General features: G+C 42.8%; 9 protein-coding genes across 13 annotated transcripts in view; 1 reads left to right on the forward strand and 8 right to left on the reverse strand.

Moving 5' to 3' along the window:
- Positions 1-3,957: 3,957 nt before the first annotated feature.
- On the reverse strand, positions 3,958-8,991 carry stmn2a (stathmin 2a; the record flags this gene model as incomplete). Its single annotated transcript, XM_079503438.1, has 5 exons — positions 8,938-8,991; positions 5,833-5,928; positions 4,840-5,012; positions 4,437-4,628; positions 3,958-4,017 (listed from the first exon to the last, which is right to left on the reverse strand). Exons 1-5 carry the CDS (start codon positions 8,954-8,956, stop codon positions 3,958-3,960), a joined length of 540 nt encoding a protein of 179 aa, XP_079359564.1. The 5' UTR covers positions 8,957-8,991.
- A 1,805-nt stretch (positions 8,992-10,796) lies between these two features.
- On the reverse strand, positions 10,797-22,556 carry upp1 (uridine phosphorylase 1). 2 transcript variants are annotated; one of them, XM_079502920.1, is made up of 9 exons: positions 22,427-22,556; positions 22,005-22,210; positions 21,515-21,576; positions 20,241-20,352; positions 19,959-20,117; positions 19,317-19,431; positions 12,733-12,942; positions 12,452-12,598; positions 10,797-12,289 (listed from the first exon to the last, which is right to left on the reverse strand). In XM_079502920.1, exons 3-9 carry the CDS (start codon positions 21,547-21,549, stop codon positions 12,132-12,134), a joined length of 936 nt encoding a protein of 311 aa, XP_079359046.1. In that variant the 5' UTR covers positions 21,550-21,576; positions 22,005-22,210; positions 22,427-22,556; the 3' UTR covers positions 10,797-12,131. The 2 variants fall into 2 exon arrangements, with proteins under 2 accessions (XP_079359046.1, XP_079359047.1); XM_079502921.1 differs by having other exon boundaries at positions 22,386-22,500.
- Positions 22,557-34,036: 11,480 nt separating this feature from the next.
- Positions 34,037-36,810, reverse strand: LOC306924974 (G2/mitotic-specific cyclin-B2-like; the record flags this gene model as incomplete). Its single annotated transcript, XM_079503653.1, has 7 exons — positions 36,681-36,810; positions 36,187-36,345; positions 35,850-36,092; positions 35,182-35,322; positions 34,955-35,065; positions 34,410-34,521; positions 34,037-34,044 (listed from the first exon to the last, which is right to left on the reverse strand). The coding sequence occupies exons 1-7, from the start codon at positions 36,765-36,767 to the stop codon at positions 34,037-34,039; spliced, it is 861 nt and encodes a 286-aa protein (XP_079359779.1). The 5' UTR covers positions 36,768-36,810.
- A 6,871-nt stretch (positions 36,811-43,681) lies between these two features.
- On the reverse strand, positions 43,682-52,008 carry gra (granulito). The gene is made up of 6 exons (XM_079504314.1): positions 51,746-52,008; positions 50,715-50,803; positions 49,181-49,236; positions 45,112-45,217; positions 44,704-44,813; positions 43,682-44,597 (listed from the first exon to the last, which is right to left on the reverse strand). The coding sequence occupies exons 2-6, from the start codon at positions 50,800-50,802 to the stop codon at positions 44,562-44,564; spliced, it is 396 nt and encodes a 131-aa protein (XP_079360440.1). The 5' UTR covers position 50,803; positions 51,746-52,008; the 3' UTR covers positions 43,682-44,561.
- A 2,422-nt stretch (positions 52,009-54,430) lies between these two features.
- rbm12bb (RNA binding motif protein 12Bb) lies at positions 54,431-58,463 on the reverse strand. Of its 3 annotated transcripts, none has more exons than XM_079503313.1 (2): positions 58,279-58,463; positions 54,431-56,763 (listed from the first exon to the last, which is right to left on the reverse strand). In XM_079503313.1, exon 2 carries the CDS (start codon positions 56,739-56,741, stop codon positions 54,735-54,737), a length of 2,007 nt encoding a protein of 668 aa, XP_079359439.1. In that variant the 5' UTR covers positions 56,742-56,763; positions 58,279-58,463; the 3' UTR covers positions 54,431-54,734. The 3 variants fall into 3 exon arrangements, with proteins under 3 accessions (XP_079359439.1, XP_079359440.1, XP_079359441.1); XM_079503314.1 differs by having other exon boundaries at positions 58,268-58,463; XM_079503315.1 differs by lacking the exon at positions 58,279-58,463 and adding an exon at positions 58,019-58,189.
- A 2,309-nt stretch (positions 58,464-60,772) lies between these two features.
- On the reverse strand, positions 60,773-67,179 carry LOC306924873 (RNA-binding protein 12B-like). Its single transcript, XM_079503553.1, has 2 exons — positions 67,016-67,179; positions 60,773-63,108 (listed from the first exon to the last, which is right to left on the reverse strand). Exon 2 carries the CDS (start codon positions 63,084-63,086, stop codon positions 61,062-61,064), a length of 2,025 nt encoding a protein of 674 aa, XP_079359679.1. The 5' UTR covers positions 63,087-63,108; positions 67,016-67,179; the 3' UTR covers positions 60,773-61,061.
- Positions 67,180-72,247: 5,068 nt separating this feature from the next.
- Positions 72,248-112,577, forward strand: setd2 (SET domain containing 2, histone lysine methyltransferase). The gene is made up of 22 exons (XM_079504295.1): positions 72,248-72,629; positions 74,978-75,099; positions 77,555-77,576; positions 77,782-81,881; positions 81,982-82,113; positions 82,390-82,518; positions 82,985-83,108; positions 83,287-83,364; positions 83,698-83,795; positions 84,316-84,460; positions 86,405-86,539; positions 91,318-91,437; positions 91,857-92,990; positions 93,473-93,521; positions 95,692-96,031; positions 97,100-97,955; positions 99,018-99,143; positions 102,078-102,214; positions 103,389-103,500; positions 108,757-108,825; positions 109,362-109,463; positions 110,359-112,577. Exons 2-22 carry the CDS (start codon positions 75,071-75,073, stop codon positions 110,518-110,520), a joined length of 8,199 nt encoding a protein of 2,732 aa, XP_079360421.1. The 5' UTR covers positions 72,248-72,629; positions 74,978-75,070; the 3' UTR covers positions 110,521-112,577.
- A 7,839-nt stretch (positions 112,578-120,416) lies between these two features.
- On the reverse strand, positions 120,417-138,541 carry nradd (neurotrophin receptor associated death domain). Its single transcript, XM_079503134.1, has 6 exons — positions 138,072-138,541; positions 130,292-130,424; positions 129,283-129,648; positions 126,292-126,565; positions 124,492-124,631; positions 120,417-123,159 (listed from the first exon to the last, which is right to left on the reverse strand). Exons 1-6 carry the CDS (start codon positions 138,108-138,110, stop codon positions 122,837-122,839), a joined length of 1,275 nt encoding a protein of 424 aa, XP_079359260.1. The 5' UTR covers positions 138,111-138,541; the 3' UTR covers positions 120,417-122,836.
- A 5,314-nt stretch (positions 138,542-143,855) lies between these two features.
- Positions 143,856-144,179, reverse strand: part of nbeal2 (neurobeachin-like 2) — a 120,289-nt gene continuing 119,965 nt past the window's right edge. For both annotated transcript variants that reach the window (XM_079504424.1, XM_079504423.1), the window contains one exon: positions 143,856-144,179. This exon is cut by the window's right edge and continues 2,378 nt beyond it. The gene's annotated coding sequence lies outside the window, so the exon portion shown is untranslated.

Here is a 144,179-nt window from a genome sequence, read left to right on the forward strand (position 1 = left end):
AACAGATTGAGAATGAGATATGTAGACTTGATGGGTTGGAATTCTACTCATGCCTGCCCTGACCTGTGTTTAATGCATGGTTTAAAGCCACCCCCCACACCCGCTCTGTCTGTCTGTCTGTCTGTCTGTCTGTCTGTCTGTCTGTCTGTCTGTCTGTCTGTCTGTCTGTCTGTCTGTCTGTCTGTCTGTCTGTCCTGTGTTTCTTCAATGTGCTATGTTCATACTATAGGAGGGTATGGTAGAAATACATTAGGCAGGCCTGAATGCCGGACACAGTATTTGTGAAACCCTGTCACCTCTCAGTTTAGGAACAACATGCTACTATCAACTGGAACACAGTAAACTTTTCACCTCACTTCATTCATTGACACAGACTTGAGCCTAGTTCATTTTTCTAAAAGCCACAAATAAATCTTTCACTGCCACCTAGTGGACACATGTCAGACATGTCTGTCCTATGCAGGATGATTCATACAGTATATTGGGTTCATTCCAGCAGTGGGGTGCAATAATGTAGCCACCACCTGCCAGGTGTTTAATTACAAACCTAACACTGATTTCACTAGTGAGTGTCCCTCTGCTCGGTGGATGGTCTGCAGTAGGGAAAGGAAACAAACGTTTCTCAATCGGGGCCCTTTGAAAATCTCCCCGGCAGCCTTTCGTCGTTCATCTTGGATGAATGTATCTAATATAATTTAGTAGACTATACTTGAAGTTCCTATTTGGTGTGCCTGTAAGCTTATTTTTCAAGCGTTTAAAGAACAAAAACCATGATGACCTTTTTGTGAGCTTGCAGAGCTGATCAATGATAGCCCAGAGTACTAGTAGCAATGTCAGTGTAAGCACACTTGGGCGTCTAGGCGCGGCAATTTTCCGCTCGTGGCAGGCGTCTCTTCCTGATTTTTAGACAGCTGGTGGATGGAAAGTGAAGCTTGTGCACGGCTTCCACTTGCCGCGGGGGCAAGCGTCTCCCGTTTTCTAGCCGACGGGCCGATTCTGCCGCGTGGGTGGAGCTTTATTTCCATCCACCAGCTGTCTAAAAACCAGGAAGAGACGCTAGCTGCCACAAGCGGAAAATTGCAGCACCTAGACGCCCAAGTGTGCTTACCACATATACTCTATGGTACCATAGACTCTATCGAGGCCGAACCGGAGCGTACAGCCCCGCCCAACCCCCCCCCCCCCCCCCCCCCCCCCCTTTGGCAACCAAATTTTGGTTGGCAAATGGGTAAGTGCAAACGAGCGCTCAATGTTAAACCCCAGTTGCAGTTCACGCTCTAACCAGTAGGGCAGAGTGCTTCAACATTGGAGAGCCTCCCTGGGGGCTTGGTGCTTACACTGTGTAGTGGTGAGATTTTCATGATTGGCTGGCCTCTAAGCCAATGGGAGACTAGCCCTATATGGTCAATGGGACACTAAGCCCCACGTTCAATGGGACACTAAGCCCCATGGTCAATGGGACACTAAGCCCCACGGTCAATGGGACACTAAGCCCGCTCTCCTCGAGCTCCCCCACCGCCACCGCACCATGACTAGAGACTGAAAATGCAACTACAGAAAGCCCCACTAAGGTACAATATGCAAGAGAATGGAATGCAAGCTGATATATAATGACTTGAGTCATTTCTTGTTTTATATTAATCTTTTTGAACATGGTGGACCCTCTTGTAAACAAGTGTAATGCTTAATTGGGTCGTCCACTCACAGTTAACAGCCTTTGTATTGAGTTTGTGCTTGAAATGTACTGTAATTCTGCAAACTGTTAATAAATATTTCAATCAATCAATCAATTTTGTGTTGTGGCAATTATTTGGTGGTCGTGGTCCCATCCCAAATCCCCAAATCCCACCAGTGGGCCCCGGCCGACAGGTTGGGAATCGCTGTTGTTCTGGTCCCTGGGGAGGGGGAATTACATGTACTGCTTCACCCAGCAGATGGCTCAGAAATACTAAGCTTATTTTGTTTTGTGGTTCAGGTTAAAAACTACAGCAGATTGATTTTTAATGTCTTGCTGGCAGTGGCACAAGAAACACACACACACATGCGCGCACACACACACACACACACACACACACACACACACACACACACACACACACACACACACACACACACACACACACACACACACTGACACTGTGTTTACATGTCAAAATGTCAGCTGAGATCCCTTGCCCTCAGAACAGAAACATCATTCTCAGCAACGTGTAGGTAATTGGTTCTCTTTATTTGGCAGTTTACATAATTTTTCCTCATCTTTTGGCACAGAAAAGTATGAGATGGTTGCATGCCATGTTCACAGAATCCCAAACCTTAGAGCCTGATTTATACTTTGTCGTATGGCGGAGTCGTGTGCCGAAACAAGCAGATCTACAAGCTTACAACGCGATGCGATGCATTGTGAGCTTGTAGATCTGTTGTTTTCGCCTGCGTGACTCCATCGTACAACGGAGTATAAATAAATAAGCATTAATTCAGCAAAGCTTGTCACAGAGAAATATGTAGGAGAAGAAACACAGGCAGCAGAAGGATGCAGGCAGATCTAGACAGATATCTGTGGTACTGTAATATTAAAAAGTAGTAGTTGCAGTTCAGTGTGCTGAACGTGAAGCATCTTTGCATCCGTCCTCCACTAAAGACCTCCCTAAAGAGAGACGCGACGGCAGTGATGCCTCAGCGGGAGTACACGTTCACACACAGCCACACGGACGCACACATCACACTATCAATATTAAAGGTGGGTGAAAACTAGCACATTCCGCTGCCCCGAGACACTGTGTGCACCGGTATCAGTATCGTGACAGAACATTCAGGAGGGTCGTCTCCAAATACTGTGTACAGACCAGAGTCACCGATGCCAGCTAAAGATTGCCTCCATCAGCCAGATGGTACATGGTGTCAGTCTGTCAGAGTGGCGTTTGGTCATAAGAAAAAGGAGGGGGGGAAAAAAGGAATCAGCGTGTACAAACAGCTGCGTCCACACTGGGCAAGCACATTCTTTAATCACACAATACAGCACCATTCGAATTCATTATCAAGCCTTAGTCATTAGGACACTTTAAAATACTGTGGGTTTGGCGTCTTACTAGCGGGAGTTTCAAAGCGTGCGTTTGGCCAGAGTGTACATTATTATTATGTTTGTATGAGGAGATAAGAGGCATTGGGGATGCTCGTGTGGAGTCTGGAGTCTAGGCTTACACACCGACCATTTTAACGTTCTTCACAAAGACACAGAAACATCGTCATGACATCGCGAGGAAAGGAAACACCGCCAACGTCAGTCTACCAACCGACTCACGACACCGAAGGCTTTCACAAGAAAAATAAAAAAATAAAAATGGCTGCAGATTAAAATTTCAGAGAACTGAAAAAAATAAGTCAATGACAAACACAAAGTTTGAAATTGTACAGCGAGGGGTATGTTTAGATCACTTTGTATGACTATACACCCCCGTCTGTCTACCATCATTGTGATTGATTGATAGATAGATAGATAGATCTAGCAATAAATAAATTACAAAAAAAGTATTTACAAAATAACCATATCCTCACTATTTACTTCACTATAATCCATTCAAATTCTCATAAGTGGTGTGTGTGTGTGTGTGTGTGTGTGTGTGTGTGTGTGTGTGTGTGTGTGTGTGTGTGTGTGTGTGTGTGTGTGTGTGTGTGTGTGTGTGTGTGTGTGTGTGAGACTGTGTGTGTGTGTGTTTATCTAGCGTCATATCCACCGATAATAAAGATAGAGAATGTGAGTGTAGTTGGGGTGGTGGGGGGCTGTGTGGTGTGGTGTTGTGAGCTGTGGTGTGGTGATCGGTCCTCCACCTCCAGGGTTGGGGGTCTGCTCTTGAAATGTGACAGGGGTGGGCTTGGGGGGGAGGGGGGGGTGGTGGGCTGGGGGTTGGAGGAACGTACTAGATGGACAGTAGATGATGGAGGTCAGGGACTGAACGTGGCTCATGCTGTCAGCTCTTCCCTTAACTCTTTGTTCCTACGCACAACCTCGGCGTGTCGCTCCTGCGGAAAAGAAACAGGATGAACCGTTTACTTGATTGATCATCGCACTGAATTCGACAGCTACGTACAGTCCAATCAAAACACAGAAAGATATTCTTTTTTTCCAGTCTCCATTAAAAATGATTGATTTTAAATCCCTACTTTATTCAGTCTTCCTATTATGAAGTTCAGGTATAGTGTCTGTTTTATCTTTCAGTTGTGTTGTTTTATTGTGCCTACAGTAGGCCCATTTCATACTGTATTGCATTAGAATGTATCTCGTACATTCTAATACAATATAAATTACACTGCCCGTCTATCTACACATAGACATGCAGTGGATAGTCGGACCAGATCCTCCCACCAATCCTCATCTGAGCTGATCTGCTTTCACCCTATAAAGCCAGTCAGACAGATGGCTTCGGATCAGAAGCACTCACCTTCTCTTGCAGGCGCTCCATCATGGCTGCCAGGTGGGCCTCGCGGTTCTCCTTGATCTGGTCCATCTTTATCAGGAGCCTCTCCTCGGCCATCTTGCTGAAGTTGCTGTTCTCCTCCATGGCCTTCAGCAGGACATCCCTCTCATGATCCCTCTTATCAGCCAGGACCTTCAGCACCTGGGCCTCCTGGGTCTGAAATGAATCAATGATTTTAAAGTGAACAACACATTCTTTTCAGCGAGCGAGTTAGAATCAAGCCAGATGGACAGGCTAACAGACAGGCTAACAGACAGACAATCAGACGGCGACCGACAATCACCTACACAATAAATGAGCTAAACATGTTAGATTTTAAATGGTTGGGTCGATCAGTCAGGTACTCAGGTTTCAATCAGCCGCTCACCTTCCTCCTCTCCTCGGCCGCTTCCAGTTTCTTCTGTATGTCCTCCAATGAGATGTCCCTCTTTGGGGGCGAGGCGATGTTGTGGGCTGTGTCTGACACTGGAGACTGAGGCTTTAGGATGACCTCAAAGGACTGGCCAGCGGTTCGCTTGGTGATGGGCTTCACCTCCATGTCTGCAAAGCAAAGAATTTGCAGTCACGTTGTTTGTCAAGGAAAATCTAATTTATATACACCATAGTACATGTCGAGAACTGATCTTGTAATCACTGACTATTACATTGTGTACTGTGGTCTCCTGTTGGTTGTAGTGTAGCTGTAGATTCGTTTCACTTGACGTGTCACCAGGAAAGTGTAATGGAGGTTCATGTTATCTCTCTCCATGTGACAAATTTGTCTCAAATATGTCTCAAATCTGTGAAAGATTTTGACTTGATGGGTTGCTGATTATATATTTTTGTGTACATGTGCGCTTTCTTTTGTTAACCTTTGTTTCTTTTGTTAACTAGCTGCCCACCCAGGGAATACAGACAGGAGGGAAACTTGGTTAACTCTGGCACATCAGTGTGTACAGACAATCACTGTCAAATAAATGAATGCAATAAAATAAGAAGAAATTGAAATAGAAAACATGAGGTAATATGAATATTAGGTTATCTTTTTTCACATTGTGCACATGTTTGTAATCACCTGGTTGAGCGCCATGGATGAAAGTCACGCTTGTCAGTTGTCAAACCTCAGTGTTCATTTAACTCTGAGTTAAATAAGCCCTCAGGATTTTACTGTGTGCTTCTTTGAGCTGCATATGAAGCGTCTGTGTCTATCCACAGTGCAAACCACACTGCATTATCCAGAGTGTCAATTGAACTCAATGGACCACTGGTCCATTTTCACTCTCCGAGTTAAATTTAGATTCCGCAGCGCATGCTTTAACAACTGACGCAGAAGAGAAAAGACACTTATGACTTTGCAAGATGACTGGGGCCTCCTCCTCACCTTCAAACTCACAGACCAGCTTGTTGCGTGTCTCTGGGTAAAAGCAGGAGCACAGCAGAGAGAAGACGGACAGCTCCTTCATCTTCTCCTTGTATGCTGAGGATGGGAACAAAGGGACGCAAGACATCTACCATCACAGAGGGTCCTTCATCAATACAGCAGCTCGACTCACTAAATGTAAGATGGTATTGTATAAGACTTCCAGGCTCTCTAGCTGACTCATTTATCACAAAATGCGCTGAGCTGAGGTGCTTCTCAAAGCATTTGGAATATTGCCAGATCAAAAGAGCATGCGTTCACAAAACACATTCACAGTGTAATTCTGTCATCAACAACACATCAGAATGGAATTTGTTCATGTTTTGCTGGGAAGTAATCCATATACAGACACACTGACTGGACATAGTATTGTACAAGATCCATACCCTTTTGATTTGGTCATTACTTATTGATAGATTACACTAATACCCAACAACGCTGTTGATCAGGATTGATTGACAAACTCAAGATCACAAGATATCTCTCTAAAGGGACAGAGGGATCAATCGTACCTTAATGGTACTTTAATGGCTGTTATCAGACCAAAGGCATTCATCAATCATCTGTATAAAAGGGAGCAGAGTGCCTCGCTGCCTGGAGTCATCGTAACCATGAGATCATTTAACCGGTACTTAAACCCATATAGTATGTTGACCGGTGTCCCCCAGGGACAATTCTCCTACTTTGTTCCCTCTCTACACCAAATGTATTCTGTGCAAACAATCAATTGCGACGCATGTGACCTGCTAGTTTGGCCCTATGTTTGTCCCAGAATATAGACGCTAGGGTTCACGTGGTTCAGAGGGTAACACTGGCGGCCAACTGGCCTGGCTGCGTGTGTGCCAGAATACTAGGTGTTCTGCTTCCTGTTCAATTCTTAATTGATTTTAGGTCAGCTTGTGACTCCACATGCACAGTTGCATATCGCACGCACGCACGCACACACGCACGCACGCACGCACGCACGCACGCACGCACGCACGCACGCACGCACGCATACTTTTAGGCCTAACATTAGTTTTTGCTCCATTACATTATCTATAGCTTTAGTTAGCTTATTTGCACTTTCTTACTGTATGTCTCATGAATTCACAAATCACCAATCGGTTCAGTTCTTTCTCTCTTTTGTCTTTTTTAAAATTATTGTATCTGGCCTAGTGTTGCTAGTGTTGGAAGGAGATCCCCGGGCCGGGCAGACCAAGGATCAGATGGAGGGATCATATCTCCAAAATGGTCCGGGAACGCCTTGGGATCCCCCAGAATGAAGTTACTAATGTTGCTCTGGAGAGGGAACAGGGAAGCCTGGAGCTCTCTGGTGGAGCTGTTGCCCCCGTGACCCGACTACGGATAAGCGGTTGAAGATGGATGGATGGATGGATAGTGTCGCATGTTAAATCCTTTTGAACAACATGCTGTATAGTCTACACACGGCATCACTATTATAATGTGGGAAACAAACAAACACTGGAAGCCCTGCACCCACCACGACGGGTGCCAGTGCGCCACTCACAAAGTGTCCGTAAGAGGGACAAAGAGACAAAGAGCGAGGTGGCTCCATCCAGGGATGGCTACAGATTGTCAATACTGATTAGCCTTCTCTGCTGCAATGGCCGACATGAGAAGCCGGGCCCCTTGCTGCAGGGCTGGCCTGTCTCCTAGCCTGTTATTGCATCCTACACCTGGTGGATACCAACCTGCCACGGGAGAAAGCAACAGGACAGGACGCACCATATTGTAATCCTAGCTGAACACGACGGCCGACAGGAGCTCATATATAACGTTGATGTAGGCACGCAGTTGTCGACAGATGATAAATAACCGAAACCTGAGGACTCGATCCGAGCGAGGAAACTAAATAATGAGTCACGTATAGACTACAGGGGGGGCCTATACACCACCACTATCATGACTATAGGCTTAGTAGGCTATCCTGGACCATATATCAAATCATAAAATCCATTGTGCTATACACCTGGATATGACAAAGATAAAGGGGCTTTTCACATGATTTAATTCCATTCAGTGTGTGATATTACTGTCAAATACATGATAAGGTCTCACTATTCGACTATACACTGTCACCTTATTGTAAGAGATACAGAACAGACTGCAGCCACAACCAATATACTGGTATGGGCATTCTCTCATGAAAGGACTGACTGAGAAAACGATGACTTCTCGTAGACATATATTAGCCTAATGCAGTGGTTCTCAAAGTGGGGTCCAGCCAGGAACTCCCAGGGTTCCGCTATGGGGTTCTAAATTGACCCGGCCGTACGAGTCTGTAACTCTGACAGTATACAAACGAACCCTGACGCCGACGGGTCCATTTGGTTCCATTTGTATACTGTCAGATTTAAGGGAGGGTGGGGGGTGGGGGGGTCCTTGAAATGTAAAGGTTCACGAACCACTATAGCTTAATGCGTTTAAATTGTTTTACAATAATGTACCATTACATACAAACCGGCAGAGAAACGTAGACTATGGCTGCATTAATTTCCATTAAAAGAGACGAAAGTCTCCCGTGCGAGCCGAGGCGTTCTGTGGGCTGAACGCTTGGCAGAGCAGCATCTAGGGTGGGGTCCGCTCCTTCTGCATTATGATGCTTTGAGCAAGGGCCGCCACCGTTTTCACACGCAGGTGCAGAGTTAACTTGAATTATAAAACAGGACCGGTCCAAAATCCACCTATACATGCAAAATGTAACGCTATTTGAATTTAATTCAAAGCGTTCATTCAATTAATACAAATTTGGCTATAGAAGTCGGATAATAATAGGCTATATTTTATGCGGCAGCATAATGAGGAACGACGCTCGGCTATTTATTTTTGCATTGGCCAATTCCATTCTCCTCAACCCGAGATGGTACATCTATTTAGTAATGTTAAAACGTATCAGGGAGTCAGAGATCCAATTTCAACAGATTTGTAGTAAGGGGGAAAAAAATCAGCAGGATCGAGGAACATTCATCACAGGGCCGACATCGGTTCCACCGGTATGATCGGCAGCGCAGTTTCACCCTTCGCTAGAATTTTAATATATAAGAACGTTCTTTGTATTCTTACCGGTCGCTGTTTTGGCCATGGCTGTTGTTGATGTATCTCTTAGCAGAGGGCTCGGTCGGTAGGTCTGGTCAACGGGACGGTAATGCTGTTTTAAGGCACTGAGTCAGCGAATAAGAGCGGCTTGGGTTCAGATGATGAGAGGAGGAGAGGTGGGACACGGGAGCGGCGCTTTAATTATGTGCGGGAGCGCGCAGAGCAAGCACATCCTCCTCTGTCCCTCTGACGCGCACATTACGCACGAAGATTTTTCAACCTCCACAGTCCACAACCTTCCATGCACAGCACTAAGATGAGGCTATTGAGAATTATAGTTAGCCTATAGCCTACTCATTGTGGATCTGGTAGCTATAGGCCATGAGTGGTATAGGCTAGCTCATTTCTTTACAAACAATAACATACTAAAGCTATAGCCTATGTTCTTCATTGCAGACCACGCCATCAGATTTACTCATAATGAATAATAAGTCATTTTACAAATAATTGTGCAGGATTATTTTTATGCGGATAGGATGTGTTTATCATTGACTAGCCATACAGCTATAAGCTATATTAGATATTGTAAGGACATCTTCTTGCTTTTTTTTTTGCCTTATTATTTTTCCGTTGTCCTGTAAAGCACATTTGTGCATTATTCTTGCTCTGTAAAGAACTTTGAGCTGCATTTCATGTCATGAAAGGGGCTAAATAAAGTGTATTTTATATATGTATATATATTATGCATATATTATGCACATTATGTTATTGCAAAAAGGGGTTAAATCTATAGATGATATACCCGCAGGGCCGCATGCACATTGTGTGTGGATCCAATTTATCAGTTAATAATATAGAAAAGTTAAAAGTTTCAAAATGTAGGGCTATAAAACGTGGAGAAGACATTGGGAAGGTACTTCTGAGGCCTATATTGGCACTGATCGGTCAAAGTGGTTTGTGAAATTAGAGCTACACGCGCGCGCGCGCACACACACACACACACACACACACACACACACACACACACACACACACACACACACACACACACACATTAACCATTTATTTATGTCCACACAAAGGATATGCATACAAGGACACAAATATTATAGGCGCATTAAAGTTACATCTGCAAAGTCATGGCATGTGTTTTCGTGATACAACTGGCATGTCACACAGTACTCTATGGGTATAAGTAACAGTGTCTCCGCCATATATGACGGCTGCCAATTATAGCAGAGACACCACAATACTTTGCTAGCCTTTTTGGGCATCCCAAGTTGTTGGAACCCTCTAACAACCAGTCTGTGCGTATGCCCTAGGCTGCCAAATATAAAGACAAATAGTCTGCACCTATAGCCCAGCTAGCAGAAGTGGTTGGTATTTTATGACCTTCATGGTCATAAAGGCTTCCTCTAGGCACACACACACACACACACACACACACTAGACTCCTGCAGTCATGCATGTAAAAACAAATAGAGGGGGGAAATTTGGAAAAATACGTTCACAATTGGCCCCCTTTTCCCCAAAAAATATCTTCACCGAAAACACAACACACCACGATGCAACATGTTTAGCGTTGTACAATAGATCTGCTATTTTCACAGAATGTTTGCCTATTATGACCCAGCCTATTATGACCCAGAATAGGCACACTATAGCGGTATACCGCTCATGTGGTTAACCTATAGAGTACACACAGAAAATACGTATTTGTACGTCTCTAAATGTTCTGATGAATTGAAAAGGGTGGATCCTATGTTGTAAACAAGTGTAATCCTTTATCAGTGTGTCGTCCACAGTAACAGTCTTTGTATTGAGTTGTGCTTTCATGTGAAATGTACTGCAAACTGTTAATAAATACTTCAATCAATCAAAAAACGTTGACTTCATAATATGTTGTTTATTAGCATTTATAGAAGTTCACTAACATTTCCCTTATTAACAGGCCCACACAAGCAACGCACAATTGACACAATTTCATTAATCTTTATAGCAGTGGTTCTCAAAGTAGGGTCCATGGACCCTCATGGCTCCTTGAGGGGGTTCCAAATGGACCCTGCAGCCAGGTCTGTTACTCTGAGAGTTATGGTCCTTAAATGAAAAGGTGTGAGAACCACTGAACTAGAGTGTCGCAGCAGTAGTCATGAGTTGTATAAGTCACACGTGGTATAAAAATAGAGGTAGAGTTAAATACATTTGAATTCATCATCATGCATCTAATGCCCAATTAAAAGGATCTCAGCTAAGTTCAGTGACATAATAGTGCAGTACGTAAGACGTGATATACAAGTCGGATAATAATAATAAATAACACTTTAATGCTGCCTCTGAATCAAACTGTGACAGGGTGAATAGTATAGGAACTGCACAGCTTGTTTACATTCGTTTTTTTAGATAGCTGTACAGTGTACACACAAAACAAGCAGAGACTCTATAACCTCCTAAGCCCTACGTTGTTTGTCGTACAACAAAGAGTGGAAAAAACGCTGATCTACAAGCTCACAACATATTGCATTGCGACACATTGAGAGTTTATAGATCTGCTATTTTCTCTATTTTTCTGGACATTTTTCACCTATAGTGACATACCCAAGATAGGGCAACCAGGGTTAATGTGGTTGCTGACTGTATAACATAATATTCTGAAGTGAACCTGAGTTATATACATTAGCCCATATATATTATTTGTGATTTTTATATCAGCAGGAATGTGTTTACATTTTTAAGGGATACAGAAGAGTGGGAATCTAGGAAGAGTGGGCACCTCACTGTTTAATTGGCTATTTCTTTCCTAAATGTAAATAAATTAAGAATTTGGAAAAAGGTATTAAGTAATGTAAATTAAACATGATTTGAACATGCACGGTACATCATTATCAGACTTAGATTTACCCTTCAACTTCTTGTTTATGCACCTGACCAGCTATGCAGGTTTTGTAGAAGTTTGTATTAATTGTAGGAATATTAGTTCTTAATTGTCGAAAGTTCTAGCATTTTCAAATCATGTATACTTGACCAATTTGAAGACCAATTTCCAATTATTATTTTTGTTTTTACATTTAGGAAAGAAATCGCCAATTAAACATTGAGGTTCCCACTCTTAAACAGATATCTGTGATTGTGTTACTCAGTGCTTACAAGTGAGGGAAATAAATGCATTATAAAAATGCCATTCAACACAGGAAACGATTACACAAGTAGCTTTGAACAGTAGATCAGTGTAACAAAGATTTGGCAGATGTACTCAGCTGCTTCTGAATGAAGCGACTGACCAGGATCTGAGGACGTTGCTGGTAGCTGTTGAGAACCTCGTGAGGGACGTTCAGCTGGTCTCCCTTCAGGCGATCCAGTAATGTCACACACACCACAGCCGCTGCGAGTAATAGCAAGAGAGGAGACAACAGTTCAACGGCACCTGTTTCTCTAGTCCAGGGCTTCCCAACGATTTCAGAGACAGACTTGCATGAGCTATTTCACGACACATAGAGCCTTTTTTAAAGCTGAAAAACAGAGCTTAAATGCTCTCTCGTCTTACCTCGTACACCACTGAGTTTGCACATGGCAGCAAAGACTGAAGACTCCATCTCAATGTTGCAGACTCCAGCTTCAGAGGCTTTGGCCAAGTAGTCTTGTTTGTCCTTCTCAGTGTAGGCGCAGAACGCTCCATCGAGACGGGCTTGGCCTGGGTAGATAAATGACAAACAAGGGTTCAGCCTCTCTACTAGGGCTGTTAATGCCAAAATGTTGAAGGGGCCATAATATACATCATAATCAATGGGCATCGGGATCAAATCAATATATCAGTTGTTAGTATACCTTCATAGAAGTCCATGGTGCACATGGTGTTTCCAATGACCGTGTCAAACCGATTCAGCTCCTCACTGCATCGGAGAAGCTCTTCAGCCAGGGTTTGGTCCAGGTCGGTGCTGCGAACCACTGTCCTCCCCAGGATCACCTGCTCAAACTTGGGCAGGAAGTTTGAGTCCACAGACTGCTTGGTGACCACAACAGTGCCCGCCTCAAGACCTGAAAAACAAAAACTTTCTATGCCGTTTACTCTTGATTACTCTTGATAATGATTAGTGTATTTTTATACACTAATCATTCATAATGCGGTTCCGTCAAATTGTGAATCAATGCTGTAGGAGCCAAAAGGTGCTTAGGCACAGTTATTTTCACTTGATTGGTGATGGGTGTGGGCACCGCATTGACGCTCCATTATTGGTGGGAGTGCCTCTGTGGGTGGCCACCAGACAGGTCACAAATATAGGCGTCTACCAGCTCACTCTAGGGACTGTTGAACTTGGAGGCAGGGTGAGCTGGGAGCGATACTTTTTGTTGACCGCACTCGCACTTTATTGATAACTTTGGTTCATTCACAATTGGTTTTGCTCACTGTTTGATTATTGATTCTTTGCACATATTTATTACATATATTTATTTATTGAAATTGTATTGTAATATTTGGTGCACTGAACTATATATAAACATTTTAAACTTCTGAGCTCGTTTGGCTATGAATCATTTTATCATTGTTTGTGGCGCGTCATTACATATTGTTTTAGCTCCCAGGTTTAGCCTGCCGGCATGAGTAATTCATTGGGAATTATTATCAGCCACAACATTGTCAACAAAAAAGTATCTGAAGCGTTGGCGTCGGAAAGTTACCTGGCTTCCCGCAGCGCTTCAAATAAGGAAACTGGAACGTGCATGGACGAGCACCGGCAGCATAGGGTTGCATTCATTCTTCAGTTAATTTGTTGGTTTGACTCTACAGTCATATCGAGTCCACGTTACACGCACGCACGCATAGCCCAAACACAGCCGATACACGCACGCAGACACACAGGTTGCCACATTGTTCCCCGTAGGCAAAGCTTCTTTAGCCTATAGCTCCGGTTGTAGGCTATTGTTTGTTGTTTTTCTTGCGCATGAACGGGTCGGCCCGCTTTCTAATACCCGCGGACCGGGTGGCCCAGGAGTGCCGTCTCATAACTGAGATATATAGGCACATAAATACCTATCGTTACATGCTGAAGACATAGGGTCTGCATTGATAGTTTAGATTAAGTAGGCAGTTTAGAGGGGAACAATGGCCTTCATGAAATGACTACATACACACACACGCACACACATGCATACTAGGGCTATGCTCATGCTGACTTTATTTGGATGCAAATTATCTTGTATTTACTTTTGTTTTGGATACGAATGATTTTGTATTTTGATTCATTTAATGCAAATTTAAAATGGAATCATTGTCAAGGCCAGGTTCTAATGTCGACACACATGAAAGACAATCAAAGCTTACTGCCAATGCATTAGCACATCAAATTGAACATTTCCAAAAGGAAAGAAAACTTAAGGTTAGCAAAATTGAAGGTGTTGTGAAAGTAATTAACGAGCTTATGCAAAGTTCTGACAACGCTCAAACTATTCAATCTCATCTTCACAATTTATCTGCACTGTATGATGAAGCAAGCCAACTTCATGATTCTGTCATTCCACTACTACCACCAGAAGAACAAGAAAGACAAAACATTTGGTTTTCAAAGATACAAACGTAAAGTTGCAATAATTGAATTGAAATTGAAAAATAAATGGCTTTCAGACACTAATGGAACAATGCAAACAGTAACTTCTACTTCACATCAGCCACACCCACCTCATGCTGAAATGTCTAGTGCAGTGAATAATGACAATGCTTCCTGTGTTTCAGAACATCCCGAGGATGAGGGGGGAACCTCTGTTGTTGATGATGTTAATCCAGATGATAGCATTTCTAATGTTGCAGCTGAAGCATCAAGGGAAAAGAGCACTGCAGGTAGTAAGTGTAGGTCCACTAGTACCACTGCCTCATCTACTGTATCTGCATGCGTAATAGCAGAAGCAGACTTGGCAGCTCTTCTCACTCGCCAGAAGATGCTCAAGGAGAAGCAGGCTCTGGAAGAGCAAGAGGTGCAGCTCAGAAGGAGAAAAGAGCAGCTAGATTTGGAGATAGAGATAGCAGCATCAACAGCTAAAATCCACGTATTGAAAGTCTCTGGCACCTCTCGAGTGTCTGGTGTTGCAGCTAGTAGAGCAGATGGCATGAATTCCTACTTCAAGAAAAATAGACAAGAGGTTGCATTGAATGTTGATGCTGAGACATTTGCGCCTGTGTCAGTGGGGCAGCATGTAGGTCAGATACCTCAGTATACTTCGACAGGTGAACAGCAGCAGCCACATCCTCACTCATTGGATGCTCGGCTTAAAGTGAATCATGTGGGGCTGCAGTCGCAGCCTAGGCGCGAGACAGTTGGGGTTAGGCAAAGTGCTGGAACGCATAACCCCCAAGCAAGTTCTCAAGGCAGCACCGATTATGGTCAGCTGATATCTATCTTGGAGAAACAAAACCAGATTACCTCTTTGCTGGCCGAACAGCAGTCTTTGTTCTTTCTCCCGCGCCGTGACATTCAAGTCTTCGATGGTGATCCTTTGGAATACCAAACCTTCATGAGAGCCTTCGAACACTGTATTGAGGAGAAGACTCGCAGTGCTAAGGATTGCTTATACTTTCTTGAGCAGTATACTAAAGGGCAGCCTAGAAATATGGTTCGAAGCCGTCAGTTCATGTCCCCTGAAAGTGGTTACGACCGGGCCAAATCCTTACTCAAAGAGTATTTTGGCAACCCGCTGAAGATCACCTCTGCTTATATGGATAAGGTTTTCTTGTGGCCAGTGTTGAAGCCAGAGGATGTTGAAGCTCTCCAGTCATACAGTTTCTTGCTGCGGGCTTGTTGCAACGCCCTGGGAGAGTTTGAGTCCATACACAAACTGGATGTCCCCGCTAAAATGCAGACAGTTGTTAGGAAGCTGCCTTATAAGCTCAGGGAGAAGTGGAGAGAGGTCGCCTGCAGTTTACAGGAAAGGTTGCATCGCAGAGCCACCTTTTGTGATATTGTTGAATTTATTGAAGCGCAGGTGAAGATTGCGAGCGACCCACTGTTTGGGGATATCCAGGATTCTTCCCCTGCAGTGTCGAGGAAGGAAGTGAGGCCTACTAAACCTCAGTACTTTGCTGAAGCAAAGAGAAGTAGCTTTGCGACTACTGTCGCTACATTCGACACAAAAATTGACACTGGATCGAGGAGAGAACATGGCACATCTGTTGTTGAAGCTTGCTTGCTTTGTGGAGCTGGACATTCCTTGGACATGTGCTGTCTAATGGAAAGGAAGACGCACGTTGAGAAGATGTCCTTCTTGAGGGAGAAAGGGTTGTGCTTTGGATGTATGTGCATTGGGCACAGAAACCACGAATGTCACGAACGCCTTGTGTGCAAAGTGTGCAGTAGGAGACATCCCACTATGTTGCATGTCTACTCTGAAGAAGAGGATAGTTCAGTGCAAGCACCAGGAGAGGTAGCGGATGAGAACGCTTTGATCACAGTGCAGTCCAGTGGTCTTACTGGGGCCGGAGAGAGTGACTGCACACTCGCCATACTTCCCGTTCGGGTGAAGTCCAAGAAAGGTCATACGTTGGTGACCTACGCATTTCTTGATCCTGGGAGCTCGGCTTCATTCTGCACGGACGGGCTCATGAAGCGGCTGAACCTCTCAGGAAAAAGGTCTGACATTCTCTTAAGGACAATGGGTCAGGAGAAGGTGGTCAGCAGTCAAGTTGTGCTGGATCTGGAGGTAGCTGGGCTGGACACAGATTGTTTCTGTGAGCTACCTGCAGTCTTCACACAGAAGTGCATGCCTGTACACCAAGGTAACATCCCTAGGCAGGAAGATCTGCGGAAATGGCCGCACCTTGAACACATCAAGATCACAGAGATAGACTCAGGGGTGGATCTCCTTATTGGAACTAATGTTCCCAAGGCTTTGGAGCCGTGGGAGGTGGTTAGGAGTGTTGACGGTGGTCCTTATGCGGTCAGAACTATGTTGGGTTGGACCGTGAATGGTCCCATAGGAGGGGGCAGCGAAACCGACACCGCTTGTGTGAGTCACGTCACCGTCAACCGGATCTCGGTCGCCAGACTTGACCAGCTGTGGGAGCAGCAGACTAAGGCAGACGTCCCTGAATGTACAAAGGATGAACAGCTTACATTGGCTACAGAAGACCTCAGCTCAGGGGCTGCCACAATGTCTGTTCAGTTGGTGGACGTTCGGTTGCAGAACAACAGGAAGGTTGAACATCCCACGGGATTCCTTGCACCTGTGGTGCTAAGTGCCAAAAGCCTGTGCAGAAGTCAGATGGGCTGGAGTGATGCCTTACCAGCTAGTGCTGCCCAGGAGTGTACAGCCTGGCTGCAGGAACTTCATCAGGCCCACTGTGCTTTGCTCTTGGGTAAGGCGCTGGAATCCATCACGATTCCTTGCATGGAGTTGACCGCTGCAGTAGTGGTGATGGCAGACGGAGGGACCAGTGTGGAATCCTTGAGGTCCAATACTTGGATGTCAGGTGACTGGCCAGCACAATCCGATCTTTCTCAACAGGTCTGTCCAGAAGATGTGTCCATGAGGACAGTTCAAGCCAATGAGCAGGCAGACTGGAAAATGCCGTTCGTCAGGCACATTATGTCTTGTCTCTGGTCGAGAAAAATGGTTGGTTGGCTAATCAGGTTCAAGAGGACATTGGACCTGGCTCAGAATAGGAGGCTTCCTATTCAGCTGGGTCTGGATGAAGAGAAGCTACACAACAACATGCAGACCTCTGTAGCTTCGGGATGCAGAGAGAAGATGCAGATTGTCGCGGCTTCAGGAAGCAGAGGGGCCTTGAAGTCTAACTTGGAGCACTCATGCTCTGTGGATCCTTTCTCGTTTGGAGCTCTCAAGCTCTTTAAACCTTTTTCTCCCTCTATCGTTCTCCTTGTTTCTATTTGCAGACGGAGAGGAGAATATGGATGAAGACACAATTGATTATGCATTATGAATTGAATTTACATTGAATTTCTATTTTGGAACTATTGTGATGTTTGCTAAGGCTAATCATGTGCTCCTACATATTAATAAGTTTGTAATTAATGCCCAGGCTTAATTAGGGGCCGGAATGTAGGAGCCAAAAGGTGCTTAGGCACAGTTATTTTCACTTGATTGGTGATGGGTGTGGGCACCGCATTGACGCTCCATTATTGGTGGGAGTGCCTCTGTGGGTGGCCACCAGACAGGTCACAAATATAGGCGTCTACCAGCTCACTCTAGGGACTGTTGAACTTGGAGGCAGGGTGAGCTGGGAGCGATACTTTTTGTTGACCGCACTCGCACTTTATTGATAACTTTGGTTCATTCACAATTGGTTTTGCTCACTGTTTGATTATTGATTCTTTGCACATATTTATTACATATATCTATTTATTGAAATTGTATTGTAATATTTGGTGCACTGAACTATATATAAACATTTTAAACTTCTGAGCTCGTTTGGCTATGAATCATTTTATCATTGTTTGTGGCGCGTCATTACATATTGTTTTAGCTCCCAGGTTTAGCCTGCCGGCATGAGTAATTCATTGGGAATTATTATCAGCCACAACAAATGCCATTGATTCACAATTTGACACAATTTGATTATATTACCACAATAGTTATCTTTCAATATATAATAGGTGAATTTCAAATAAATGGACCAAGCTAGATGAGCTCCCTCTTGTGGCATAACTGTGTCCGAGAGAGAGAGAGAGAGAGAGAGAGAGAGAGAGAGAGAGAGAGAGAGAGAGAAGGAATTTTATAATATGGGTAATCAATGGGCAATGGGGGTCTAGCATAGCAGCTCATAAATCAGCTTGTACACCTGCTATTTTAAGAGATTTGGTGGAAGGAAAGGGCCTCCAATGCTTCCATTCAATTAAGTATAGGGTAGTTAACACCTGATTATATTCTACGTCCAAGTAATGAATTCAGTGTAGTGTTCGCTTCCAATGAAAACCTGCATAGACTCAGGCCTCCATGGCACAACTGGACACACCACCTGATTTATGGGACACCAGTAATCTAGCACGGTGCACTGTCAGTTTATTGCTTGCTGTGATGTGCATGCAATAATGTGTGCATGAGAATCTCTCTTTTTTTTGAGTGGTGTAAACCACTCCTACAACTGGCTTTTGTGTGCATAAAAAAATGACCATGGTTGCTATGTTCAAAATAATTTCTGACGTAATTAAATCACACCCGGGTGAACTGGATGACCGTAGCAACCGTGGTCATTTTCTCTGCACAAAAAAAGCCAGTTGTGAAATCACATCCAGGTGTGATTTCATTACGTCAGATCAGAGCTGATCAGGATATATAATACCTTACCTTATTTCATTACGTCAGACATTACGTCAGACCACAGCTGATCATGCTATATAAAACCTTACACCACTCAGTTCACACGGGTGTGATTTTTATTATTTTAATACAAATGTGAAGCTTACCTATTCCACCTGAGGTCCCAATGCGTATGATTACAACATCTGTGCAACGTGCGTGATGAAGGAGCTTTATCAGCTCATGTAGCATTATGGAAATGGATGGGATGCCCATTCCATGCTGGAAGAAACACACAGACAAGTCACACAGACAGTTTCCTACAAGCACTTAGAATCTGCCCTTGGAAATTATCAATGTGTACCAGTTATTCTTTAAAGGTAACTAAATTAGTATTATTAGGGGTGATTTCCCCCAAGGACCCAAGAGCTCAGGGGCCCCAGAAGCCTAGTGTCTCTGTGAGATGTTGCAGCTATAATAACTTTGCATTACTTGTTATATAGGGCTTAAGGCCTATTCATAGTCCAGTTCGGTGAAAAGGGGACCACCGTTTGGTTAGTAAAAAACAGAGAGATGTGTTGTGTGAGTGCTGAGCACCACGGCGTGACGTGACGTCATATTGTAGTTTTCGGTGGTCACCTCCTCACCGAAGACTGGACTATGAATAGGCCTTTAGTCATTCATTCATTCCAATAACAGAGCCCCAAATGAGCTGGTGAAAAATTTAAGGAATAGCCTAAACATTAACTTTGAAGATGTCACAAGAAAGAAAGCATCCTGATACAGTTATGAGTTTTGTCCATACGTACACTGACAGAAAGCACAGGGCCAATTTTGTACATAGCATAGCGGTCTGTCCCAGCACAAATATTGGGGTACTCAGATTTCGGGTCCTCCAAACCCAGCACACCAGCAACATACTCGATGAATGCTTTCATCCTCCATGGACTTCCTCCAACACACACAAACTGAAAGAAATGACACAAACAAGAAACAGAAAGAAAAAGAAAGATGGTTCAATTCAGATAACTATATGGGAGGGAGTCTTTATTCCAGTAGAATACAGTAAAAGATGATTACGGTTACAGTACTTTGACATCACCAAACATAGCTGGTAAGTTGTGAGAGGAGGTTCCCAGATTGAAGTGATAAAGTATGTCATCTTTCATGTTGTCCAGGTGTGGGTTGTGTACATGAACCAGACTTAAAGAGAAGGGAAAAAGCAATATAATTTCACCCGCCAAACATAACATGCCCATGACATGATGGATTCATGTGTACATCAGTGGTTTGATTCAACTCACTCCAATTGATGTATATAGATGTATATGGTGGCTATATGCAATTTCTGAATTGCCAAAATATAAAATGTGAATAAAGTGGTTCAAATGTTTGTGAAGCTATAGAAAATGTGCTGCCCCCCCTCCCCCCCAAAGGCCTAGCTGCCCTGACCCCTTATCCATAATCTATATACATTATGGAAGTGTGGACTTAGACTATTATTAGTCTCAACTGCGTCTGCTACAGTCTCCTTAGCCGCAATTTGCAACTCTAGATTTTTTTATAATGGGATGAATCTAGAGTTGCAATACCCTCCATTGACTCCCCACTCATCATTTTGCGTTTGCGATCTGCTTGTCTTAAACGACGTTAAACTCACCAACATTGCAGCTGCTCCAAGCTTGAATTATTCTCTTTCAATCTGCCGATCTTGTTTTTCATAAAAATCCCCCGTAGACATTATGTTATGAGCTACTTTCTGTCAAGAAATGTTGGAGTTTGGAAGCGCTCGTTTGTATTAAGGGGTCGCGCTGCTGCCTCCTGCATCATGTGCAAATGCGAAACAGATGCATGCAGGGACGTTCAGTGACTTACGACGAGCGCTTCCAAACTCCAGCACTTAGAAAAAGAATCACTTGCACAGAATTTCTTGACAGAAAGTAGCTCATAACATGTCTACGGGGGATTTTTATGAAAAATAACAAGCTCGGCAGATTGAAAGAGAATAATTCAAGCTTGGACTACAGCTGTAATGTTGGTGAGTTTAACGTCGCAGATCGCAAACGCAAAATGATGAGTGGGGAGTCAATGGAGGGTATTGCAACTCTAGATTCATCTCATTATAAAAAAATCTAGAGTTGCAAATTGCGGCTACAGTCTCCTCAGACGGGCAGGAAGTAGCCATTGTCTTGATATCTGACACGCCCGATAGTTTTGTAATGTTAAAAATTAACCTGTAGTCCCCTACAGAGGTGCCACATAATGAGGCAATGAAGCCACAAACAATATAAAAAGTGAAATATCAAAGTTCAATTAAGCCCATATAACCTAAACCTTGACTTGAAACAAGATGAAACTCACTCACCTACTGCACTTTTGCTTATCATCATTTGAGGCCATTTTCCTGGAAATTAGGTTCAGGCGGTACTGAAAATAGAAAACGATAACCCGATAAGCTACATGATTGCCTATAAAAGCAATGCCATTCATCTTTTTCCATTGATGTCGCTGTCAGCATTGCCATTGGCTCGACTATCGTAGCCTGCTGCCTACATCTAGACTAGATGTCTAAAGTTTTAATAAATATATGCAAATGTAAAATACACAACGATAGTCTTTCTTGATCCAAATCCAAGGCTACCGCGCTATCTAAATCGCAACCATTTGGGCAGTCAACACCACTTGTTAATTACTACCGGTCCGGTATATTAGAACATAATACATTTTGGACAAAAACCCAGGAGACTAGACGATATTTAAACTGGCTAATAACGCACACAGACGTCATCACCACCGGTATATTAACATGATACACATGCAATAATGGTCATGGTCGCTGAAGGCTACACTTTTACCTCGGTAATTGTATCCTGTGATGACTGATGACGAGAATATAGCTATTCAGTTACGGTCTGTCCGTCCAAATGATTCGCGATCTCCTCTGCTCCCTTTCGGATATGCTGACGTCAGGAGGATGTTACGATGTCACGTAAACTGCTACCCACTCATGCGCTGAGTCTGCAGTGCAACTGCACTGGCCAGCAGTGGCCAGAATGTCCACCTGATTGATTGATTTTGATTGAAGAATTTATTAACAGTTTGCAGAATTACAGTACATTTCAAGCACAAACTCAATACAAAGGCTGTTAACTGTGAGTGGACGACCCAATTAAGCATTACACTTGTTTCCAATAGGGTCCACCATGTTCAAATCATCAAAACATTTAGAGACGTACAAATAGACACTTCTATAGACAGAACAGGAATTCATCATAACCTCGGGAGCCTCAGCAGGGTTCTGACTCTTGTGTCATTTATGCCAGGGGTAGGCAACCTTAGGCACGTCACGTGTAGCCTGGCTAATAAGCCAGACTAATATCACACAACACTGTCGCGGGCCGGCAGGCAATTTTCTTTTGTCAACGGCTGATTCGGTCTGGTTTATTAACCAGGCTAGGTCACGTGTGCCAACACTGGCAGTTTTGGCACAGGGGAGGGTGATCACTGGCAGTCTGGCACACAATTAAAACCTCAGTACAGTACATGCAGTACTGTACATGCAGTACTGTACTGTTCTTTGTCTATATAGAAGTGTCTATTTGTAGTCTCTAAATGTTTTGATGAATTGAACATGGTGGACCCTGTTGTAAACAAGTGTAATGCTTAATTGGGTCGTCCACTCACAGTTAACAGCCTTTGTATTGAGTTTGTGCTCGAAATGTAGTGTAATTCTGCAAACTGTTAATAAATATTTCAATCAATCAATCAAACATGCAGCATAGGCTATATTCTGCATATTCTTGCCATATATTGGCAAACCCATAGCACTACTATTTGCCTTTTCATGTCACGCACCACCGTTTGGGAACCACTGCTCTAGAAGCATCCAGGAAGCACGTAAACATGGTAGAATTATGTTTACTGGCGAAAAATAAAACTTCTGGGAACTCAGAATAACTGTAGTTTGCAACCTTTTCAATGCACCTAGGATAAAGATAAAGATAAAGAAAACTTTATTGTCCATTAAATTGACATAAAATGGAAATTCGTCTTTGGCACACCGGCAGTCAGTTACAACAATAAAACATTACAAAAAATACACAGGTGCATTAAAATACTATATAAAATGCATTCACATTAACACAACAACAGTGATCTTGAGCAGTGGCGATTAGACTATTTAAACATTTTCTTATTTAAAATGTCCACAGCAGTTGGCACAAACAAAGTTTTGTAACCCTTCTTTTTAGCTCATTTTGCCCTAAGCCTCCTGCCCGATGGCAACAAGTCAAATTCAGAGTGAAGAGGATGGGTAGAATCATTGTAAATCTGAATTGCTTTTTTGGTTATGGAGCGGTTGTATATGTCCTGAAGTTGCAATTGTTTGTCTCCAATGATCTTACTTGCCTGGTTGACTACCTGGGTGAGCTTGTTTTTATCTCTAACTGAGAGATTCCTAAACCAGGACACGATGTTAAAAGTTAGAACACTCTCAGTGAGTGATCTATAGACCATGGTCAGGGTGTGTTTACTGATAGGATCCGACAGGAAGCACGCACATCTCAAAACATTCTGCAGGTGCTGGTCAAAAATATACGTACAATGAAAAAGGAAGGGATGTCCGCACACTGAATTGTAGCTCCCAGGAAGATTTATTTATTTGTTACAAAGTTTCGACCTCTGTGGGTCTTCGTCAGGTATGACGAAGAATGACGAAGACATTATTTGAAATCAAATACATTAAAACAAAACTGAAACAAAAAAGAAAATACTCCAACAATGTCCGAAAAGGAGTAGGGTGAAGTATAAAACGTATTAAACCCCTACCCCCCTTTTGCTTTTACCCATATAACTTATAAATATATATACATGTATACACACATATGTTTACAACAACCCAATTTATCGTTGACACTAAAATAGAGCAAACTAGAAAAAGTGCCCTTCCGGGCACAGGTCTCCACCAGGAGGATAGGAGTGTGTGTGATGTTTGGCAAAATGTTTAGGAGTAATGTTTAGGAGCCTTTGATGGCAATTGGATGATTTGAGGCATTTTGTTCCAAAAATGTGTTTTGCAAAAATCAACCTGTTGGTGGCGCTATAACAGGCCAATGTGAAAAAGGTGGGATATATTCCTCAGCCTAGTAAGAAAATGTGTGAAAGATTTCACGTAAATTGTATGCTGCGTTCATGATTTGAGGCTTTTGTTCAAAACGGGGCAATCTTGCAAAGTGTGAAAGCCAATTATAGCCAATTAGGATAGAATATGAAATATCGGACAGATCCGACTTGAGCACATGACCATAGAGATACTGTGTAACGATTTGTGAGATTTGTGGACAGAATCTGGAGGAGTAATATCAAAAAAGGTGTTTTACAAAAGTCAGCCTGCTGGTGGCGCTATAAAAGGCAGATGCGGAAATTGCAGGTCAAAGGTTTGTCCTTGGCCACTAGGGAGTGTGCATGCAACGTTTCACGCAGATCGGTGCAGTTTTAGGTAAAAATGTGAAAAGCTGCCTCATGGTGGCGCTATAACAGGCCGTTCTGGAAAATGCGGGGTAGAGGTTCATCGTTGCCATCCAGGGAGTGTGTGTGCAAAGTTTGGCATCGACCGGGTTAACGGTGCAGGAGATTAGCTGTACACAGACGGACGGAAGGAAGGACGGACGGAAGGACGGACGGACACACACACACACGGACGGAGTGCAAAACATACTCTCTCCCCATGCCTTCGGCCTGGTGGAGACAATTAAATAAACAACATTATTACATGGCTTGGTTGAATGCTTGATTCTGATTGGTCAATCGCTTAATTCAGCGGTGAGTTATCTCATGATAATGACCGCTCCGCTGTATAATGACCGCTGCCTAATCGAACCCTCTGAGCACCACCAGCTGCGCGGCTGCGCCCCGCTTGATTTACTGCCGTTTCCAACATAACAGCCATGTAAACACACACACTAGTGACACACAATGTAATTTACAGCTAAACATTGCTCTTAAAAATGTTTTTGAAAACATTTGAGCGAGAAATAGACGAAGCAGGACCCCAAAATGGATTCTATTTGATCAACTCACTTCCTTGTTTTCCGACAGTGCTGCAGCCCTGCAGCTGGGCAGACGCAGCCAGCGCGAACTTATGGAATACTTTTTTTGTTGTGTTTTGGGTCAATGTATTCATTTATGTTAGTTAGCCATGTAATAAGCGGGATAATATCTGGCTAGGTGGTCATTGTCGGGATATAATTCACCTTCAGGGAGTGTAACCACCTCGGCGAATTATTACACGGCGAATTATTACCCAGAAGTTGAAATAGAGAACTATTCTTTGATCAGAAACGACAGAAACAGGCATGGTGGTGGCGTGTGTATGTATATTCACAAAGACACTGAATATGTTACTCGTACTGACTTACAGCATGATGAAATTGAAACTGTGTGGGTTGAATTAATTTTCAAAAAAGCTAAATCAGTATTAGTGGGCACCGTCTACAGACCGCCTGACCAACATGGGTTCTATGATATACTTGAGGGGTGCTTAGCTGAGGAGGAAGGTGTAGAGAAAATCCTGATTGGCGACTACAATACAGACATGCAACGAAAGGAAGCACCTGTGTTTAAGTCATTCAGTAAGTTCTGTGATCTACATAGTGTCAGTCAGCTAATTACCCAACCCACTAGAGTGTGTGATTCTACTCAAACTGTCATTGATCTCATTCTGTCCTCGGACAAATCCAGAATCTCCAAGAAAGGGGTTATTGTATGTGGGCTTAGTGATCATTTTATGATATTCTGTACCCGCAAAATACAAAAACTTAAGACCGGCTGCCACAAAACAGTCATATCAAGGGACCTCAAAACCTACTCTAGTGAGGTCTTTAACCAAGTATTGGAGAGTCTGGATTGGTCCGATGAGCTTGAATGCACACATGTCGAAGAAGCTTGGCTTGGCTTCAAAACCAAATTTACATCAGTACTGAACAACATGGCTCCTTTGAGAACCACCAGGGGCAAAACCCGCTCGGAACCATGGATGAATTCGGACATACTGGCTGCAATGAAAGCCAGAGACAAAAAATGCTCTGAGGTTCTAAAATGCAAGTCAAAGCTAGCCAAGCGCTTCGACAGTGTTCGCCAAGCTCGTTTGAACAACCTAAATACACAACGAATCAAACTACGAAACAGTGTAACTGCCATGACCAAATCAGCTAAAAGTAACTTCATTAATGATAAAGCTGAGGAAAACAAAAACAATCCTCATGAGCTCTGGAAGCTACTAAACAATACACTAAGCTATGGTCAGAAACTAAAAACCAGATTTTCGAACATAAACATCAAATCTGACAACACTCTCATCACTGACAACCTTGATGTGGCCAACTACTTGAATATCTTCTTTACAAACATATCAACAACTCTGGTTAACAAACTGCCCTCCCACTCTGGGCTCTTTGGTGTAGAGCACATTACAACCTTCTACAAAAACCTAGGTGTTTGTAAAGACGATTTTAAACTAGTTATGGTAACAACTGATGAGGTAATTAAGAAACTGAGAGCCCTCCAACCCCACAAGGCCACAGGCCATGACAACATTCCCTCCAAATTTCTCAGAGACTCAGCCATCTCTATAGCTCCAATCATCACCCACATAGTAAACCTCTCCATCAAACAGGGACAGGTCCCCCAAGATTTCAAACTGGCCAAAGTAACCCCCTTGCACAAGAAAGGGAGTAAATTAGACCCCGGCAACTACCGCCCTATTTCTATTCTTAGTTCCATCTCGAAAGTGATGGAAAAAATAGTCTATGAACAGGTTGAAAAGTATCTTGCCACTAATAAATTATTGTACGAGTTCCAATCTGGCTTCAGAACATCCCACTCCACTGACACATGCCTCCTCTATTTGAGCGACCACATCAAACAAGAGGTGGACGCTGGCAAATACTGCGGCATGGTCATGCTGGACCTCCAAAAGGCTTTTGACACCGTGAACCACTCCATACTGGTTAACAAGCTAAAAGCAATTGGTTTCGATAGCACATCAGTGAGCTGGATGCAATCCTACCTGGAGGGGAGAGAACAGATGGTGGAAGTGAACGGAACACTGTCCCCCCCCCTCCCAGTGAGCTGTGGCGTTCCACAAGGAAGCATACTAGGGCCTCTACTGTTCCTAATATATGTAAACGACATGACTTCAGCCTGTGACTGCAACTTGTTCCTGTTCGCAGATGACTCAGCACTGCTGGTCTCGGACAGGGACAAACTGCAGGTTGAAAATGCCCTCAGCTCTGAACTCGGTAGAATCTGCACCTGGCTCGCTGATAACAAACTATCTTTACACCTGGGAAAAACTGAATCCATTCTCTTTGGCTCTATTAGTAATCTCAGCAAGGCAAATGGCTTCTTGGTTAGAGTGGGTGACAATGTTATCACACGTAAAGATGAAATTACCTACCTAGGTTCCATCCTGGAGGCTAATCTTTCCGGTGATAAAATGGCCACCAACGTAATCAAAAAAGTCAACCATAGAACAAGATTCCTCTACAGGATCTCCTCACTGGTCAACAAAAACACCTTGAAGACCTTAACAGGAGCCCTTGTACAAGGTTTCTTTGACTATGCATGCACCTCCTGGTACCACAGCACCTCAAAGGCCCTTAAAACCAGGCTCCAGACTTCCCAAAACAAACTGGTCAGGCTCCTACTTGATCTAGCCCCCCGAACCCACCTCACCCCTGCCCACTTCGACAGGCTGGAATGGCTTAGGGTCGACGACAGAGTACAGCATCTTGCAATGGGTCTGGTCCACAAGATTCGATACACCACCAAGATACCCATGTACCTGTCTAGATACTTCCTTAATGTTAACGAAGTCCACACCCACAACACCAGAGGGAGTGCAACGAACCATGTACAACCCAGATTCGGCACAAACAAGGGACTAAATTCTTTTCGCTCCTATGCCACCAAAATGTGGAACGCCCTACCAACTGTCATTAAGACATGCGAATCCCTTGACTCCTTCAAAACCGCTCTCAAAGGGCACCTACGGATGGCTGCAATTCGAAACTGGCCCCCGTAAAATCTGAATCCCCCCCCCCCCGCCCCCCCCCCCTTTTTTCCCCTCACTGTATATATTTCTTTTCCCTTTTTACCTCCTTTTTGATGAATTCTTTTTTGATGAATTCCTGTTCTGTCTATAGAAGTGTCTATTTGTACGTCTCTAAATGTTTTGATGATTTGAACATGGTGGACCCTGTTGGAAACAAGTGTAATGCTTAATTGGGTCGTCCACTCACAGTTAACAGCCTTTGTATTGAGTTTGTGCTTGAAATGTACTGTAATTCTGCAAACTGTTAATAAATTCTTCAATCAATCAATCAATGGTTGAATGCTTGATTCTGAATGGTCAATTGCTGATTCAGCAGTGTGTTCTTGATAATGACTGCTCCACTCTATAAACAGACAGCTGTCTAATCAACGACTCAGAGCACCTGGCTGTGCTGCTTGGAAGTTGGATTTTATGCTGACAGCCATGTAAACAAACTATCTGCCAAACCAGCTAACTATATATATATATATATATATATATATATATATATATATATATATATATAGGATAGCGTGGCACGTCACTTTGTGCCACGCTATGAACTTGTAGCTCTGCCTTTTTTTATCGTCATATCTTTTTTCTTTTTTTGCAAATCCTTGAATATATATTATATTTTTAAGCGAACATTTTTAACTCAAATCTTTGTTTCTGGGGGTCCCTGCTGGAACAAAATATTTTGGGCGTCCTTGACGTGAAAAGGTTTGAGAACCACTGATATAGAATCATGAGTTTTTACAGAAAACTGATTTAGCAGACATTTAGTAGAATGGGCCCCCGGCCCGTGATCAAAATAAGAACATTATGATGGTGTGTAAAAACAAAATCTAGAATTTGCCACGGACAAGGCCAAGTCCTGCCACGGACACATTTGTCAGTGTACGGACATATTGAAACATAAATGTATAATAAATTGCTTACCTCTCTATCTCTCCCTCTCTTCCCAATAGGGTGACACCTCTGGAGACTACAAGAAGCTGCTGCTGAAGCTGTGCGGTGGAAGTGACTAAACAAACACACACACACACACACACACACACACATGAAGGAGGAAATAACCACGGCCATATAAGGACTCTGTATGGTAACAAGACAACTCACCCCTAAAGCCACTTTTGGTGAGTTGTCCAGACAACTCACCCCTAAACGTGAAGACATCTCACCCCTGCTTTTTTAGGGGTGAGATGTCTTCACTTTCCGGGGTGAGATGTCTTCACTTTTGGCCACTTTCGGGGTGAGATGTCTTCACGTTTAGGGGTGAGTTGTCAGGACAACTCACCAAAAGTCTGACTGAATATGTAGCCTTTGAGCTATACTTTACTGAATATTTCACAAGAATATAACACAAGAGTCAAATGTATGGTCAAATGTAATGTAGTTTATTTAAATATAGAAACTACAGGCTACAGATGTAAATATATTTATGACACAGTAAAATGTCGAATTCGCCTTTAAGTATGTCAAGGTCAAATGCATAATAAACCTTACAAATACAAACATTATTGTTTGTATGTAGGCTACCCAGTAGCCTACCCATATGATTAGATGAATGTGCAACATTGTTTCCATCTTCCAAGCATATTCCTGCCAAAATGGAGATCTTAAATTGTTGAAAATGTCTTTAAACAAAAGATCACCATGAATTCAAGGCTTGTGTGTGTGTGTGTGTGTGTGTGTGTGTGTGTGTGTGTGTGTGTGTGTGTGTGTGTGTGTGTGTGTGTGTGTGTGTGTGTGTGTGTGTGTGTGTGTGTGTGTGCAAACTTCTGAAGAAATGTGAACTGAACCCCTCTCAATTTGGTTACTCCAGATGGCTGTCACTTTTCTCACATGCTAATGTAACTAGCAGTAGCAAGATCATTGTCCGAAAGTTCGCTTCGTTTGGCAGGTGTGAAGGCTCATTCGAATCCTAATGCGCAGCAAAGAACCGCATTCTACTCCTCCCAAAAACGGGGGTTTCACTTCGCTTCCAAGCGCACTTGATTTCGATTCGGTGCAGGTGGGAATGCAATCCGTAGCAAATAAAGGAAATTAAGCAAACTATCATATTATATAGTATAGTATGTATAGTTTACATAGATACTCCACTGTTACGTTCTTAGTTTACGCATGATTCATGATAACTACTTTTTGTGATGTATGCCATGCTTTTGTTATTGCTTAATGTAAGTCGCTCTGGATTAAGAGCGTCTGCTAAATGCCTAAATTGTAAATTGTAAATTGTAATCATGTGGCGGATAAGGAGCTAAACACAGTTGGAGACGGACAAGGGATATTCATTTTACGCAGTGCAAAGATGTCCCGTTATCATGTGACGTGGTCAAATAAGGAGACCGAATTAAGCCCTCATCGAAATATGAGGACGAGCACATTAATCTATTGCTTAAGGAAACACATAAAAAACACTGCAGTGTACAGAATATTCTGTCTGTCTGTCGTGCGTGTCTGTCTGTCACTGTGTGGGGATCCGAGTGGAGACTTTCTTCATCTTGTTTAAATATAAATACTTCAAAATTAAAACACATGTTTAGCTCAGCATGATCTATAAACTGTATAGCTAACATGGAATATGCATAATAATTGTGATCGGATCATCAATGGGACTCTGGGAGTAGGCTATCTATACTATTGTAAACTTCGGATCATTTTGCGCTCCCGTCTCCGCTGTGCCTCGTTCATGTGCCCAAAAAAAAGAACAGAGGCGCGCACACACACACACACACACACACACACACACAGTAAGTCTCCGACGACACACTGCATCCGTTACTCTCACTTTACGTGAAAAGTCTATTTTTTAACATCGGCTTCTGAACACATTGATAAAATTCCCTGCTACGTTTCCTTGCTGCGCCTGACACAGCCAGTGTGAAGGCAAACCGCATCAAATTAAATATGCAAGAATCCAAATTCTCCGCCCATACGCATTTGAGTCTACAGAAGTATTAGGTGAGAATGTGACCTAATTAGCAACTTTGTACAGCCGTCAGACTCTGCCTTTGAAGCGCAAACATTATCCACAAACGACCCCCCCCCCCCCCCCTCAATGCTGCATAGAGAGAGAGAGAGAGAGAGAGAGACGCTCTACTCCTTACAAGTGTTTCACCGGATTTTACTGTTAAATAAATACATAATTAGCCGTGACTGCGCACGTCTGTAGGAACCGATAGTTAGATCCGAAATTGAATTATGCCTACTGTAATGGGTGCCACGGAAAGTACAGACAACTCACCCCGCAATGTCAGAAAGTGAAGACAGCTCACCCCGGAAAGTAAAGACATCTCACCGGGGTGAGATGTCTTCACTTTCCGGGGTGAGCTGTCTTCACTTTCCGGGGTGAGCTGTCCGGACAACTCACCCCGACATGTCAAAAAGTGAAGACAACTCACCGGGGTGAGATGTCTCGTATTCCAATGTATTACATGCTTCATAGTTTTAACCGTTGTTTCCCATGTCCTTATAGCACCAGCCCGTCGCGCATGTTATAGTTCACAATATATATCACTTTCCTCTTCTTGGGATAATCAGTCAGTGTCATGTCAGTGGAACCAAACTAACTACATTTCCACACACGTACAATCTTTGTGCTACTGCATAATGCTAGATGTTTGCCAAGATTCGTCACGGCCATGGTCGGAAACCACCTAACTCCATTTTTGAGGTTTTTGATTGTTTTCATGAATCAACGCTATTGAACACTAAAAAAAATTATTGAACCAATGAAAAGTATTAAAGCGCTTCTAACAAAACCTCCATTGGAACCTCAAACGGCTAAAGCAGCTAACCCCACCACCTCTCCCCCTCTCATGCAAGTAATTGGCGATATATAAAGTCACAAATAATACCTACTTTGATGAGGCAGTATTGCTTTGTTTAAAAAAAAAATATATATATATGGTTTTCTTTATTTCCTGAAATTGACACAATGTTGCCTTGTATTGAATATGCTGAAGGCCCAAAGCCTGTATAGGAATCCTATAGCCAGTGTACAACGTATCTCTCTTATTCACGCTGGGATCAATATTGTACAAAATTCAATCGTTACATATTGTTCATCTCAATATTGCAAGTATAGCCTTTTCATTTATACAGCATTTTACTGGTCTGTTTGTTTGCCAGCAGAGGGCTCCCTGAGCTCATACAAATTGAATTTGTATGTAGATGGTTTGATTGCTTGTTCAACATGAAGTTTTGATTTAGAATTGGAATGTATTCACTATTTTACTAACTATAGTGATTTGTTTTATTTTTTTACATTTCAGTATGATTCACTAAATGGTTCATGCCTGGCTTGAGCCAAAATTGATTCATGTCATTTTGTACCACTAATAATTGCCATTTGATAGTTGTGATGTAGCCTATACTGCAATATGAACCCGTAACTCATTTCAATAAAATGCTCTGACATATCGGCAGTGTGTGTGAACTGGAGTGATGTATTTGCATAAGCATGATTCTTTGTTGGGACTGCAGTGCTGTTGCACAGCGTTAGACTGAGCTATGGTCCAGACCAACTGTCTCAATACCACAATCAAAACCTAAGATTTTTAAACCTAAGAAATTTTAAAGGGCATCATCACTGCATGTCAGGCAGTCAGGACTGTAGAAAATCAGAAACTATTCCTAAAAATTTTTTTTCAGTAGTGTTGTGTTGGTGCCATCTACTGGCTGAGAGCAGATAAGGATTTGGCATTTTCCAGGATTCTCAGAAAGTGGTTCTCAAACATTACTTTTGGTTCCATTTGTACACTCAAGACTAGTAACATCCTCAGGAACCCGGATTCCACTTTGAGAACCACTCTTCTAAACAGCATCTAAATATGGAATCATGCTTGCTTTTGTCCTGAAGAAAGTTCTGATTGGATAAACTTGGTATCAGCCTGAAAATGCCCTTTCCTTTTACTAACGAGCTGGAGGTCTCCCCATTACTGAACTAACATGCTCTGACTGATTAGTTTACAAACTGCCAGATAACAGATGACTGGATTAATTTATTCCTGCTCCACTACACCTCAGGGGAAATTATTGTACTACAATTAACAGGTTACTTTGCAGATTCAGATTCCTCATTAAGATAATTATCACAAGTGCACAATGCCCCTTTTCCATCAGTTGGTTCCCAATGGGAACCGGTTCAGTTTTTTAGTTCATGAGCCAGAGCTCCAAAATTGAAACTTTAATTATGAATTGAGTGTGAAAAACCAGGTCTATTAGATTGTTATCACCATTACATTTCCCCAATTGAGTACTTACACAAAGACAATGATTTATTGTATTACAAATGTTACATTTTTAAATATGCAAATGAGGCATGTAGGAAAATATGCAAAATAGAAAATATGAAAAAGCTGCTACTGTGGAAGGGTTATCAAGCATTCATTTACTTGTATTGATCCTATAAAGAATTTAATATAGGTCTAGTTTGCCCACCAATTTTGGAGCTCTGGCTCATGGACTAAAAACCAAAAAGAACTGAACCGGTTCCCATTGGGAACCAACCGGTGGAAAAGGGGTCGATGTGTCGCTCAGGAAAATCATATTTCCGTAATGAGACCTTTGCTACTTACATTGTCTGAGCACCTGGCAATTATCTCTGGTTGTCAACCCCAATTCAAAAACTTTACACCTCACTTTGACCTGAGCAAAATACCTTTAAATATTTGTATTATTTGCGCTTTAATCTCAGACATATGCAAGTCTACGGTTTAGATTAGTTATACTTCAGACATTAAGCCAAATTTAGAGAGAAGTGCAAGAACTGCTGAAACCCCTGGTCAAACATTAAAAGGCTGCAAATACAATAACACACATTTTAATGGGAATACAAAACAATGATTATTTACATATTTACACATTTACAGAGGCATTTACAAAATATACAAAATTGAAATAAAACATTTAAATTGATTTAAAATACTTTAGCTATTACAAAAAAATATATAATGGCACAAATCTTCACAGCGAATGATTTTAACTCCTATTTGCTTCTGGGGGCCTGGAACAACATATGTTCAGATGGGGGTCAACGGCCAAATACAGATAATTCCAGGGGTCCTTGACATGGAAAAGGTTGAGAACCACCGACATGTCTTTCAGAAAACTGTTTGGCCAAACTGGGTTAAATAGATAAAGGGGCGAGGGGGGGACGACAGACATCCAGTAGTGTCCAGTAAAGGAGCAGCCAGGCGCTTCAGTACAGGCCTTTGCAGCTCAGGGAGGAGGGCGATCGACATCCGCTTGCTCTGAGAGTACTTGCTCTTGACAGCCTAGGTGGAGACAGAGGGTACATTTGCATTAGTATACATCTACAGCAGGGGTCTTACAACATCTCAGTTGCAGATTAAACTTTCATAGATTTCAGACTTGTTTGACAACACCATCAGTTGTAAATACTTGTTTTTCTTCATCTTCACGTTTACTTGTGGATTTGACCACGATTTGACTGAACTTTATCTGCTCTTTTTTCCCCCCCGCTACACAAAACCTTTACTGAAAAAAGCCGATCCACAAGCTACCAACGCCTCGCAGCGGGAGGCTGTGAGCTTGTAGCTCATGCTTTGTCCCCTTCAAAATACGAAGGCTAGGGTTGAAGAGTTTTTTTTTTAATGTTGAAAGTTCCTATCCCACAAACATTTGGCAGTCCCCCTTAATCATCCCCATGGTGCTCCATTAACTTCCAAATACTTTTCGCCAACTCACCTGGAACTCTGTTCTCCCCTTGTTGGCGACAACCACGTTCTTGATCATCAGCAGCATGATCGGCTTCAGGTGAGCCTCATCATATGTGGTGTAGAACTTCTCTGTAGGAGTCTGCAACACATGAAGCAAAAACAAATTAGAACTAAGATAAACCGTCATTCTAGCCATCTGTAGCCTACTATTATAAGCGAACATCCATGTCCCCACATCAGTTCTATTCAACTCACCCATGGCAGGTGATCCAGCAGCATCTGGGAGAGGCAGAGGGAAGCAGCAGAGATCTCAGAGGGCCGGTAGTGAACCATCTCATAGTCGAGGAGTGTCAACTCCATCAGATACTTGGCCAGTGTGTAGATCTTCATAGTAGTCTAGAACAGAGTAACAGACAAACACTATTGAAAAGCCTGCTTGTATATGAAATGCCAAATACTCTGCAACAATTATTTTAACCACCTATGTTCAATTGCACTGTTGAACTGTCAGCCCAAAACAGTATTGTCATATCCAGATTAGAAATTAGAATTGTTTTTTTAAAGCGGAAATCTGTTTTTGCTAATCAAATATGAACCACATTCCTAGGTTAATTGAAAAGCAATTTCTGAAGACTGAGTAACACTTTAAAGGTGAAGTCTATAATGCATCAAAATTGCATTTATAATCTACTTATAATGCTTCATAACTAGTTATAAATGTTACTAGTCATGAAGGACAACTTCTAGAAGTTCTAAAAAGGTTTACATGTTCCACGTGCTGGTGATAATGCAGTAAAGACTTTTACAAATCTGCTGTTCTGCTGAGCTTATAATGTATTATGACCAGCACTTGTTACAGAGTTTCCCTGCATTGCGGCATTGATACTTTTACTATGACTATGTGAACAGAAACAGAAACTCACGGTTGCAGCCTTGGAAGCTCTCCTGAGGAAGTGCAGCGGCAGTGGGCTCCCCAGCTCAAAGTTGAGGGCCCTCAGCATCACCTGCTCCATCTGTCTAATCTGAGCGGGTGTGAAGGCGTTGTCTGTGAGCCGGGCAAAGTCCCGGACCTCTGGGGCGCCTCTTCTATTTGACTCGTACTTTGAGGCGAGCAGCATGGCAGTGACACCAACAAGCTGCAGCTTCGTTCGTGAAACCGGCTGAACCTGTAATAAACACACAACAACAAATATAAAATAATCAAATTGCAAAACACAAGAGCAGATAAAATATGCACACAAATGTGAAGGTTGCCCTTACCTGCAGAAAACGATCCAAGATGGCAACTGTTAGATACAGTGTCTCCAGCAGAAGCTGCAACATTGAATGAACCTGGATCAGCCAGTCGATTAGGCGAGCTCGCATGCGTGGCGTTATGTCGTAGCCCTTCATGTACCCGGGTCGCACAGCCTGACGTACCTGTAAAAACAAAATATGTCATTACACTCATGCAAGACACCAAGTCACATCATGGAATACAACACTCACGCCAAAACATGCTCACCCGGGGTCAAATCTCACCACCAGGTATTCTTAAACATTAACCCCAGTAAATCTATAGCTAAACCCAACATTATTCCACAACGTAACCTCAGTAAAACTATGCAGTCTCTAAACTTATTCGTAACCTTAACCTCAGTAAAACTAATACAAGAACCACTGGGGAGAGCGGTCCGGAAGAAAATGGGGTGTGTTTTGGGTCGAGCATTCCAGGTACCACATGAAAAAAGAAAAGTGTCTCTGGCACCACGTACCTCTAGATCCATTAGGTATGCATAGATGTCTTTCACATATTCAGAACATAGCTCGGGCATGTCCGAGTCCCCTGCATCAATGTCCATCACCCATGTCTGCGGATCATCAACATGCGCAGGTTCTGGAACAGGAGAGGGAGCAACTTGAGGAAGTGGCTGTGCTGGCTTATGTGCAGGTTCTGGAACAGGAGAGGGAGCAACTTTAGGAAGTGGCTGTGCTGTCTTATGTGCAGGTTCTGGAACAGGAGAGGGCGCAACTTGAGGAAGTGGCTGTGCTGGCTTAACAGCTACTTTGGGTTTCTTCGTCAAAGGCTTGGTCACTCCATTCTTCTGAGAAGGACAAAAAATATATATAAGAAATTAAAACTTCTCTTCTTCAGGGTTAAACTGTAAAAATATTTAAAATGATTGATACGTTAGTCATTTGTATATTTAAGATATTTGTCGTAATATGCCCAGTGCATAATATATGTTAATTTCAGTCACATGTTCCAATGCCAATAACACAATTGCATTGTTAATCCGATTATTTGTATTGACTCTTGATCATCAACTACAGTAAAACTACCAGGAGTGCAAATGGACCCTTTACAGTAGGTGTGTAACTAGTGTACAGTATGCAATGCAGTGCAGACTAGCCAAAACTCACCTGTAGGCACTCCAGGGTCGCAGCCCTTGTCGCAGCCCTCGTCCACACCTTCCTATCCAGCATCAGCTCTGCAGGGTCACACTGCAGTGTGTCGACATGGGTGGTGGTGGGCCGCTTTCTTCTCCTGGCTGCACATCTCCTGATGACAGGCATGCCGACACTGGTGGAGTCAATCGACTTCCTCCCCTCCTCTGCATGGTTCTCCACGCCCCTCCACTGTTCAGTTAAAAAAAAGGGACAAAAAGTGTTTTTCCAAATGCATTTAAAAGGCAGTTACATTTATTTATACATGTTAAATAAAATATCTCTATATTGTGATAGTAATCATGTTGTGCATGTGTTCAGTGCAGGGGTCTCCCTGTCTCTCCAGCTACACTAGCATGACTGAAGTAAAAGCAGACAGAAGTAGCATGTGCTTAAATTCACATTTAGAAAATGTTTCAGATGTCAAAAATGTTGGTCATGGAAGGGGAACCTTCTGAAAGCTTCATGGGCAAAGATAATCAACTTCAAAATGACCTGACATGAACAGAAAGTCCATTTTCAGATCGGATACCAATGTTATCCAATCAAGAGAGAGAACTCAAACAGGATAAATGAGTGAATTTGGAAGTGATGGAGCCAAAAAGATGTACATGTAGATTAACATTTTAGCTGACATTACTTCCACCACTGAATTAGAATTACTCCTGAAAGCTGAAACATGACCGTCATAATCATGCCAATTTATGGTCATGACGCAATATCACCCCTTTGTGCACCTTGCTACATTTACAACGTTAACGTCTACAAAAAGGTTCAGACTTCAAATATAAAGTGCTACCCCCCGGGCCACGGATGTTAGAATGTTGCTCGGGCGGGTATTAGCACCGGTGCATTCCGTATTGTTCAATAAAAAGCATTTTAATACGATCGCCGGCCATTTTCTCAGTCTTTGCCACGCTTTCAACTACGCGCCCCTATCGGGGCGCCCCTATCGGTGTATGGACGTTAATACATTTGAATGTTTTAGAAAATGACCGGCGGTCGGTTTAAAATGCTTTTTATTGAACAATACGGAATGCACGGGTGCCAATAACCCGTCCCAGGGGTGAGCACTTTATATTTTAAATCTGAACGCTTATGTAGACATTAACGTTGAAAGTAGCAAGGCGCGCAAAACACAGGCAAAACAGAGTGACGTTCCGACATTACGCTCGTGGGACGATTAACGGTTTGCGCAAATTAGCATGAGAACCAGCCCCAGAACCTATAATAACTATGGACGGAGACGAGAGAACAACGCCACATGATGCTACAGGTTGTTAAGTTGTAGATCGTATTTTTTTCCACGACAAACATGACCGTTTGAACGACGGCGGCATTACATTCAAATAAAGAAGCCACAATGAGTCGAGGTTTTTCCACGACAAAACATGACCGTTGAGTTGAACGACGGCGGCATTGCATTGTTACATAACTTACATTCAAATAAAGAAGCCACAATGAGTCGAGAGGTTTTAAACATGGCCTAGCTTAGCGGTGAGCCTACTTGCCTGGTCAATGTGTCGGTGCAGTTCAGGATCGTGGTGGACGCTGATCCTCTTGGTCCCCTTTCTGGAACGTCCTGCACTTACCAAGGAAGATGGCTCGTTGATCACCTGGTTGGCGTACTGCATTCTGTAGCAAGGTGAGAGACTGGAGAGAGAACCGGCGAAAGAACTGAGAGATGTGTTCGAAATCTGGTTGAAAACGTTAAATCTTTTCGAAAATAAACTAAGGTTTCAATCAATAAATCAATCAATAACAAGTCAATCAAAATCTGATGGAGTTAGGAGTTGGTTCGTTGTAGCAAGTTGTGTGAGATGTGATGAAGAGCAAGGAGTAAATGCGTCTGAGTCCGATCAAGGTTTCAAAGCATCTGGTGGGCAGCGTCTGCGCGGCCGGTTTTAAGCGCTGGGGTCTCGAACTGTGATTGGCTGAGGAGCATTGTCGGCTTGTCCAAATTTGGGCGTTTGACGTGCGCAGGAGCGTGACGTAGGTCGCGGCGGCGCGCCGATCCAATCGGCGTCGTGTGTTCGGGGGGTTTCCAGGGGGGTTTCCCAAGTTCAAAATGATAACAGGCGCTACGTCACTCAACTGTGGCGTTTAAACAACCAATCAGAACTGAGAGGTAAACTTTGAAAAATGCATTTCTAACGAATATCACTGCTGATAAAGTGATAACACTGTCCGTTTATGTTTAAACAAGTGTTTGTAGACGTTTGCTAACTAACCAGCTAGCTTGCTAGCTAGCTAACTAGCTTGCACCTTAAGCTAGCAATTGAAACCTGTCCCTTTCACACACACACACACACACACACACACACACACACACACACACACACACACACACACACACACCACACACGCGCACGCACACGCACACACACACACACACACACACTAAAAAAAAATAACTTAATTTTTTTTTAAATAAAAAAACAACTTAAAAAAACAACTTAAAAACACTTAAAAGAAAACTTTTGAAAAAATACGTTAAAAAAATACTTAAAAAATAAACTGTAAAAGAAAATCTTAAAAAAAAAACGTTTAAAAAAAGAAAGAAAAATCATTCTAATTGTTGCAATTTACGAGCTGCGTTCGCTTCCCGCGTTTGCGCGTCTTACTTGTTATTATGCATTAATAATGGTCATATCAGATACAAATTATGCATCGAAATTGCTCAAGTACAGCTGAAAGCCTGAAACCAAACGCTTGAGACTGGAGAACAGAACGGGAACATATAACTCCAGTTTCGTGTGTATTATGCTAAACTGCTTTATTTATCATTGTGATAGATATTAATTCTTTATAGATGCATGGCAACACGAAACAGTAGCACATTTGAGTACTGTTGGCCATTTATTGTATTTGCTTGTAAGTAGGGAGATAAGTGTTTCAAAGGTTTCAAAGCACCCACATCGACGGCGGGTGCATGGGTGCTGCTGGGCCAATGAAACTAATATGAAAAGAATAACAAAACGCGATCGCTCCAAAACAGTACAGCCCACACACCACTTTCCGTTTAAGAGCTGTTCTGACTGACCAAGTCACCAAATAAAACACACACGACACACCTTTCCATATCCCCCTTCTAGCTCTGGTCCATATGCTGTTGCATTCTAAACTAGAAAAAGTGCCCTTCCGGGCACAGGTCTCCACCAGGAGGATAGGAGTGTGTGTGATGTTTGGCAAAATGTTTAGGAGTAATGTTTAGGAGCCTTTGATGGCAATTGGATGATTTGAGGCATTTTGTTCCAAAAATGTGTTTTGCAAAAATCAACCTGTTGGTGGCGCTATAACAGGCCAATGTGAAAAGGGTGGGATATATTCCTCAGCCTAGTAAGAAAATGTGTGAAAGATTTCACGTAAATTGTATGCTGCGTTCATGATTTGAGGCTTTTGTTCAAAACGGGGCAATCTTGCAAAGTGTGAAAGCCAATTATAGCCAATTAGGATGGAATATGAAATATCGGACAGATCCGACTTGAGCACATGACCATAGAGATACTGTGTAACGATTTGTGAGATTTGTGGACAGAATCTGGAGGAGTAATATCAAAAAAGGTGTTTTACAAAAGTCAGCCTCCTGGTGGCGCTATAAAAGGCAGATGCGGAAATTGCAGGTCAAAGGTTTGTCCTTGGCCACTAGGGAGTGTGCATGCAACGTTTCACGCAGATCGGTGCAGTTTTAGGTAAAAATGTGAAAAGCTGCCTCATGGTGGCGCTATAACAGGCCGTTCTGGAAAATGCGGGGCAGAGGTTCATCGTTGCCATCCAGGGAGTGTGTGTGCAAAGTTTGGCATCGACCGGGTTAACGGTGCCGGAGATTAGCTGTACACAGACGGACGGAAGGAAGGACGGACGGAAGGACGGACGGACACACACACACACGGACGGAGTGCAAAACATACTCTCTCCCCATGCCTTCGGCCTGGAGACAATAAAAACAATCTTGGCAATAACAGAAATAAAACTGGTAAAACCGGTACTTTAACTAATAAAAATAAAAATAAAGCCCACAACGGGCTGGATTGCCACAAAGGTGCTAGGACAGACAGCCAGAGTTATGTTGACTCAATGCATCAACACCGCCTCTCCTCGTCTAAGTACCTCCTAAATATAACCATTTTGTATGACCTCCTAAAGTGGTTAATGTTTGGACTGAGTTGCACCTCCTTACTCAGTCCGTTCCACAGTTGAACTTTATGAGAGAGAAGTCTTTGTTGTTGTATTTCAACTCATTTGTGTATAGGGAGAATAACAGAGGGGATAAAACGCACCCCTGTGGCACGCCAGTGTTTAGGACACGGCAGTCAGACAGTGTTATTAATACAGACTCGCTGGGGTCTCTCTCTCAGGAACTCCCTAATCCACAAAATGAGATTGCTACTGACGTTCAGGTCACACAGGCGTTTTAGGAGAAGATGGGGTTGGACCGTAATAAAAGCAGAGGAGAAGTCCATAAAAAGGACACGGACGTATGTTTTGGGTTTGTCTAAATGACTATGTATTTTGTCCAATAAAGTTAGAGTGGCATCCTCTACACCTCGACTGGCTCTATAAGCAAACTGCATGGGGTCCATGCACTTAGCTGTTTGCAGTGAGAGCTCCTTACTCACTACAGGCTCCATGCATTTGCTTAATAGAGGAGTGAGGGTGATCGGTCTAAAATCATTTGGCACTTTTGCTCGTGCAGTTTTTGGCACAGGGACAATGGTTGCCATTTTCCAGGCCTGGGGGACAAAGCTGATATTGAGAAACATTTGGAATAGTTTGGTAAATATGGGTCCCAATTGGATGGCACATTCTTTCAGGGCCCTTCCCTTGAGCCCATCTGGCCCGGTGGTTTTATGAGGGTTAACCTGCTGGAAGATTGAAATTACCTCCTGTTCCTTAACTGTCATAGGCGCGGGTGTCAGCCCTGCACAAACAGACTTGCATTCGTCACTGAAGTCATGTGTGTCAAATCTAGAATAGAACATATTCAGATCGTTTGACAGTTTAACAGGGTCGTCACATGGAGGGGTTGCTTTTTGTTCCCTACCCATCATTGCATTCAGGTAGGGAGCTTGATACATTGTGCAATTTGTAATTAGAAATCCAATGAAATATCAATCACACAAAAAAGGACCCTAGTCCACCACAAGAGGGAGTTTCTCAGTCACTGGTGGTAAATATAAAATAATTACATGAGAGCACACAGAAAAGGATGTGCCACCCAACAACAGAACCAACAATTAAGTCCCAGCCACAATGATCACCAGGTTGCAATCAATTAGAAGAATCAATCACAAGAATTTTAGAGCAGTGTTGCACATTATAAAATAATAAACAATAACAAGTGGTGTCTTGAGTTCATAGGTCTGCATATTATTCACAGTGAAGCTAGTACAGTAGTTCAATACATGCCAGTGTGTTTAATGTGTGAATCCAGAAAGCCTCCATTCTAAACAGATTTTTCACAATATCTCCTACTACTCTCGGGAGAGATAAAGCTTTTCTGAAAACCCCAAACTTGTGAGGCAGGTGAACCATGTTTCTGTTAAGTGTAATGCCTTGCACTTTGTTTTGATGATTGTGAAAAGCAGCCTTGTATTCAGTCAAGTTATTTTTGAGGGGATGTTTTGTACGGCCTACAGTTCAGAAAGTAAATAACTGGTAGGTTAATGCAGTTGATAAATTATGTTGTATTTATTAGCCCTTAAAATGTAGTCAAGGATTTTAAGTTACTTTTACTCATTTATAGTTTTCTTAAAAGTAGTTTCCTTCTTTTATGTAAAGCGACTTAGGGTACTTGAAAAGCATTATATACACTAAGAGATTATAACTTTAATAAAAAAATACATTTCTCATTGTTTAACCCATTTAGACCTGATTCTACAAATGTCTTCTAAATCATGAGTTCAGAAAAACGTACGATTCTATATCAATGACAATGCTTGTCAAAGTATTTCATGACAAGGACACCCAGAATGATCTATTTGGCCACAGAACCCCATTTCAAAATATGTTGTTCCAGAGACCCCTCCAGAAGCAAAGATGAGAGTTCAAAGCGTTCACTGGGAAAGAATATATATATATATATATTCATTCAAAGATATGCACACATTCAAGATTTTTCAAAAATAGCAGATCTACAAGATCGTAGCACAGCACTCGGTGCGGCGCTATGACCAGTGTATAGGCTATTTCTTCTCTGCAGGAAAAGCCATCACTATGGCTTTCCAAAGGAACGCTTTTATTTAAAATGCAAAGCAAACACAAACCAACTCAAAATAGGGGGTGCAAAACCCTTGTAAACACAAAATCATAAAGAAACACCATAGAATAAAACAAAACAATAATTCTTTTTTTTATTACAAACAAATGTAAAAACGTCACACTTCACCACATTTCAACTATAACTTCATGCAATTGAATTACACCCATTGGGGATGACCAATGACATCAGCCTCTCTCTTTCTGGTAAGTTAGCATGCTGAAATAATAGCAATTGTACTTACATCAATAAATGAATAAAAGCTGCAGGTGCTCTGTGGTAAAGTACCTCAAAACCACCACGGTACATCCAGCTTTGTTGAACACAATTGGCGCGTGTTCGGGGAGGGAAGCTGGGTGGGGAGGTTGATATATTTGTGAATGCACATACTCCCATGGGCTGGGGCGGTGCCTTTCAGCAGACCCTACCAGCAGTGTCTGTGAGCAGAGCGTATTGGGTGGGAGGAAGGCTGAAGGGCTACGTCCTTCCATAGTTACAGTATATATAAACTAGAGGGTGGACTGCCGGGCCCCCACTATTAATTTCAATCCAAGTTGCTAAGTGGTGTTTGAAGGACCTGGAAGAACGCTCTACTTCTGCATTTTCTCGATGCACTTCTGCATTTGGACACCAAAAAGTGGTGTCCAAATGCAAAGTGCTAACGAGTGCCCTGTGTTAAACCCCAGCTGCGCGGGGTTTACTTGTGCTACATGCAAAAAAAACGCCCGCCTGCAGTTCCAGCTTTGGCCAGTAGAGTGGGGCAGCTTCAACGTTGGCCAGCCGCTTGGGGGGGCTTACGTCCTCCCGGTGGGGGCTCTTCATTGGCAGGTGCGTCAGTAGGGTACCATAATAATGAGCAATATAGTGAAGACCAATAATATGAAGAAGAAGTTGAAACTGGTAGAAGTGGTCCTTCAATTTATTGCAGCTTTGACATTTGAACTGCAATTCATTGTTTGTCCTCAGCCAGAGGAGCCCAGGCTCTCTGTAAAGTTGAATAAGAAACAAGACAACCCATTAAAAACAAATCGGTTACTTGTTGGACAGCAATGGCTACCATTAGTTTATGGTTTTAGATGTATTCAACTTACAGCCTTTTCCAATACAACAGGGTGCTTGGGCAAGAACTCTGGTTTCTTGTTGGCCTCAGGACAATTTGCCAGCTCAATCAAAACATCTCTTGTGTATGATATTCTATGACCTGTTCAAAAGATATTTTACATTGCAATATGAATATTATCAAAGCCTTCTCAACTTCTTTGACTGGCGAAAATGTTTAATTGCACTCTTCCTGTAATTGTGTGAAATGTATCATACAAAAGATAACAATTAGAAAGGTACTACAGCTCTTATCAATATATTGCTATCATTGTTATGTTTTGTTGTAGAACTGTGCCTGGTGAAATGGACAGTTCAAAATGTCTAAGTTATAATAGTACAAAAGCAAATGCATGTCATTCACAAAATCTTCACATAAAAAGTTTGATTTATAACTTTACCCGATTTTTCCTTGGTTCCAGGGACAGGTACATGTAAGCACAGCTCGCCTTGACTTTGTTTGTCCAGCTGGAGGATCCTACAGAACTGCTCAACCGTAACTCCCCCCTTCAAAAATATAAACAGAAAAGAAAAACAAAAACAGTGTGTTTTGTTAGTGAAGATGTTTGACTTTTACAAAACGACTCCTTAACACAATCAGTCCCAGGATTCCTTCAAAATAGGAGCTCTGGGGTGCTGGGAAAACATGGCCGCTTTTACTCTGAACTCTGAATTTTGCTAGCTTACCTTGCTCTCGTTTCCATTATATCGCTAAATATTCCAAAGCGTTCATATTTTGAATGAGAGGCGGATGAGAAGTCAGAAATGAAGCGCTTAGAATATCCATCAGATCAAAACCACAGAGAGCGCCCTGGATTAGGAGAGACGAGGCATTCTTTCTGCCGCGCTAACAGCTAAGTGAACGGGACGCTAATATGAACGAAGAGCAAAGCGTACGGTGGCAGAATATTATTCTCTCGCCTGATATCATTGAAGATGCACTAGGACACACTGTACACACGTCATTGCAACCCGTCGGTTGGATTCCCTAGGACATGTGGACACGTCGGATGGACGGAACATGTTAAAGGTTTACGTTTCACCCCTTTAACACCTTGGAGGCGCAGGAGATCACCGTCAAGTTCAAGTTCACGGTCAGTTGCCCGAGACGGAGATTTATTAATCTCCGTCCAATTAGTGCTATGAAAACTGATCGCATCGCTCTACAGCCTAGAGGCGCTTATTGCGCAATCCTCGGTGTTGCACAACAGTGACTAACACGTCATCGAAAATGTTCCCTGCCTGTTTAGCTGACGACAACGAAAATCTTAAAACATTCATAACTCGCGATCTAAATCATCCCATCTAATTATGAAAAAAGATCCTGTGTTTGACGGCCCTCCGCTGTCCAGTCGCTAGTCGCGATAGATTTATTCTTACCTCCCGTTGTTGTCGATCGACTCTAGAGTGGTGTGTGGCTATTGTTAGCTGCTACACACACATTCACAACAACATCTGGTCCGTCGGTAAAAGTGGTCCGGGCGCTATAAACGATTTTTATTTTATTAATGGATTAAATAGGTCCGGGCCCTCAAGGTGTTAACTCCCGGGACGCCATCCCTTGTGTAGGATATTCTATAACGTGTTCAAAGATATTTTACATGGCAATGTTTTCATATTGCACATATACCCGTATATTTTTATATTGCAAGTGCATGTTTTCCTGTCGCGTGTGTGCATTCGTCACTCAAAAAAATAAAATAAAGCACTAGTCAAACGAATTAGTACTACACATCCGGAAAAACCGGCACCTTGTCATCACTGCTCACAGCCCCATAAGATAACATTCGGAATGTTTGACGCAATGGCTTGTGTTTTCGAAAGCTCTGACCATAGCTTAAGCAGTTGATCGTGTTTTCCTTGTTCTTTCTTTAAGGGATCAAGCCCAAAGGGACTTCTTGATCCCTTATTATTGTATTTGTCCAGATTCTTCTTTTTTTCTTTTGCCGCCAACAATAGCAGTTCTGGCTGAACCGTGCAGTCGGTTTTCGCGAAACTTGGCAATATGGTAGAGCAGTGGTTTTCAACCAGTGGTCAACCAGAGGGGGTTCCAGGTGGTCCCCAGCACAGCCGGACTGGTAAACAAAATCAGGCCAGGAGATGAATACATCAGCCAGGCCCACCCACACGCGTGTATTAATTATTGAATTCACATTTTTGTGCCCCTGTGACAGTGTTGTCCCTGAACGAGTTCAATGAACGATCGTTCACGAACGCGTTCATATTTTGGGTGAACGTGAACTGAATGTACTGTATTTCCGCTTGGGGAACGTCATTGTGAACGCGTTCATTTCTGGCGTGTGTGAACATCACTTACTCACGTTCAACTTCGTTCAAGAGTGAGTGTTTCCATAGAGCCTTCCAGGCTAAGTCCCCGGCACTAAAACACCCCCTAAACATGCCTTAATATCTAGTGGAAAACCCAGCCCTTATCCGACACAAATTAACTAATCTTTCTCAGCCGTCACTGGAGCGCGCATCGCGCATCTACTGCATGATGATCCACTCATGCATGTAGCACGCAGACAGAGAGCAGACACAGAACATGTCCCAACTCCCGACCCAAACACTGAGGAAACTTGTTGTTTGATTAAACATAATGTGCCACGAAAAATAGCTTCCAATAGCTTAGTTGGTTATTTTTATTTTGCATCGAGGAGGTATGTGTCCATCCATATCGCCACAAACGGCCAACAACAGACATCTCTCTTCCACAGTGAATGAAGCGCAGTGATGCCCGATTTATTCTTCGTCGTACGTGTTCTGTGCTGAAAATAGCCGATCTACAAGCTCACAGCACATCGCGTCCGCCACATGTTGTGAGCTTGTATATCGGCTATTTTCAGCACGCGGAGATATGCAGGCTGTGAGAACCGAGAACATTCAGAAACTTGTGCCTTCACAATAAAAGCATGCAGCTTTCACAAGTGTGCCCATTAAGACAAGGAAAAGGAGTATGAATTCGGTGGCATTTCACATTGCAAAAGAGCTTTTTTCCCCCAAAATGTAAAAAAAAAAAAAAGGAATTAATTTGGATAATGGTAACAAAGATATTGTAAAAGAATAAAGTCTGCGTTTCATATGGCTATGGCAATAATTTTGAGAAGAAAAAAAAAACGAAAAAGAACTATAATAGTTCATCATTTAAAATTTTGAACTAAAGTTCATGGTTCCAAAAAATGAAATTTTGAACTGTGAACTGAACTAGTTCATAAAAAAAAACTTTCCCAACACTGCCCTGTGAATGTAATGTTGATCATTTAACCCATTTAGGCCTGACGTCGAAATAAGAAAAACGTTCGCTCTGAAAGAATATATATATTCAAAGATTTGTGCCGCATTTTTACGAATTTTCAAAAATAGCAGATATACAAGCTCGTAGCGCGCGCTATGAGCTTGTAGATCTGCTATTTTTCAATAGCTAATCCCGTCCAGAATGGGTTAATCATTAATACTAATAATGAAATAGACAAAGCTGGTCACCAAAACAACAAGCATATAGATGGCTGCAACCACAACTACACTGACAAACTGACATAAGTCAAAAAGTTCATATGACCAGTGAATGGAAGCAACAAATATTATTATTGCTCCCATTTCTTCCAATTGCTGTAATATAGGCTACATACAGTAGAGTTGAGCAATGTACAGTACTGCTGCTACTAAATGCCAATAAAATGCTAAATAATGGACCCTGATATGAAAAGGGTTGAAAACCACTGTGGTAGAGGGCTATGCAAAACGGTGAGGACTGAGGACGCGAAGCCCACGACAATTGGCCAAAGGGTGGCACTATAGCACTCAATTGAAAATGGCATAGTTCATGAACCGTTTGACCGTAACACTTCGATTCACATTATGCGTCTCCTCATGCCACTTTCGCAACAACTTTCGCACGCAGCAAAGGTCGTCTCGGGATCGGGACTCGAACCTACACGTTGTCAGGCTGGATTACCAGCCTATGTGCCTGGACCGCCCGGCCGGCCCAGGCTCTGCCTGGGTTTTTGAGCAATTTCCGTTAATTGTTCTACACACTCTATGGACAAATATCTGAAATCCCAGTTGAAGAGAAGTTTGTACGCAAGCAGCGATAACAGGCACATTGAACAGGCATAACTCATGCCTCGTCTGTCTGTATGTTTGGGGTACGAACAGCTGCAATACCGCTGGGTGACCTAAAGGCACAGCCTAAAAGAACTAATTGCTTGGTCCCTCTGCTTGCAGCTATATTTTTTCTATATATATAGATTTCTTACCTTTCCTGAAAACTATAATCCTGTACCTTTTTTTTCTGTAAAACATGTGATGGGACAATTGGTTTCTAGAACATTATTAAAAAGGGAGTTACCACACCATGTTGATTCCTGTAACGTCTTAATCACATTAACATCATATCATTATTAACGTTCACAACTTCACATGTGAACACCTATTATGCTTTGCACAATTTAAAGGAAAACACTCACTCACCTGTCGATTTGCCTCTATAAACACCTGTTTATAAGAGTCAGCATCCCCCATAGGGTCTGAAGAAAGCAAAGCAGAGTGGTGAATTAGTTATACATACATTATAGATAGTACTGTACTAGTGTGACTATCAGTCAAAAATACCCATCAGCGAATCAATAGTATATGCACCCCCCCCCCCCCATCTAGACTGAGTGACAATACTTTGAGCATCATGGAACACTGGAGTTCGGAAGCACTCGTTGGAAATCCCTCAATAGCCCTTTGTACCAACCGTTTCTAAACTGCACATAATGCAGCAGACAGCAGGACATTGCATTATTGAAAAGGAGTGCTTCCAAACACTTATATAATCACCTGGATGGAATTTCTTGACAGAAACAGCTCAGAACATGTCTTTGTCTACGGTAGATTTTTATGAAACAAACACTTTGCAGCGAGAAAGAGGATAATTAATAATTTCCATACAGCTGCAATGAGTTTAACACTGTTAAATACAATCAGATAGGACTTTTGTTTATATGCATGTGCTGTCAAGGCCAGGATGTTGTTTTTTTGTCAGTAAGTAGGCGTTCTCGCATAACTTCTGGGTACAATGATGTCACGTGCATAGTTCAATACCAGAACGCTCGCCTCAAAACATTCCGGCAAACTCTAAATGTCTCTACCTGGTATTCCTAAACAGGATTGCCTAAACCTGGTCTTATGCCTAACCTTAACCTCAGTAAAAACAGTGCCAAGACCCGATTTCTAAATTTAACCCGAGTAAAACTATGCCTAATCCTAAACTTATTTCTAACTTTATCCTCAGTAAAACAAAAATAACAAATAGAAGAATACAAAAAGCACCCCATCAAGCGGTCGGCAGGGGGGAAAACATAGGGCCAGGGTGTTTTGAGGCGAGCATTCCGGTTACCCTGTCAGCTACTGTACCAACACATGATCCATCAAAGCTTGTAGTTATATTCATTTCATTTTGTATTATCTCCTCTCCTCAACAACTAGCCTGGTAAAACATCCTGGTCATGTGAATTGAATGAGTCATGAAAATGTGAATTCACACTACCAGGATGGCTCTCCATACCAGGATACCCAGCAACCACCTTACTCTCCAATAGGCCTATCTCACAGCCCGTTTTCCACGCCCACTTCCGGTAAATAGTGGTGTCTTTAACATGAGCATTTACACGTTTTTTTCTCTGGAGAATCTAAGTACATTTTCTAATGTAACAATGTGACAGACCAATATTATTATGAAGCAAACAAGATGGTAAATCAGGTCGAACAGATAGAACAAACCTTACCTTGAGAAAACAAAGGTTGTAGACTTCTTAAATTATCTCTGTTAACATGTAGCGTCTATGGAGTGACGTCACGCTATCACCACTAACCCCGAAAGGGGGCGTATTTAGGGGGGCGGGGAAATTCTGTGAGATAGGCTTATTCCCTCACAATCCCTATCATTTGCATTTCATGTTTGTATTTAAAATGCTGCCAAAGGTTAGAAGAAGAAAGCTGAACCATACAAACTTCTTACCAAGGGAAGGGACACCGTTATTGCCGCGCCGAAGGGGCCTTGCAGGCTCCAGGTGCTTCTGAAGGATTCTACGGCTGGTCACCTCCATCCTGAAGAAAATTAGGATTTTGACTATTATGTTTCATATCACATGTGATTATTATGGCATGGCACTGATGTGAAACAGTGCTGGCCGTGGCAGTGCTTTGGTCACCATCAGATAGACAGGACCTATATTTAATTTGAAGTTAGCTTGAAGGTATGTTCTTCAGCAACATCGTGTTTGTGTATATAAAAATACTTTATCTCAAGAATGTTTCTATTCTGAAATAGAGTTGGATATGAGGGTTACCATTTTGATTATATCAGTATTTGTTAACTTTTAAAACAAAAGGAGTCAAAGGTATGCACAGGATTTGGACATTTTGTATTTATGCGTGAACATCTTTTACATTCGACTCTCGAATCGATTACACTCGACATGAAACTGATAATGATCTACTTTAGCTTTAGATTAGATGCTTGCGTTTGTCTAACAAGTTCTTGAAACGTCCGACGAGGGGCAATAATATTAATAACCTGTCGATGTAGGTTTTTATAGACAATGGTACAAGCTCACAGCGCGTCAAAGCTAAACGTGTAAACTTGTAGATTTGTTATTTTCGGAGCGCGATGCCGTCGTACGACGAAATACAACGGGTTCACTAATCACTGCTTATCTACTATATCTTCATCAGACAGTGGCAAGCCTACATGATTAATACCAGCAACAAGTAGTACCACAATGTCGCTTGTTAACTTAAAACAGAACTGATCTGTCTCAGCTGTAACAGCGCATCAAACTTGTTCAGTTATTTTTTTCCCCTTCTTTTTTTGGTGGGGGACACAAGCGACACCCTCTCGCGTGATGGAGTCCTGTAAATTAAGCTAACCCCATTAGCAGCCGCCGGTCACGGGTGGCGTGACAATTTATTCTGTTGACACTTTTTGAAAATATCATACTAATCTTCGTAAATCGTAATCAACTTTTTTCTTCTGTGTGTTCCAATCACCTGTATCGATCACCTGGCGCCTCTGGTTGTTCGGTTTGTGTTGTTGATGCTGCAGCGGACGCCGGGCACCACCAGGCAGGCAGGAGGACAGGACAGTCAGGCAGCCTCCGGCGTGTTGCTCCACAACTTTATAAATCACATCAGTGCTGGCTGGAGCACCTGTGTCATGTCATCTGTCTGCGTCAAGTCCCCAAAAGCATGTGGATCTGAATTCCGGCCGTTGAATTTCAAAATAAATTTTCTTTTTACAATGTTACAAGTTATATTTTTGTCATCTCATCGTTTTAGCCTACAAACGAGACGAATCTGCCAGAGCAGTGATATTAGTATTTTTTGCTATCACATTTTATGGATTTTTTTGGATTGATTGAATAGTTTATTAGACATAAATGTAAAAATAGCAAGACTACAAACACTTATTCCAAAAGATAGCAGCAAAAAGGTATTTGCAGTCTTGTTTCCATTTAGGCCCTATGCAATCAATTCATAGACATGACATTTTATGTAAAGAATTATAAAATGTGACATTTAGTCTTTATGTATAGTTTTTAATTGTTTATGTATAGCTTTTTGTTTTTCTTAGCCATTTACCAAACCCGGAAGTTATGCAGGAATGCCTACTGAGTGGCAAAAAACTACTTTCTGGCCTTGACAGCCCATACATCCAAACAGAAAAGTCCTATCTGAATGCGTTAAACAATGTTAAACTAACTTTGCATGTTGCTTTGCCACTCGATGTACCATTCACTTTAAGCATGCGCATACCCTCTATAGGCAAATGGGACTAACCCATACTAGGGGACTAACTTCAGGTCCTTGATGCGCAGGACCATGGACTGACCGTTTCCGTATCCGCTCGGGTGACCGGATGTTTAAACTACAAGGCAAAATGACTCCTGTCCAATGCATAGATATCATATCATATCATATACGTATACAGTATAAGAAAGGCTATGATCCAATGTTCTTGATAGACCACTGTGCTCCCCCTAGCGAACTCTACGTCAAGTTAATACATTTAAAAACAACTTCAGGTTGGTGAACTTCAAAATAACACGATTTAGAGCACAGGTATGCTAGTGTGACAGTAATTTATTTCAACTGCCCCTTGACTGTAAATGAGTTCTTTCAAAGAACGCAAGATCCAACTGCTATAAATAATAGATTTATCCCGATTGATTGAAACTTTTCTGACAGTCACTCACTTTTTTTCTCGTGATAAGATAATTACGGTAGGCCTATAGTACTTTTAAGCCGTTTGTAGCATTTTTTCCAGTTGCCCAACGTTAAATCAGCTACATTGTTATGGTAACATTTTTTCCAAGTAGGAATTGAAAAAAGCAGTAAAAAACACCATAATAGGAATTACATTCCAACCAGAGCCTAATAAAGAATGCAAGGATATTTATATTAAAGTTCAGTATTTACATGGAATTCTTTAGCAAATAAATATAACTAAGCCCATTGCTGAGCCATGAGGCCCATAGCCCATCTTGTTTCCTTAGCGTGCCGTGAGGCATCTTGATGTACAAGTACACCCCCTGGACATGACACTAGTATATGTTGCAGGGACATACTATAACATGTATATATATATAAATATAAAAGGTGATTAAAAAGCCAAGTTTAGTGGATAATTACACAGGGACAATGGTGATCAGATAATTTACTTTAGGTGGGCCTATCATAATCATTGTAATGTAGGCCTGTACATTCGTGTGAATACTCACCATTCTCAATTAATCTTAGGAACAAAATAAATAGTACAAGTGTACCTGCCACACACCGTTTTGGTACTTGATATTCTGACTTTTCTACACCATATTATATGGAATAGTTCAGATTTTTTTTAACTTAAGCTGTATGAAATTAATAGTGGTTGCAACCGTATAAAATCGATTGCCCGAGTCCCGTGGTGGGAGTTCTGCTCTGGTTTTGGTCAATATTAAGTAGTTCCAGTTCTGTGGGAGACACTGGGGCCACACAGTAAAAGTAAATTAATTCACAAAACTAACGTCATTTGTATTGTTGAACCATTTCTAAAATATTAGCGCAACTTTCGTTCAACTTTGACCCCTTCTATCACATGGAACTATTTTTTGGGCAGTGATATGGACACAAAAAGCATAGTTCCGTGTGATAGAGGGGTCAAAAATGAACTAAAGTTGCACTAATATTTTAGAAATAGGTCAATACAAATACGTTTTGTGGATGAATTTACTTTTAATGCGTGGCCCCTGTGCCCCCCACAAAATGACCAGAACTACTTCATATTTCACGGGACTCAAGCAATCAATTAATACAGTTGCAACCACTATATTAATGGCAAGTATTTCATAAAAAAAATCTGAACAAAGTACAAATGCACGAGCAAACGATGCAGCTGCTATGAGTTTAGATCAGACTTAACTGGATCCTGTGACGTCAGAGTGAAGTCATTGTTAAATAATTTGGATATAATAATCAGTTGGCTCAACATCAGTCATTTTACCTGGTGGAGAACAACTAATTTAAATTTAAATAAAGATTCTTACAAGATCTCAAAGTCATTCCTTTTCCTAAAACAGAAGCACTTTTGAGTTTGGAGAGAAACCACAAAAATACTCGCTAGACAGTTGCGCAAACTGGAAAATGATCGAACAATACATACAATTAAATTTAAATAAAGATTAATACACAAGTCAGATAATTCAACAGCATGCCATTTATCTGGGTTTTATCACTTATTACATTAACAAAATTATATTTACATAAATGTCCCCCCGTAAAAGCTGAGGTCATTGAAGAAAGCAACTGAACAATTATTTCATTGTAGAACACTCAAAACAAAACACATTTACTAGTCACACTATGTTGTCTAATCACAATATAACATTTCCTGTAGAGCAAAAAGAAAAAAGCCTAAGTGAAGCTTATATTTCAAAAATATGGTCATGTTATGTCCGAAACAAGTTAGGACAGGTTACATCATATGAAAAGCGCTTTCTTTTCAAACAAAAATCAACTGTATTTTCCTTGCACCTATTGGTCTTCCACTCAGTTCTTTAACTGCTGTAAGCGCCTCCTGGCGGGAATCAAAGACCACAGTCGCAGAACCATTTGGCATTCCATTCTTGTCATGTAGTACGGTCACAGATCCAGGGATCACACGATATCCATAACAAAAGTCATAGATTTCATCCATTTTGATTTTCGATGGCAGGTTCACTAGCTTCAGACAAGTGGGACCCTCGAACTGGGGTGAAGGTGGCCCAAAGTCTCCATAATTCAATCCGTTACCTCCGTCCTGTGAAGCATATGATCCTCCTGGGTAAGGATCACTCCGTCTATGGATATTAACCTGTAGATCATCCGTGGGCATTCTTAAGTTTCCAACCTCCATGTCACCAGGATAATGGGGTCCATCACTTTTCCTGGAAGAGTACCTCTCCTTCCTTGCCATAGACTCTTGCGCTGCTGGGGGCTCAACACCAAACTCCCGCATCTGAGACAGTGATATGCACTTCAACATGACTACTGACCCAAGAAACCTTTGCCCATCCAAACGCAGAGCACTCATAGCCTCCTCCTCAGACTCAAAGACCACTAAAGCCTCTCCAAGACCAGCACCTTTATGATCCCGCAGCAAGAACACTTTGTCCTCCGTAATATTGAACCCAACAGAACCCATCTCAAAGAAATCCATGATCTCTACTTTACGTACATCAAATGGCATATTACGCACATAGAGACATGCCTTCTCAGAGTCATTAACATTACCTCCTTGACCAGGTCTCCCGGTGTGAGATTCCAGGATGGACATCATCTTCTCACGTGAAATTGGAGAGATGTGAACATTTTTGTGATTTAACTTTTCATTATGGCGTGTTAAGGCTGAACAGTAGTCCCTCAGACTGTTGAAAAGCACAAAGAGAGAGCTTGTTCTTCTTCCTTGGTCATCAAGTAGGAAGAGTATCTGGTCATCCTCCAGTCTATAACGGAAAAATTCTTTGATGTCACGCTTTTCCACAGCATGCGACAGATTTTCCAACATGACACAAAACTCTTCATTGGATGGAGAGTTGGGTCTGGGGGGCAAAGGAGACCTCGACCTTGTACGAGCTTGTGGTTGCCTTGCACTGTGAGTTGCAGGGCCCAAAGGAGATCTTGACCTTGTACAGGCTTGTGGATAACTTGGCCTGTGAGTTTGTGGGGCCAAAGGAGATCTTGACCTTGTAGGGGGCTGTGGATACCTTCGACTGGAAGTTGGCGAGCTCCCTCTTCTGAACTTGCCGTTACCGTTTTCACCCACTCCAAAGTTACCACCTGCCTCAAGCCAAACTTCTTCTGTTACTGGTCTAATTCTCACAAACCTTGGACCAATGTATTCCCTATCCCTCATCAGGCCATCTCTTGCATCCTGGCTTGTGGCAAATTTGACGAAACCTTCCCCATTGTTATGGCCACGTTGATTTTTCCCAAAGATTATACCCTCAACAGATAAACCATGAAAAAAGTTACGTACATCAGTTTCAGTCACAAAGAAAGGCATTCCCGTCAAAAGCACGCACACAGGATCACTGGTTGATTGAGGCTTCAGCTTCTGGCGTGCCTCATCATGAGAATGGTCTGACTGGCTATGTCCCCTGTTAGCAGTCTGCATGTGGTCATCTTTCCTAGCCTTTCCAAAAACCTCCACTAGATGCCGCTTGGACCTTTCCCGGTGTGAACCTTTTTGTTCCAGCTCAGCATTTTTTGTACTTTCCTCAAGTATACTCTGCATTTCCGACTTACTGCTCAGCAGCAAGTTGACTGGGCATCCCTTAATGCAACCCCCCGACCGAACCATTGCCCTTCTTGCATCTTCGTCAGAGGCAAAGATAATGAAAGCCTCCTCTCGTACCCCACCAATAATATGCACCCCACCATCTGGGATTTTGAGGCCTCTGAAGAAATTGCGAATGTCCTCAGAACCTGCTGTGACGCCGAGTCCCTGTAAACGGATGACCACCGCCATTCCGAAGCACAAATAACAGCACCTGCAGATTAGAACAGAGGGGTACAGAATGACATTATTGCTGACAGCATCTCTGGCTCACCTTCAAATTCCTTGACATTCCAACATGACACCACTGAACCTTTAGTTTACAGTGTGTGATCATAACATGGCAAACTGGTACACCACTGAAATACTGTAAAATAGGCAATAAGACTGCAGATATCGGATAATGAGCATTAACAAACGCATAGCTCACTCCCTTGTTCTCTGGGATTTAATAGTCTCCTTGGCAATGCCTCAAAGCATATGCAATTCAGTTTAACTGAGATTAATAGCGCCATTAGTGTGCAATCTCAGGTACAAACTATGAACAATTCAATTCAAAGTTAAATATACAAAAGTCCATGCTCATCTCTTTCATCATTGTGATAGTCTTCCAATGTGATGCTCTGGGTTGCGCCCAAAATGCAGTCAATTATTGGCCCAGAAAACGATAACATGGCCATCAACAGGAACACACATAACCAAGAGCAAGTGTTCTCGTTAGGAAGAGCCTGAAAAAACAACCACAGCAAAAATCCTAATATATAATTTCCAAAAATAATCACGAGCTTTATAATAAATAAATAAAGGACAACCCCCTTTCTTTCATTTAAGTGGCCTGGCCACTTTTGACGAACCAATTTATACACCAGGTCCATAAACATAAGCATTAATGTCCGCTACACACGTTTAGAATTACATTCAATCTTTTAGTGTAGTTGCGATTTCACGAGAAACCGACATCTCTCCAAGGAAGAAGCACCATATGCAGACATTGCAAATATACTTGATGGGATCATGGGAGCCAACACACCAAACCACTGTCGACGGCATCACTTGCATCTCAAACACAGAATACAAAGAACCAAGCAAGACATTAGAATCCAGCTCCACTTCCCTGCACTGATCAACCAATAACTCTTACTGCATGCCAGCAGTACCAGAGGCAGTTAATCAGATTAAGTCATATCTCAGTCTTGTCGTGGAATTACTCGGATCAAACTGGGGATCGTTTAAATTAAGACAGGTAGAGAATAATGGCGAATACACCACCAGCCATTTAAAACCACAATGGATGCGAATGGTTCAGAGTAGACTTCAGAATCAGATAATAGAAGACTCACGTTCAGAAGACAACAGCTAAGCTAACGTTAGCCAACAACGACAGCACTCTCTACCTGCATTAGCGGTCTCTAGAGTTTAAATTAGAATCCATAATAGACGGTGTCGCTTGACAAAAAAAATACATTTACAATTTGGCTTGTATGTTGGTTTTTCCCAGCTGACTTGGAAAAAAGACCGCAAGGTGGTCTAAACGTCGTACCGATGCTGTGTGGCTAAAATAGCATGGAGCATTTTAAAGTGAGCTGCGAGCCTCCCTCTTGTTCTCATGTTATTTGCGACACCTCCATGGCTTTCCAAGGCCTCTAGCTAGCAGTTAGCGGCTAGCTCGAGAATGAGCCGTTCATTCCAGTGTACCCACAGCTAACGACAAAACGTACTCAAAACTTACTCAAGAGTCTACCACAAGAGACCGTGTATTTCGGAGCCGGAAAGTTACGTGAAGCGATTTTGTTTGGGATAAAATAGCAATAAAAAGCCAGTGCGGTGAATGGGACCCAGAGTGTATTGTCTTGATGTCTTGTCTTCTCTCTCGCTGATGCTGAAGCAGATTCTTCATTTGGATTTCCGTCGGTAGAATAGCTTCGCCAACTAGGAGCATTACCGCCACCTACCATGCTGGAATGTGAAGTGAAGCGCTGAGTGCCGTGGCGAACAGTGATGATTCTCAATTCTGAAGATGACCCTGGCGTCGTCTCAATTTTGGCCATGTAAGTATCAGGGGTCATCAGTTAGATTTTCTTCTAAACATAGGACCCAGTTACTGAATGTCAAATTGCCATGGATTTTCTCCAGACTATGTATGACAATGATTTACTATGAAACTATGGCATATTAGGAGTCCAACTACTGCTGGTGGTTCGCAAATGTTTTATTTGCAAGGACCCCCTTAACTCTGAGACTGACTGAGTGTACAAATGGAACCAAATGGACCATTGGGTTCTAGGCCAGTCAATCTAAGATTTGACCCAAAAGTAGGTTAATTGTTTTTTGATGATCCTTACGTTCAAAGAGAAAAATAGAGTATTATATAAATTGTGGATCATGGTAAAATCAGGGGTTGTAAGTTGGAGTACCATTAAAAACCTATAAGGCAAAACAAATCTAATTTTAATTATGCTTTAAGAAGCATGTAATGTGTCAAACTAGGGGGTTGTCATGATTCTGAATCCATTCCAAGCATTAGTTTTGCACGATTGGGCTAAAAACAGCCAGTCTCCTTGGAATGGATTCAGAATCATGAAAACCCCCTAGTTTGACACATTACATGCTTCTTAAAGCATAATTAGGGGTGGTACTCCAACTTTAAACACGAATTTACCATGATCCACAATTTATATAATACTATTTTTAATGTTATTTGGGATAAGGATCATAAAAAACCTTTAACTTTTACAATTTATTTTGGGTCACGCCCTTTTTTAGTTTAGATTGACTGGCCTATTCCATTTGAACACTCTGACTTGCAGGCCTGTTATGGTCATTCAGGGATAGCTCTTTGTGTTTCTGGTAATATTATTGTTCACTCATTTTGTATGTCCGTGGCAAAAATGTCCACCACAAGCCAGCATGGCGATGCCCCCTGCATTTAATTAAATTATCATTTAATTTCAGATGTAGGCCATTATATTTCTTTGTGGTTAAATGGGTAAAGGCCTATTCATAGTCTGGATTTTCGGTGGTGAGGTGACCACCGGAGCTGTAATAACATGGAGCGGTGGTGAGTAAAAACAGAGAGAAGGGCTGGGGAGAGTGGTGGTTTGCTCTTCACCGCGGCACCACCGAAAATCCAGACTATGAATGAGCCTTAACAGTACAATAGTGAGTGAGCACACCCAATGATCCAACCCAAATTGGGTAGTCACAGGATAAAATCAGCAATTTACAGTTGCCTCTTAGCAATTTTAGATGTAAATTAGGTACATATCAATTTCTATGACATTCAGTAACATTTTGTTGTAATTTTAATGAATGCCAATTTTGGTGAATTTGACATTTGATTTGAACTGACAGCATAGAGGGCCAGTGATGTAAATCAACCAGTGAATGTCAGTTTTCAGCACAAAAACATACCATAACACAAATAGCTTTTCTCCGGTCAAAAAAAAGCATGAATTCTCAATTTCATTTCATGTCAAATAAGAATGAAATTCCAATTACAGCTTATGCTCTATGATCAATAACCAGCAACACCTACATTATAGCAGATAAATATTAAGGATAATGAATAGTAAGAGACTAATTATTTGAAATAAGATATTTAAAACCTGATTAACTTAGCAAGTGATGACAAAAAAGGTTATCTTTGGGTTTTGCCATAAGCCATAATTGTCATACTGGACTTTAAGTCAGCCTATCAATTTACATGACTGTTTAGTCTGCAAAAACACAATTCCAAGTTTCTTATAAAACTCAATGTCTTTACTTTTGACAGTATGCACATAATTCTTAATATTTTAATTTCTGCCCTATTCCATAGTTGAGCCATCAAGAAATGACAGGCCTACTTGCCACAGAGCTATATTATCCATTGTGCTCTTTCTTTGGTGGTGTGTCATAAAATAAACATTTAGTGTACACAATTTAACTATGGGTAGCTAACCAGAACCCAAAAGAGAAGCACTTAGCATTCAGAAAACACATGAAATTCTTACTTTGTCATTATGGTGTGTTTTTATAATGCAATCAAAATGCCTTTTATTTATAATAATCAACTCATCCGCTGTCCAGGGCAATTGCATTATATGGAGGTAAAAAAAAAAGATAACTTTGGTAACACCAAAAATAATCAGTAGGCTCAAACACTTTGAGCCTACTGATAGAGATGTTTTACCTTGATGGGGTAACAATTCAATTTAAATCTAAATGAATACATGAGTCAGATGTTCATGTTCATGTACTTTTATCAAATGACATTTTTTTAAACATCGAGTACATTAAAATGTTTTAACAAAACATCTTTCAATAAGATTTGAGCTCAGGTCATCCCCAACATTGAATCAAACAAAAATAAAATAAAACCAAAACTAAACATTTATGGTAGAGGAAAAAACAAAAACGCACAGGGTGGTGAAGCGGTTTCTCAGAATATCATCAAGTCCAAAGTCAACCAAATTGTTAAACAGTTTGGGGCATGTTACATGATGTGAAAATGTCTCATTTTCAGTCAAAAATCTATTCCTTCAACATCAACCGTACATTCCTTGGACCTATTGGTCTTCCATTCAGTTCTTTTATTGCTCTAAGTGCCTCTTCTCGTGACTCAAACGTCACGTTTGCGACTTGCTTCCAGGTCCCTGTGATGCGTCTGAGCCCAGTGGTCACAGATCCGGCGACCACACAATACCCATAACAAAAGTCATAGATTTCTTCCATTTGGAGTCGCCTCGGCAGGTTCACTATCTTCACACGTGTGGGTCCATCGAACTGGGGTGCAGGCGGCCCAAAATCTCTGTTACCTCCGTCCTGTGTAGCATAAGATCCTGTTGCGTAAGGATCACCCCCCTCTATAACCTGTATTGCCCCGTTACCATCAGTGGGCATTCGTAAGTTTTGAACCTCCATGTCACCAGGATAATGAGGTCCCTCACTTTTCCTGGCAGAGTACCTCTCCTCTCTTAGTATAGACTCTTGTTCTGCTGTGAGTTCAACACCAAACTCCTGCATCTGAGACAGTGATATGCACTTCAACATGACTTCCGTCCCAAGAAACCTTTGGCCATTCAGAGACTGAGCACGCATAGCTTCTCCCTCAGACCGAAAGACCACTAAAGCCTCTCCAAGACTGGCACCTTTATGATCCCGCAGCAACCACACTTTGTCCTCTTTAATAGTGTACCCAAAAAAGAAGTCCATGATCTCTACCTTATGTACATCAAACGGCATATTACGCAGATAGAGACACACCTTCTCAGAATCGCAAGGATTGGCTTGTTGTTCCAGAGGCCTCTCGTTCTCGGCATGAGATTCCAGGATGGACATCATATCCTTACGTGAGATTGGGGAGACGGAGACAATTCTGTCATATATTTTTTCATTTTTGCGAGTTAAGGCCACACTGTATTCCCCAAGACTGTCGAAAAGCACAAAGATGCATTTTGATCTCCCTCCTTTGTTAAGTACGAACAGAATCTGGTCATCCTCCAGTCTTGCGTGATTGAAAAAATGTTTGATGTCACGTTTTTCCACTGAAAAATGCGTATGTTTGATGACGACACAAAGATCTTCGTTGGAAGAAGAGTTGGGACTGTGGGCCAAAGGAGATATTGACCTTGTACGGACTTGTGGATACTCGCTTGGACTGTGAGTAGGTGGGGCCAAAGGAGATCTTGACCTTGTAAGGGGTTGTGGATACCGGCTTGGACTGTGAGTTGGCAGAGCCAAAGGAGATCTTGACCTTGGACTGCGAGTTGGCAGGGCCAAAGGAGATCTTGACCTTGGACTGTGAGTCGGCGATCTCCGTCTTCCAAACTTGCCATTACCATGTACACCCACTTCCAAACTTCCACCTGACTGAAGCCACTTTTCTTGACGTGATGGCATAACATTCACATACCTTGGACCAATGTATTGCTTATCTCTCATCAGGCCACCTCTTGCGTCCTCTCTAGTGGCAAATTTGACTAGACCATACCCATTGTTTTGGCCCCATTGTGTTTTTTTTAAGATGATGTCCTCGACAAGTAACCCATGAAAGAAGTCACGGACATCCTGTTCAGTCACTTCGAAAGGCATCCCCTTTAGAAACACGTACACATCATCATCAGTGGTTGATGGAGACCTCAGATTCTGGCGTGCCTTATCATGAGAATGACCTGGTTGTCTACCTCCTCTATTAGACTGCATGTGGTCAGCTCTCCTATCCCCTCCAAAAACATCCTCTTCATGCCACCCGGAAGTTTCCCTGGGTGACCCCTTTAGTTCCAGCTCTGCAGTTTTTGTACTTTCCTCAAGTATACTCTGCATTTCTGACTTACTGCTCAGCAGCAAGTTGACTGGGCATCCCTTAATGCAACCCCCCGACCGAACCATTGCCCTTCTTGCATCTTCATCAGAGGCAAAGATAATGAAAGCCTCCTCTCGTACCCCACCAATAATATGCACCCCACCATCTGGGATTTTGAGGCCTCTGAAGAAAGAGCGAATGTCCTCAGAACCTGCTGTGACGCCGAGTCCCTGTAAACGGATGACCACCGCCATGCCAAAGCACAAATAACAGCACCTGCAGAACAGAGGGGTACAGAATGACATTATTGCCGACAGCATCTCTAGCTCACCTTAAAATTCCTTGGCATACCAACATGATGCCACTGGACCCATAAGTCAATCACTGGCCCAAAAAACACTAATATGGCCATAACAGACACCTACGAGAACATCCAGAAAAACATCTCCCCCAAACATGCTGTATGGCTGTAATGGGCAACACATGATTCCCATTTTAAAATGTATTTAAACTGTACTGTGGTGGAAAAAACAAAAGATATAATGCTGTTTCCTCACCATAATCATTATATTTACTTTAACACAATCAGTGCCGGAAGTCCTTCAAAATAGGAGCTCTGGGGTGCCGGAACAACATGGCCGCTTTTACTCGGAAAGCCATGACCCGGAAACAATCTACTAAAAAAAGTTCACTTTACATAGCTAGCTTACAGTGCGATCGTTTTAGTTTATACGATATATGATCCAAAAAGTGTTCATATTTTGCGGGAGAGACGGATGAGGAGCAGAAATGAAGCGCCAGTATATCGATCCGTTCAACACCACGGAAAGCGCCCTGGATTAGGAGAGACGAGTCATTCTTTCCGCCACGCTAACTCAATGATAAGCCAACATGGGGACAGAGCGGAGCATACGGTAGCCGAGAGGCGAACTGACAAATTTAAAAAAAGGGAAAAATTCAGAATATTCTTATCTCGCCCCGTATCATTGAGGATGCTCTAGGACGTCCTCACACGTCTTTAGGACGCGTCGATTGGGACCCCTAGGACGTGCTGACACGTCGGATGGACGGAAACGGAAACCTGTTCAGGGCGCACTGATTCAATTTATGCGACCATTTATAAGACCATGCACACAAAATACTGAGGCCAACATTTCTGACATCCTGCTTTTGATTCAACCAGCTAAACACTCATGACACTTTAGGGGTGCGTATATCTTTTCTACGTCCGAGCATAGACATGGTAACGGCCCGCCTGTCTCCGATTGGCCTACCGACACTGCCGGCCTTACCAGAGTTTCCTCCGAGGTGGAAGATACATGCTGGATAGTATGCCGCAAGGTTACTCCGTGGTGGGAAATAAATAAATAATACAAGTACGATATAATACAAGAGAATGACGCAGCAGTAATTTTTATTTTTGTATTAGAGGCAAATTAATATTGTTTATGCCGTTGGCCTGTTTATTGGTATACATGCAGTGATGTAAATAGGGTGCGTTTTGCGTCCCAAAACGCACTTTATAGTTTTGGGCCGCAACCTCCGCTCATCCTCTGCGTCCACGGGATGCACTACTGTACTCAGTCAGCATACACAGTAATAATAATCCACGTGAAAAAAAAGAAATCGCGGGGGGAAAAATGCGGTAAAACAATAATCTACGGACACGATCATTTTGCATGCCCGCATCCGACCTCATCCTATGTTATAAAAAATATGTAGGAATCGTTCTTGTAGAACCACTAGTCTGTAACAACATTGTCAACACAGCGCGCTGTGCGCCGCCATGTTGGCTCTGACTGAGCGCAGCCTCTAGACTAGAGCTGTTTAGAGACGGAGAGTGACAGTGATCAGTGACCCCACGAATAAGCAGTGAATGGAGATGTCGCAACTCTCTCAACTAAACGGCGCTGCCTCCGACAGAAATATTTAGGGGAACATGTTTTAGCGTGACAAGCAGACCCGATTCAATGGGAAACACACATTGTGTAACACACGCCGATATTTTGACTAAGTATAATAATTGCAACTGCAAACAACTTTTGGTTGGTTTAAGCTATGTTAAATCCACTGTTGCCCACTATTAGTATTTCTTAGAGTTGTGCTTGCTAATACTACTAGCCTACATTAAAAATATACTGTATAGGCCTATTTGATATGTTTATATATATTTTTTTTATAAAATAAAATAAAATGTTTTATTATTATTATTTTTGAGTGGTACAACCACTCCCTTACGGAGCTATGTGTGTGGGTGGGTGTCTGGGTATGAGCACGAAAACAGCATGGTTGTTTTTCACCATCTGTGCGCAACCTAATGCACACACAAACACACACGCACGTATTAACTGTATGCTTTCGGGGGTGCCAGTACATTACAGTACAGTAGCGGGGCCGCCACACGGTAACTCTGTCATTCTCAACCGTGTCGGACGCGACGCGGCACGCCGGGCGTGTCTGGAACATCCCCCCCGCCCCACGAACCCCCACATGGAGTTGCATCCCCTCACTTCACACAGGTGTGATTTTTTTGGGACTCATAAGAACTTTTTGGGACTCATTTGAATGACCACCTGTGCATCCCGGGACTCATTACATTCAAAACCTATTTACATCACTGACTGTACATGTGTAAACTTGAAACATTATTGTACTTTTACTGTAAAAACTACTCTTCCCTTGATCTTTATCTTTTTTAGTATAAGTATTAGTTTAATTGGATTAATACACGATAATCAACACTAACACTTTAATTTAGAACACAGCCAAATCAAATCATAGTACATACGTGTTCAATCAATTATTCAATCAAAGCAAACGGCACAAACAATGCCTCTTCTACAAGTTACTGTCGCGCGTGCCAAGCTGCCATTCTCTTGTACTTGTATTATTTCCCACCACGGAGTAACCTCACGTCTCGGAGGACAGTCTGGTGAGACCTTGGGGGAAAGACGGCAGTGTCAGTAGGCCAATCAGAGGCAGGCGGGGCATTACCATGTCTATGCTCGGACGTAGAATAGATATACGCTTTAGGGGCGGCAGTGGCTCAGGGGTAGAGTGACAGCAAGGTTCCCAGTTCAAATCCAGGCTCCCCCAGAGTTAGTGTCAAAGTGTCCTTGAGCAAGACTGAACCCCTAATTGCTCCCGATGTGCAGGTTGGTGCCTTGCATGGTTTCCTCCAGCATGTGTGTGTGTGAGTGAATGTAATGCACAATCTCTGTAAAAGCGCCTTGGATAAATGCGCTATATAAATGCACCATTTACACTTTCTTTAACTGTTGCAGTCCCACCTGTGTGACTGACTTAACAAAGCAAACCACTTTTCATTTAAGAATCCAGCTCCACACTACTTCCCCTGACAAACCAACAACCATTACTGCAGGCCAGCATTACTAGTGACACAGAAGCTCTGGTCAATAGTGGCACAGTTAAAATACAATAGTGCTGTGCAGTCAGATTAATCATCAACAAAATAAAGGGAGGGATCTCTTCACGGATGTGTCATAGCAATGTACACACGACAACACACTCGCCTCTTTTTTGCATAACGATACCACATGGCTGTAGCCGTTTTATCCTGTTACTGTTAACACAGTGTGCTTAAAGGTACAATACATATTACAACGACCAATGGATATACTGGCTAGCCAGCCTAGCTGACAACAACCAGTACTCGCATAATTAAAAACAAATACACAATTGACCCCAACAGTCAAAACTCTGCTAAACCAACTTGACGTCAACAATAGTGTACAAAAACTATTATGGGTTCGTACTCGTAGTCACGTCATTTCACACTGAGTCACAACTGTACATTCAACACGCCCCGAAAATAGAGCTACAAGGCAAGCTCACAACGTTGCAGACGACTTGCAGTAGCTTGTAGGTCGGTCACTTTCGGAGCAAGACACCGTGGTACGTAGACGTACAACTGTCAACTCTTGTTCATAACGGTAATTCCAGTTGAAAATGCGTGGATGACAATATACACACATATTTTGCACCACATATCTTCGTTCACTAGTCCTACGCTAGCTCGGCTAACGTTAGCCTCCGGCTCCAAGGCCTGGCTTCAGCTTCTCGTTAGCAGCTAGCTTAGCTCATCTGGGTCCGAGCTGTGTAAAACAAACAAAAACACAGCCTGTAGTTAAACCACGCTGAACTCAGATAACGCCACACTTACACAAAATGACTACCAAGGCAGAATTCTCACTCAGCCCAAATCAGTCAGTTCTTTAGCGAAGGTGAATCTGTTCCCGACGTGTGTATCTTCAGCCGTCGAGTAGAGAGAAGAGAAAAGACGCCAAGGCGGAAGTGAAACTGAAGGGTGTGTTCGTTTTCTGAAGGGAAACGCGGGCGGGGTTTGCATGGGGGTTGTCGTATGGGGGGGTGCTTCTTGTCCAAAAATAATTTGATTGTATTTGAATATTTTATTCGACAATATAAAAAATGCAAACAGCACAAGGTACAGCCAGGCATTTTGGTCCAAAAGGATTTCCGTAGAAAGAAAGAAAGTCTTGTCTCCATTCGGGTCCCATCACTTCCTGTCACTTTGCTGTCGTTGTCAGTGCTCTCCAACGACCAGGAGATGGCGCCTTTGATGTAGGTTTGAGTTAAATGTCATTGGGGAAAGTTGAAGACCAGAATTAGATTGATATTGTGTGTGTGTGTGTGTGTGTGTGTGTGTGTGTGTGTGTGTGTGTGTGTGTGTGTGTGTGTGTGTGTGTGTGTGTGTGTGTGTGTGTGTGTGTGTGTGTGTGTGTGTGTGTGTGTGTGTGTGTGTGTGTGTGTGCGTGTGTGTGTGCGCGTGTGCGTGACTGTGTGTGCATGTGTGTGTGTTACTGTGTAGCGCTTTATTGCCATTCGTAAATAGGCCCATTTGGTTTACATGATTAGAATAAAATATTATTATGCCAGTCAATCTAAGGTTTGAACCAAAATAAATTCCATAATCGTTTTTATGATCCTTAGGGTCATCTGACATTAAAATTGTCAATGAAAAAAGTAATGGGTCATTGTAAATTCAGGGGTTGAAAGTTGGGGTACCATTAACATTAACCTATAGGCAACATTTTCAAATGTTCATTATGCCTTTAACTTTCTTTAAAATATAAAATGAGGATAGATAAATGTATATTTATCGCCGGTTACCGTCAGTGAAATGGCTTTATTGGCAGAAATGTCAACAGTACAGTGAAACACACTTCCAAAGGGATCACCGAAAATTGTCCTTGCGGTCTTGTTTCCATTCAGGTCCTGATATACTTTAATGTCAGCTTGCACTGAAATTTGTCTTGCGACCCAGCGGCCTTGTATGCAACAAATATACACACATTTGACAACACAAAGACCAGAAAAGAAAAGAAAATTACATACATAAAAACAAAGATAAGAGCAATGTCCACAGCTGTCTAGTCCTGACCAAAATCCTGATTAAGCCTCAAAGTCGACTGATGGACAAATGACCACTTCAGTCTTGCACGACCCATTACCCCTTATCCATAAACTTATTTGCCAATTTTCACTATTTTGAAAAACAATTTAAAATAGTTCAACTAGCCGATCTACATTGACACGTTGTGATCTTGTAGATATGGCTATTTGAACTATTTTAGATTTTTCAAAATAGTAAAATATGGATCATGGTGAATTCAGCGGTTGAAAGTTGGAGTACCATTAAAAACCTATAGGCCTAAGGCAAAACTAAGGCAGAACATGTATGCATGTAATGTGTCAAAACTAGGGGTTTTTCATGATTCTGAATCCATTCCAAGCATTAGTTTTGCACTAAAAACACATCATTGGGCTAAATTAGGCCATAGCCACAAGAGGCTATGGCCGTTTTTAGCCCAAGGAGTATTTGACGTGCAAAACTAATGCTTGGAATGGATTCAGAATCATGAAAACCCCCTAGTTTGACACATTACATGCTTCTTAAAGCATAATTAAAATTAGATTTGTTTTGCCTTATAGGTTTTTAAGGTACTCCAACTTTCAACCCCTGAATTTACCATGATCCACAATTTATATAATACTCTATTTTTAATGTTATTTTGAACCTAAGGATCATAAAAAACCTTGAACGATTACTTTTGCAATTTATTTTGGGTAAAATCTTAGATTTTGGAAAAAATATACAATCCAGACTCCAGAGACCAGACTGGAGGCGTTTTCTACAACAGGCTACTTCAGACCACGCTTGTACCAAAAGTGTGAACAGTGTCGTGTCAGTAATAGGAAACATCACATCAATGAATTCCTAGACTCCCCTGTCCCCTCCCTATATTGCCATATACTGTACACATTTTCCCTTTTTTCTAACCGTTTTTATGATGCTTTCTTTCTTTCTTTCTTTTTGTTTTTTGTGTATAGCCTATTTGTAAATGTTCTGATGAATTGAAAATGGAGGACCCTGATGAAAACAAGTCTTTGTGCTTTTTCTGGTTTTATCATCTTAGCATGTTTTGTATTGACCTGTAGGCCTATTTTCCTCCAAACTTCTTGAATCTTGAATGTTGTTCAAAACACTACATTTAACTCAACCCCAAGAGCAAGGACTCCATCTGCTGGCCGTTGGAGTTCACTGACCACGACAGCAAACAGGGACTTTAGGATTGTTCACACTCTCTAAAGATCTGGTTTATAACTCTGTCATACCTAGTGTACCTGCGGTGGGTATCATAATCTCATAATCGGTGTCTCATAAACTGCCTGCAGTCATAATATAATGATACCATTGTGGATTAGTGGTTGTATTCTTCATGGTACTGCTCCAATATTCACTTCGGCTGCTCACTCTCAACTTGTTGCTCAAGCCACTAAACACATAATTTCTTTTTTATCATTTAAAAGCATGAACGACGACATACTATAGTAGCCTATGTTGTCGAAAAGCATGATTTTCATATTACGTTATTGTCAAAAACTAATGTATGTAATGTATGTATAACCAACAAAATGTATTCAAGCTTTGTTAATTGTTCTGTGTGGGGAGGATTCCAGAACCCCTGGGGCTAAACCACTAGGCTACCTCCTTCTGGAGGGGGTAGGGATTGGCCAGGAATCTGGATATACCCTCCAGCTTCTTCTCGTGTCTACCATCACCTCCACACACTGACCTTTTTTCAACAGCCTGGCCCCTTTTCCACCAAAATAACTCGATTCTTGGAACCTTGGTGGTTTCACGGAACCGCCAGTCATTTTTTGGTTCCAGTTCCAAACCGACATTTAGGGTTCTGAACCAATCATTTTCAGTGGAAACACACTGAACTGCTTCAATATTAGGCAGGAAAAAAGAACCGAACTGGTTCAACCCTGGTGGAGAAGGGGCCTCTGTTCAGTCTCTGTCCAGTGTCCCTAACATTGCTGTAACACAGCATGCAACTGCAAACGGGGCACTGACTACTACAAACTGATACATCACATCCCATTGCACACATTGAAGGTCAAGGACCTGAGCTTCCTCAGGAAGGACAGCTTGCTTGCCTAACCCATACTGTGTAGACTAGAGGGCATCAGCATAGTCAATCCAGTCCAGTTCAGTTCCTTGTTCAAGTGAACACCCAAGTACCTGTAGGTGTCCATGATCTCCACTCCTCCCCTTGGATGGTGCTGGGAGCTGAGAGCGACCAGGAATGTCATGGAAGTCACCCCTTATATTAATGGTTAAGGATCATTTTATTTTTAATACATAGAAATTAATAATACAAGTTATAAAATGTGCTTCATTGTTTCTGTGGACTTAAAATAATTGTTTAATTTGATGGGATTGCTGCCCTGGAATTTGACCTTTGAGCACTCAAAAACACCGACAAGTGGTGAAATTCCAGGCCTGCATAGCTGACTTCACCACCACTAATAACTATAATCATGGTGGCTAAGAAGTCCTAATTCATTCTCTCACTGAAATTTCAGAGAAAACCAACATAGCAAGATGCTCATTGTCAACATATATAGACTATATATACTTAAACATGTGCAAACTATTATGGGCACAGGGCACTGGACTGTGACAATCAGAATAAGCCCTGATGGTGTGCATGAGTTTGGCAGCAGGTGTAGGATGCAAAGAGCTTAACATCGGGTCCCAGGGCTCCGAACCCAAACTGCACTGCCACTAGGGTGTGAAAGGATACAGTTGCATCAGCAGTTCAGAATTCTAGAGACCGGTGTAACCGTCCACACACACACACACATGGCACATAGATGCACGCGCAGTCGCACACGCACGCACGCACACACACAAAGCAGAAGTGAACTTGTATTGCTTCGCCATCACAATATAGAGGACATAAGTTGCAGAAGGAGGAGAGGACACTGGAGCAGCATGGACATTTAGAGCCTTTTATTAGGTGCTAAGAATACAGAACAAGTATTATGATAAGGGTTAATCATGATATTGCATGCATTTAATATAAACATGGGAACTGTATGGCTCCAATGTGGATCTCGGACTTCATGTGACCAACCTGACATTAATCATCTTGTCAGCTGTCTATTGGCTAGATCAGATCCTTATTGAATTCTATTATTATTATTATAAAATAAATGTTAAATATTTCAACGTATAAAATATGCTGGGACATTTCTTTTTTTTAACGTAATATTTGCAGAGGTACTTCTACATAATATAACCGCCTCTACTTCCACCTATTGGGGTACAGAAAGTCAGGTCGGTTGTTAAGTCACCTTCATACCGTCTTTTATATATTTAGTATTTACTGTTACTAGTGTTACTACTTCTCTGTTCTCTAATTAATAAAAGGTTAAGTGTTGGTCCGTCCGTCCATCTGTCTATCCCTCTATTATTTATGTATCTAAAAATGTTTGGTGCTGATTGGTCTAATTTGCGAGATCATTGATAATAATAATAATAATAATAATAGTTATATTATAAAATATTATATGTGCTATCACAAATTCACAATATCTATCATAATCAACTAGAGCAAAAATGTTCAGCTGCCATTTTCAAGTTATTTCAGAAATGTGTGTTTATTTGCTGTCCTGCTTGAGACAGGCCTTTTCTGTAAAATGTAACCTTTAACCTTGTTTTGTTTTTAATCTCACTGTATGTAAATCACTTTGTGAGTTATCTCTGTGAGAAGTGCTATGTAAATAAAATGTACTTACATATTTACACTCATTCACTCACTGTCACTGACTCATGCCTTAGCCTAGGGGGGCAAACGCCAAAGTGAAATTGCTGACTGGCAGAGAGCATATGTGTATCCTACATTCTCAATCAGTTTTACAGTACAGTAGACTATGTGCTGCATAGTTCAAAAGCAAAGTGGTGTATATAATATAATATTGAACACCGGCGTTTAGCGTTGGCGCCAGCTATGTTGTTGCCATCCCCACTCATCATGTGATGCTGAAGTAGTGCATAGCAGCAGCAAGAGTTACTGCTGTCTGGGGGGAGTAACTATAAAGTTAATATGCAATAATAAAAGTTATAGCAAGGAACCTCGCCGGCGCATGAAGTGTAAAGTCAACATATAACGACACACAGTGGGATGCAAACTCTTGCCAAGTTGCTGCATGTATGTATTATTACATTGGAGTCCTGAACTGGCTGCCATCATTGAGCTGTGGGTTAGCTTTAGCTTTGCAACATTGGAGCAGCAGCTGGCTCAGCCTGGCTGAAGCAGTGAGCCGAGGACCTTTTCTCCACATTCAAGCCCGTATGGATCACTTGACGTCGGCATATACATTGCTTGATGTGTTCCAGCGGGCCGATTGATGGTGGCATTGAAGATGGGGGAGCCTTATTATGATCGAAAGCACCTAGTAAAGTGAGTATCTGTCGATCGATCGTTTTGTTTTGCTATATTTTAAGTACCCCCCCCCCACACACACACACACATACACTGCCTAAGCATGCTAGCTGGCTAAGCCGGGTGTAAGGTGATGGTACAGGGGTCCTTTGTGAAATCCTCCCGCCTTGTCCGTGAAATTGGCAGAAAGTAAAAGCCATCCAAGAAGCAACAGCAGTTATCATAACTGCAAAACAAGTGCAAATGAACCAATCCTGCAATGAAACTAACATTAGCCACACAGCTAGCTCACACTGCTGCCGTGCCGGATGCTAGCAGGGTAATGCTAAGTGGCTAATATAATATACTCTTCCTCACGCCAGCCTTTCGCTCGATACAGAACGACGCATTTTCTGAACTAAAAACTAGAAATGTTCAACAGAATAAAGCTCGCGTCGACCTTCTTCCGTCATGTTTGTCCAGCGAAAGGCTCGAGCCTCGTACGTCAATGTTTATTAGCACAGGCAGTCTTGGGATCGTCTGAAACGAGTCCGATGCTGTTCACCTCAGTAAACATCATCATAATTAATGTTCATGATTCTCACCTGTCGAAGGCATTATGCAATATTTATTATGGTGACCATCTCCCCTTTAATTAAAACGGAATGCAATGTATCTGAACGTGGATACAGATTATTATGAAATATGATCGATGAGGTACATCGAGGTATTTTATTCTTATTTGGTCAATAATCATGTAATAATTAGGCTCCTTGTCAAAACCGCCAATAATATAATATAGTATAGTATAACAACATCCACAATGAATGAATGGTTGAATTCCCCCACCCCAAATGAGGTCGAGGTGTCCGTTTAACCAAAACGATGTGACCCAAAAACACGAAATCCGCATAATATTCCCCAATATTTCATGTTAATATTTAAGCACGTACAATATTGTGTACATGTGTACAACGCACACAATCAGTAAAATCAGTAAACAGTAAAAATCCAGGTACTGGACACTAGCACAAAAAAGGAAATTCACTTCTCGTATTTAAAGATGGCCTTTGGCTGTTGCCTGTTAACGTCACTAACATTAGTTAGCTAGTTAGCTTAGCTGATCTGATGTCTGCAATAACCAAACCATTTTAACATTGTTAATCCAAAGAATCAGATCTTAAATGCCCGACAACTGCAGGAAAACTCTTTGGGCTGCATCTAGCCAATCCTTGTTAAAAATGCACTCTCAAAAACAGTGAGGTTTACTGGGACATTTAAGCGTGTTGTTATTAGCAAGTAGTATCAGTCGACTTTTAAAAGGCCTCGCTCGTCTTCTTCGCTAGCTCTTCGGGAACACGGGGCCATGCTGTGAAGAACAGCTTCCCTATTTATTTATTTTATTTCATTTCCGTCACTTTGTTTTGGTTGCTTTGATTAGTGTGCAGTTGTTGGCTGTTTCAAGTCAACCAGTTATTCAAAAAAGAGCCTTTGTTCTTCTGGTTCAGAATCAGATCACCACCAGACTGTCTGCCTGGTCACTCAGTCTCTGAGTGCCGATGATGGCATCTGTTGTTCTCTTCTCGGCAGTTTCCCTGTATGGGCTGCATCCATGTTTCTATTCCACTTAGTGGAGCACTACATAGAACAGGTTGTCGAGTAGGCCTACAACCTAAATTGTCTTGGAAGTAAAGGATTCATTTTAGGTCCTCATTCTCATTTTCTGTAATCTGTAATGAAAATGTAGGATTATTAACAAGCATGGTGTGTGTGTGTGTGTGTGTGTGTGTGTGTGTGTGTGGGGGGGGGGGGGGGGGTAGCTTTAAATCCAATCAGGAGGTGCAGTGGCTTTCTCTGCCTCATTGAAACAATAGATAACACTGTCTGTGTAATAGGCTCAAGAGAAGACACCACCCAACAGTTGGAGGCATGACACATGTGTTTTCTTATGGGCTGACCCTTGGACTGATAGTACACACACACACACACACACACACACACAAACACACACAATGCAAACGGATTCTAATCAGAGTAAGCAATTAACTATAATAAATACTGCTACTACCACCGCACAGACCATACTATTAAAGCAGTACCTGTATCTATTGCCTGTCTTTGCGTTTTGGGATGGACCCTGCACCATCATTAATATTCTCAAAGATTTGCTCCTTCAGAACTTCACCTGGCTCTAACATTGTGTCATTGTGTAAAATAAAATAAAAAATATATAATTTTGTGTCACAATAGTGACTTCCCCCACACTGTAATAAATAGTTAGTTACAACTGTATTTTTAGGGTTTGTATTCAAGCTTTGGCATGCCATTTCTGACTGTATAGCTGCTGACATGACCCAGTCTCATTTGATTCTCTTTCTTTCTTTTAGGTGTGTCATCAGTTTGGAGGGCTCACTTCTCTGAATTGGATTGTATTCGGTCAGCAGCCTCTACGACCCTTCTAACTATAGACGTGTCGTGCAATGGACGCTCTAATCAAGTCAGAGCTCAGGTATTAGACCCACACATGTCCCTCTCATGCAGCCCACAAATTAGGTATCAACTAGGGACAGATTTAATTTCCCTTTTGAAATTCAGTTTGTTGCCCATTGGGTCTGAGCTTATCTGCATACTACTACTACTCGTTGTTGTTATTGAGTACTTTTGATCTGTGGCTGAGCCTTGGGCTCAGTGTGGCTGGACTATGCTAGTGTGCTCCACATCATTTTCCTGATGTGCAATAACAAGTTTCAGTGGCCAATAAAACCTGATGAGGCAAAGCACAAGAGTTCTTAAAAAGTTCTATACCTTGAGTCAATGTCACTGTGGAAGGAGATATAAGGTGGCAAACTTAAAAGAGGGCCCAAGGCAGCTCTGTCCAGTAGAAGTAGAAAAATCCTTTATTTCATTGATTAGTTAAATATTAAAAACAAGGGTTTAAAAACACGACCAACGCGTTTCGGCCTGCATGGGCCTTCATCAGGGTCAACTGAACCTGAAACCTGATGAGGGTTGACATTATTTCTCATTATTTCTCTTATTATTTTCTTTTGATTATTTTCACATTCTGTACTAGGTAGTTGATCACGCAAGCATTTGAATTGCCTGTTGGATTCTATGGACTAGCCTAATTATATTGACCTAATTTACTTTCCGAATTCCCATGATGAGGGTTATGAAAGAAAGCATATGGTCTTTTGGATAGGTTATTGCAAAAATGCAATTATTTTAAATATTGCTGTTATCACATTCTGTTATTAAGCACCATATTTTGAAAAGCCACATTTCCAGACTTCCGGAACTGATCATAAACTAGGAAGTTGGACGATGCGTGTTTAGGTCCCATGTATCAGACGGAGCTAACCCAGTGCAGTGGAGGGTGTCACATCGTCGGCTCTGTGCCGTCAAATAAACCTTGTTTTGACAAAAAATGCCATCTGGGACAAGGAATAGGAGATACAGGCGATTGAAAGAAACAGATGGGTGTTTATGGTGCCGACGATCTAAGATGGGCGACCCAACAACAGCTAGCAACCTGTAAGATGCATTATGGCTTGATCGATCGAAAGCACTATAAAAGCACAATTGCCATTAATCTACGGCAATGGCGTTGAGGGTTTTATTAAATAATGAGCTTTAATTGACGTAGATCTCGGCCAATGGCGGTATAAGTGTTAATGATTTATGCCTTAAGTTTAATCCTCTTTTAAAAAAAAGAGAACTTCTTTAAATGGTCTAACGGAAACTGTTCCCATTGAGGTTTATATTTTTGAGTGGTGCAGCCACTCCAAGGAACAGCAATGTGTGTGCCTTTGTATGTATACTGTATGTCTGTTTAGAGTACCAACATGTGACGCAGTGGTGCTGTTGAGCTTCACACTGTGCACAGGTGCATGATGGGAAGCTGAGTTTTAGTGTTAGTGTAACACCAGCACAGAGCACAGTGCAGTACAGACTACGGTGTAGCACATGAACAGGTGCATGATGATGATGACACACACACACGCGCACGCGCGCGTGTGTGTGTATATATATATATATATATATATATATATATATATATATATATATATATATATACACACACACACACACTGATCTTGAGAATCACATGTAGGCCAAGGTCTTGCATAGCTCCATCCATTGTAAGACTTTACTATTTCAGTCACATCGTCTATATTTAGTCTTCATTCCTAGTGGTGAATTCCCATGTGTGTTTTTTTTTCTTCTTTTTTACTTTCTGCCTATGAAGTGGCAGAGCCTGGCTGACCAGTATCAGCTCCATTTTGAATGCACATTATAATACACTATGAACATACCAGTACTCTTTAAAATGAGTTAGTCCAGTGAATGCAGTACATGAAATATTTGCACATCCAAACTAATGCAATTTACAGATAGTCCATCCATAGCAACAAAAAAAAAAGGTCTAGTGACAGTGTGCACCTAAAAATCAGAAAGAAAAATGCAAATAAGAAGAGCCCAGCAAATGGTTGCAAAAGGCTCTCTTTTGGTCAACAGATGTACTACGGAATTGTTGCACCTCAGACTATACAATCTGTTCGGAGATCCATCCACCCACAGAACTGGGTGGGTGGATCACTAGTACAAAATTACATCACTGAGCAGTGGTGATAAGCGGTGTTCACCTCTCAGCAAACTTGCTGTTTTTACTCTCAACCCACCCACCCCTCCAATGGCGTGTTCGGAACCACAGGGGGGCAGGGTCAACCCTCAGAGTATGACGATGTCTTATCAATAAGACACTATCCACAATACGTGGATATGAGAGTTTGGTGGATGGATTAATTTGTAGCATGTTGTAGCTGCCTTTACACCCAGTAAATTAAGCCTAAAAAATTAGTTTTTGTTTATTTTTGCAAAGCTTTACACTCAGCCTTATGAATGACCTGCTCTAATTAATTAAATCTATTTTGTCTTCCTATGTTGCTCTTCAATACCGGCAGAGAGGAGGGGAGTAGTACTTCGGTAAGTTCACAAAAATGCATGGCCCTTTACCTGGGCTTCTTTCTGCTTATATTGTACAAAGTCACCCTTTTGTATTAACCATTGGCTTAGACCTTAGTGACATGTTATGGCTGAAATGAACAAAAAATGTAATTGCTGCTGAAAAGTAAAACATCCATATCTTTTAGTTAACAGTTTTGGTAATGTTTCTATGTCTATGTTGTAGGTAAAGGTTGAAGGCCTCACCAAGGCAGCTCTAACGAGAAGCCTTACTCCCAGAGTCATGCTGTCCAGCCATCTCTTGCCTAAAGGGACCAAGATGAAGGTGAACCTTGAGGAGCAGGGTCGTCAGAAAGTGTCCTTCAGCTTCGCTCCGACAAAGAAGCCGCTGCAGAGCTTGTTCTTCGTCCCCCCCAGCCCCGAAAAGTCTCCAATTGATCCCCTTTCTGCCTTGCCAGCTGCAACCTCAGCCCCTCAAGACAAAGAAGTAGAAAGTGTGGAAAATAGTAGTGAGCAAAATAAGTCAACCTCACCAATATCAAAGTTGACCGCAGAGGTTCAGTTGCCTCAGATGCCAGTCGCTTCACCTCCTAAACCTAAAATTGACCTGGGAAAGATTCATTTTAAGAAGCAGATTCTCAGTGTCTCAGTTACTGAAGAGAAACCGACACTTAGTCCTGTGCCACAAGAGCCACCTCCATCACCTCCACCACCTCCTCCACCTCCACCACCTCCACCACAGATTTCAATAAAATCCTCAAGTAGAAGCAGAGTGGAGTTACCCTCACCCCAGCCTCAAAACATTATCAGTGACAGCCCTTCTGAAAAAGTTCACACAGAGTCTTCTGAGGCCCGGGTAACCCCCAGCCTTAAGAAGCCAACTGATTCCTCACACTCAGGAAAAGATGGAGAGAGCTCCAGTAGCACTGAACAAGATATCACAGTAGTTAAAAGGAAAACCAGGTCCCAATCTGATAGCGCTCCCGCTGGTTCAGAATCTGATGGAGATTCAGGCCAGATGTCTTCCAGCCACAAATCAGTCAACCCTAAAAATAAAGCACCACCAGACAGCAGAGGCATGGAGTTGAAAAAGTCTTCCTCTGGGTCAAATACGGATGAAAAAGAAAAAAGTTGCCCAAATACTGATGAAAAAGAAAAAAGTTGCTCCAAGCGGAACCGCGACAGGTCTTCTAGTCGCCCAAAATCAGACCGGGATTCCAGACACACGTCTTTGCGTTCCTCTCGCTCAGACAAAGATCGCAGAAGGTCCAGATCTAGATCGCGGTCTCGGTCAAGAGGTTCTCGGACAAGTACGTCCCACTCCAGACCGGAAAGATCCAGAGGCGATCGAGGGTCACGGTCCGATAGGTCATACTATCACGACACCGAGCGCCGATCACACCGGAGCTCTCCACGTAGAGATAGAAGGAGCTCTCGCTCCCGGGCAGAGAGAACCCGGGACAGTTCTGACTCTGAAGATGATCACAGGAAGAACCGGACCCGAATTAACGACTCTAGTAGATCGTCCACACGCTCAAGCTCGCAGAAAGAATCCAAATCATCTTCTCACTTAAAATCTGAGAAGGACACAAAATGTATAGATTCTCCGCACTCAACAGAAACGGATAAAAGAACACAGGCTTCTAAATCCGAGAGGTCTGAGAGGTCATTAAGGCGACAGTTTGACTCTGATTCTCAACATAAGGGTTCCCCTGAACCTGAGTCTAATCACCGTAAATCTACTACCCATCACAAGTCTGAGACCAGTGCTAAATCCAGTTATTCAAGTCACTCTCAAACATCTGAGAGGCGACACCACAAAAGCAGCTCCAGTGACTCTGAGGCAGATCACAAAGGGAAGTCCCAAAAGAAAAACAGTAAGCCTGACTCAAAGCAGACCACCACCTCCAAGTCATCTGTGAAAGTCAGTGGAATTGATAGACAATCAAAGGACATGTTTCACAGTCCTAATAAAATGCACACAGATTCAATCTCCACTGAATCCCACTCAAGAGACAGAAAGGAAAAATCAGAATCCCAGCTAGATGATACACGCCAGAGGAAAGAACAAGGCAACAGTGATGTTAAGGAGGTGGTCTCATCTCTTGATGTGAATTTGCAAGAACTGTCTTCTAAAAGGATACAAGAAACAGACTCTAGTCTTGAAACTGAGAATAAAAATGCATCTGTTGTAACTTCTAAGAAAGAATCTGGTGGTCACCCGCCTATTATAAATGCTGTCCCAGTAGAATCTTGTGTTTTCAAGGATAGCCCTCTACCACTGGCAAACTCTGAAACAGTTAGCTTACATGTATGCAATAGTAATGATATAACAGCCAGCCAGGATAAGAAACTTGGTCAGTGTTTATTGGAGCTAAATTCATTAATTGGTACGGCAGATTTCCCTGTCAATGACCTTGAGCAGCAGAACACTATATCGGAAAATGTCAAATTGACTAAATATGTGACTATCAACATGCAGTCTTGCACAACCTTGCCGCTCAAATCAGATTCATTAGACCTTGATCCTGAGAACCAGCTGCCACCTACAAGTGAACAGCACAACATGGATTCAACCAAAATAAAGAATATCTCGAAAAAATCACGCTGGGATATTATCGGGCAAGACAACTGGGACAGCGATACTGTTAACAACGAAATTTCTGTCAAAAACATAGAGTTCGCTAAAGAAGCTAGCCAACAAGAGTCGCTGGGAGTCAAAGACGATAGCCAACAAGAAGCCCAGACACATTCCAAGTTAGTAATGCAGGTAGAGACTATTGAGCAGAAGTTCACAGCTGTTTCCCCGTCCTCTCTGAAAGGTGCACACAAAGACCAAAGTGAGCCTTCACAAGCAGACACATGTGGCACCACCAATGACCAATCTCTCTCGAACCCCCCTGGTGATGGAACCGTGGAAGAGCCTTTGCATGTAAATGATACCTCACAAGACAAAGTCACAAATATGGAAAGCTGGAATGGTGGCAGTGCTGAAGAAGCATCCATTGAGAGCGCTGTCAAGGACAAACCAGTTAAGAGAAAGTTGCTGAGTCAGGATGGGTCAGGACCGAGTGAGGGCAGTGACAGTGATGACTCCGAGTACGACTCAGATTGCGGAGATGTGAATAAACGGTTGCACTCAGTCGTGGTAGTGCCAAAGAATTCTTCACTAACACTGGACACACAAGCCACGGCAGCCTCTGTATGCAGCCAAATGAACAGCTTAGAGCAGCAACACACTAATAAGGCAGCTGACCTGAATATCAGTAAAGGCCCGGTATGTCCACAGCAAAGGCATAAAGCTGTTCCTGTGAGTTTTGAGGACACCAGTGGTGCTAGGATGAATGAAAACGTTCCGCCACACGACGGCATGTGTCAGTCCCAGAGTAATATGATTGACAGCACTAGTCAGTCGGAAGGTTCCGCCGTTACCATTGCCCAGCCTTATAAGGATCCTTATAACAGTGCCCAAAGACCAAAGGGCAGTGAACCAGCGAACCAGGGTCCCTTCCACAGCCTTGACAATTCTTACACAGAGAAACAGCATGACGCGAGAGGCAGCCATGGTAGGATCCTCCCCCACCAACACGAAGACTTCTCTGTCGATATGGATATCGACAGAGAAGATGGATTCAATCAACTGGAGCAGCCCAGCAGTACATACCAGCAGCCTGACAGCAGCTATGGGCCACAGTCACTGAACTCTAGACACATCATAACCTCTCCGCTGGGACAGGAGCTCCGGCCAAGCAATGCCTCCTGGACCTGTCAGCCCCCTGTGTTTCAAACCAGCAGACAAGCCTACCTCCATGTCCCCCAACATTACCCAGACCCTGTTTGCCAAGTCCATCCGGACTCCCTGACTAATGACCACGGGGAGGACAGCAGTGACAAAGCTTTGGGTCATGGTAAAATCACTGTAGAATGCAATGGACCTCTTGGGTCGTCATCGCCTTTTGTCCAAGCTTATGAAATAAGCAGCAACAGCAGGGGTCCTTCCAGTGAGGGCTCTGCTCTCCCAGAGCCCCCGAAAGAAGACAACCTCAGGCCCCACCGAGGCCGGGGACCTCCTAAGAAAAGGCGTCCAGAGATCGAGTCTGATTCAGACAACGAGGCGGAAGCTGGGCCTGCTGGTAAGAGGGAGCGCCAAACAGAAAGCGATCTGTCCAAGGAAACTGCTGTCAAGACTGAGGTGCAGCCGCTGCAGCGTCCTTTACTCAATCTCGTGGACTTCCGAGATGCCAGCAAATGGCGAGAGCAGTCCAAGTCAAAGAAGATGCCACCTTACTTTGACCTGATCGAGGAGAACCTGTATCTGACTGAGAGGTATGGCATTGGTTTGGCTTAATTGATTTTTTTACTTAATAACATAACAAAAATGTAATACCAAGCTCGATCGTTGACCGTTGAATGTTCTCATGTGCAGAAAGAAGAGCAAATCTCACAGAGACATCAAGCGAATGCAGTGTGAATGTGGTGTACTTTCGAGAGAAGAGCGAGCCAGAGAAGTGTTCGCCTGTGGGGAGGACTGCCTCAATCGTTTGTTGATGATTGAGTGGTGAGTTGTTACAAAATACCTGCCATAAAGCTATAGATCATGTAAGAACTTTACACCTCTGTTATTATATCCAACGCAATATCAACTGATAAACCTATGAATGTGTTGACGAAATGCTAACACGGTTATGTACCTTATTGCAAACCCTTTCTGGGCACCAAACATTTGGCATAAATAGGTCAAGAGATTTGGTGTGGTTAAGGAGACTGTCAGCTTGTCATGATGATCAGAATGTGTCTATGCTTTCTCTTCTCATTTGAAATATTTCCTCCTTAGCTCATCACGGTGCTTGAATGGATCGTACTGCTCTAACCGGCGTTTCCAGATGAGGCAGCATGCTGATTTTGAAGTTATTCTGACTGAAGATAAGGGATGGGGACTACGGGCAGCTAAAGACCTAATATCGTAAGTCTGTTCAAAATCCATAACCACTTGAAACACAGAATCCCATTCCTGGGGGGTGGGGGGGCGGAGAATCGCTGAAAATAGTATATCTACAAGCTCACAATGTGTAGTAGGACAATAGCGACCCAACTACAGAGGGTTTAAGTATTTAAATGATAACAGGTGTGACCCGGTGGCTCACACAGTTAGTACTATAGTCACAGGCTTGTTTTAATGCCCCTCGTTCAGATCTACGCATTAGCCACCCTTTCCTGTCTCTTGACTCTATTTTAAGCAGAAGTATCTCAATCTTTAAAAACTGATAAAGTGTAATTAACCTATTCCGTGATGAGCATAATTGTGGTTTATACTGTACAAGCTGCCTAGTCACAGTCACAGCTAATAAGTGCTAAAAGAAAACATTCTCAGGGGTTGTAAAGGTAAGATTGGCAATACATTTGTGCTTTGATTTTTCTTTCTTCTTCAGAAATACCTTTGTTTTGGAATACTGTGGTGAGGTGCTGGATCATAAGGAGTTTAGGACGAGGGTGAAAGACTATGCTCGCATGAAGAACATCCATTATTACTTCATGGCTCTGAAGAACAATGAGGTGAGCTTGGCATGGAGGACTATCTTCTGTTTTTTCAGACCTAGTTGATTGTGGTCAGAGTCATGGTGCAATTTGCATACAGTATAGATATAGCTGGTTTCAGCACACATCTCTTCATAGCCTTTTCAGACAACTACAAGCCCAAAGAAATTAAAGACGGTCTATTATGTCTCCTCAGATTATTGACGCAACACTGAAGGGGAATTGTTCTCGTTTTATGAACCACAGCTGTGAGCCCAACTGTGAGACGCAAAAGGTATGCTGTACATTTCCGTAAATAACCACTGTAAATTCTAATATATATTTTTGCTTCAATTGTATTCGTAATAAAAACATACGATGACATTACCACAGACACCAAAAGATGCCAACAAAGAACAAACACAATAATAAGAAAGTTATAGAGTCTTTCCAAGTATTTCCAGAAGGGTGACCAAAACTGAGAATTGTCCGATTACCAATTACTGGTATAATCATGATCATATAATCAACAACTAAAAGGATATTATTGCAATGACATGGCACTATAGTTGTTCAGTTCACCTTGTTGCTAGCTAAATGATCTGATGGATCGTGTCTCGCCTTTTAGTGGACTGTCAATGGCCAGCTTCGAATTGGGTTCTTCACCACCAAGGCAGTCTCTGCGGCGACAGAACTCACATTTGATTACCAGTTCCAGAGATACGGGTTGGTCTTCTTTATCATCACTTTGTGTTCATATCATCCCTTACTACTTGCATTTTGTATATATTATGTCAATTGTCCTTTTATTAAGGAGTTCTGAAATTGGATTATGTTCGTGCTGGTGATGATGGTCATTCCCACATGGATTAAAGTTCTCAATCACCACGACTTATTTCAGTCATTTGGATTCCATATACATCAGCATGCCTTCTATGGAAGCATGCTATCGACTACAAGCTTGTAAATTTGTGTTGTAAATTTGTAGATAGCCTATTTTCGGTTAATCGGTAGTTTAAAATGAAGTAGTATATAGTATTTGAAGTGGTTGAACTAGGATAAAACTTTAACATCAATCTGCAATTTCTTCATAATTCTTCGTATTGTGCTAATTGTTTATGAATCACAGTGTGGTGGCTCCTTTCTCACTGTCAAATCTTCATAGCAGGACTAGGCCTAACAAAAAAAAAAAAAAAATGAATTCACTCGTGAGATTTTATTTTGCTTTAATCCATGTACCCACTAGCAAAGAGGCCCAGAAGTGCTTCTGTGGAGCTCCCAGCTGTAGAGGCTTCCTGGGTGGGGAGAACAGAGTCAGTGTCCGAGCAGCTGGAGGAAAGATGAAGAAGGAGCGCCCTCGAAAGAAGGAACCAGTCAGCGCTCTCACTACGGTCAGTCACGTTTTAGATTTATAGCAGTGTTTCTTAAGCTGTTTAATATAATGGACCTTGAGAAGAACAAGAAAAAAGTGTAAAGGGCCTTTCAAATGGGAAGCGAGGAACGCACACGTTGCCTGGATCAGCGAGAGGTCTGCTACAGGTCTGTTGAAGAGGGGCACGACAACGCAAGCGTAAAAAAAAGGTAAACAGAATCCAGGTCTGGTGAGTCGCGGACGCGTGCACGAAACGAGCACACACGCAACAAATTCACGGGACCGCGCTCACGTAAATACGCTTGCGTTGTCACACCGCGACTGCTCCGCGCAAAAACGCAGGTCTCATTGAAAATGAACTATAGGCAATTAGGCATGTTATATCGCTTCACGTTTGAAAGGCCCCAGATACAGATACGTTGCAGATACGTTTTGGTCGCTCTGACCCTCATCAGACCTGATGGACTGCTCTTCTCATTCTGCTTGAAAATGTTATGTATCTTGTTATGTATCTCCTGGTATGTCTTCCCGAGCTCATTCTCAAAACGGTTGTCTCATCTCGCCCTGTTAGCTGTAGTTGGAAAAAGAGTAATAGCCGAGTACTTAACACATTAAAACCGAGAAACCACTATTGTATTATTTTATTTTCTCAAATCTATGCTTCTGTGGGTCCCTGGAACAAAATGCTTTGAGATAGGGGTCCACGGCCAAATAAATATAATTTTGGGGGTCCCTCACATGAAATTGTGCTGAGCACCACTGATAGTCTGATACACAGTAGCAACATAAGTTTTTCTGAATTATTATTAATTATAATGTAGAATACATTTAAGAATCGGGTCCTCATGTGTTAATGTGAAAACAGATAACTACACCTGTACCATTGGTATGCTGCCAAGTGCCATGGCCATTCCTGTGTTAATTCACACCGCTTCCCTGATATGATTCATTGGGGTTTACAGTACATACATTCAACCAGTAAACCTGACTATGATTGTAAGGTGGACGATATGAATGTATGAAGCAAAAAGCACTTCGCGATCGACCAGCCGATGTAAATAAAGTTATACTTATACTTAGTGTCGAAGTGTCCTTGAGCAAGACTCTGAACCCCTAATTGCTCCGCTGCCATCGGTGTATGCATGTGTGTGTGAATGGGTGAATGCAATGCACAATCTATGTAAAGCACCTTGGATAAAGGCGCTATATAAATGCACCATTTGCTGGAATGCTGTATAACCTGCAGTGCTGATAATAAGGAATAGCTGCAGTTTTTTTAAATGACTGGGTGGGTTTTGGTCTGACTTGGAGCTAATTGCTCTGAGATATGCAGTGACTGCAACCATCTGCAAATAACACAAAAGACTGGTTGTTTTAAGGTCACTTCCTGTGTGAGTGATCTCTTCGTCCCACTGCTTGCAGAATGTAGTAGATTTGTCATTTGTGATCAGTGTTTTTAGACAAATGATTTCATATCAACTGACGGTCACACCATGTTAGGCAAGCTGAAGGGGAGGTTTGACAAAGGTACAACTGATTCTTACTCATCCATATTGTTCTGTTTGATTTATTTGAGTTATGACTTTGTATGAAAGTCAAGTAACTGTCTTTTTATTTTATGAAACATCTGTAACCAGAGGTACCCACCTGATCATCATGCCAATGACACACTACTCATTCAACAAGACAATTCTTTCCTATTTTTTAATTGGAATCCTGTAAAGTAAAACAATATTACATTTCAAATGCATTTAGTTATACATAAACTAGTTTGTATGCTACTAATATAGACTGAAGTAATTAAAATGGGTGCATGTTTGGAATTGTAACAGCTGAAATCAATACTATAGCCGTGTTCCTATATTAACCTGTGGGCCACATGAGGGTGGGGGCCGCATGTGGCCCCTGGGCCGACGGTTGCCCATGTCTGTGCTAAGCTATTGCACGTCTCTGGTCCCCGCAGGTGGATGAAGAGCTGGAGGCATTGCTGGAGAACGGCGAGGGTCTGTACGACGAGAAACAGGTGGTGTCTCTGTGCAGGCTGATGGTCCGCGTGGAGACCGTAGAGCAGAAACTCACCTGCCTCAAGCTCATTCGGGTGAGGGATCCAAACCATTGAGTTTCCTGAAAGTTGGCTAATGTTTTTTACTTACCAGTACCAGTGATGGGTAGTGCCTGCAATACGTACAGAGGCCACAACACTATACAGTATATAATGATATTATACGTTTATTCCAAATAATGACCGTGTATTTACTACAAGAGCTCTTCTTAATTATTCTGTAGCAAAGGCAAGTATTGCACAAATTCAATAAAAAACACTTTAAATAAAAATAAAAGCCACCTTGTGGCGTTATTGTGCATTGCACCTACACCATGTGCTATATGTCATCTGGACTCTGGAGTTGGAGTAGGAGTATACAGGTATATGGATATATTGCCATATCGATTAATTGAACCCACCACTAATCAGTACGGTACCAGTTTATCTACATGCATGATTGCAGTTTATCTAGATGCATTGCATGGCGTTTACGAAGAGTTGTTTAGCAGCATGTAGTGGGTTAAAGAAATGGATAAACTATAGAAGAATTAGCAACGAATTAATATTATATTACTTATTACTTGGAATCAAGAGTAATACATTATATTACATATTACTTTTGCCCTCTCATCCGCAAAAAAGGGATCCTACAACAACACAATCTGTTTAGTCAGCTTCTTTTAGAACAGAATTAAATTATTATAAGAAGAAGAAGAGTCACCAATCAGCCAAAAAGGCTATAAAATATAGCAGCATCTCTCTTGACCTTTTAAATGAAATGTGCTATTCTTTTACAAAGTAATATGGTATAATATTATTGTTTTGGCAGAGTAATGCCTTCTTTACTCGTTACTGGGTACAGTAATGTTACAGTAATATATTACTAGTAACTTTACTAACTTACTGCCCAACACTGATAAGGGTTTCCCAATGCAGTCACGGCCAAACATGGAGTGTGTCAATAATCAAACTTGAAATGAAAGGGTCACATGAACGATGGCCATGTGGTGTATGCAGGAAACAAAGTCCATTGTCCATTCTTAAGGTTTACTTCTCAAACATCAAAAGAAGACATCATGGCACCCCATTGGTGAAAAAAGGGTATTGCGTCGCACACACTGGCAGGAGTGAATTCATCAAACTGATGAATAGTCCAGGGGCTTAGTGCACTTTTTTAGGAGAATAGTGCACTTGCGGATAAAAGCGCCAAATTTTGTATGAGGCTTCTTTATGTCATGCTAAAGGATTTTAGCCTAGGAGCCCTTGTCAAATATCTATTTTAAATATCAAATTGCAAGACTATCAATATCAATGAAATATGTGAAATATGTGAAAATCCGCCTAGTATTTTTCAGACTATATACATCATAAAATGATCAGATTACTTCCAAATGTGATAAAGTTGACTTATTTTGACATTATTAAAGTCACAGAACATGAAATATCATCAATAACACCTTTATTGCAATGAAGAATACAAATGAATATGCATCATAGTGCGAAACATGTTATAGAGCTGTGCGCATTCTGCCTAGCTGTCACAATTGCATTTGCAAAGTGGGGAACAGTCCAAATTTGCATTGCTGCATTGGCAGGTATACATCACCTTTACAGGTGCATCTGATCAGCTCTCTGCAAGCTCTGGTGGGAGGTAATTTCTCTATTGTTCGATTTTGTTCACAGAAGAGTTATTTTCTTTTTTCGTTGATGGAGCTCAAAGGACTGGATTTGTCGTACAAAATTACTGTCAGTCTTTCAAGCTCCCGGAAGTGCTGGCAGTCAACATCTAGTTGCTGGAAGGGATGCTTTGCCAGATTGACGAATGTTTCTGTCGCAGGCAGCATCATAGGCTTGCCAGGTCCGCCAAGCTGACTTCTTACCCTTTCCATTAATAGCCGGGGAGCGGGAATAGAGATGAACCTGTGATGTCATGACATACTTTTTATTTGTATTTTTTCTATTAACTTGGTCATTAAGTAACACAGAATGAGAGGTCTGCTCTGACCAAATGAATAGAAAAAAAACACAAATAAAAAGTATGTTATGACATCACAGGTCCTCTCAAATTTTGGGTGACTGGCTCCCCGGCTATTAAGGCATATGTTGTGTCACAACCGGAATATGCGTGAAACATAGGCAGGGCTCGAGATTTGGGTTCCCCTAGGCTATTGCAGTCTACCAAGCGGGCATCTGGGCCACCAGCACACGAAGCCACCAAGTGATTCCTTCTCCACAGAACTATGGGTGGGTTAAGGAAGAAGGGTCATGGGTGCCAGTTTGGCTGACCATTCCAGAGGTTTCCAGAGCTTGCAGAGAGCTGATCAGATGCACCTGTAAAGGTGACTGTAGTGTAGTACCTGAAAATGCAGTAATACAAATTTGGACTGTTCCCCACTTTGCAAATGCAATTGTGACAGCTAGGCAGAAAGCACAGCTCTATAACATGTTCACACTATGATGCATATCCTTGTACTATAATGGAAAGGGGGAGCAAACCAATATATTTATCCGTCCGGCTTCTCCTACGAAACTTGGCAATTCTGCTCAGCAAGCCATCCTGGGAAGCAGTATAGGGGAAGGCCTCTCGGAGGAATTGAACACCCTTTCTTCATACCTGAAGGACTGCCGCCTCAAGCTCAGTGTTGAGAAGACTGTAGCAACAATGTTCCACCTCTACAAAAGGGAAGCAACTCGCCAAATCAACATCATGGTCGACGGTGCCCGGCTACAGTCCCAGTCCTCACCGACATACATGGAGTGAAGCTCGACAGAACACTGTCCTTTAAACAACACCTGGACAGTGTTAAGGGAAAGCCCGTGCCGCACTGATACAGCATCTAGATGGCACCACGTGGGGAGTCACCACAAAGACACTGCGCATCTCCACCGAGGCCCTAGTTTTCCCTGCCGCTGAATACTGTGCCTCAGCCTGGAATCGCCCCAGCAGAGGTCAGGCGAGAAGCATCCACACTGGCCCTCACTCGGAAGGCACAGTTGAGCAAATCTCACCTCCTCCACAAGGTCGTCACGGAGACACCACAGCGTACGCATCTCAAGTCCCGGCGGCCCTTTGCCACACAGGCCCAGGAACTGCTCTGCACAACACCAGCCGACACCTCCAAGGCTTCCTGGGTGAAGGCAAGATGGAGGGACCAGTGGAAGGCAGCAGATCCTTCCAGGCTTCACTACTACATCGAGGATCTCACAGATGTTCCTGGCCAGCGCCTCCCCCGCAGGGAGTGGACAACCCTCAACCACCTGAGGACGGGTGTGGGACGCTTTGGTGCATCCATGCACAAGTGGGGTCTCACAGACAGTGCCCACTGAGAATGTGGGGATCCATTACAGACTGTGGAACACGTGCTGACCAGCTTCCCCACATACCGGCCACCAAATAGTGATCAAGGCTTAATTGACCTAGACAATGACACACTGGACTGGCTTGCTGCAATGGAGCTGAAGGTCTAACGACATATACGACAGAAGAAGCACAAACAAATTCTACATGCCACAGGAATCCATCTGCACTACATTGCCTCCGCTCACCTGTCATATGTATTGTACAAATATTGCTTTTGTGTGCCATACTGTTATTGTGCAACATTTTGCTGTGACGCAAATTATATCACAATTTCCACATTCACCGACCCCTCCCCTTTTCACTTCACACACACACACACACACACACGCACACGCAGCAGCACAGTATGGTACAGTACAGTATGGTACGGTACGGTAACGTACAGTACGGTACGGTAACGTACAGTACGGTACAGTAACATACAGTATGGTACAGTAACATACAGTATGGTACATTGCAGTACAGTACAGTATGGTACAGTACAGTACAGTACAGTACAGCACAGTACAGTACAGTACAGTACAGTATTGTACAGTACGGTACAGTATGGTACAGTACAGAACGCTACAGTATGGTTCAGTACCGCACCCAAAATGTAGTCTGACTGAACAAGTGGGCACCCTGCACAAGTGGCCACCCGGACAACTGGCCACCTGGATGGTGTGGCGCGAGACCGTCCGATGGCCGGTCGAGTTATAGTTCATTTGTATGTATTCTTCATTGCAATAAAGGTGTTATTGATGATATTTCATGTTCTGTGACTTTAATAATGTCAAAATAAGTCAACTTTATCACATTTGGAAATAATCTGATCATTTTATGATGTATATAGTCTGAAAAATACTAGGCGGATTTTCACATATTTCACATATTGCATTGATAATAATGTCTTGCAATTTGATATTTAAAATAGATATTTGACAAGGGCTCCTAGGCTAAAATTCAATAACTGACCCTAACGAACCATCATGCAAAAAATTACGCTTTTATCCGCAATTGCACTATCCTTTCACTAAGCCTCCGGACTAGAAGGCTGAATAGCCGAAACGTCTGTCAACCCATTTGAGAATTGTGAAAATTGTGAAATTGTGAAAATTTTAAAAAGTAAAAATTCCCTTCTGCCTCTTGTGTGTGACCCAATACCGTTTTTTATGTTGATCTAAATGGATAGAGCACCAGAAGTCAGAGCACGGTGGTTACAACTAAAGTAATGCATCCCCCCATTATGTGCACACTTGCTGGTCCTACCTATTTATAACCTCAGGTTCCCACAGTGTTAACTCAACTCAATTCACAAACAAAACAGAATACTAACAAAAACTAATGATAAACAAGGAAATAATACTATTAATGTAATCTCAATGAAGAAAACATCTACAATAATCAATCAATACTACTTATTAGTAAATGACTAAATGCCAACCAATAAATAGCTCCACATGATATAACTTGACATGTGTTTGTCACCCAGGATACCCAGAATCCGTCGTGCTTGAAGCAGTTTCTGGACCACCACGGCCTGTCCTTGTTGTGGATCTTCATGGTGGAGATGTCGGAGGCCAAGGGCAACAACATCAAACTACAGTTCGAGGTGAGATTTGAAGGTTCCACGTCTTAAAACTATCCTGTCAAAATAGTAAATATAGGGTATGTGCGTGACATCATCATCATCATACCCGGAAGGTATGCGGGAACGCCTACTGAGTGGCATTGACAGCCCATACATCTAAACAGAAAAGTCTGATTACATTAAAAGACATCAAGCGACGTTAAACTCACTTTGCCACTCGATTTTTATGCATGCGCTTACTCTCTATAAAAGGTTTCAGTGCATTACTATAACCACTTCAGCCCTGATGTCCCTCATTTTTGGCATGTCATTATAGGCAAAACAAATCCCCTAAATCTACCAAAGAATTTGGTACATTGATTTGTACAATAACAAACATTGACAGTTGTGTTCCACATAAGGTACTGTTTTGAAGCTCTCTGACTGTTTTTTGTTTCCAGATTATGAAGACCCTGTCTGTGCTGCCAATCTCCACTAAGAACATGCTGGAGGAGAGTCGAGTGCTGACCTTCATCCAGCGATGGGCCCAGACACACGCTCTGCCTCAGCCGGTCGAGATGGACGGCTATTCCAGCGAGAGCACCTCTCGGGCCCAGACGCCCCTCAACACTCCTGACGGCTCCTCCTCCGCCAAACTCGGACCGGAGATCGACGGCGACACCCCCAAGCGGGCGGTGTACCGCCGCCTCAAGATCATCAGTGAAAACAGCCTGGACAGCGCGCTCTCCGACGCCAGCAAAGCATCCGACGGGAAGGACGAGGAAGAGGAGGACGAGGAGGAGGAGGAGGATGAATCGCGTTCTGGGCTGCTAGATAGTAAACCGACCAAAACTGAGCTGGTGAGTGAAGTCACTGTGACTCCAGCAAAGGAACAGTCGGATGAGCCAATGAAGGAGGAGACACGGGAAGAGGCCGAAATCTGTCCCAGCAGCGTTCAGCCTCCATCTCAGCAGCCACAGGAGGAGGAGGAGGTGGAAAAGGAAAAAACAGAGGAGGTGGAGGTAGAGCACGGGGATGCTGGCGTAATTGAGGAGAAAAATGAGGTGCAACAGGAGGAGGGGGCGAATGAGGATGCAAAGGTGACTACTGTGGGGGAGCAAGAGAACGGGGAGGAAAAGAGCAGCCGGGCAGTGGAGGAGGTGGAGGAGAAGGAGGAGGAGCCAAGGGCTGAAGGAGAAGAAACCTGCACTGAAGCCCAGGAAACAGAGACTCAGGTCGCTCAAACGGACGTTCACGAAACAACAGCTGAGCCGCCCGCAGAGCCCAAGGACGCAACATCGGAGGTAAAGGAAGCTGACAAACCTCCATCAAGCATCGAGCACTCCGAGCAGCAGTCTGAGGTGCCCCCCAACTCCGAGACCCCCACAGAAGCCAGCACTGCCCCAGAAGCCAGCACTGCCTCCGAGGTCACAGTGGCTGCAGTGGGAGAGGCCTTGGCAGTGGGCACTCCTTCTCAGGACGAAGAAGAAGGGCTCTCCGACGTGGAGAGCGAGAGGAGCCAGGAGATCCCAATCAGCAACGTGGACATCAGTGGCTTGGCCGCTAGTCTCCTGGATAGCTGGAAGGACCTGAAGGCAAGGATACATACTCACACTGACACCCAATGTCACATTTTCTACTAATATCTTTTTGTTATTGATATAAGTCATACATAAGTTATAGACAGATAACATACATAGGGCTGTCAGGATTACAAATTTAAGTTGCCGATTAATTGTCACACAAATAATTGCGATTAAAGATTGAATTGTTTTTTCTTTCTATTGAACATTGGAATGTTTCAATTTGTATTTCTGTTTGCCTTTTAGGCCTTGTAATCTCACACACATTTAATCATTTAAAAAAAGCTTTCCAAAAAATGTCCAAAATAGAGGAAATATAATTTTCTGCAATTTTTTTGAAAAATGCTTATGACGTTTTTTCAACATGGAAACGATTGACGATTAAACAAAAATAATTGTGACAGGTCTAAACATACATAGAAGATAGAACATAAAATGTAGTGCATTGTATTGTGACTTTTGCATTTAATTGTAATTTATGCTTCTTCTTTTAGGAGGTGTACAGGATACCCAAGAAGAGCCAGGTGGAGAAGGAGACAAATGGTGGGTTCATCTCTGGTCATTGTTGAATTTAACTGAGTGAATGGCTCCCCAAACATGCCTGCGTGACAATCACTCCCTTACAATTTACAATTTACAATTTAGGCATTTAGCAGACGCTCTTAATCCAGAGCGACTTACATTAAGCAATAACAAAAGCATGGCATACATCACATATATAAAACGTAGTTATCATGAATCATGCGTAGACTAAGAACGTAACAGTGGAGTATCTATGTAAACTATACATACTATACTATACTATATAATATATTATACATATGTACTATAAAGTGCTATGACTACATGAAGTGCAATTCTAGAGCTGTCTACGTAACAAGCTATAAGTCTGTTTAAAATACTATCTAAGTCTACATAATGTGCTATCTAAGGGGCTAGGCTAGGGCAAGTGCTACGGGCCATGGTGGAGTCTGAAGAGGTGGGTTTTCAGACTACGGCGGAAGATTGGGAGTGAGGCTGCAGTTCTGACTGTGATGGGAAGTGCATTCCATAGTTTTGGAGCCAGAAGGGAGAAGAGTTTGGGACGTGAGGAGCGCTGTCCCGGCGTTTTTAGTGAAGGTACCTCCAGCTTCCCTGCGTTGGCTGATCTGAGTGCGCGGGAGGGTTTGTAGGGTACGATCATACTTGTGAGATATGGGGGGGCCATGCCTTTGGTTGCTTTGAATGCCAGCATCAGAGTTTTGTATTCTGTGCGGGCAGCGACCGGGAGCCAATGGAGGGAGCGGAGAAGGGGGGTGACGTGTGAGAATTTTGGCTGGTTGAAGACCAAGCGGGCTGCGGCATTTTGGATCAGTTGGAGGGGCTTAAGTGCACATGCCGGTAGGCCAGTAAGGAGGGAGTTACAATAGTCAAGTTTTGACAAGACTGTTGTCTGGATTAGGAGCTGGGCTGACTCCTGGGTGAGGAACGGTCTAATTCGTCGTATGTTGTAGAGTGTAAACCTACAGGATCTAGTGACAGCTGTGATGTGTGTTTTGAACGAGAGCTGACTGTCCAGGACAACACCAAGGTTCCTGGCTGTCGGGACAGACTTTACCAGGGCGTTGTCTACGGAGATAGTTAGCTCCCGCATAGGGCAGGACTTAGCTGGGAAGAACAGAAGCTCAGTCTTGTCTGGGTTCAGCTTGAGGTGGTTGGAAGACATCCACTGTGAGATGTCAGCCAGGCATGCAGTGATGCGTTCTTCTACCTGGGTGGCAGAGGGGGGGAAGGATAGAAACAGTTGTGTGTCATCGGCATAGCAGTGATAGGATATATTGTGAGCAGAGATGATGGTGCCAAGGGATTTAGTGTACAGTGAGAAGAGGAGGGGACCAAGTACAGATCCCTGTGGGACCCCAGTTTGGAGGGTGCGGGGGAATGATAGCAAACCTTTCCAAGAAACCTGGTAAGTCCGGTCAGAGAGGTAGGAGGAGAACCACTTCAGCGCCGTCCCGCCGATGCCTAGATCAGCTAGGGTGCCTTACTATGCTACCAACAATATGCCTGTATCTTTCCTTGCTCTACACAGCAATGTGTGCATTTCCTTTATCCCACAGCCAGTGGCTTGCAAAGTTGCAGGCGTTTCATGTTTCACATTCAAATCAAATGGTCAAAAAGTAGCTCAACACAAAGTTTCCAAGCGTTTATAACAACAGACTAAACAGACTGTGCTCTGAAATGTTCTAGGTCAGTGGTTCTCAAAGTGGGATCCGGGGACCCCTAGGGGGTCCTTGAAGGATTTCCAGGGTTCCGCACTCCCCAGCAAAATGTGTTAACTTATATAGCATCACAATTAACCCTGTTGTATAATTACTATTCGAAAATAGCGATGCGATTGTCATTTTCAGTTAACACAAATCTTCTCTTTTGGGGGTCCCTGGTACAAAATATTTTCAGTTGGGGGATCCGCAAATGCGTATATGAATATGGGGGTACTTCACATGACAATATTCTAGGGCTCTCACTGAATAGCCGGATACTCGTTCAAGCGAAGGTCGCTTCAGTTGGTTTTTCCAGCTGGGGTGAAGATAACCAGCCGGCCGCTCGCGTCGTCCCATTCGCGCAACTTCTCGTCTTTGCATTGGCTTTGCATGTAATCGCGCCGCTCTAACTATCCAGGTTTGAACGTACAGCTTAACCCTCTCAAATGGCCTGATCATCTCTTTTGCAGATCGAAGTCGAGATCGAGAAGCGCCCCTGACCCCACGGACCCCCTCTGGCAGTCGGGAACGGGAGCGGGAGAGAGAGCGAGAGCGGGACCGCGAGCGAGAGAGAGACCGCGAGCGAGAGCGAGACAGAGACCGGGAGCGCGACAGGGAGCGGGAGAGAGACAGGGACCACGACAGAGACAGGGACAGGGACCGAGACTGGGACAGAGACAGAGACAGAGACAGAGAACGCGACCGGGATCGAACCGGGGACAAAACACCACGCAGCTCAGAGCGCCGGCGCAGACGCTCCGCCTCACCCCCCTCGTCTTACGAGAGGACCAGCCGAAGAGCTGAGGAACGGTATGGAAGCACTTTACTTACTTACTTACAGTTCACTTTGGTTTTACTTAAAGCTGCTATAAGCAATAATATGTCAAAATTGTAATGACTTTTTTTTATTTTATTTTTTTTTCGTATTCAGACAGCCAGCAATGGGTAAAAAGCTTTGTCATTGGTCGATTTGCCTGTCTACATCCTGATTGGTTAGTCATTGCGACCGGGTTCGACAAAGCTTCTAGGAACATCTTTAAATGCAGATTGCGGCCCCTAGATGTGTCACAGAGACTGCATTTTTTTGGGAACGTTCTACCTGGCTGTCTGAATATATATATATATATATAAAAAAATCACACCCGTGTGAACTGAGTGGTGTAAGGTTTTATATAGCATGATCAGCTGTGGTCTGACGTAATGTCTGACGTAATGAAATCACACCCGGATGTGATTTCACAACTGGCTTTTTTTGTGCAGAAAAAATGAGCATGGTTGCTACGGTCATCCAGTTCACCCGGGTGTGATTTAATTATGTCAGAAATTATTTTGAACATAGCAACCATGCTCATTTTTTTCTGCACACAAAAGCCAGTTGTAGGAGTGGTTTACACCACTCAACAAAAGCCAGTTGTAGGAGTGGTTTACACCACTCAAAAATAAAAAAAAAGGTCATTCAAATGTTGAAATACTCTGTTAAAAGTAAAAGTCTGGAATTCAAGTACAAAAGTATTGGCATCAAAACCTAATTAATTTACTGATTTATTTATTTATTTTACCCATTAAGACCTGAGGCCTATTCTACAAATGTAGCAGTGCGGTACGAAGCTTGTGAGCTTGTATATCTGCCATTGTTGAATAAACAACGCTAAAATCTTTGAATGTATATTCTGTCACAGCGAACGGTTTTAACTCGTATCTTTGCTTTCAGATGGGGGTCGGCGGCAAATTACATACATTTTTGGGGTCTCAGGTCTCTGGGTTATTTGAGTTTTACTTTTAGCGGAACAAAAATAAGACGGACAGATATCCAAATTGACATATGCCCGCCCGCTACTCTTTATTTGTCACGTAATCGGATCGATTTCTTTCGTTCAGGTTCGACTCATCCAGCAGCAAGACCCCCAGGGCAGGGGCCAGTGGGAAGGAGACACCCAGGGCAGGGGCCGGCAGCAAGGAGACCCCCAGGGCCAGCGCGAAGGAGCGCAACAAGCTGTCGACGGACGAGCGCAGGAAGCTGTTTGAGCAGGAGGTGGCTCAGCGGGAGGCCCAGAAACAGCAGCAGCACTTCCAGCAGCAGCAGCAGCAGCTACAGACCATGGCCTACGACCCCGCGGTGCAGGCCTACGCCTCCAGCCCCGGCTTCATCCACTACCCCCAGGGGTACCCCATCCAGTCCTACGTGAACCCCACCAACCCCAACGTAGGCAAGGTGCTGCTCCCCACCCCGCCCATGGATCCACACGCGGGCTACGAGGAGACTCCTCCCCAGCCTCTTATCTCCGAGCTGGGACTTCCCTCCCCGTCCTCCTCCACCTCCCAAGGCGCCCCCGCTGCGATCTCCAGTCTCCCTCAGCAGCACATGGCCGCCACCGCCGCCCCTCTGGAGCTGCAGCCCCCCGGTGTGGGTGCTCCTCCGCAGCCGTACGGCCAACCTAACATGGCGCCCCAGGACCCGGGGGCCGTGGCGCTCCTCTCCGTGGCGCCCCAGGCCGTCCCTCCTCAAGTGGGGGCGGAGCAGCAGCAGGGCGGGTACACCACCCTGTGGGACCCCGCCACGCAGCAGGCGGTGACGGTGCAGACTCAGCCGCCGCCCCAGCAGCAGTACGCCCCGCCGCCCTCGCCCGCGGCCCAGGCGCAGACCGCCATTTACTACCAGGGCCAGCCGTGCCAGGCCATCTACAGCATCCCTGCTGCCTACCCACATCCACAGCCCAATGCTCCTGTTATACAGGTAATATATTATACATCCCTGCTGCCTACCCACAGCCCAATGCTCCTGTTATACAGGTAATATATTATACATCCCTGCTGCCTACCCACAGCCCAATGCTCCTACTATACAGGTAATATATTATACATCCCTGCTGCCTACCCACAGCCCAATGCTCCTATTATACAGGTAATATATTATACATCCCTGCTGCCTACCCACAGCCCAATGCTCCTATTATACAGATGACATGTGTAACAGGGCTACACATGGTATTAATACATGAAATACATAAAAAAGTCCTCAAGAATCATACGTAAGCTAAGAACCTAACATCCGTCTAACAGTGGAAGATCTGTATAATTAAACTATGCCTATACAGTATACACCATAGACTAGTATAGAGTGCTATGTCTACATAAAATACTACCTAAAGTACGTAAATTGAGACTTTGCATATGCCTGTAAGGTCGTCGAGGCTAGGGCAAGTGCTACGGGCTAAGATGGAGCCTGAAGAGGTGGGTTTGTCTGCAGTTCTGATTGCAATGGGCCAGAAGGGAGAAGAGTTTGGGACGTGTGGAGCGTTGTCCACCATATTTAGCCCATTTAGGCCTGACGTCGAAATAAGAAAAACGTTCGCTCTGAAAGAATATACGTATATATTCAAAGATTTGTGCCGCATTTTTACGATTTTTCAAAAATAGCAGACCTACAAGCTCGTAGCGCGCCACTCGGTGGCGCGCTATGAGCTTGTAGACCTGCTATTTTTCAATAGCTAAAGTATAACGTAATGCTTATTTAAAACACCAAAAGGGGTTACCGCCCAGAATGAGTTAGTGAAGGTTCTTCCAGCTTCCCTGCGTTGGCTGATTTGCGTTGAAGTTCAGCATCACAGTTTTGTACTCTGTGTGTGGGCCGCACATAAGTACCATTACAGTCAAATGAAGTGTACTCGGATGCGCCGTAGAATCAAGGCCAATGTGAAGCATGGCCAGCGAGGACCAGGCAGTCAAGTGCAGTTGAGTAAATGTACTTAGTTACTTCACACCACTGCTACTGTAACTGTGCCGTTTCTTTCTACAGGCATACACGGATCCTGCAGCCAGCTACCTCCATGGCCAGCCGCTGTATGCCGGTCACCAGCAGGGGGTGCTGGTGCAGCAGGGAGGAACGGTCACCACCATCGTCACCTCTCAGACTGTCCAGCAGGTACTGTAAATGCACGGGGTCCCAAACAGTGGGTCGGGACCCACTTGTGGGTCACGGACACATTTTCATGGATCATGGCTCGAGTAAAAATCCCTTTTTTTTGAGTGGTGTAAACCACTCCTACAACTGGCTTTGTTAGTGCAGAAAAAATGAGCATGGTTGCTATGTTCACCCTGTTCACCCGGGTGTGATTTCATTACATGGCTTTGTTAGTGCAGAAAAAATGAGCATGGTTGCTATGTTCACCCTGTTCACCCGGGTGTGATTTCATTACGTCAGACATGATTTCATTACGTCAGACAGGCTATACCTTACACCACTCAGTTCACACGGGTGTGATTTTTTTTCCTACATTTAAAAAATAAATATATTTTAAAATGTCCCCTTTTTTTTTTAGAAATACTTTTTTTGGAGGGATGTTAACATTTTATACAAAACAAACAAATTAAGGAATTCCATACATTTAAAATAATAATAAGAATGAGTGAAAATAGGTGATCAACAAGCTCACAACGTGGCGTGAAGCGACGCATTGTGAGCTTGCAAATCTGCTATTTTCATTAGTTTGGGTCCCGGGCAAACGTCTAGTGATTTCTCTTTTGGGCCTCGAGCTAAAAAGTTTAAGAACCACTGCTGTGTGTCGTGCTCAGTAAATAGCAGATCTACTGTACAGGCTCAATTCCATTTACGGCATGCAACATCAACGTGCAAACAAGTATAAATAAACTCAGTGATTTTCAAACATTTTGTACTCGAGGCGCGCCAGAGGGAAAGTCAAAATCTGAAGGCACACATGAATTCATATCCATGCAAAATAGATCCTATAGTAGCATGTTATAGACATGTTATTTTAACATGTCTTGTTTGCTATTTCAAAAATAGCCAATCAACAAGCTTGTAAGCCTGAGACACCATCTTAGAAAAATAACATGAAAAATAAAGCAAAAAAAGTGGTTAAAAAGTATGTGTATATTTTACACTATTAGAATTTGCCTCTGTATTGGGAATCGAGGGCACACAAAGTACTGATATAGGAGATGGAAAAATAATGTATAACTTTTTGTATAGTTGTACTGCAATGTGGTTGTCACAAGTGTTTTGTATTAAGAGATCAAACAAACTACCTAGTTAACAAAAATAAGAAATTGGCGTGTGGACAATTTCAGGCCTTATTGTTAAAGGAAAACACAGATTTTCAATTTTAGTGATATTGTTTTGATGTGAGGAGAACGGTGTCTTCCGTGGAATGTTGACGTTGCGAAGCGGTGATGATAAAAATGCGTCCTTTCACATAATCGAGCATGTGTGTGAAAACATTTCATGGAGAAACACACAGAAGACATAGGGTATTTTTTTTGCCACACTAACATCTATTATACTCTACTCAATCAGAATAATGAAATGTAGTTTGAAAAAGTTTCCCTTTAATTGGCACTGACTACAGATCCAGAAACAGCTGAACTGGTAAGGTGTAAGCGTGAACCAGAAAACTACTGCCTGCAGCTTTGACTTTCAGTGGCAGCGAACAGAGGCCTGCAGCAGGGCCCAGGCCAGTGTGGCATGGCACTTTGTTATGGAAATGAGTGAATACCAACAAAGTAACCTAAGTAAATTATGCTTAAACGGTTAAACCTAACCTTATTCCTAACCGTAACCTCAGTAAAACGGTGCCAAAACCTTACCCTATTCCTAAAATTAACCTCAGTAAAACTATGCCGAACCCTAAACGTATTTATTTCTAACCTTTTTCTCACTAAAACAAAATAAAGAATACAAGAACTGCCGCACGAGCGGTCGACATGAGGTCGGCGGAAAAAAACGAGGGCGAGATGGATTATACCCGTTACAAAATGAGTTGTACACTGTATCTCCCACTGTTCTCTGACAGCTGACGTGTGTGGAGAAATAGAAGCTGCACTTAACTACCCAGTAAGACCTGGAATGCATCTGTGTCACCTTAGCGTTTATACTTTAGCTATTAAAAAATAGCACATCTACAAGCTATGAGCTTGTATATCTGCTATATATATATCTTTTTTTTTTATCTTGAAAATGTGTGCAAATCTTTGAATATATATATATATAATCTTTCCCAGCGAACTTTTTTAACTCAAATGTTTGCTTCTGGGGGGGTCTGTGGAACAAAATAGTTACAGACCTATAAGGATCCATTTGGAACTCCCTCAAGGAAGAGAAGAGACATAATGGGCCACCTCAATGTATTACAAATATATTGAGTCTTCTCTCTTTACCACTTAAAGGGAAGCTATTTTTTTACGTTTTTGAAAATGTACCCCAACTAGGGTCAGCAAGGTTATTTGTTGTTAACAAACACTATACTGTGTCAACTTTCTCTAATAGAAGGAGAAATGTGTATCTTAGCCTGGCCACAAGGGGCGGGGGGGGGGGGTGCCTGCCTGTGTGCATAATGAGACTGCATTAGTGCAAGAGTTGTCAGAGAGAGGGAATGGCTTCATTTCAGATGAGATTATAGATGGATACACTCTATGCCACCAAAAGGAAGCATTGAAGCCAAATGGACATGCTGGCCGATTGTAGGTAGTGCAGCTCGAGCAGAACTGTGCCTAAACGTCGTCATGGGTGTGTACGGGACGCACACACCCATGACTCGCGGTACTCGTTCATGCTTTCGGCCCGGCGCGTTCATGAAAGCTCCGTTGAATTTAATGCAATTCTATGGCGTAGATAGGCCCAAACTGGACGGATCCCACCACTTTTCCAAAAATGACGCATGCGCTGGGTGAGCAACTCCATACAAGTGGATTGGAGGGGAATTACGGTGCCGTCTCTATTATTTATAACTAAAAAGTATAAACTATAAAGTAGTTTAAGTTAAGTAGTAGAAGGTTTATAGGTTCGGTGAAACGATTGTATTTTTTTTGGGTGACAACCTCCATTCTTTGTGCCCTTCAGGAGATGATTGTTCCCAACAACGTGATCGACCTGCCTCCTCCCTCTCCACCCAAACCCAAAACCATCGTCCTGTCACCCGGCTGGAAGGTAGCGCGGGACCCCGAGGGCAAGATCTACTACTATCACGCTCTCACCAGGTTGGGACTGTGTGTGTGTGTGTGTGTGTGTGTGTGTGTGTGTGTGTGTGTGTGTGTGTGTGTGTGTGTGTGTGTGTGTGTGTGTGTGTGTGTGTGTGTGTGTGTGTGTGTGTGTGTGTGTGTGTGTGTGTGTGTGTGTGTGTGTGTGTGTGTGTCACTGTTGTGTGTGTGTGTGTGTCACTGTTGTGTGTGTGTGTGTGTCACTGTTGTGTGTGTGTGTGTGTGTGTGTGTGTGTGTGTGTGTGTGTCACTGTTGTGTGTGTGTGTGTCACTGTTGTGTGTGTGTGTGTCACTGTTATCTGGGGACCCCTCTAGGAGTCCCGAACCACAAGGTTGAGAATCACTGTATGTAGTTGTGTGTATCAGTGGTGGAAAATGTATTCACAATTTTTACTTAAGTAAAAGTATCAATACTGCAATGTAGAAATACTCTCACAAGTCCGGAATTCAATATTTTTGAAAAGTTCAAAAATATTGGTATCCAAATGTACTTAAAGTACGTTAAGTAGAAAGTACAGAATGTCCAGTTTCAAGTTTTCAAATGTATAAAAAATAGCAGATCTACAAGCTCACAATGCGTCGCATCATGACATGACATTGTCAGCTTAAGTTGTAGATCAGCTATTTTCAAAAGCTCTAAATGTATAATGTGCTGAAGTGGTTAATGTATGTTTTGTAATAACAATCAAAACCTACAAAGTAACTAGTAACTAAAGTTTTCAAATAATTGTCATGTAAAAGTATTGGAAATCGGAAATGCTCGCGTAGTACAAATGCCTCAAAATGTTACTTACTACTTAATCCATTGAGACCTGGAACGCATCCATGTCACATTAGCGTTTAACCACATTAACCATTAACCCATTTTGGGGCGGGAACCCGTTTTGGTGTTTTAAACATTGTTATAATTTAGCTATTGAAAAATAGCAGATCTACAAGCTCATAGCGCGCCACCGAGTGGCGCGCTATAAACTTGTAGGTCTGCTATTTTTGAAAAATCGTTCAAATGTGCCTCAAATCTTTCCGAAAATTGTCATGATTTAGAAAACTTTTTTTTTTAAATTTCGACGTCAGGCCTGAATGGGTTAAGTACAGTACTTAAGTAAATGTACTTAGTTACCTTTCACCGCTGTATATACTGTGTATACACATGCTCCCTCTGCCTTCCACCCAGACAAACCCAGTGGGACCCTCCAGCGTGGGAAGGCAGCAGTGACAACGCCAGCATGGACCACGAGGCTGAGATGGACCTGGGAACACCCACCTATGACGAAAACCCGTCCAAGGTGAGCTGTTCAGGGGGGGGGGGGTGGGGGGGGGGGTCAATAGAGCTTAGCAGTGGGCGTGGTTTGCTGGACCCACTGAAAAATCGTCATCATTAATTTTTCCTATAGAGATTTACAAAAATATGTATTATTGTAAGCCTAGAATCCAGCCATCCAGGATCCTGGTGAGTCATCATGACCATAAAACCTTTGATTCTGTGAAAAAAATTAAATGAAAACTGCTAAACAAAGGGTATTCATTAAATGTATTTTTTAAAACAATGAAAACATGTATAACAGTCATTAAATACATAACATAAGTCGTTATTCGCCAAAAAGGGCAGAGTGATTGCAGCCTAATGTGTACCAGTACGTGACAAAAATAACAGATCTACAAGCTCACAACGTGCTGCAGCGTGGTGATCCTATGCCCTAAGATAGGTGGTGTAGCAAAACATTTGGCACAAAATGTGGAATAGAATTATAGCATTCTATATTCTATGCTTTATGCTTTACACCGTCTGTCTGTCTTGCATTGCACATAGGAGTAAGAGACTCATTATTGCACTGAATGATTGTTATATATAGGCCTAGAAGTTGGCTTAAATATTCTGTAAATGTTTTGGAAATTCATTGGTAAAAAATGTGTGGGAAGCCTGTAGAAAAGAACACAGCCACCACTGAGTTATCTCTTCTGTGGTGCAGGGAATCAAATCCCCTGGCCCTAGAGTTCAGGGAAAAAAGAAATCAACAACACAAAACAGCACTTTGATATCTGATCTGTGATCATAGAATTATTATAGCAACATTATGGTCGATAAGAAATATTTGTTTGATTTAATCCAAATTAAAAAAATCCAAATCTGATCAACTCTGATAGGGATTAAAAGCTTTGACCTCGGCCTGGGCCGTGGCTCAGCGGTCCAGGCACCTTGGCCGGTAGCCCAAGCCTGGCAGTGTGCCGCAGGTTCGACTCCCGATCCGGACGGCCTATACTGCATGTCACTCCCCCATCTCTCTCCCCCATTTCCTGTCAGCATACTGTCTGTCCCTCTATAAAAAATATAAAATAAAGGCGAAAGCCGCAAAAATAATTAATTTAAATTAAAAAAAAAAAGCTTTGACCTCTTGGGCCCTGGAGATTTGAATTGATGTATTTAGCTCCATGTTTCAGTCACAACAGCGGCCTTAAAAAAAACCTGCGATTGCAAATATTTTGTTCCAAATAAAATGTTTTTCTGTTATGCCAAAAATACATTTACAAGACTGCATTATGTCCCTCAGAATCAGATTCAGCTTCTCAGAGGGAGCAGCCTTTGAAATCAAACATTTACCCCACTATCCTGGCATAAATACTTAACTTTTAAATCAATATGTCTTACATTATATTAATGTTGAATAATATTCACAGGCCAATAACCAATAATTAATAATGCTGGGACTGATATGAGTCTAAACCTCGATTTACATGATAAAACACATTAACCCTGTCCCAATTTTGAGCATGCCATTATACAAAAACAAGTCTCAAGTCATTATATATCAGCTTGCATTCCATTCTCTTGCATATTGTACCTTTAGTGGGGCTTTCTGTAGTCGCGTTTGCAGTGTCTAGTCATGGTGCGGTGGGGGAGAGTAGAGCGGTCTTAGTGTCTCATTAGCCGGGGGCTTAGTGTCCAATTGGCGGTATAGGGCTAGTCTGCCATTGGCTTAGAGGCCATGAAAATCTCGCCACCACATCGCTACTATTACTCAAGGCTCGCATTGATTGCAAACTTATAAATAGCTCATCCTCAAACATAGACTATGGGCTCCATTTTCGTCACCACTAAACCCCTTATCCCTAAACTTCTTTGCCTTTTTTTACTATTTTGCAAAACATTTTTGAATAGTTAAAATGGCCAGTCTACAAACTCACAACGTGTAAATGTAGATTGGCTAGTTGAACTATTCAAAAAATGTTTTTCAAAATAGTAAAAAAAAAAAAAGGCAAAGAAGTTTAGGGATAAGGGGTTTAGCGGTGACGAAAATGGAGCCCTATATGTACTGTGCTTAATTTATATTCTGTCACTTCATAATGTTAAGAACCAAAAAGTGACCATCATTTAAAGGTACTTCTGTTGTATCCTGTGCTTTCTAAATATGATCTTGTCAGGCACAAAGTGACAGGCCACGTACCTCATCTGGCATTACAAACAAAATCCTTGTTACTTTTCATTTTGGTTCCCAGCATGTTTGTCCCTGGATGAACAGCATGATTACAGTGGTTGTTCCCTGGAGGTAATTGAAGATTCTGCACAAGTGATTGCTTTCAGCTGTGGCCCTGGTTTTGAAAAAAAGAAAAGAAAAAAGGAACAGTGCAGTGCAATGCCATAGATGCTTCAATAAGTGTTGTGAATCAGATGGAGACTTGGAGCACTTGCTAAAAAGACTTCATTAGAATGTGGATGTTGGCGATGTGTCGAGCAATCTACTTGGGCTGTGCAGTGTGCGGTATAGCAAAATGACAGAGTTGCAGGTGCACCAATAACATAACCTCAACTTGCCTGGCTCAGTTTGGGGTGGTAGCCTGTGTCTGGAATCAATATCTCTACACCGTCCTAGTATACATATTCACGTGCGTGTGTGCGTGCAAGTGTGTAAGCAAGTTGCAAATCTGTAATTTCATTACAGTTAATTATATGGCACAAATAACCAAGTTGTAATTTTAATTAATCACGTTAATTGCAATATTTATCTGACATTTGGCAATATGATTTATTTCATTTTGTAAGCCGTCTGTCCCATACAGGGGGAGGGCCAACTCATTTCTCTCTCCTCTCTGTCTAGTTTGTTTTCCTACTCCATCTTGATCCTGCCTTTGATGATAATGGCAACCAGCTGGGAGAGCTTGCATTTGTCTTTTGTGGGTTCTTTTTTTCATTTTAGAGGCTAACGACGCAAGTGTCCCTTTTGTCTCCAGGATGGATTTAAAAAATATGTGCACCTCGCCGTGGTTTACTTTAGTCAGAGAGAGATGACAGCAGCTCTAGTCCACCACTTTTAGACAACTAGCCTGTGGACTATTTGTTTGCTGAGCTTATTTCAGTAATTTAAATAACATAGTTGAGGATGATGACCTACAGTTACATTGTAGGTCACGCTGTTATCCATAGTGACTTAAAACAGATGCGACTGCAGTGCAGTCAGTGTTTACTACCATCTGTTATTATCTTAATATCTTGTGGTCTTGTGGTCAAAATCCAAAAGTCAGTAATGCAGTGGATTCAGTCAAGGACACTTCAACCAGTCCACTTGATAACCTGATAACCACTACAATGTCATCCTGCCACCTCAGCTTCCAGCTTTGTCTTTACAGCCAGAGAAAAACAGTAGGCGCACAATGGAAATCAGAGACGACACTAAATAAAACTATGTGCGAATAAATAGACACGTGTTTTCACATAACACGGTCTGCCTCATGTTAAATGTATAGCTTTTTTAATGTTCACAGTCACTTGGACAGCCATTTACCGGTACATGGTGTGTTCAACCAAGACGTGCGTGCCTACCTGACAACCTAATCCCTAATATGCTTTTTTTGACTGGGCCCCCTAGGGGTCTACTTGGTCCCTTCCCCTTTTCCCTCTACACCGAATATCTTCGCTGAAAATAGCTGATCTTGTAGATCAAGCAATTTCCCTGCCATGTTTCACATTGATCCTTCCGTACCCCCTCATTTTCCTCTTTGTGGGTGTGAAAATATCAAATAAGGAATATTCCCTTACAAGTAAAAATAAATCTGGACTCTGGAGTAAAAGTACTCATTATGCAGAATGTCCCATTTAAAGCTTTCAAATGTATACAAATCTTTTGAAAATAGCAGTGCTTGTAGGTCGGCTATTTTCGAATGGCCGAAATGTATATAGGGCTGAAGTGGTTAATTTATCTATTGCAATAATAATCAAAATCTACAAAGTAACTAGTAACTAAAGTTTTCTAATAAATATAGTGGAGTAAAAGTGCAACATTTGGAACCGAGATGTAGTGGAGTAGAAGTAAAAGTATTGGAAATTGGAAACAACACAAGTAAAGTACAAATACCTCACAATTGTACTTAAGTGCAGTACTCAAGTAAATGTACTTAGTTACTTTCCACCACTGGGTTTGGAGATGTTAACGTGTGAATCCATGGCTGATCCTCAACCAGCCTGATGTGGTCATATAAGCGCTCAGCTGTTGCCGCTTGGGCCTTTGTTGTCGGTGCTCAGGAGCCTCCAGGCAGGATATCTCCACTTTGAGTGGCTCCTGCGAGCCGAGGGGGGGGGTGGTTGGTGGCCAGGTGCTCGCTCCACTGGCCGCCCCATTGACCTTGATAGCTGCTGTCGGAGCTCATCATTTCATAGTGATAAAAGTGAACACTTGGAGATTCCGCAGATCAAATAAATGGGCAGGAAGTGGGGCTCTCGGGGAGGAGAGGCCAGCTGCCATTTTTTTCGTTGAGCCGCCATGGAAATTGAGCACGGCGTCACGCCGTGGTCTCTTCGCTCCCCGTCCGTTTTGATCTGTGGAATCTCACCGCGTTGCAGTTTAATGGTGGCGTTGTAAAGTCACTGCTGCCTCCCGCTGCGGCTCAGAAATGCTATTTTTTTTTATTCTACTGTATTCAGAGCAGTTTTGTTTGCATAATGACTACCATTGTTTTTATATTGTTCCATCTGTTGCTGATTGCTGAAATAAAGGGTATTGTTGGGGCAGTGAAAGTAGATTTGATTTGGACAAAGGGATTTGCTTTTCGAGAGCATCCGTGCCAGTCTGGTAATGTGAACAAGACAGTATGTAGAAGACTTGACTTTTTTCTTTGTTTGTTTGTCTTATGTGTCAATATTTTATTATAAGCCCGTAGGGTTTCACCTCACCTGCATTCACTTGGCATTGTGTTGTTTTCATGCTTTGGTGTCAAATGTGACCTTTAAAGAAAAAATCACACCCGTGTGAACTGAGTGGTGCAAGGTCTTATAGCCTGATCAGCTGTGGTCTGACGTAATGTCAGTGACCATAGTAACCATGCTCATTCTTTTGGGTCCCACGTACAGGTACACACATACATAGACGCATAGATACAGACAAAGCTGGATATTGGAGTGGTTTGCACCACTCAAAAAAAACACAAGGGGACTTCAGCAGGACGCCATGAGGATTGAACATTGTGGGATGTGAGGGAACTAATTGGTGCTTTCCTACATTGTGGGATGTGAGGGAACTAATTGGGGTTTTCCTTTGTTGTGTTTTTTACAGTTCTCTGTAGTTGAGGCAGACACTTCCAGTGAACTGGCTAAAAAGAGCAAAGAGACTTTCCGTAAAGAGGTGAGTGTCTGAGCAACGTTGTCCACGCCTGACCAATATGGAATAGAACCGTTTGGAACTGATACCATTTCCAGTATTAACATGTCAGAACAACTACCAATTTTTTGCAGCACCTGGACTACATTTGCTACTACCTCTAGTAGCAACTGTAGTGGACACTGTTTCATGATTGGCTGCCTTGTCTCTAGGTTGCGTTTAAGCCAATAGGAGACTTACCCATAAAACCCATAGTCTGAACGACATAAAACCCATACTCTGAATGCCGCAACATGAAGCTGAGGCACACAAACTGATTATACTAGTAGATATTCATAAACGAGAGCGTTCTGCACCTGTTATGACTGAGTCATTCTTGTTTTATTCCCAATGCTGATACACATACTTGTTTGAAGCCTTGTAGTGGCTAACATATGTATTGATTACAGATTGGCCATTTAACAATATACCTACTGTCATATTTCCTAGCACAGATAAGATTTTTTACATTTTCTTTGTGTGTATGTGTGTGCGTGTGCGTGCGTGTGTGCAATCCTCAGATGTCTCAGTTCATCGTGCATTGTTTGAACCCATACCGAAAGCCAGATTGCAAACTCGGACGCATCGTCAACACGGATGACTTCAAACATCTGGCCAGAAAGGTAACACTGACTCCTGTCAAAAGACAGACAGGCGCTCAGGCACACACACACATATTTAGACACTTTTCCTCAGCAGAGGGAACATTTTTGGGGGTACAAAGTCTCCGGCTAACCAGAGAACATGGAATCAAAGTATTGGTTAGCACTTAACTTCAAAGACAGTATTCTCATTTCTCAAAGCTTCTCCTCAGACCAGACCAAAACACTTGAGCTCCCACGCTTTCTTTTCTTCAGCCGAACAATGTTTTTTGTACTCGCTGAACGAGACACTTGGGAAACATTGTACATCCAGACTAGCATCTCTCCTCTGTTTGCCTTAATCATTCCTTTGTAAGTTCCCAACATTTTCAACCAGCGTTTCTTCAAAGGACAACGGCCTCTTTTCTTCCCCGGTTCCTGGCGGTTCAGAGAAATGTCGGTCACAGCCCCACAGGGACCGGTTTATATTGAGTGTCACTTGGACACTGAGCATAGGGGCACAATAAACACAGAGGGAGAGACCCAAGTAAACTGTGCATGATACAAATTGTAACTTCATACCCACCAAAACACAGACTTTCTGTGAATGCTTAACATTCTGGCATGGGTTGTTTATGGAGCTTGACCCAACAGTAGTGAAAGCTGTCGCTATCAAATGTCCACTTTTCAGATTTAACTGCCCTTGTACATCTAAATTATGTTGACAGGCCGGAAAATGTCTTGACTAGGGCTGGGCTGGGTGATATGACTTCAAATCAACATAACAATTATTTCAACCTCGATTATGGTTATATGAAAAAATATATAAATGCCAAATAGCTCATATAATTGTGAGAACATTGCGAGAACATTTTCGGTTAATTGCCAAGCCCTAGTAATAACTCTCTTTCCGTCTCTGTCTGTTCATTTCTCCTAGCTCACTCACGGCGTTATGAACAAGGAACTGAAGGCTTGCAAGAACCCTGAAGACCTTGAGTGCAACGAGAACGTAAAGCACAAGACCAAGGAGTACATCAAGAAGTACATGCAACGATTCGGCACTGTCTACCGGCCCAAGGAAGACTTAGAGATGGAATAGTTAGTGTAGCCACAGCGAGTCCACCCGCCCCCCAGGGCAACTGGGAGGAGGGCCTACACAGAATGCCTTTACCCTCACTCCACGTATGAACCAGCCAGCCTGAACCACCTGCTGTCTCGAACCAGAGGATGGGTGGCGTATAGTTTCATACTTAACAGTAATGACAGAAGACTGTGAACTGCTGCCCAGAATGAAAGCTCTCAGGCCGGGGCCCCAGTCCCGGCCTGCTATGGGCCCCGAAACTACAAGGCTGTCGATGTTGGTGTCACTGAATTTGGGCTGTCGATGTTGGTGTCACTGGATTTGTTCAGAGAGGTTGACACCTAGGGGTGCTACATAGACTCAATGTTTTCACTACCATGTTTGGTTTTTAGTGTTTTCTTCCCCTCTCTTGGGTGGATCTTAAATGTTCCTGAGATGATCGACCTCAAGTTCGCTTTTAAACTTCTTCTTCTGCTGTTGCCTGTGAAGGATTAATGAGAGGAATCACCTAGGAATAATAAATAAATTAATAAATAATATTAAATTGCTCTCAGTACTTTCCACTTTTAGAAATGGATCAAGTTTGAAACCGTTTTGTTTAGTGTTTTCCATTGGACATTGCTTGTGTGCTCTTTAACCCTAGCCATGGACTCTTTATCTATTTGGTGCTGCTTTTTAGCTGGGCTGTGGAAATCGAGGCTTCCAGTCTCATTCCCATGCCTTCCAACCACAAGTCTTTGGGGCCTTGTGTTGCTCTGTGAATGCATGATGTAGACTGGGGTCAGCACGCCATCCGTATCGAAATTCCTGCATTTTCACAAGACCGCTCCCTCTCCAAGTATGCCATGTCCTCAACCTGGCTTCAATATCACATCGTTTTCATCAATTGTCCTGCTATGATATGAGCAGGATTTGGAAATGGCTCCAATCACATGTGCGTTTGCAGTGTGTCTGTTTTGCTCGACTCAACCCATACGTGTTGTCGCTGTCGGACGGCAACCTGTCCAAAACCGTTACTGTTCAGGAAATGAAAAAGGAAAAAAAAAGAACTGTGTTCCAATGGATCCAATGAAGTGGTTATTTAGACACAAGATCTTGTTTCCCTTTTGAAAATGTAAAAGATATACAATAGAAAATAGCCCGTCTACAAGGCGTGATGATGAAACACGAGCTTGTAGATTGGACATTTTCGCTACTTTGCGCAACTATGATAAATTTAAGCAAGGCATTAATTTATGGGGGGGGGAAAATCTGGAGATACAATGTTTCTGCCCGACGGCAATGATAACGTATTTTAACCCTCAAAGCTTGTTCCTGACGCCGTTTCCTCCTCATGTGAGGAGGCGGTCCGTCGTAGCATATTGTGATTTTAACTTGTTTCTCAACATCTCATGTATACTTGTTCTTACTACTATCTTTACTTTTTTGTTTTGTTTTTTTTACTGTGTCACATTCTCTATTAGACTCTTGGACCACCTCTTGGCACCAACGGTTGGGTCTGAGGCATAGGCTTTGTCCTAAGGCCGTCAAAGTTACTGTTTTCCTGAAGCATGGGGGGAGGGGGGTCATTAATTGTCGATCATTTTGTCAAGTATGTACATTGCTTTATATGTGAATATATTGAACACATGTTTTCTTTTTGTGTGTGTGTGGGGGGGGGGGGGTGTAAGAAAAGATTTTGTAAAACAGACTTATTCATTGATTTAAACATGTAAATAATGTGTCATAGAACTAACATGTACACTGGGCGGGAGGGGGGATGAGTAGGAGGGGTGGGTGGTGGTGGTGTGAGGGTCTCCCATATCACCGTCACCAGCTCAGCCCCTCCTCTGTGGCAGTTCCCACATCAAGCAGTAAAAAAAAAGACCCCACAGTACCACCCCCCAATGAACAGACTTGATTTCAGTGATGGTGGAGGATGAGGATTTATTGTTTTGTTTTGTTTATTCTATTTTTTTCTATGTACAAAAAGAAGTTTCACCCCACTTTTTTCTGTAAGTATTGTGTAAGCACATTGTCATACTGAGTGTACAAACATTTTAAAAAGGATAATTAAACATTTTGTATAAATCGGATTCTTATTAGTTTTTATTCGTTTTGGTAGTGACTGCTGAACTAACACACACACACACACACACGTTGGAGTCATGTCCTACTACAGTACTAGTTCCACACGTTGGAGTCATGTCCTACTACAGTACTAGTTCCACACGTTGGGAGTCATGTCCTACTACAGTACTAGTTCCACACGTTGGAGTCATGTCCTACTACAGTACTAGTTCCACACGTTGGAGTCATGTCCTACTACAGTACTAGTTCCACACGTTGGAGTCATGTCCTACTACAGTACTAGTTCCAAAACAGTGGGTCGGGAGTTCGGGGCCCATTTGTGGGTCGCGGACAAATTGTTATGGGTCTTCTTATTTTTTTTGTTTCCTACATTTTGTTTTTAATTATTTCAAAATTACTCAAACATTCCCACCCATAACAACTAAAATGTTTGAATAAAAAATTCAGTGATTTGTTTTCATGAACTAAAATAAAAATCTAAGACATTACATAAATTAGAAAAGAAATGTTTAAGAAGTAGTAAAAATAGACAATCTACAAGCTCGCGTTGTGAGCTTGTAGATCTGCTATTTTCACTATAGTTTGGGTCCCGGTCAAACGTCTAATTTCCTTTTTGAGTCTTGCTAAATACAGTGGTTTTCAACCAGTGGTCCTTGAGGCGGTTCCAGGTGGTCCCCAGCTAAATGATGGAGAGTTGGTAACCAAATGGACCCTTATAGATCTTTAACTCTTGAGAGTGTAAAATGAAACCATTCATGTTTACACTCTTAAGAGTTAAATTATTGTCTGAATTACTTACTTTTCAAGAATCTACACAATTAGAAAATGTAGAAGAATGGTTATTTTGATCAACGTTTGCCTGTTATCTCTCCTAAATACAGGATGGAATTGTGGACAAAAGCCAAAAAACCTTAGTTTTGGGTCTGAGAAACTAAACCTCATCAAATGGTGGTCCGTAGCTAAAATGCAGACTAAAAGGCCCTGGTAACAAAATGGTTGAAAACCACTTTGATTAAAGCTTGTACTATTGTACTATAGTACCTCCCTCCATCTGTCTGGGGCATGTGTTGACAAGGTTTGGGGGTTGTGTGAGTGTACAAAAAGGCATGGGGGGGGCGGTATAGTAATAAAGGACTGTCATTACATCATTATGGTGTGACCAGAGTGACAGTAGGCTGTATGGGGACGAGACAAGTCCCTGGACAGTGAACACAGAAATATTGTGTGGCGTGTTGTCAAACATGCCTGAAATTGTAAAACAGTGAGCACTGGAATCAGACTTGAATATAGGTTCCCATTATTTAAAAAGAGTCGTATATCATACCTCCATATATGGTCATCCTCGTGGCATCACGCCTCCATATATTGTCACACCTCCTGACATCACGTCTCGTGACACGTCACGCCACCATATGGCCATCTCCATATATGAAGGTCACGACACTGACCTCATCTAACCCTGGATAACCATACATGGAGAAGACTGGATCATCACCTAGATCTGCATATATGGAGCTGGCCAGCAACTCTACATCTAACCTCAAACCCTTAGATCTCCATATATGGAGCTGACCTGTTCTGAGATTCCATGTTGATCTCACCCCACCCGTCCTTCCTGTTCTGACAGGAATGTTCTGATGTTGATCTGACCTCATTAAACCCTGTACACTCAAGACACACTCCATATATGGCCAGTACAGAATTCATTCCATATGCTGATCTGACCCCCCATGGCAAAGCGCCAGCACTCACCCAGCATATACAAATATACAAGACATCAACAGTAAAGTGTGAATGGAGTTTCTAGGTGAAAATGTTTTATTTAGGTGCCAAAATCTGTTTTCATTTTAAATCTGTTTAAGTTAAATAACTCAGAAACTACAAAACATTTAAAAGTAAAAAGTTCCAGCATGTGTGTCCACAGTAAACTGGATTATAAAAAAGTGTGAATGGAGTGTCTAGGTGAAAGTGATGTGCCATTATACATTTCTCAAACTATATCACTATATTTCTAAAACTATGAAACATTTCAAAGATTCCTTTTCAGGCAAACATGTCCACCGTAAGATGAACCTGAATAGCTTTGAATGGGGTTTCTAGGTGTACGTATGTAGGACTAGTAGCATGCCAAAGTTTGTGCTATTGCCATTGAGAATGCATTGGGCGTTTAAGTTAAATAACTCAGAAACTACAACACATTTCAAAGTAAAAAGTTCCATCATGTGTCTCCACAGTAGGCTGAATTATAAAAAGTGTGAATGGAGTTTCTAGGTGAAAGTGCTTTTTTGACGTGCCAATATCTGCCATTGAGCCCCATTGTAAATTTCTCAAATTTGAAAGCACTATATTTCTAAAACTATGAAACATTTCAAAGATTCCTTTTCAGGCAAACATGTCCACCGTAAAATGAACCTAAATAGCTTTGAATGGGGTTTCTAGGTGTAAGTATGTAGGACTAGTAGCATGCCAAAGTTTGTGCTATTGCCATTGAGAATGCATTGGGCGTTTAACTTAAATAACTCAGAAACAACAAAACATTTCAAAGTAAAAAGTTCCAGCATGTGTCTCCACAGAAAGCTGAATTATAAAAAGTGTGAATGGAGTTTCTAGGTGAAAGTGCTTTTTTGACGTGCCAATATCTGCCATTGAGCCCCATTGTAAATGTCTCAAATTTGAAAGCACTATATTTCTAAAACGATGAAACATTTCAAAGATTCCTTTTCAGGCAAACATGTCCACTGTAAGATGAACCTAAATAGGTTTGAATGGGGTTTCTAAGTGTAAGTATGTAGGACTAGTAGCATGCCAAAGTTTGTGCTATTGCCATTGAGAATGCATTGGGCGTTTAAGTTAAATAACTCAGAAACTACAAAACATTTCAAAATAAAAGTTACAGCATGTGTCGCCACAGTAAGCTGAATTATAAAAAGTGTGAATGGAGTTTCTAGGTGAAAGTGCTTTTTTGACGTGCCACTATCTGCCATTATAAATTTCTCAAATTTAAAGCGTAAGATGAACCTAAATAGGTTTGAATGGGGATTCTAGGTGTAAGTATGTAGGACTAGTAGCATGCCAAAGTTATATTTTTTTTTCTGACGGCTTACTATAGCATGTCGTTTTTCGTGATTTTGGACTATTTGAAAAAAAGATGAAAATCATGAAAAAATGATATACTATAGTTCATGGTTTCGGACGGCATACTATAGCATGTCGTTTTTCATGATTTTGGAGGATTTGAAAAAAAGATGAAAATCATGAAAAAACGACATACTATAGTCCATGGTTTGGGACGGTATAATATATTTTGTCATATTTTCATGATTTTGGGACACTATGTCAGAGCCAGGACTTGAACCTGCAGCCTCCTGATTCCCAGGCAGGCTCTGTACCCAGTGTGCCACTGTGCATGCTGTTATTAAAAGGCCGAATAGATAATGACAGAAGAGCCAGAGACTTCCATTGTGGTTCATAAACATTCGAACGTCTAGAGATAAACAACAGCAAAAGAAACTAAACAAATCTCCTGTTATTTTATTTTTTGTATTTTATTTTTGTATCAATGTTGAATTTCTCAAATTTAAAAGCACTATATTTCTAAAACTATGAAACATTTCAAAGATTACTTTTCAGGCAAACATGTCCACCGTAAGATGAACCTAAGGTTTGAATGGGGTTTCTAGGTGTAAGTATGTATAGGAGTCAGTAGGACTAGTAGCGTGCCAAAATGTGTGCTATTGCTATTGACAATGCATTGGGCACTTAAAGTTTATATTAAAATAACTAAGAAACATTTCAATGTAAACGGTTCCACCATATGTGTCCACAGCTGCTTAATTATAGTGCATAATACAGTAACATATAACATAAACATACAGTAAACAGCTGGGGGTGATTTCTGGTGTTAAGATTAGACTTTAGGTTTCCAGTAACAAATTGCAGCAGGTGCTCTTTTATGGCGGTTTTGAGGGAGATTAAGGAGTCACTTTTTGATATCTGTTGGTAGGGCATTCCACAGTTTGGTGGCATAGAAGTAGAACAAATTTAACCCCATGTGCCGAATCTGAGTTGAACGAGATCAGTGGAGCTCCCTCTGGTGTTGTGCCTGTGTGTCTTTTACGTTATTTGTAGTTTGCATGGGTGCGCCAATAAGTCTTGAGTATCTTGAAGACCAGGCTCATTGCAAGTTGCTGTAAATGGTGCATTTATATAGCGCTTTTATCCAAAGCGTTTACATAGATTGTGCATTACATTCACCCGTCCCATTCACACACACATACACCGATGGCACCGGGCAGAAGAAACCATGCAAGGCACCAACCTGCACATCAGGAGCAATTAGGGGTTCAGAGTCTTGCTCAAGGACACTTCGACACTAACTCTGGGGGAGCCCGGGATCGAACCGGGAGGGGGTTGGCCGCTCTACGCTGCCGTCCCTGTGGCCACTGCTGTACTCTGTGCTCTACCCTGAGCCATCCAACCCTAGCATAATGAACAGGGGTTAGGTGAGTTCTAGGTGTGAGGTTCTAGGTGTGAGGAAGTATTAACCTGACCATTTTGTTTTGAGATGTCTGAAGCCTTATTTTTTAATGCCTTTGTGGTGCTACAGTACCATATGGTGCATGTATGATAGTCAAAATGACACTGGATGGATGAGTGTTTCATCTAGTGTCCTCAGTATAGAGGGTATGCGTGTGACATCATTATACCCGGAAGTTATGCTGGAACGCCTACTGAGTGGCAAAAAAACTACTTTCTGGCCTTGACAGCCCATACATTCAAACAGAAAAGTCAAATTTCATGGCATTAAACGACATTAAACAACGTTGAACTCACTTTGCCACTCGATTTGCCACTCACTTTATGCATGCGCAATTGCGCATACCCTCTATATTTCTACTGATCAACGAGGAGATCCTGCTTTAATTTGTCCTCTAAATTGTGCTCTAAAATACAACCCAGGTAGGTAATTTCTTCTTTCCCTGTGATAGCATTGTCACCCACTTTGGCATGCAGTGAACACTTAGCAGTTCCCAACGCAAAGCAGAGGAGCCAGCAGAGAACAGGCCCGATCCGTCTCCATCCTCCACAGAGATGTCACACTGAAAAGCAGCACAGACCCACAGCATGATGACTACAACATCTATGGTATACTCCTGCATGATGACTACAAGATCTACGGTTACTCGTCTCAATCCATGATTGTTATTGCCTCAACACCGTCTGATAAACCAGTTTGTCTGCAGTCAAACAGCAACGGCAAGGATTTCCAAACACAAAGCAGAGCCAGCAGCACAGAACAGTCCAAACATGCAGTCCTCACCTCCAAGAGAAGGCGCGAACTACAGCACGCCATGTCCAAAATAAATAACATAAATATCACAAAATGGCAACAAACATTAATGACATTTATTGTATCGATTCATCCTGTCTCCTTCCACCGTGCCTTCTAATAAAGATGTGTAATTATATGTAATTAAAAACTCATCTCTTAAAAAAACAACAGCACACCTACAATTCAGATGGCATTTGCACTCTTTAGCCTTTCAAGTGTCGCATATGGTGCAACTGCCACATAAGGCACACATGTTGCCACACCAGATGTTCTACAGCCATAAAGGCAATCAAAGTGAGCGACCGCTTTCATTAAAAGGCACTCCGGTTTAATGATGGAAGGCCCCTGACACACACACACACACACACACACACACACACACACACACACACACGACTATACGTACTATATATATATAGAGGGGGGGGGGGGGGGTAGAGGAAGAGATGGAGAAAGAGAGAGAGGGAGGGAGGGAGAGAGAGGTATAGGAGAGGGTGGGAAACAGAGAGAGGGAGACAGATGGAGAGAGAGAGAGAGACACACAGAGAGTACCCGGACCTGATTCCCCTATATTCCTCGTTGACCCAGCAGTGGTGGAAAAAGTACTCTATTTGTTTTTTACTTAAGTAAAAGTATCAATACTGCAATGTATAAATACTATACATACAAATACAAAATGTACTTAAAGTACCAAAAGTACAAAGTACTCATCATGCAGAATGAATGTCCCATTTCACAAGTTCATGTATGAAACAGATTTTGAAAAGAGCAGATCTACAAGTGGATCGGCTATTTTCAAATGGCCGAAATATATATTGGGCTGACGTTGTAATGTAAATGTAACTTTTGGGTAATACTAATTCAAAATCTACAAAGTAAATAGCAACTAAAGTTTTCAAATAATTGTAGTGGAGTAAAAGCACAATATGTGCCTCTGAAACGCAGTGGAGTAGAAGTAAAAGTACTGGAGAATTGACTTACTCAAGTAAAGTACAAATACCTCACAATTGTACTTAAGTGCAGTAACAGTACTTAAGTAAATGTACTTAGTTACTTTCCACCACTGCCTCCCAGTGCATGTGCATACCACAGGCCCCATGGCTGTGTGCTCCAAACCGCAGTTAAGCAGCCCCGGCTGGGGTGCGTGACGGCATGCAGTGCAGCGCTGCCCCGGGCCCCTGTGAGCAGCCTGCTCTCACTTAGCAGTGGAGGCAAGAGAGATCATTAACAGATTTGGGCTCTGAGCGAAGCACAGCGCAGGAGGGAGCCCGGATCACATCACGCCTCTCAGGGAAATCACACAGTAAAATCTCAGTGTTCATTTATCTACCAAAAGTGTGCAAATGGAAATAATGCACACTAAATTAAGACCAAGAATTTTTGATGTGCAGAAACCTTTTTTTTTCTCCTTCTTTCTTTTGGGGTTTATCTTTTCGAAACTGCTTAAGTACCTCTTAACTGGTTTTCCTTTCCCGCTTTTGGGATAGGAAATGTTCTAACACACTAAACCCTGGATAGGGAATGGAATTTGCCAAGTCAGACTGTACTTCCTCACTGTACGACCTATCAAGTGTCCCAGTTGTTGTCTCCACCAGGCCCAAGGCATGGGGAGAGTATGTTTTGCACTTCGTCTGTCCGTCTGTCGTTTTTCAACATACTAAGTAGGCCTATGTCGTTTTTCGACATACTATAGTACCGGTATGTTGTTTTTCACCGTTTTCGCTGATAAAACAATCATGAAAATCATGCTTTTCGATGTTGTTTTTCATGGTTTTGACGATATAACAAATTATGAGAGAAATAATGAAAACCATGAAAAATTACATACTATATTATGTCGTTTGTCATGGTTTTTGACAACATACTATAGCATGTCATTTTAAGTGGTTTTCATCTTTTTTCATCGTCGAAAACCATGAAAAAGTGAGGGAAAGAGAGTGGGGGGACATAGAACCTTTTCTGAACATTGAAACGTTTTTGGTTAAGCGGGGAACATAGAACCTTTTTGGGGGGCGGGGATTTGGGAACATAGAACCTGGAGAACATAGAACTTTTTTGAGTGGGGAACATATAACCTTTTTTGGGGGTGGAGGGAGTGTGGAACACAGAACCTGGGGAACATAGAACATAGCGATGACCACAATGCCCTAGTGTCAGAAAGTCAGAAGCCAAACAGAGACTTTCATCTGTTTTCCTTTTAGTTTTTGCGGCATGGAATTCTAACTCCACGCAACCAAACAGTCAGTGTGAATTTTGATGTGAGTCACAAATGACTTAAGGACTTATGGGAAATACTTAAATGTTTTTTTTCTCAGACATTATAAACCATCCATGACGAATTGGGTTTACACAGCATGTTTATTCAATGCTGTGTAAACCCAATTTGATTCCCTCAAGTTGAACACCAATCATTATACAGCAACAGCATGTTACTTAAGGCTTATGTGCAGATTACTAAACAGCATCGATTTGTGATCAAACTGAACATAAACTGAGCAATCACATATTCAGATTCAGTTGTGAATGTTATTTATTAATTCGAATAAAAACATATAAAAACACATCAAGACATACAAATTATGAATATAGACAAAACGTACGTATTTGGCATTTAGATAAAACGATTGGGAGCCATGGTGTACCATACGCAGATAAATAATCTTCCATGGAGTCCATATTTTGGGAAATGTCATTATAGGCAAAACATTTCTAAACACTTAATTTCAAATAAATTCAAAAATAAAGAAAATAGCCGATCTACAAGATCAACACGGCCACGCATCACAATGCAACATGAGCTTGTAGCCCGGCTAATTCCACTATTTTGCCATATGACAGTTAGTATACTGTAGAGCTCAAGTGGTTAATAACATCGATGTTGTCCCTCCAGGAAGTTAATTTCCCGTGGTATCCTCGTCATTCTTTCTGTTCGATGCAGAATACTCGGGACACCAAGTGAACACAATAACCACTTGAACCACAGCATCCATATTCTGGGGGGGGGACGACATTCAATGGCCAAAGATAGCCGATCGTACCGTATGTACTGTAGACCAGCTTTTTTTTGCTAAGATATTTGGTGTGTAGACGAGGCAAAAAGGAGGGTGTAGTAACAGACTATAGATCTAGGGGACTCCGGTTAACGAGTTATGTAGGGTTACAGTGTTTAAGAGAAGAGACCATGTGGTAAGAATCTAAAGTGTGTTAGTTCTAGAGAGAAGTGAGTCTATCGCGTTCTATATGAAGTCGTGGCCTGGCTCTGAAACGAACGAGTACTCGTTATCTGTACAATAGATAACATCTGGTCTCATAAAGAGGAAAAGAAGCCACCGGCATCATCAGAGAAGAATTCAGAAAGCTTTCATGCTTGGTTTAACATGTATGCTTTTCCTTGGTGTAGCTGACATCATGCCAGAGGTGTCTAGTCATGTGCCACGGGAAGGCTGAGTGTGCATCTTTTCATTCCGGTCGTACATCACACTGTAGGAGTACACTAATTAGCTCTACCGGCTGCAAATTATTAGTGAAATGGCCTGGTGTACGAAGGAATACCTTTTTTTGGGCAATCATATTAAACTATCAGAAAACGTGTCGCGGATATTTCACATCAAGCTCTTTGGTAGCGACGCCTCATTCATCTCATACAGATTGATGCTCTTATTTGTGCTGAGAAATTGACCTCATTTCAAAGATATTCACATTCTGTGTGGAGGCTATTTTGGCCACATGACGTGACACCATCATACGACCAAGTACATTCTGTTCTGTTTTGATCAGAACCTGTACACACATGTCCCTCCATGGCAAGTGACTGACTAGGGACCTCTGGCTTAGGTGTCCTTGTAGTGATCACAACTAATTACAGTACTTAGGTGAGTGCAGGTCACATCAGGGCTAGGGCCCAGGCGGTTCTGGTTTCATCTTGAATCCTAATTCATTGAAGCATATGTGATGGAAGGTGCAGATTGCAGAACCTGATGATGACCCTAGTATTGGATAACACAAGGTAGTTACATTATTAGTCACATTCTGTGGACCGGGTGCCCGGGTGGATGTCTTGGTGTAGAACTGAAGAACGTCACTCCTCCTCCTGTCAAATCAGATTGTCGGTGAGAACGATTGGGTTGATCGATCAAATAACCTCCTCCTCGCTGGTGCAAATACACTCGATAGGGACGATCACGTCAATTCATTTAGAATGCCATCTCATTTGGCTTTCTCCATGATAACTTGCATATTGACATGCACAGTCTGGGGCACAGATAAACAACATTTGTGTTTTAATTCCCTTTGTAAACCGTGGTAGTACAAAAAAAAGCATTTCACTGGAAAGAGTCAGGAACGCCGTTTCTGCCGGCCTCCTTTGAGTTCAAAGGTCGCCAGGGTGCTGACGTTAAGAGTGCCTCCTTAGTCCTTCCAGTGGAGGTTTGGGAGTTGGGGTGTTTCCCTCCCGTACTTGTCTTTATAGCACAGCAGTGGTTCTCAAAGTGGGGTCCGGGGACCCTCAGCGTTCCTCGAGGGGGGTTCCAAACGGACCCTTATAGGTCTGTAACACTGAGAGTGTATGAATGGAAGCAGTATGGGTCCACTTGCTTCCATTTCGTACGCTCTCAGAGTTACGGGTGTCGTTGAAATAAAAACAATAATAAAAACATTTGAGAACCACTGTTAAAGTCTGTGGCCCCTTTTCCACCAAAGGAACTTTTTTTCTAGAACTGGTTCCGTTCTAGATTCTTGGAACCTTGGTGCTTTCACAGAACCGGCGGCCATTTCTCGGTTCCAGTTCCGAACGAACTTTTAGGGTTCTGAACCAATTCATTTTCAGCGGGAAACACCGTGAACTGGTTCAATATTAGGCGGTGAAAACAAAGAACCGAACTGGTTCAACCCCGGTGGAAAAGGGGCCTGTCAGTCTTGTGTGGGTGTGTGTCCTCAGACCACCGACACGCCCTGCGTGGGACAGGTGAGCAGTGAGGCCACGTCGGGCCTGTCGATGCGTCCCAGCGCCGAGCACAGCAGTCCCAGCGTGGAGCCCTCCTTTTGGGCCCAGCTGGAGAGCAGGGTGCGGGCCGGCGCCTCCCCTCGCCCGAACACCTCCAGCTGCTCCGACTCGTAGCCCAGCACGGAGCCCAGCTGCCACCAGCCCCAGCCCGACGCGCCGCCCGCCTCCTGCACGAGGCTCTCCACCTCCTCCTGCCTGTGCGGCGGAAGGTTGACGTACAGGCGGTTGTCCGGCTTGCTGTCCCGCCTGCTGCCTGTGGAAATAGACGCAATAATAATCGTAAGACTTTGTGTTTTATGTACCCAACTTATTGGTTTTATACATGTTTATATATTGTTATTTGTATGTCTGGCCTCGTGGGGAAGGATGGTGGGTGGATGGGGAGGTTGGGGTAGAAGGGAGTTGTGGGAGAAAATATAAAAACAAAGGGTTGTATTATCTCTGTAAATAAAATTGTCTGCTTACTCTTTGAATAAATTTTGTTTTAAAAAAAGAAAAAAATCACAAGATTAATTTATGAAGCGATTTTGAAAACAACATAGTGCTTTGTATGAGTCACGCTGTTAATTCAGTTGTGGAACAATAAGACATTTTCACCATTGTGAACTAAGAAGACCAATAAAAGGGAACAGTGTCAAGTTATCTCAACTCGCATATTGAGTTATGAGTATGACTGCACAAAAGAATGAGACATTTAATGCCAGAGGAAAACCTTTTGGGATTCAAAGACGTGAAATAAAATGAGTTGGGTTTTTACTTTCTTTCAATGTTTATCCATTTTAAAATACACTGAGGTCCTGTAGTCGTTAGTTTGAAGCAGAGAACTTGTATATCCATATGTCATCTTTTTAGATTTCTTCAGAAATTAATGCCATATTTTAGTGAATGGGATGTGGCTGGTGACACGGCTGGTAACCATGTTACTTAATTACTTTTTCCATGGGACAGCATTACGCAAAAAGTAGGTATCTACATGCTCTGTGAGTTTGTAGATCTGCTATTTTCACGACTTTTGGCACATTTTGAAAGATGTTGCTTTATACATTGGATCCATTAGAGCACAGGTTCTTTTTTTCTATTTCCTGAAAAGTATCCATTTTGGTAGTTGCGTTAGTTGCGTTAGTTGCGTTCATAGTTGCGTTCCGTGCACTCGCACAGAATTCGCCATCTTTGCGCCAACCTGGAACTTAGGGTGACCATATTCTGAATTCCCAAAAAGAGGACAAATGCGCACGTGCATGTGTCGTGCATGTGCGCGTGCATGTGCCGTGCGTGCACGTGTTGTGTGTGCGGCGAAAACAAAATGTGGGTCACAGAACCCGCACAAAATGCAGGTTGTCAGATGTCAAGATAACCTATGCTCCTACATTTAATCAAATATGCTCTATATTAGTTATGTATTAATTTAAAGCAGTGGCTCTCAAAGGGGTGATCCAGGGACCCTCAGCGTTCCTTGAGGGGGTTCCAAATGGACCCATTACAGGTCTGTAAAACTCTGTCTCAGATTGACACTTTGAAATAAGTTGTGTAAGGCGAGTGTGACAATAATACATGTAATAAACATCGTAATGTAATAATGCAGTACCTTTGCTGGGCTGATTGTCCTGGATGCTGTGGGAGTCCAGGAAAACGCCACTGTCACTATGGAGCTTCTCTCCCTCTGGAGATGTTCCCAGCTCAACACGGGCCTTCGACAAGGCCTTCTTCTGTTTACACGACATCCAGCTGAGGAGAACGGAGCAAAACACTGTCAGATGAAAACTGCCAGCGCCAGTGGAAAATCACAAAAGTCCAAGTAAACTACACATGAAGGCTGTTCTAGTCACATAACTATTGTTTATGTTGAAGAAAAAGCTATGAGAATGCGGACCGTTGCTGTTCGTTTCGAAAGTGATGAGAGAACAAAACCAGATCACAGCTTTCATATTTTTGGCATAGATTACTTAAATTGTGTTGAGTGAGTCAATCAACTTTTCCATGCCAAGGACACCCACACAGACATTGCATCTGGCTGCAGCCCTTTACATTGAAATGGCTTAAAAGAAACCCCCAAAATAACAAAAATAGATCACAAAAAGTCACATCACACATCTTCTCCCCCCCATTGCCATACTGTAGATGGCTCCCACTAAGCCCCTCAAACCCTTGCTTGTGTGAGGTTCATACTGGGGAACACCACCCTCTCCGCTCCACCACAATGGAAAATTTGTGGCTTGAGCGCATGAAATGGATGTAAAGTTGCCTCCATTAAGATTTGGAAGAGAGAATACTCTGGTTCGTTTAACTGGCGATTCAATCACTTTTGGTGGTTTTGACAGTATATTTCCCCATCAGCACCACGTCAGGCACAGTTAGCTAACATCGAACCACATCAACCATGTGTGTCCTTATTCGGGGCATGTCATAATAAGCCAACAATCAGAAAATATTGGCAAACATTTGGCGAAAATAGCAGATCTACAAGCTTTCAGTATACAGGGTTCTTAAGTGGTTCATTCCAAGAGTTAACCCATTGAGACCTGGAATGCATATGTGTCGCTTTAGCTTTTAACCACATTTTGTTTACACTTCAGCTAAAAAAAACGTGAAAATGTGTGCAAATCTTTGTATATATATTCGTTCACAGCAAACGATTTTAACTCAAATCTTTTCTTCTGGGGGGTCCCTGGAACATCATATTTTCAGATGGGGTTCGGTGGCCAATTAAAAATGTTGGGGTCCTTGACATGAAAAGGTTTGAGAACCACTGATATAGAAACATAGGTTTTTCAGGTCTCAATGGGCTTTAACCAAGGGGGCAGGCAGACTTTCCAACGTTGAAGCTCTGGGTCCTAGTGGTAGGAGGAGGGACTACAGGCGGACCCGTGGATTCATGACCGGGAAACCCCGTGCAGCTGGGCTTTAACGTTGAGCGCTCGGTTGCCCTACGTCACTCAGGACCTCAAAGTTGAGGTCCTGGGAGGGACTTCCGGCAGTCTTCCGGGTGCTTCAAAACGCCACTGAGCAACTTCCACTGACATGAATAGCTGGGGGGGCGGAGCTTCGCGCCAGTTCAGTCTCTATTATATATATACTCTATGGCTTTAACCCATTTTGGGCGGTAACCCCTTTTGGTGTTTTAAACATTGTTATAATTTAGCTATTGAAAAATAGCAGATCTACAAGCTCATAGCGCGCCACCGAGTGGCGCGCTATGAGCTTGTAGATCTGCTATTTTGAAAATGTTTATTTCAGAAAACTGGAGGATTTAGAATATTTTTTTTAAATTTTGAGGTCAGGCCTAAATGGGTTAAACAAACGGATTTCACTGCACAACGTGATCACCGGACAGATGCCGCTGGTGGGCTGAGGAGGATCCGTCGCTCCCTGACGGACGAGAGCTCACCATTTATAAGCGACGTAGATCAACAGGCCCAGCACCACTGCGGCCAGCACCGACATGTAGGCCAGCCTGGCCAGGTTGTTGCTCCCGCTGGCCTCCTCGTCCTGCGACGGGGTGTGCTTATTGGGGGACCCGGCATCGCCACCGGGGGCCGGGCTGGCCTCTCCTCCCTCCTCCTCGTCCAGTATCTCGTCTAGGAGGCCTGGCCAGCGAGGAGCAACTCCATCACGGGAGCCGTCGGACTCTGCGGGGCGAGCCAGGATGTGCAGCTTCCTGTCTGAGGGGTGGGAAAAGAGAGAGAGAGAGAGAGAGGAAGGCATGTTAGGTACGTGTAGAGCCATGTGGTGAATACACGTCGTCGCTGTCTCGGGAAACCTTTTACAGTATGCCCCGGAAGTGTCACTTGGGGGGGGGGGGGGGGGGGGGGGGGGGGGAGACACACACACACACACACACACACACACACACACACACGCCTGCTTTCGAACCAGACTGCAAAAGAACAAGGAGGTGCGGCCTTTGCGCCCGTGGGCAGGCCCACGGTCACCTTAAGACGTTAATTAATTCGAAAGATTGTATTAATTCTAGCTATCCATCCATCTATACTATCATCTATCTGTCTAATATAACTAATATAACTGTATTAAAATAATACCCGTTATAAACGGAAGCTTGTGTAATGATTGTGCGATATGCCTGCCTGGCTCTTAACAGAGCGTTACAAGTTTTAAAACTCACAAACGAAATTGGCGTTTCCATTCATACGAGGAACTCTAAAATACAAAGTAATGCCTGCCATAATAGAGCCTGAACTCTATTATGTTAAAAACGGATCTTGTGTAATGTGCCTGCCTGCCTCTTAACAGCGCTGCCTGGCTGTCAGCCTGTCAGCCTGTCACTCAAGACGTGTTCTTTTGCGGTCTGGTTCGAAAGCAGGCAGGGGGGGGGGGGACGGACTTGTGTTTCAATGGATCTGGTGGAGTAATTTAATCACACGCTGTTGTTGGTACATTTCGTTGGTTCGATAATATTTCTAAACCCCCACAGACACACTTAATCACTTTCACTCTTTCCAAAATGTCCACAGACTCCACACATGTGCGAAAATTCAGCTCCCACCAAGCAGCTCCCACCGCGTCGCATCGCTATGTTTAATGTGACACTCTCTTGTATGACGAAGTAGGACATTCAATTTACAAAAAAGTATGGAGATGCAAGGTTTCCGCCCGGAGACGGCCACAAACACGCAGCACGTGCACCCAGTGTGTGAACAACATATTTGGGCCTTGCGTAAATTACAGCCAGAAATAATCCCACAGAAGCCAGCATGGCCGACGCAAGGACAGATTGAGCCGAGCGTGCAGGCGGAGCGGGGTCTCCTGTGGGGTTGAGGCCTCGCCCTAGCCTCTTCCATCCTCATCTGCCCTCCTGCGGTCCTGGCCTATTTTAGGATCAAACGCGCCACGGGACTACGCTGACCTCTCTGGGGTCGCGCGGGTCACGACTTGTGGCGCCCCCTGCGTGCGTGCCCGACGACCTTGCTCACTCCTGGAGAGCGAGTGTAGGGGCCATTTGGGGAGCCGTCAGGGTGACGGGGGATGGGGAGGTGGGGGGGGGGAAGCTTTGCCCTAAAGATCTTGTCAAGCTCACGCCAATTGGGCTCTGGCACTTAAAGAGGCCTGTTCTCTCTGTGTTCTCTCGGGTTTCCAATGCAGGGCACAGACGTGTTAGTGAGCGAGCTGAGGCATGGGTGCAGGTGTTGACCACATGTACCCCCAGCCCCCCCCCCCCCCCCCCCCCCCCCTCCTTTCATCTTGGACTTTTGCTACTTTTGCCTGCAATGTTTCTTTAACCCTTTAAAGACCTGAGGCCGATTCTATGAATGCCTTCTAAATAAAAGTTCTCACGCTTTCAAGATTTTTTAAATGTTCAAAAATAGCACATGTACAAGCTTGTGAGCTTGTGTATTAATCTGCTATTTTTGAATAGCCAGCACAAAAATCCCATCCCATTGTGTGTGTCCCTCCATACACACGTCTGTATTACTGGACTTGTGAATTGTAGTGAATCCACTTTTATGAATGCCATTCGTAAAATTGCCATATGAATGCCATTATAATAATTTGCCATCGCCTCATCGTTTTCGGTGCTCGACACAAATGTGTAACTAAGTCAATTATAAATCAGGCGTATCCCAAACCCTAAGCCCTAAACATAATCGTTAGGTTAACCTCGAAATGTCTAAGCCATGCCTAAACCCCAACCTGAATATTTCCCTAATTGTAAGCGTAACTCAAAAATGTCTTTTTGTAACCACAAAACATCCAATACTCTTGGGTTAGGGCCAGGAAATGTTCATCACAATATCTATTTCTCAAACTCTACTGTACTTGTGGTGGGGACATTAGACCCTCACGAGTACAGTGATACAAGTACACACACACACACACACACACACACACCAGTGGTGGAAAGTAACTAAGTATATTTACTTGAGTACTGTACTTTACTGTACATTTTTTAGATATTTTTTTTATTTCCAGTACTTTTACTTCTACTCCACTACATCTCAGAGGCAAATATTGTACTTTTTACTACTATTTATTCGAAAACTTTAGTTGCTTTATAGATTTTTATGACAAAACATCACTTGAAAACAGCATTAGAAAATAGCAGATCTACAAGCTCACAATTGCGAGCTTGTAGTATTTCTAAATTGCAGTATTGATATTTTACTTATGCAAAACATTTGAGCGCGCACGCACGTGCACACACGCACGTGCACACACACACACACACACACACGTGCACACACACACACACACACACACACACACACACACACACACACACACACACACACACACACACACACACACACACACACACACACACACACACACACACACACACACACACACACACACACACACACACACACACACACACACACACACACACACACACACACACACACACAGCTGTTGAACTCACCCATGCAGAGGGTGTCAGAGTTGGGAATGCAGGCTCTGATCTCCACCTCACTGTCGGAGCAACGGGTACATGTCTGGCAGGCCTTGGAGTGGTTGTGCTCCTCGGAGAACGTTCCCGGCCCGCAGAGCCGACACTGCGCGTTGCCCCAGGCGTCGCACTGGCGCACCGCACCCTCCCCACGCCTGCAGGTGGAGCACAGGGCGCACAGACCCTCGACGCTCGCACCGTCCCGCCACAGGTAGAAGCGTTCGCCACACTCGCAGTGCGTCTCCCGCACGGCGGAGCAGGGGGCGACCTCGGGGAGGCCCACCGGACAGCGGGCGCACGGGAGACACGGAGACAAGCCCTCGGACGGGGAGAAAGTACCTGTGGGAAAACGGCAGGAGTAGAGATTCAACGCGGATATTCAATTTACAATTTAGGCATTTAGAAGACGCTCTTAATCCAGAGCGATTTACAGTAAGCAACAACTACACATGGTAATACATCAAATACATAGAAATAGTCATCAAGGATCAAGCAAGCTAAGAAGAACCTAACATCTGTTTAACAGTAGAATATCTGTACAATGAAACTAAGAGTACACACACACTATAGAGTGCTATGTCTACATAAAAATGCTATCTAAAGTTACATAAGGTTAGCCTTTACATACACCTGTGAGGTTGTCGAGGCTAGTGCAAGTGCTAGGGGCTAAGATGGAGTCTGAAGAGGTGGGTTTTCAGACTACGGTGGAAGATTGGGAGTGAGTCTGCGGTTCTGATTGCAATGGGAAGTTCATTCCATAGTTTTGGATATTGGATATAGTTTTGGATATTCAGCGGCTTCTCCAAAGAATCTGGACGTCCGTTCTGAGCGTCAGGGAGTGTTTAAGTGAAGCAGACATGTCTAAAAGCTCCCAGCCATGTGGAAAATAAGGCTTTTTGAGAGACATGACAGTGATAATGATAAGGTAAGTATTCTGTATTCTGTATATAGGTACAAGTATCATTACATTATAATTACTCACCCTTGGGGCATGCTGCACACTTGGTGTCTTCTTTCCCGCATTCTACCTCGACTTGGAAGCCAGCGGGACACAGACTGCAGCACTGACCCGACGTGGTGAACTTCTGACTGGCACAGGAATCTGCAAGAGCAACCTGCAAGAAAAGCTGACAGTTAACTTACATGCAAAAAATATGTAGACATTATGGCTAAACCGGTAGCGGTGTGATCGTGGCATGTTGGACCATTTGAGACCAGTGTTCTTTGTTTTACTGTACATGAATGCATGGCACACAAAAAAACAATAAGCCCCTCCTCGCCACTTCTCGGGGAAAACACTTACTAGCAAACACGTTGCTGTGTCGTTTCTAGGCCCTATTCTACAGAACAGATTTTGCTTTTGTTCAGGGGGGGACTTTTTGTGCCTTGGACCACATGTGGGAAGGAAATCACACACGCAGATGGCCCACTCCCTCGCCGTTGGGGTAAAAAAAAATGGTTGAGTGGGTGGATTGAAAATGGACCCTTTTTATATCTTTTAATCTGCCTCAGTTTTCACCCCGAGAACGCGGTCCGATGTCTTATCTGCAGCGGGGAAATGGAGAGCCCCGTCTGAGTGGGACGACCAGGTCACACATTCCTGAGGGCTTGTACAGGAGAGTGGGTGCCCGACGCCTCATTTATATACTCGGCCTCGCCGCTGTCGGGCTCAGTAAATAACAAGCGCACAACGCATCACGAATGTGACGCGTTGTGAGCTTGTATATCCGCTAGTGTACGTACGGCATGCAACCTCACCAGCATGCAAGTAAAGTTTATGAATCAGGCCTGACAGGAATGGCTGGCTTCAATCAGACGGCCTTACAGCCAGTGGAAAGAGTTAAGACATGAAGGAGGGAGAAAAAAAACACCCACACTGAAGAGGAGGAAGGAAGAAGGAAAGCGTACGGCTTCCTCCCTCCCACACGGACACATTCCAAATCGCTACCGTGAATGACATTTGACGTGTGTGTGTGTGTGTGTGTGTGTGTGTGTGTGTGTGTGTGTGTGTGTGTGTGTGTGTGTGTGTGTGTGTGCGTGTGCGCGCGCATGCAGCATGTACAGTCTAATAACTGTTTGTATCAATGACTGTGTGTATCAATGACTGTGTGTCAGTCGTGTGTGTACACAACACTGTGTGCGGTGTGCGCGCATGTGTGTGTGTGTGTGTGTGAGAGTGTGTGTGTGTGTGTGTGTGTGTGTGCTGAGCATGTTGTCATCCTCAGAAACAGAGAGCAACACATAAAGGAGCTAGGCTGTCTCAGCCCCAGGCCAGGGTGTCAGTTAGCTGGGTCTGCCCAGCGTGTGAGTATCTGTTTGGGTGAGCGGGGGGCCTTTGAAGTTCCCCCACACCCCCCACACCCCTCCCCTCCAGTCCCAGCCCTGCAGGTGTGTGTCTGTGTGGAGGTCAGTGTTACGCCCCACCCCTCCCCCCCCCCCACACACACACACCCCCCCACCCATCCAACCACCCCCCACCACAGGCCCTAGTAAAAACGACGGCATCTTAAACATGCACACATTAAGGGGAGATTGGGCCGTAGTAATGTGCCCGGGGGTTGACAAGAGCAAACAGATGTGGAACAGCGAGCCTCCTGACTGTAGACTAGAGGGAAAAGTAACAAGCAAACAACGCGCTGATGTCTCTCTTTGTCTCTGGAGTTCTAGTCTGCTGCCAGGGAACACAGGCATGCAGCGTGCATGTGGTAACCTGTACAGCCTGCAATGAAGCCCCCCCTCCCCCGCCCTGAGCCCACCACAAGAACACACGCATGCGCACACACTTTGTAGTACACACACTTTGTGCGTGTGTGTCAAATGTGTGTGTCAATTTTGTGGCCTTGCATTTACTTACATTCATTCCATATCTCCTTACCCCGACCTCAAAGCTATAACCTCAACCCTAGCCTAACCCATGCCTGTGATACTTCGGTAAAAAAAATCTATGCCAACGCGCACACACACACATGCAAGCATGCACGCACTCACACGTAGTACACACACAGGCAGGCACACACAGACTCATGCCAGCCCTCCAGCCTCAACACTCTGAAATCTTTCCACCATGCTGATACTAGAGAGGAAGCGGCTGAGAAACCAAGTCCAGCCTCTTTCCAACAACAACAGGCAGTTTTACTGCAGCACTTTACAGACGGCCCAGATGATATCTGGGAGCCAGCCAAGCACCCCAGATCACAAGCATTAAGGGTTGTAGGTCCCAGCAGGCAGTAACTGGGAGGCAGCATGGAGTTGGCAGTCTGTGACCAAAGTATAAGCCTGGTGGAAACCAGACCAATCTGCCAGTGCAAAAAATGGGGATTTTTTTTATTTATAAATTGCCCCCGACAGATTGAGATATTAGTCTGGCCATGCCAGCTGTACAGCCGATGACAAAAAAAATCTGGTTTGTACGCTTCTGAAAAATGTGTGTAATCTGTGATTATGTGTGAACAACACAGCATTACGTTTTTTTGTAATCCGTGTTAAAAAGAAAATTGTAAAAAGAAATACGGAAGACGGAATACAAATCATTGATATTTGCTAGTGCCATTTGATTTGTAGTAGGCCCCAGTTCCTGCATGGGAGCACATCGGTGTTGTCTTTAGTAAAACTGCCATTTTGATATATTTGCACAAATATTGTGCAATAACCCAACTCAAGCTTGAGTCATAATGACCTGGAGCCATATGCCGGGCCCGGACGCATCTAGCGAACGTTGGCTAGCCGTGCTCCACGCGACAGATGGACCCCCTCAGAAAGCAATAGCTAACCCCTCAGCTCTATCTGCACGTTGATAAATATTTGGAGGCGGTGGCAGCTTGGCTGTTTTGTATTTATCTCCACTGCCAGTCTGGGTCAGGCCAGCCATAGGTCTGCTTTAGATCCATGAGTTTGACTGGAGAACTCTGCTCAACAACAGGAGCTGCCAGCAGCCTTGGCACTTCATCCAGCGGTGCCAAGTATAGAGTTAAAATGGCAGCATTTTAAGAGAGTGGTAACAGAGACGCAATGCAGAAGCCTTAATGACTTTAAGAAAGTTAAGAATGGCACCAAATATGTTCCATTACACCGTTAAAGTTACATTTTATGTTTCATTAACCTATTAAGAACAGGAAAGTGAATGTGTCATTTTATATTTTAGCTAAAAAGCATGATGATATTAGAACTAGAAGCTTATAGCCCGGCACTTCGTGCCATGATATGAGCTTGTAGATCTTCTATTTTTGAAAAATCGTGAAAAGGTGTGCAAATCTTTGAATATAGCCTATATTTTGATATGACTAAAGTGAACATTTTTAACTCCAATCTTTGCATCTGGGGGTCAAATACATATCATTTTGTGGGTCGTTGACATGAAAAAGTTTGAACACCACAAATATATCAATATATTAGGACATATAAGGATTTATAAAACATTTATAGAATCGGCCTGATGATGTTAAATGAAAGAGTTGTAACAGCAACCCCTGTGTTGATTAATAAGTAAAATTGTAAAAAGTAAATTTCCATTATGCAGTTAATTTGTATGTACTGGTATGGCATGGTATTACTAGATCACTAATTCACTGCACCGACTGAACATTATGCATGAGGCTAATTTGAATAACAGGGCGTCGGTGTAAACAAGAGTGAGAAATTGCATTTCATGAGTCGTTAAATTTATACCGTGGTTTTTGGAGTCTTTGTAAAAGCTTTACAAGAAAAAAAATACGCACAAATACTTCTATAAAAAGGGAGAGAAAAAACGCTGCAAATGTCTAGTCTGTGTATCTGTATACTACCCATTGATGTTTCAGGGCTTAAAACCCACTCTATCTAACTTTGGATCGAAACCTATACCTTTGCCTTCCTTTTGCAAGTCTCTCTTCTCTCTCTCAGCTGTGGAGAACGGAACTCTTGTCAGAACAGGGGATTAGTTCACTTCCCATTGTTGTCGACGATCTGTTATTTTTGTCTCACTACTTATACTATATACTAATACTTGTAGTATTTTATTTCCTTGTTTTATTGTGAATACTTGTAAATGTATGTGAAGTTGTTTGTGTGTATGAGTGTATAATATATATATATATTCTGTGAAGGTATGAAACAGCTGAGGTTGTGTGAAAAAAAAAGGGAAAAAAAGCAGTTGTAAGAAAAATTTATGCTTTTAATTCTGTGAAGTTGCCTAAACTGAAATAAAAAGAAAGTTAAAACAAACAAACAGGGGATTAGGGGTATATCATTGGCTATGCTGAATGAATTAATATGCACTTTAATTCCCTGCCATGGCTTACAAAATGGTTCTGTGTGGGGGATCTAACCCTGCTGGACAGCAGTGTGATTTCACTCATTTGTTCTCACCTCTGTGTTGATTCCAAACCACTCAGTTTGGAATGGGCGCATACACACACACACACACACACACACACACACACACACACACACACACACACACACACACACACACACACACACACACACACACACACACACACACACACACACACACACACACACACACACACACACACACACACACACACACACACACACACACACACACACACACACACACACACACACACACACACACACACACACACACACACACACACAGAAACATAACTGAATGCCACTGCTGTAAGAAAAATGCTCTGACCGTATATGTTCTTTCTACAGCTGGAGGATGACATGGCATTCCGTAAGCAGAGGGTTGTGGCACACGAGCATTTAATGCTTTGTATATTATGAGAAGCAGGAGTCTGAAATCAATTTGTGTCGTTACCAAGAGAAAATGAAAAGGGACTAAAAACCAGTGTAATGTGTTCTGGCATTCCTGAAACATTGCTTAATTAACAAAGCACAGGACAGAATTATACTATGTGCAAACCTTACGTAAAGTTTATACTCTGCTTGGCGCACTATCCAATGTGGAATACACATAAAAGGAAACTCTTTTACTACTGAGCAGTGAAATACGATATCTAACTTGAATGAGTCAGAATCAATTCCACTTATTTAATGATTGTAGCTACTATAGCTACTAATCAAACATTATTTATCTATTTCGTAAACAAATGTACGGTTCAGTGCTCGTTCTGCTAGTCTGCCCTTCTGTGTGATTGGAAATATGTAAACAATCATTAGCTTAGCACAGCGATTATAGTACCGCTCAAACAGTTAACCACTATAAAGAACTATAAAGAAGAAGCCATACACATAAGATTTTATCTGCCCCATGGGAGGAAAAAAAGAGGCAGGGCAGCAGTTGCTCAGCAGCCGCAATCTGCAGGGTTCCCTGGTGGGAAGAGAGCAGGGGACCACCACCACACAGTATGTATGCCCCTCAACACTACGGCTGCCTGAGTCACTCATTCAACACACATGTACACACACGTACACGCACGCACACACACACACACACACACACACACACACACACACACACACACACACACACACACACACACACACACACACACACACACACACACACACACACACACACACACACACACACACACACACACACACACACACACACACACACACACACACACACACACCAGGTCCTGTTTGACGTGATGAGATGAATGTGTAGTCAGGGGTGTGAATCTGATCTGAACATCAACATGAAAGACCAGGGCTATAGCTGTCACTCAGTCTCTCATTTTATCTCTGTGTCTATCTCTCTCTAACTGTCCCTTTTGTATAACTCTATCTTTTGCAATGTCCCTTTTGTATAAGTAATTGAATCCGATAACTGTTAAGTGTGTCTCTTCGGGTCTATATTCAGTCTATATTCAGTCAGTCTCTCTGTCTCATTTGATCTCTGTCTCTCTCACTGTCCCCGTGACCCCGTCTGTCTCTCTGCAGTCTGCACACTGCCTGACCCCCACGGCTTTCTGCCTCCAGTTGTAGTAAGCACTAAGCATTACAGATGAAACCTCCACTCCAACATGTGCTGCACATTACTGACAAACAAATACAAATCAGATTGTGATATTTCTGTTGAAACAAGGAGCAGCAAGGACACAGTGTGTACAATTATTATCTTTTAAATAATTAGTCAAATTTCCAGAGATAAAAATACAAATAAGTAGGCCCTATTATTATTTTTCAAGTAAGTCTCCTTGTGAGAGCTGTGCTGTGACTTAATATTGACCCCATTGAGGACCCCCCCCCCCCCACACACACACACACACACACACACACCAAACCCCACAACCCCTAAAGAACTCTACTTCTAACTGGAAATTCAAATGGGTACGTTAGAAAACTAGGCCCCATTTCCCACCACCACAGGCCATAAGAAAATGAAGATAATTGCTCTGCTCCGGATATCCAGACCCCAGCAATGCTGCAAAACCACGCCACATTTTTCACCAGGAATTGCCTTAAGCCCTGAACGTGCCAACATGGAGCAGCCTATCATGCACGGTTGGTAAACGAAATACAACAAGATGTTAGAAGCAGCAGATCCATAACATTAAAGCAGGGTGGTGGTGTGGGCATGCAGGCTACAATAAACTTAAACGCGGTGACTCAAGAAAATAAACATTTTAGGGTTCAAAATACTCAGGGGGGATCAAGCTGATGGGAGGTTGATAAACTTTTAGATTAGGATCCGACTCCGAGACCCACAAAAAAGAGGCTTGAAATACAGTACGGGTTGTTGCTATTGCACCCGTGTATATATAAACAGATAGTGATCTTGGGGATTAGGGTTGAATGGCGTTACACTGTGTGTAATCTAATGGGAAAGGTTTATCTGAGCGCTTTGATCTGTGGGGGGAAAACGTTTGGTTCTCAAGGACGTGTTAAAACGAGACTACAAGCCCCAGAGGCAGCCTGTCGAGGAGATAAGTGTCATTCAGATTGTTGTCTGTGACTGTGTAGAAAAGGCAGGAGAGAAGGAGGTAGTCTTTTCACACTTACTTCTCCTGCGTGATAATATGCTATCAAAGGCGCTATTAAAAGTTTTAAAACCCATAATAGGTGCTTCAAAGACCACCGTTACCACACATACATATAGTTACACACAGCTAGGGCCGAGCGAGGTGTGTAAAGTAAACCATGTCTTTCTCCATGGGGTTGTCTTGTCTCCTCTCATGTCTCACACTTAGCCCGCCCCCAAACGACAGGATTATTAAATGAAAATTGATCCTGCTGCTCTGATGGGAAGATGGAAACTGATTCTGTAATTACCCAACTTTACTTGTACATGCATGTTTTATAAGCCTACCTACAAGGAGAATGGATTATAGGGGAAACGCAGCCTATAATAATGGCTCAGTAAAAATGCAGACTGGTATAATTTTGTAATTGTGCACATAAGCTACTATCTAAATGTTATATTCAATAGTAGCCTATAATAATGGCTCAATAAAAAAGCAGCTGGTATATAATTTTGTAATTGTGCACATATGATAAGCTATCTAAATATTATATTCAATATAAATGAGGCATGTTTTCTATGACAACGTGTCATTAATGACACAAGTCACACAACTGAGTTTAGGATATGTTGATTTAAATGGTAGGCCACATCTCCCAGAAAAAAAGTTAATTTCAATCGATTTGGAATTTTATTCAACTACCGGTATTTGCGGTCCTTGTTATTGACAAAAAAACAAACTCTTCGGTATTTTCTCTCACCCCATTAAAAGAGCGTTATTTTCCCTATTTCAATTTAATTGTAGAGTTGCAATGTGGACAATATCCGTATTGATGTGTGAACATTAATAATGTATAGCAGTTGGTGAATGCCCTATACTTACTTTGAGCAGAAACAGCGTGCAGAAGATGAACGGAGTCATGGTGACTGATCCAAACGGAGCGCTCCCTGTGGTGCGGCTGTAGGGCAAGAAGCGATCTTTGGCAGAAAGAATCAACACTTTTCCTCAGAACGCCACAAAGGTGAATTGCATTTAAACGGCTCCTTCAAAACTGCAAGTCCATAGAAAGAACGCCACACACACACAGCCAAGTGAGCCAACTTCAGATGACGGGACGGTTCCACCACCGGTAAAATCCAATCAAAGTAAGTCGTTTCAAATAGTGACTAAACCTAAACGGGAATGGCTATGTACACACGCACTACGCAGCAGTTTCCTTCAGTAACAACTGGCGCATCTGTTTCTTTGTTTCACTCCCTACTGATCTGACAAAAAAGTTTCTTCTGTCCTGTCCCCTTCTTGCAAATGAATACCTCCTCCCTGCGGCAGGCAGCTTTAAAACAGATGCGCTAAAATTGCCCCAGAGTGAGTCCAAGGAGGGACTCGATGGCCCTTCTTTCCTCCGCCTTCCCCGGAGAACCTCAAAACTCACTCTGATTGGCTCCGACCGACGACACGACGTGACGAGCACAATAATAATACAAAGACATTGTATTGAGGCAATATTCTCAAACAATAGCACAGCGAGTCGACTCACTGGAATAAACGACCTAACCTGTAATTCAGGCTCTCAATGATGTGGTCATGATAGTTGGGATTTCATTTCTCCAACCAACCATATGGACTATAAAAGCTGCTTAATGATAATTGGCCATCTATAGTGACATACTATAGACAGGGGGGGGGGGGGGGGGGGGGCTGTATGGCCTTATGTATTACACACATGATTGATTGAATACTTAATAGACAGAAATGCAAACAGCAACAGAATAAACACTTGTCTAAGTATAAAGAGGATGGCACAAAAAAACGTCCTTGCGGCCTTGTTTCCATTCGGGTCCTATTCAATTCATAATGGGGTGTGATGTGATCTGTCTAAGGGAGAAGTGATTATTTCCTCTCCCTTTGGCCTACTGAAAGGTGCATTTTCACCCCATGTAAAGTGAATGTAAAGTGACTAAGTGGGGGTTCCACTATGGGACCTATGTGCATATAGGCCCCCACAGATCCTATGGACATTTTATACTTATCACAGAACATGGTGGACCCTGTTGTAAACAAGTGTAATGCTTAATTGGGTCGTCCACTCACAGTTAACAGCCTTTGTATTGAGTTTGTGCTTGAAATGTACTGTAATTCTGCAAACTGTTAATACATTTTTTCAATCAATCAATCAATCCCTGCTCAACAAATCACAGCTGACAGCACATACACACACACACACATGCACGCACGCACGAGAGAGAGAGAGAGAGAGAGAGAGAGAGAGAGAGAGAGAGAGAGCTCTTATCAGAAACAGAAGCCATCTCATGAATCCTACAAGATGCTCATCACATTCATGTTTGATCTCTGCAATTCAAAGGGTCAGAAAACAAACAGGGTGAATAGCACACCTTGTAAATCCCAGAGAATGCACTGCAGGGGGCCGGGGGGACTTCACAGGAAAACCAATGGAGAAGAGCTCTCTCTCTCCCTCTCTCTCAGACACAATGCTATAGTTGCACTTCAAAGGCTGCCAGGGGAAGATGGGAGACAGGCAAGATAGGCTGAAACAAGGGTTCCTGTCTCTGATCTGTCATTCAGTCCGTTATATTCAAAACGATAGTATATCACATTCTATAATTTAGATACATTCTAGTATTTAGTTCTCCTAGTGCTTCTTGACAATTTTTTTTTTTTTAACTTTGAAGTTGTGTGTAGGATTAGTGGTGTTTAAGCAACTCAACTTCAACATTATTCTTAGTCCTATTCAATTCCTATATGGTTTGAAGTAATTATTACAATAATGAATTATTTAGATTGTTGATGCTATATGTCCGGATACTGTTGAGAAAGCTTTAATACAATACATGCCTATAACACTGCCATTAGCTGAGTATGTATATCATTGTGAAAACAAACACTCTGGAACTTCTCATGATGTGACCCACTACTCCATACAACTATATATCAATCTCCCTTTTAATTACAGTCTCTCTCTCTCTCTGAACACACACACACACACACACACACACACACACACACACACACACACACACACACACACACACACACACACACACACACACACACACACACACACACACACACACACACACACACACACACACACACACACACACACACACACACACATCAGGATAGATTTACACATCACTGCAAGGTATTTCAAAGGCATAAGGGTTGCAGCCCGGTCACACAAGTTAAGTTAGACTTTATGGATCCAAATTAATTATTAGGATCAGTCAGTCACTGAGCAGCACCCAGAGATCAGCTTTTTTGTGTCTACATGTCTTGATGAATTGAATACACAAGATCACAATGGAAACAAGCCATCAGGGTTTAGTGTATAACTGTACTTTTTGCGAACCGTTAATAAAGTATTCAATCAAATAAAAAAATAAAAAAAGCTCTAGCTTAGGCACTATAGCCTTGCTCAAGAGTATGTCCATATTAACATGTATGTGTTTTGTTGAAGGAGGAAACCCAAGCGAACACAGGGAGAACATGCAAACTCCACACAGAAAGGTTCAAACCACCTTCGTGCTCAGTGTGATCGAACCCAGGACCATACTGGTGTTCGGCACCCATGCCAACCACTGAACCACCGCAAAGAATACGCCATTATGTTTGGTTCAAAACAAATCAGTCCATAGAGGTACATCACAACAACTTGTTCATGTCTTTTAAAAAAAAGGACATGACCAATTGACCATGCAGAACCCTTAACCCTATAGCTACTGTATTATGTTGAGCGAGAGCGCTCTTGCGTGGTCGTACATGGGTGAGAACTTCACAGTGCAGTGAAAGGTGGCCATAAAAAGTCATCATCTCCTCCTCGCCCTCTGGGCTCTGGCCCAGGAAATGCTCTAGGGGGTGGAAGGGAGAGTTGGAAGAGAGAGTTGGGGTCAGAGTGGAGGGAGGGTTTGGGGTTTGTGGGTTGTTGTGGATATTGGCACATTCGACTCAGACAACACCCAAGATTGCGAGAGCTCACGTTAGCCCTCCATCTCCCATGCAGCCTCGAGTCCTTCCAGGGCCTGCAGGGTCAGAGGAGGAGAAGCCTGCTCCACAAAACAACCGAGAGCGAGGTGTCAACTCCTCCTACCATTGTGGACGAGCACAGACATCCTTCAGAAGTGAGGGGGCACTTCCCCCATTCTCTTTCTCTTCTTGGATTGACTGTAGGTGGGGGGGTGGGGGGGGGAGTGGATCTACAAGCTGGTTTTATCACCCCCTACCCTACTTCTTTCCTCTATGCTACCCCTGGAGGTGTTTACGACAAGGCTGGCAGGATGTTCAACCCACCATCGGATCAAAGGAATCCTCTTCAAGTAAAATGTGCTCTTGCTGGCTCGTGACCTCTTATTCCACCCCCGACAGGGTTAAAACGCATCATCACACTAGGTGCAAGCCAACGGAGGAGAGGAGAGTTTCTACAGTGGAGGAGTCGGGCCTGTCCTGGGACAGAATGTCAGCATGCGGTTCGCTGAAAGAATCAATCTTCATTTTCGACCCAATTATGGACAATCATGCTCAGGATGTGGGCTGTGGGTGTTTGGAATAGCAAGTCGATGGATTTCAGCAACTAAAAAAAAAAAAAGATTGGGGAAACAACCATCAACATTCTGATACTTTTCAAAGTCTGATTTGATGGAGTGTTTCCTTTTTTGACTGCCTTACAGTGGTTCCCAAACTGTTTAGCTTGAGACCCAAATGAGAATTTGATGTCTCCCTGGCCGGGACCGCAAACTAGTGAAAATAGCTCAAAATACTCTCTACTACTTAAGTTATTTCATTTATGGAATTTCTGAGATTTTTTTTGTTTCAAATTGTTCAAATATTTTGAAAGAATAAAACAGAAAATGTGTATCTAATATGTAGATCTTTAATCCCGACCCACTTGTTTGCGAAACACTGGCAGATTGGAGTCAGGATGGTTTGATCAAGTCGGAACAGTAAACAGTAAAAAAGACACATGAAGAAACAGATTTTTGCTCATCCGTTTTGAACCACATTCCTCCTGGTGGTTTGAAATGCTATTCAAATCTGATTCCTAAAGATGTGTTTTAGTCTAGAATCTGGACCCTCAAACACTGGGGCCTGATTTATACTTTAGACGGTCATGGTGTCGTTCAGATCTTCAATATCACCATGCGTTGTGTGAGCTTATAGATCAGCTATTTTCTGTTTGTCATTACCATAGCAACTAATGCAGATGGGCGGATGATGTCTGAATACACAAGTCCGATCTGATCACATACAAATACTGTATCAGTGTGGACATCGTCGTAAAGATCAGATCTAAGAAACAAATCAGATTTGCCTACAGTCAGATCTGATCTTTACGACTGGGTGTCCACACTGATACAGTATTTGTATGTGATCAGATCGGACTTGTGTATTCAGACATCCTCCGCCCATCTGCATTAGTTGCTATGGTAATGAAAAACAGAAAATAGCTGATCTATAAGCTCACACAACGCATGGTGATATTGAAGATATATGTGTGTATATATATATATACACACACATACAGAAAACAACTGTACACTGGGACAAATAGTTACCAGCTTGTGGTTAGAGTGTCCGCCCTGAGATTGGGAGGCCAGGGTTCAATCACTGGCCGAGTCATACCAAAGACTAGGAAAAATGACATCCAATGCCTCCCTGGTTGGCACTTAGCACCAAGAGTTGGATTGGGGCTAAATCCTTGAAGTCAGTGGTTTTCAACCATTTTCATATCAAGGTCAATTATAAATTCTGCATTTGAGCCACGGACCACCATTTGATGAGATTCAATATGGGCACCTATTGGCAAAACAAAGGAAAAACAGCGCCCTCTTTTCAGTCTGTCTCCAGAGATTAGATGAGATTTAACCTCTCAGACCCAAAACTAATGAATATTTTGTTGGTTAACATTTGTTGATGACTGGTTGAAAACCACTGATCGAAGTCCATTGTGGGTTCAGGTTGTGACCAATCTGACCCAAAATAAAGATGAAATTAAATTAAATTAAATGATTACTATATTTACCCAGGGTATCTGGGCTAAGCTCAAGAACTTGTTTCCAGCCAGGCCCTGCTCATAGAACATTTCATCGTAGTGGTTTCAATGCCTTGTTCAAGGGCACTTCAGAGGTGGTCATTTTAACGTGTCGGACCGCTGATTCGAACTGGCGACCTTCAGGTATCAAGACCGCTCCGCAATCCGTTCGGCCACCACTGCCACAAAGGAAAGACAGTGCCCTCTTTTCCTTTGAATTGACAGAGTCAACAGTCTGTCTCGAGACTAGGTTGTGACAAACTAGCCTCATGTCCAGGAGATGTACTTCACACTATGATAGGCTTTGTGCTACGCAACACATGGCTTTAGAATCGTTGGTTCCCAACTATTGGGAATCTCAATACAAGGCTAATTACTTACTGTGACAGATACAGGTTAATGAACAGCTTCGTGTGATGCGGCTGATATCTTCCAAGACCAGTTTCAATGAAGTGTAACTAACTGCCCAAGGCACTGCTAATGGAACTGTATAGACAGACAGACAGACAGACAGACAGACAGACAGACAGACAGACAGACAGACAGACAGACATCAGCAGTATCAAATAGCTGCTGGCTGGTTATGAGAAGAAGAAGAAAAAAGTAGGCAGACAGCTTAATTTTGAAAAAAGCATGTGCATTTCTTTCCCCACACATCTTCAAAGAACAAACAATACAAACGCTAAAACTGTGATTTAAAAGTAAGTGGGAACCAGTCAGATTTCAAGACAGTGCTGACCTGGCTAATTAAAGCCTGGTCCTTTCTCCTTTCTCTGGAATATGAAGTAAACTTAAGGCTTCAGTTGGAATAGAACAAATTTAAGACACATAGTCTAGCAGTTATATATACAGCACATACAGTAGAATGCAGAACCCTGACCCATTCAGTGGTCATGGACTGAATTGTGTGATAATCAAACAAGCAAGCCAGAATTATGACCTAA

This window comes from Electrona antarctica (genome assembly GCF_951216825.1).
Source record: "Electrona antarctica genome assembly, chromosome: 6".
NCBI lineage: Eukaryota > Metazoa > Chordata > Actinopteri > Myctophiformes > Myctophidae > Electrona > Electrona antarctica.

Bases quoted from the DNA above. Each gene is read 5' to 3' on its own strand.
- upp1 (XM_079502920.1), bottom strand. From the start codon at position 21,549: ATGGCCTCAAATGATGATAAGCAAAAGTGCAGTAG. The intron at 20,353-21,514 runs GTGAGTGAGTTT...CTTCTCTTTAAG, and splicing joins GATAAGCAAAAGTGCAGTAG to TCTGGTTCATGTACACAACC. The intron at 19,432-19,958 runs GTACGTATGGAC...TGTTTCTTCCAG, and splicing joins GCCCTGTGCTTTCTGTCAGT to CATGGAATGGGCATCCCATC.
- gra (XM_079504314.1), bottom strand. From the start codon at position 50,802: ATGGAGGTGACCAGCCGTAGAATCCTTCAGAAGCACCTGGAGCCTGCA. The intron at 45,218-49,180 runs GTGAGTGAGTGT...ATATTTTTGAAG, and splicing joins TTATAGAGGCAAATCGACAG to GGGGGAGTTACGGTTGAGCA. The intron at 44,814-45,111 runs GTAAAGTTATAA...TCTTTTGAACAG, and splicing joins TGGAACCAAGGAAAAATCGG to GTCATAGAATATCATACACA.
- rbm12bb (XM_079503313.1), bottom strand. From the start codon at position 56,741: ATGGCGGTGGTCATCCGTTTACAGGGACTCGGCGTCACAGCAGGTTCT.
- LOC306924873 (XM_079503553.1), bottom strand. From the start codon at position 63,086: ATGGCGGTGGTCATCCGTTTACAGGGACTCGGCGTCACAGCAGGTTCT.
- setd2 (XM_079504295.1), top strand. From the start codon at position 75,071: ATGGACGCTCTAATCAAGTCAGAGCTCAG. The intron at 83,796-84,315 runs GTTGGTCTTCTT...TGTACCCACTAG, and splicing joins TACCAGTTCCAGAGATACGG to CAAAGAGGCCCAGAAGTGCT. The intron at 102,215-103,388 runs GTTGGGACTGTG...CCTTCCACCCAG, and splicing joins TACTATCACGCTCTCACCAG to ACAAACCCAGTGGGACCCTC.
- nradd (XM_079503134.1), bottom strand. From the start codon at position 138,110: ATGACTCCGTTCATCTTCTGCACGCTGTTTCTGCTCAAA. The intron at 130,425-138,071 runs GTAAGTATAGGG...CTTTTCTTGCAG, and splicing joins GCACGCTGTTTCTGCTCAAA to GTTGCTCTTGCAGATTCCTG. The intron at 123,160-124,491 runs GTACTGCATTAT...CTATTTCCACAG, and splicing joins GGACAATCAGCCCAGCAAAG to GCAGCAGGCGGGACAGCAAG.